The sequence below is a fragment of the Xiphias gladius genome, chromosome 5 (assembly GCF_016859285.1).
Source record: "Xiphias gladius isolate SHS-SW01 ecotype Sanya breed wild chromosome 5, ASM1685928v1, whole genome shotgun sequence".
In the NCBI taxonomy this organism is placed as follows: Eukaryota; Metazoa; Chordata; class Actinopteri; order Istiophoriformes; family Xiphiidae; genus Xiphias; species Xiphias gladius.
The window spans coordinates 13,942,244-14,085,304 of NC_053404.1; the positions used below are offsets into that span (position 1 = coordinate 13,942,244).

The following is a 143,061-nucleotide window of genomic DNA, read 5'->3' on the forward strand; positions in this document are numbered from 1 at the left end:
ATTTTGCCACTACACACATACACACTACTTGTGTTTTCTTGAGTTCAGATTATTTTCTTAAAGAAAGAAAATTATGAAACACGAGACATTGTCTCTACTTATGGTGGATTGTGCTATAAGAGATATTATTTAATTGGTGCTAAAGCATTATTAATATAAATGATGAATAAATTTAGCTTTAGCTAAGGCTAGCTGTAGCTATGTCACGAGCTAGCAGTGTGGTTTTTAGCTCTTTTTTCTGGTTGTGCAAACTTTACATACAATTTTCTCTGAAATTATACATGTCTATGGCATAATGGTATTTGATATATATGTAAAACAAATGTTAACCCAATTTTGACCGAATATGTAGTTACTGTGTTTTGACTTTGCAGGACAGAATTGGTCAAGCTGCAAAAATACTATACCATAATACAACTTGAAAGTGTCTTTGATTAGACCCTCTCTACCTGGTAAATGCTCACATTCTGCGAAGTCCACACCCCCAGTTTGTAAAGCAGCCTTTCTGTCAAAGGAATAGTTTGATTCACGTTTGGGAATGTGCTAGCATAGCAACGCTAGCCAACAAACAACCAGTTGCTGGCTTTAGCTTAATATTGATATATCATCCAACTCTCACCAAAAACACAAAATAAGCACAATGTCAAACTATTAAAACATTTTGATTCTCAATCCCACGCTAAGATACCCCACAAAGACACAAAACATGACGCTTTGAACAAATCTTTGCAGTTTATTTTTTGCTTTAACAGTAAAGGCAGAGGTTTCAGAAAAATGAAATTTAGTTTTAACTTCCCTACAGTGTTGTTAAACAGTTTAAGAGTAACTTTTTTCAACTATCCATTCTCATAGGGTACTAGACAGTACATTATATAATAAATCAAATATGATTGTCTTTTGTTAAGATTGATTTTCTCACTATTAGGTATAAATACAGTTTAATGATGATAAACATATTTACATTTAGTGCTTCAACATCAGCAGAAGTAGAGCATCCGTTCAAAAGTTACATTATAAAATCTAGACTGGCAATACTACTGTTGGATGCTACATCCTTAATTATCTGAACTGCTAGGTGAACTTCAAATATCTACTCGGCTTTTTCCTTGTTGGGATCTAAGACTGGCTGAGCAGCGGCAGGTGCATCTGGAGCACTGGTGGTGTTTGGAGGGGGAGCAGGAGGAAGAGGATCGGGATCATCGATAAGGGCCTGCCTCCTCTCTCGCTCCTTAATCACTTGGATCAGGCAGTAGGTCATAAACATGACGATGATGGTGGTTACAGGGAAGCCTGAGAAGGTAAGGAAATGTCCAACTTCATTACTAACAGAGTTAGTGAAAAAATTTAACAATCTTCAATCTAAAAAAGAAAAGAAAACTAAATCACCTTTGAGAAGCAGCCGTTTGGCAACCAACTTGGCAAATTCCAAACTGTTCAGTGTCACGATGTTGTACAAAACAATACTCCAGAAGTTAAAAGTATTGAAGATGGCTCTGATCCTGCGAGACATTGCTTCTGACATTGCCATCTGTAAAAAAAAAAAAAAATAAAAATTGATAAATAAAAGGAATTTTATGTCAGTATTCTGGAATGAAAATGTAATCCAACCTCAAAAGAAGCAAAAGGCTCCATGGAAAAGAACTTGGCACTCCACAGCTCAAAGTTCAGGCCAAAACAGTTAAAGAAAGCCCAGACCAGCACCACCTCGCAGGGTCCCAGCCAGAGGATGGTAACGCCGAAGGTGCACAATGTAGCCACCAGCTCCTCCACCACATTCTCATGCTTTCCACCCAGGTAATCATACACATACCTGTTGAAAATGAAAGCATCAAAAGCTATAAATTTTAACAGGAATAATAAGAATTAATTTATCGGTCTCTCTGAAAGACTCACTTGCACAGCCAGTCATTGATTCCTCTGTCAAAGTGGCTACAAAAAGTGAAAAAGTCAAGATCAGGTGTAGTATTATATCAGTATTATATCATGAGTGTAATGAACCACTTGTGATCAAGCTGTGTAAACTCAACTCACGTTTCGGCAAACACATAAAGCAGAGTGATACATTTTGGTGGCTTGGGAGGGTCTAGATGATCCAGTCTGGATATTGTGCTGATGACTCCAAACATGATAGCTACTTTTACCCAGTCATACACCAAGTTAAAGTAAGCTAGACCCACTGGAAAAAATGCACAGTTAACAGTAGGTAGAACATGTTACTTTGCGCCAAAACTGTCAAAAAACTGCTGCAATTAACACACCACAGCATTAAAAATCAGTCAAAACATGGAATGTAGGTATTTCCGGGGGGTAGCCCTGACCTAGAGCCCAGTCGGAGAGGTGTCTCAGCAGCTTCATGTCGGTGGGGATGGTGAGAATGTACATGAAATGGAAGAGGACGTCCACTACAATGATGACCCCCAGGTGGATGAGGCCATGCAGAGTGATATTCCACATCTCCCGCTCTTTCCTGGTCAGGTCAGACTTGTTGGCCTGCAGGGGGCAGCAGACACGTGTCTCAAATACCATGCGAGCATAGATACACAACCTCTGCACAGCTACTCTGCAGCTCATGAAGGGCACTGTAAGTATACATTAAAAATCAGATTGAGTTTGGTGTTAATGCAGATATACATGTATGAAATCTGTATGGACTGCTGAGTCTATCCTTCATATGAACAAGGCAGATGGGGTAACCCATTTCCATTAATTTATTCTTATGTTTTTTAAATTATGTCCTCCAGTATGTTGTGATGGCTTGACCATAAGAGAACCTGTCAATTTTAGATGACTACCACATCTCAAACACATCAAAGCATCCTCTAGGACAGAGGCTCCCAACCTGGGGTTGAGGGCCATCCAAGGGATTGCAAGATAATTAACAGGACAGGAAATTAGGAAAAACACATTTATGACAAAAGTTTCTTTCACCTTATCTTTTTCTTCTGAATTTCTAGTTAGTTTTACCTCTTAAGACCTCTAAAATATTCAAATCAAATAGGAAAAACTCCCACTTGGGTGACCTTGGACCATAAGTAAACATTGCTTTATTTTAAGGGGTAACAAATAAAACAGAGCTGCTGAATGACTGGGATGAATAATAAGACCCTAGTTTGACTTACTTGAACATAAAATTTATCAAAGGTCATGATGGGCCCAAAATAGAAGAAGGGGAGGTAGAAGTTGTACTTGAGCAGTTCCAGGATGTTATAGTTTCCATCTCTCCTTTCACAATTCTCCAGAGCAAAGCTCATACAGCGCATGATCGTAAACCCACAACCTCCATAGAAGAGAACATGACGCAGCTCAAAGTCCCCCTCCACAAATCCAGCCTGTATGGCGATAGAAAATAAAGAGTAAAAGAGAAATAAGTAATCACTCCTCCTAATATGTAGGCAGCAGTTTACCTGCCAGGACACGAAGGGTTGACACTTGAGTGTAGCGAGCGTACAAAGACCAGTGACAAAGCAAAGCCAGCGGATTTTCACTAAGGAGATGCTGTAGAGCAGGATACAGTGGGACAGGATGAGGGTGACATAGGTCCAGCCCATACTGGTCCACACAGCCAAGATTCCATACACCATGTACACCAAGGACCTGTACTGTGAGAGAGAAAAATAGTGTTACCACGAGATCACATGTCTAAAAGTCAATCTAATGATGCAGCTTGTGTCTGGCTTTAGAATTGTCAAATTACTCCAAAATGTACCAGAAAATAAGAACTGTTTACAGTCTGTTTATAACTACAAGAAACAAAAATTGCCCTCTGGTGGTGTGTTTATCATGAGGCCATCTTGTTGGTTTCATTTGTATACAGTGTACACAAAGTGACAGATTTGATAAAATCTATACTTGAGGATGGACTTTCATCCTGAGACTTTGCTGACACATGGCAGGCATATGGTCTAATGGTGTTTAAACAAACCAAACTGACATAACTGATCTTGCTAAGTATAGAGCTGCATTTCTATTTATTGCTCCCTGTCTGTTTCATTCTTCCTATACAGTCATCCCTCCACTTGGCTCTCACTCATTTTTTTTTTTGTTCCAGCTGCCCCCATTCATCATCTGCTGTTTAGCTATTGATAGAAAAAGCTTCTGTGCAATGTTGTAAAAATAAATTGTGACAGAGTGGATTTCTTAAATGTCACCAAGCATTGTGAGAGCTAAAGTCATCGAATGTTTCTTCCACCTCATTTCATAGTGGCTTGTTACTTTGCTCAGATCATCAAACCTGAGTCCTTTACCTCTTTTACTGCGTTACTTTTCCTAGAGGAGCTCAATAAATTAATCAATTATTCAGTTCATTAGAAGCACCTGTGGAGCCAGCATGGAGCAGATTTTGGCAAACAGCACGTGACCCGAAAGAGCAAACAGGATGTGCTCTCTGAATGTGGAAAACCACATCACCCACTCGAAATCAGCTGTATCCTGCGGAGCGGTGAGCAGAAAGTAAAAATTAGAAACAACAAATGTGCATCAATGACAATTACCTTAATATACTATGAACGTTCTCTCACCATTTTCCTCCCAAAGTAGTACCACCCTGGTTTCACACTGGTTTTGAACGTCTTTCTGTTTTCATTGGCTGTGACAAGACAAGAAAAAAGAGGCTGAGAAGAATCTATCGTAGATTTTTTTTTTTTTTTAAAGACAAAGAACGAATGAAATTTGGCTCTTAACTCTATTGTATTCACTCGTCTTGTCAAAATAAAATTTGATGGTAAAACTGCAACACAAGAAACAAACTTAGTATATGATGATATCTCATATCAGCACACATACATTTACATTTTCTGTCACTTGATGTATTATTTTGTCTTTTATTTTAATCTTCCAGTCCTTGAGTGTATATGTGAAACTTTTGTTACAGTGACAGCGAAACACATAATATGCAGGGCCAACACAGGGCCCATTTTCTTCTTCGGTACTGTTGTATTAAAACTGACATCTGATCTGCTCTGCGTGGCCTGCATAGCTCCAACTCGTCACCCCCACACAGTGACAGTGCCCCTATATGTATACTTCACATTGTGTTGTCTGTATGTGCCTGTATTACATGAAGCGTAAGATATTACAAAGTATGTCTCTACCTAAGGATCACAACTGAGTGTCTACATCAGGGTAAACAAATGCACTGATTTGCTGATGCATTGTAGACTTGATAATGTATTGCGCTCTTTTACTTTTGGAAAGACAAGGAAAGTTTACAGGGCTGCCTACAGTCATGCTGTTATGTCACAGTTCGGATGATTTTTCATTCAAGTCTGGTTTGAATTTTATTTTTTCTAAAACAAAGTGTGTGAGAAATTTTTCTAATAAAGAATTCATGGTTACTATCTTGGATAATACCCCTAATAGTTCATTACAGTTATGTCAGTATCAGCAGAATGAAATGCTAAAGATATATTTGACGTAATTTTGAAACAATATTACCATACAAAAACACACAGGTTTTATCATGTAATTTCCTGATTAGAGCAGGATTAGAACTCTTGTTAGGCCTGCGTGCAGACTATGGATGTATCTGAAATCACTCCCTCCTTCACTTATTCACTGCTCCCTATGTATTCTCAATGGTTTACTCTCTAGTAAGCAGTCAATTTAGATTTTTTACACTTTTGAATCATCATCCTTTTGCGTCATCACTGACAGGTGTAGTGTCACACTAATGTAATTTTCACATATATGAAAAGTGACGTTTTGCATTGTTGAATTGGCAGCTGAAAGTAGTTCTCTTGCCATGGAAATTACTTTTTCTTTGTTCCACAGTTCTTTTTAATGGAAAACATTTTTTTAACAGTAGGATAAGCACAGCTTTAAGCAATAAAATTACTGATAGCTGAATGCCGTTTCAAATGTCTGTCGTATACATTTATGGTGGACCCACACAGGTGTGTTCATTTAATTGCCTGATTATACCTCTTGGCGTGAGTTGTACAGACTGCTTTTAGTGTTGGCAGAGACAATGTAGTACCTTTTTTTTTTTTTTTTTCCCCCCCATTTGGAAACAACCAAGAAAAGCCCTGTGAAATATGTGCAGTAGTCTGCATTGTTTACTATCTTGTTTGTGTTAACGTGCTGCACAGAGCTGTCAATTCCATCGGCAAGAGCAGTTCTGAGTCCTGAAGTGAAACGGAGAGGAAACCAGACCTGGCTGGCACAAACATCATTTAAATTCCCAACAAAGCTCCACTCAACATCAACCTGAGCACAGGTCTAATCAGCTGCTATCACTGAAAACCCTGTGGTTGCGCAGGGCCCTTACTAACCAAACTTAGGGGAACCCTAAAAAAATTATTTTTGATGTAATTTCTTTATGTTTAAAAAAAAATTTCTAATATATAATATGCTGATATCATTTTTTTTAACTCAAATAAAAAAAAGTAATTTGTATCGGTGGGGCTCTAAAGTACTCTTCAAGATATTTTTAGCACTTTTACTAGTGTAGTTTTCAACACAAGTGGTTTTGACTTTTATTTGTGTACAGGCCAGACTGATTAGCAGAGAATTAAGAGTACTTCTACATGAGCATGATAACATAGTACTGTGCGCATGCGCGCGCGCGTGTGTGTGTGTGTGTGTTTCCTCATACTCACAACTGGACACCTCAAAGATCCAGCTGGTGGCCCACAACATGGCCAGACACAGCACCGAGTTGTAGAAATAGATCTCATATTTAGGAAGCGCAGCTTTGATCCCCATGGTGACACAGACAGGAGGAGCCCTGGAGGCTCCTGAACACACAACATCATACCAGTCAACACTTTGCCTGTACAACTGAAACAGCTTTTATCCCAGAAATGATACTGCATGGCATCACAGCGCGTCAGGGCCCAGCCTGTTTACTGTACATCTCTCATCCTGACCTTCTGGATCACACTGACTACATCAGTAAAGACGGCACGTTATGGTTATCAACACATTGAGAGACATCTATTCCGGCTGCGACTAAAAATACACTTCTTGTCTTGTCATTCTTGGTTTAGGTCACTGTCATGTGCTATTATTAGAGTTGGGAAGTAACAAAAGACATTTACTTTCTGTGATAATATAATGCAGCATTTGAGGTCCAATACTAGTACTTTACATGAGTATTTCCTTTCTGTGAGACTTTATACTTTTATTCCCCCCCCTTTTTTTTTAGGGAGATTTTGGATTTTTACTGTACTTATGTTCATGTGATGAATGTAAATACTTCTAATTTTGCAGATTATGAAACCCTGAGATAAGGGCATAAATTACGTTAGTTTGCAATAATTTGCAAACTATTCAACTGCATATTAGTTAATTAGATCTTGTCATCACAAGTAAAAGTCCCGCAGCCAAAATTTTAATAAGTCCAGACATTCTTAAAGGAGTGTTTCTGCATGATGAGTATCTTTTTACTTTTGATACATAAGGTACATTTTGCCGATAACACTTATGTACTTTTAATTAAGTAACCTTTTGAATTCAGGACTTTTATTTGTAATGGATTATTTTTGATTGGGTATCAAAAGTAAAAGTACTCAATAGGCAGCACAATGGCTCATTCCAGTGTATTTTGTATTATTCGATGATTATGCTGAAAAGCTGAAAAGCAGCATTTTCATGTTGTAGTTGGTCAAGGTGCTTCTCATTTTAACTTTGCTTAATCTGTAACATTGTATCATAACCTAAATCATCATAGGTTTTCTATGTAAAAACTTGATCCGCAAAGTAACTAGTAACTACAGCTGTCAGATAAGTGTAGGGTAAAAAGGTCAATATTTGCACAATGATATCTAGTGGAGTACTAGTAAAAAGCAGAATAAAATTTAACATTGTATTTCAGTACAGTACTTGAGTGAATGTACTTAGTTACATTCCACCACTGTCTACATTTGAGTGAAGGATTTGTACACTATTGTTACTTTTTCATACTATAAACAAGCTAAATGGTATTCATATTAGCCTATTCAGTATAGCTTGGATATAGCTTTATATTGATTCATCTTCATCTGTACCAAAAGAAGTTGTGTTCACTTTGACATTAAAGAGATAGCTCCAGTATCAGACCCTTGCAGAATAATTACATCTCTTGTGGTTTGCTAGGAATTTTATCTGCCTTGACTTGCTTTTATCAAGGAAAGAACACTGGAAGGCAAATGTGAAAGTTCCACTGATTAAATCTCAGTGAGGTAAAGACACTAACAAGCTGCAGCTGCCTGCTATTTTTAACCAAACAAACTGCTCTCCAGTGAATTTGTTATGGAGCTTTTGTGCATGCTCAACACTGGAAAAAGAATGAAATATTGCTTTGTAAAAAACCAAACTCAGCCAAGACTCATTCATGATTTGGGAACACAGCACCAACACTGAATGAAATAAACTATTAGCTACATTAAAATATCTCCCTGTTCTCTCTTCACACTGTCTGGTTGAGATGTCCGCTGTCACACACTTCAGTTTGTCCTCTGCAGCACCTGTTGGGATACTGACCTTGAACGCAGCAGTTGTGAGCCCGAAGAAGTTGTTTTAAAAGGAACCTTTTCAATTTGTTCAGTGGGGTGAAAGCGCAGATTAAAATATCATGCTGAACAAAACATATGAGAAAATATAAAGTTTTATATCTGCTGTGCATCCACAGGGCACAGGCTGCGCTGCGGGTCCCTCTGACTCCCTGAGAGGGAGCTGCCAACAGTTAAAGGTGACATGATGTATTTATACTTTGACCACTGACCCAGAGGGGGCGGAACAGAAGGAATGCTTAACCAGTATAATAAGTTATAAGCCAGACAACATCAGGAGTCTATTAGTTCTCTGATCTTGGCAATTTACAAGTTAATCTACATTCATAAATAATGCAGCAGAGGATTAACCCACCTAAAGACACTTATGAAGCTATAAAGTAAGTCTGTTATGTGCGGAATAGTCTGTTATCATTGAGGTAAATCACATTTAGTATCAGACAATTAAGCTAATTATATGCAAATGAGCATTAATTACCATGAAAATCCATCTGTTGCATTTTCTTATGTCTGCACTGTGATTGACTAGGTTTGTCCTTGTTTGACACACTTAAAAAATGTTGTGTTATTATTTTAACATTTTCAAATTAAAAGACCTCCTCTCTCTTTTCTCTCAAGGCTAGTTTCCATAATCCTGATTGCCAGATCTGTTTTGGGAGGGTCTAAGCCTGTTGCAATTTTGAGCTGTAGCCAAACGTCCATGCTTGACATTCTATAATGAAGTGCGAGCTGTGCAACAACACGCAGTGCCGACTAGTGACAGTATCACAAAATACAATACAGCGAGATGAAGTGGCAACAATACAGCTGAAAACACAAAGCAACCCTAAATATAAAAAAACAGGATGCATGTCTGCACAATGAAAAGAGCCATATGTGGTTTATTCGGAAAAGTCTACCAAGACATACAGTATGTTTTCTGCTTTCATAGTATCAATGCCCCACATCCATAGGGAGTTGTAAAGAGAGATGCTGATGTGACAATACTGTTTTAGGTAGGAGGCCACAGAGGACTGCGTTAACCCACCAGCATATTTGTGAGTAGGATTCCTTCAGTCGATGTGACTCATTTGAATCCCCAGATGCTGCTGCATACTTGATCTTTATAGATAATATATGTCTGCATAAAGATATTCATTTTTCACACCTCACACGTTTTAAGCCAGTAAACCTTCTGTTTCAAAAAATGATTACAGCTAAATGCAAAATCTTTATTGACAATATGGTCCCTGTGCTTAGAGTAGAGGAGTCCCAGTTAGGTTTCTCCTTCTTGCTTGTCTCCTGTCCTTCAAATATGGGGTGCTTGCGCTCCACCTCAGCCCACGTCAAGGTGCCGTTTGCCAGCTCTCGAACCATCCCTGGTATCCTAGTGACCTGCAAATTTTTTTTTGGAAAATAGTACAAAAAAACCCCACTTGTTCTTTTGAGTAGATCTAGTACTTAGCACTTACATCAAAGCCTCCTGCTGTACGGAAGCTTTAGTGCTGTCCCTCTCTTGTAAGTCACATTGTATAAAAGCATCTTCCAAATGAGTTAATGTAATGTAATGTAATGTTCTACCCTGGCCCTGATCTGCGTCATTGAGTCTCGGTCTCTCAGAGTGGCTGTGTGAGGCGTCTTGTTCACTGTGTCAAAGTCGATGGTGATGCCAAACGCCACTCCGATCTCATCTGACCTGGCGTAGCGCCGTCCAATGGATCCTGAGGAGTCGTCCACCTTGTGAGACAAACCGTTTTTGGTCATTGCCTCAGCTGAAAGGAGAAACAAGACTTGGTCAAAACTTAGTATATGGCCAGTCCGCCCTTTATCTGTTTGCTTCTCTCCTACTCTCTGTGCTCACATATACAGTAGTTAAATACAGCCGATTTCCCAACAAAGCTAATCTCATTTACCTGTTACTGTTTTCAGACAATGGAACAAGTATTAAATGGTGACTGAAACGCAGCCCATTAATACTACATGTTAACCAGCAGTCACTTCCAATCCATTTCCAAGCTGCTGCTCTGCACTGTTAAAGTCCTGATTTTTATAACTGCGACATGGTCTGACAAAATCCACATAAGTTAAAGACAACAGCTGTGCTGTGATTTCAGCTATATTTACTTGTAAAATGATCACTCAGACAGAAAGTTAGAAGCTCATTCATGTCTGTGTCAGCTGCCATGCAACTGAATGAGAAACATAGAGAGAGGTACCTGTGGAGGGAAAGCCTGACCTCACGCTCACGGGGAAATACCTGCGACTCTGCTCTACAGGAAGCAGCTAAGGTTTGTCCAAAGAGTCGCCTGTAAACGCCACCCTAGTGACGCAATAGAAACTATTTGCACCAATTTAGTTTGAACGACCAATGGCCAGTGGGGAAACTCCAACAGTCGGCCGACCAACCAATGGCACTCATCAGCACTCAGTCACACGACATTCGCGTTTATAGGACTGGCCCCACTGTCTCATTCCAGCCAATAAGAGAATAAAAAGGAGAAAACAGACTGAGTAGATGAGTTTCAGAGGCAAAAAAAATCAGATATTCATAAAAACATTGAAACACCGAAAGAAATAGTTTACGTTTTGGGGAATACGCTTATTCACTTTCTTGCTGAGAGATCACTGTCATATCGTTCTCTTAAATATGAAGCCATAGCCAGCAGTCATTTAGCTTAGCTTAGCATTAAGACTGGAAACAAGGGAAAACAGCTTGCCTGGTTCTGTCCAAAGATGACAAAATCTGCCTACCAACATCTCTGAAGCTCACTGATTAAAATGTTATATCTCATTTGTTTTTATGAAGAAAGTAAATGAATTTTCCCAAAATTTCAAACTATTCCTTTTAACTAAATAATTTAATTAAATTGAAATATAAAAGTTAGTATCATACTCACACAACTGGCAGACAAATAGCATAAACTCCTGGTTTTGGCTCAAAGGCAGGATGGAACAATTATATGGAGCTACAGTAGCAGGGAAGCTGAAATACTGCACAAGAAATAAAAAATCATCAATTAAAAGGAACAGTGAAAATCAAAACAAGCATATGATTCTCACGCACATCTGATTCCCGGTGTGAAGCCTTCTTACCTTCCTCTGATCATCTCCCTTGCGGATATGAAACGAATGCTCGGAGATGGAGTACACGATTCTGCCGATGCCAAACGAGGGCTCAATTACATTGGGAACAATCTCCTCCACTGTGGGAAAACAGAGAAGGTTGTTTTCCCACAAGAACAACACACTGTTCTACTCTACAGCTACAAAGCCAGGTTTCATGTCACCTCTTACCATGCAAGGTTTTCTGGAACCTCTTCAACCTGACCATGTCTTTGGTCAGTCTGAACGTTTTGCCCTCTGTCTCAAAGCTGAACTCCCTATAGACAAGAACACAGCATCACCAAATTAAAAAAAAAAAAAAATCATCATAAATACATTAAAAAATAAACTTGTTGTAACATTTCTTCAACATTGTACACTGCAGTGACCATTAATTACCCAGGGTCACTGAGAAGCTTCTCCTGATCACTGATGTAGCATTCGTCACGGACAGCAAGGTACTCCAGGACCAACTTGGCATCTTTCTTGTAGGCAACCCCTACGGCTCCTTTGTTGGGTTCAAACTGAATGAAATTTACTACTTTGTGCAAAAGAAGTTAAGGAGTAAAACAGAGGAATCAAGTGTAATATTCCAAAATGGCATAATCTAAACCTCAAAGTGATAGACAAGAAAAAACGGATGATTTTAGCATGAATTTTAGAATTATTAAATGTACTTTTTTTCAGTGTAAGGCTAATACATTCTTAAAACCATTATTAAAACAATAATATATATAATTCTATTGTTTTGATTAATAGAGAAGTACATATATTGTTGTAAGTGATGTTAATGTTTTCTTTTGGTTTTGTATATGTATTTTTATAAGATGTTTTATTATTTTGATTTTTGATAATTAGCCACCTCTTGTAATGGGCCAAATGTTGGTGTTGGCGTGACATAGAAATTAAAATTAACTAACTATAATTTAGTGTTTTGATAGTCAGGGTTGTTGGATGGATCAACAGAAGGATACTGGTTCTTTCAAAGGCTTTTCTGCCACTAGAGGGACTTTGGTGGCTCTGGAATGACATTAGAGGTCATAACAGGAGCGATCTGCACAGCCCAAAATTTCTATCCAACCCTGAGAGAGAAAAACAACCACATATAAGAATAAAACATGTAGATGTGGCTCCATTGTTTAAAACTATTGAGATAATAGGTGGGGATAAAAGAAAAAAGATTTACATGGGAGGTTTTGGACTCTGCATCCCAACAGTCACATGCGTAGTGAGCCATCTCGTTTTCCATGTGCTGACGGAAGCGCACCTTATCTTTGGAGAGCCCCACTTTAATCAGATACAGGTAGATCCTTCCAAAGAAGTAACCCAGCACGGAATTGTTGATCACTCCCAGCAGCAGACACACAGAAGATTTAAACATGTCATCATGATGAAAGTCCATCAAATATTGAATGCTGAAAACATTAAGGGCCATTTTTGTCCTTAAATGTATTTACATATTATTATCACATTATTTTGTCAAATATATAAAATATTTGAATAGAATGCTAAATCAATCTGATTGGCAAACAACTTTTTAAAACACATTTTCCAAACAGAATCTAGCAGTTTTGTAAATTCATACTTGTAGTTTAATGCATTATCAGGTTCCTTGTTCAGGCTATAAAAGTAAATTACATAGTAATTATGTAATCACAATTATGCAAAAGACATTTCTATGTTACACACTGGGAATTTATAGTGTTACATTCATAATATAATCCTCAAATTCCTACTGTTTGCTCTTGCATTAATACTGTTAAATGAGGGTTATAACATTCGTCGGTGGCCATCAGTAACTATGTCCACATAAGACCAGGCCTGTTTCAGCACTAAGTAAAAACACAGTCACACATAATAATAAGATAAATGAAATGCCCTATGTGCTCCACAGCATCACCCAGCCTCATGATCTGTGCGGACTGTCCGCTGGTCTGAGCCTTCGAGGAGAACAACATGACCTCCAGGTCAGCCACATTGGAGAAATTAGGGTGGACCTTCTCTTTTGGATCCACAAAGTGCTCAATCTCAGCCACGGTGCTCTCTCTGCAAGCAGAAGAAGTTTAAAGGTCTCACTGTTCTAAACTGCAGGTGACTCCTGTTGAGGAGCTGGAGTTTCTGACTGCCTAACACGGAAGAGTCCAGAGTGAGGAGAGATTTCATTCCTGAAGGAGTTTCCTATCTGAGCAGCAGCAAAGGGCAGTTTTCCCTGGTTAGACTCCAGTAAACGCTTGAAGTTGAGGAACATTCCCTGAGCTGTTTCAGGCCTCAGATAGCTGCACAGAAACAATCAGTTGACACAATTTCAACATAGCAAATGCTTTTTACATGTGAGATGCTTGAGACAGATGGTGTTTTAAGCTGGTCAGTACCCAGGCACATTGCCTCCTGGCCCAATGGACGTCTGAAACATCAGGTTGAAGGAGATTGGAGGTGTGAGGTTGTTTCCTGTGGAGGGAGACTTGACGTTGTATCTCACAAACAGCTCAGCCAGCTCCTGCTGAGTGTGGTTATCCATCTTAAACAAAGAGAGCAATAACGCATCAGATGATTATTTCTCTACCAGCAGATGTCAGTGTTTTCACCAACATCAGGTGCCTGCACTTGTGTGTTTGTGTGTGTAGACATTGTGTTGATGAAGTGCCCACCTGAGCTATTACATCCTCCATCTCGTTCACCTTCTCCACCGAGCATTTCTCGTCAGACATATTGTAAGCTACAAGCTAATGGTTAGAGTTAGCCCTCTGTTAAAAAAGCTGCTGCTATATTTTGATCCTACATAGCTTCATCAGGACATTTATTTAAGGTTACATATGATCAAGCAGCATACATTTCCCAAACCATGTAATTAAACGCTGAGACTTTAACTTCAGTTTGCCTTTGAATAGACTATTTTTAATTATGATTCATTCTAAACATTGAAAGTTGCTCTCTCTTGACATGTTTTGAGGCCCCTCGTCCCAGCTTATTTAGCTGGCTGTCGAGGAGACAGGGATAGGGGTGTGACAGGTACCGCTGGACATTAATGGTTGTACATCAATCTGATTGTAAGTTTGACAACTTCATAGAAAACATTAAAGTTTTATGCCCGTGTCCAGTAAGTGCTGGCTGTTTTTATTTATATTGTTAAATATTTTAATCCACTCTGCCTGAAAACTGGAATGGTGGAAGCCTCCTTCCACTGACGACTCCAACAACCTGATTACATTTTCTCCCTTTTAAAACATTTTGACATGGTCATACATGGATGAAATGCTGCTCATCAAAGAGACAACAGTCCTGTGCAAGCTTTTCCACAACTGTTAGATATGATGAATACATGACATATTTAGTGATTGCAGTGGTGTAGAACACAAGGAGGGCTCGGTGCACCACTAAAGCTTATCACAATACAGTTGCAATATATTCTTCCTGGCGATGCATATGCAACAAGTCTGTGGATTTTCATGGAGTGACCGGCAGACAAGTGAGCTTTACTCTTCAACTGTGTCCTTCTTGCTGGTTTCTTGTCCTTCAAAGATGGGGTACTTGCTCTCCACTTCTGCCCAGGTCATTGTGCCGTTGGCCAAATCCCGAACAATTACAGGTAACTCACTGACCTGAGGAGAGAGGACAGTGTTTACTTAATTGTGTTAAATGCTATTAAATTTTCAAAAGAATTACAGAGAAAATGGGAATATGTGTAAACACACTGACTACATTGGTTAGCACCTCCTCATCTGATCGCCATGGCACAATTGGATGCGCCATACAGAAAGAAAAAAGTCAGGGTACAGTAGCCGCAATGTCTCAATACTGGCTGCAAATGTGAAAAAAATTGCCACTTTTCTGGACCACTGACATGCATTGACGTTGCGACATGGCGCTGTGGCGTACCTTGAGGTGACAACGCATGTCATTATGCCACCTGTATGCAGACTTGCACAGAAAATAATAATAGGTGCAGACGTTTTTAAATGTACGTCCTGGAGTGTGTTGCCTGTTACACTTTTCTAAACAGGATTCATAGACAAAGCAGAATGCCTGCATCAGCAGTACAACTGTTTAGTGACCATTGTTTTAGCAGCACTCTGACCCCAACATACAATCACTGTAGTTAAATAAGTAAAACAGAGGAAGATGGACTTAAAGCCTAAAAAGATGCTTCAGGTCTTGGTTACGTACATAAAGCCTGAGTTAAACACAAGCCATTGCGCAACCTGTGTACAGCTGTATTGATTAAAATAAAAGTGTATCTTTTCATGTAGACCTGTGTGAAATGGACTGACAAAAAAAAGCATAAATGCCTCCTTCGTAGAGACAGTGTTAGGCTCAGTCTCATTCCACCCAATAAACCCTTAACCTGTCCACTCAACCTGTGTCTGTGCAATGGCGTGGAGGGCTTGCCACACCGTAAACCTTTGCTACATTCACTTTGTCCCTAAATTATTTTGGTTTGTCTTGTAACTCGAAACAGTTTTTACACACATAAATTTGAAAAACACATTTTTGATGTGATGAGGATGTTTTGCATTTACAATTAACCCCACATCGTGGGGTCCATCGTGATCGATTTTTCCAGCTTAAGGCCAAGAGTGGCAAAAGCCATCAGGTATTTATATAATTCCTCTTAATGAAGAGCACTCTCTACACATGTAAAAGTGACTTCATACACTACATCAGTCCATAGTGAAGTGCTCGTAGGGAATGATTGATTTAGTTGCAAGTGTAACTGATGTAAAAAGTATAAGCTGAACATTAAAAAAATTATAATAATTTTTTTTTTTTTTTTTTTTAAATTAATCAAGAGAACTGTTGCTGTACCTCAGCCCTGATCTGCCTCATTGAGTCTCTGTCTCTCAGAGTGGCTGTATGAGGCGTCTTGTTCACTGTGTCGAAGTCGATGGTGATGCCAAACGCCACTCCGATCTCATCTGTCCTGGCATAGCGCCTCCCGATTGATCCTGAGGAGTCGTCCACCTTGTGAGAGACACTATTCTTGGTCATTGCCTCAGCTATGAGGGAGAAGGAGAAAACGAAAAAGAAAAGTTAACCAAGACTGTAGAGCATACTATTTCTCCTCTTCAGACAAAAATAGAACATATACAATATCATTATGTGGGCACTTACATAATTCCTTCACGAAGGGCACAAATTCCTGGTTTTGACTCAAAGGCAGGACGGAACATTTGTATGGAGCTACAGTAGCAGGGAAGCTAAAGTACTGTCGAAAAGAAAACAAATGTTCATTACAGTGATCCAGCAAACTTAAATTACTGCTTGGCATGAAAAATGCAACAAAAAAGGAGTGGCTGATACAGGCAAACTGTTTTAGGATTTGGTGACATTACCAAGTTTTTAATCAATACTTGGCAATATTTCCCAGCTTTCACCTACTTTGTATGGTTTGATTCATTGAAGACTATGTGCCAGTTGTGAACTATTTCAATTTCAGTAATGCTGTCAGAGCTAGCAACATAAGTAAACACAAAGCACACATCACACTCTGATTCTAACAAAATATTTGAACCTACCACCTGGTTTATTTGTCAGTTTATTCAGATAATAAAAAATTAAATGCATTCTGTTTGCTAATAAAGGGCTTTCACATTGTTGTTATGAAAGAAACAAGCTCTCAAATACAGTGCCATTAAAACTACATTTAAAATCGTAAAATGGTGTTAACTGGAACAGTAACTATCGGCAGCTCTGTAAGGCTTTTACTGTGAAGCAGCTGCAGATTTGTGACATTGCACATAAGTGTTAAATTAGTTCTTAATGTTTAACTTGCTTGAGAAAACTCTCTGAATCCCAAATCTGTAATATGAATAGCCCTAGTCATCGCGATGTAGGAATGTACTTCACCACAGCTCAGACAGTATGCCCAGCAGAATAGAAAACGGTGTTTAATGAATGGTAAGAACATAGATACAACAATAAGAATGTAGGAGGACAATACTACAAGTAACAGCAAATTCAACAAGGCTAGATGGCATTTCAAGGACAGTAATGTCAATATCATTAAATAAATCATATCCCCCACTCCCAGTATACAATGTTACTCGGTACTGTTGATCAACATGATCTGCTCACCGTTCTTTGTTCATCACCTTCTCTGACGTGGAATGTGTGTTCAAAGATGGTGTACATAATCCTACCAATGCCAAAGGAGGGCTCAATTACATTTGGAATAACTTCCTCCACTGTGGACAACAAAGACAGACAGAAGTTTGTGTGTTACTTAAGTTGTCACTCTCAGTTTCCCAACATACTCTTGCTCACATCTTTAACGCATGAATCTTACCGTGCAAGGTCTTCTGGAATCTTTTCACACTGACCATGTCCTTTGTGAGTTTGAACGTCTTGCCCTCTGTCTCGATGGTGAACTCTCTGTTGAGTAAAAACAAAGATACAAAGATTTTGGAAATTACAAAACCATAATGTCATCATCAGGTTCCCTTATTCCCCCGACTGCCTTACATTAACAGCACTCACCCAGTCTCATTAAGTAGCTGCTCCTGTTCTGTAATGAAGCATTCGTCACACAAAGACAGATATTCCATGACTATCTTGGCATCCTTCTTATACGCCTTCCCAATGGCTCCCTTGTTGGGCTCAAACTGGACGACATTGACAACTTTGTGTGGAGAAATTAAGGAGAATGACTGAAGAATAGCTAGGCAGCTGAGTACTTAAGAATTTCTTGGTGTTTGATGGCACAAAGGTTTTTTGGGATTTTTTGCAGTGTTAAAGGCTGCAGTTTAAGGATATGGGTTCTTTAAGTGGCTTCTCAGCAACCAGAGGGACCTTTGTGGCTCGTGCATGGCATTTCAGGTCATAGCAAGACCTGTCGGCACACCCCACAATCTCGATCCAGCCCTGCAAGGGACAAAACATTACTCTGAGGAACAGTATGCGGACTCCCTGAAAAGCCATAAGGAAAAAACTGCAATGGAACATACATAGGAGGTTTTGGCTTCGGCGTCCCAGCAGTCACAGGCGTAGTGAGCCATCTCATTGTCCATGTGCTGTCGGAAACGCAGCTTGTCTTTGGCAATACCCACTTTAGTAAGGTAGAGGTAGATCCTCCCGATGAAATATCCCAGGACGGAGTTATTGATCACTCCCTGCATGAGACAGGAGGTAAGAAAAAATGAATAATCTTGACCTCGGAAACAGCAGTGTGACAAAATAATGCACTTTAAGTTAAGACTACTTTTTGTCAAATCTTTTATTTGCTTAAACCTCTTTTGTAGATCACATTCAATGAGATTCATAAAGTGTAAATTTGTAATCTTCTGAACGCAACAGAATTAAGAAGCAATTTTTTGAGCTTATGTTACGGAGTGAAATGAGAGTGAATCACTCTACAAGCTTTGTTACATATCCATATTACTCTGATGATATTTATAAAAAATCTGCAATCTGAAAGCACCAATAGTCATCTCTAATTTAAAATTTACTTGGTCCAAATATTAGTGTTCTTATAGTGCTTCATACCTGCTCCACAGCAACTCCCAGCCTCATGATTTGTGCAGACTGTCCGCTGGTCTGGGCCTTAGAGGAGTATAACATGATGTCCAGGTCAGCTACATTGGAGAATTTAGGGTGGACCTTCTCAGTGGGGTCCACAAAGTGCTCAATCTCAGCCATGGTGAACTCTCTGTGTGGATATGTAGAGTGGTTCTATTCCTTTTCAATCTCTCAAAACCTTCTCTTCAAATAGAGAAGACAAAATGTGTAAAATGGTAGTTGAGCCAGAGTAATGCTCACCTAACACGGATGAGTCCAGAGCGAGGAGAGATTTCATTCCTGAAGGAGTTTCCTATCTGAGCAGCAGCAAAGGGCAGTTTTCCCTGGTTAAACTCCAAAAGACGCTTGAAGTTGAGGAAGATTCCCTGAGCTGTTTCTGGCCTCAGATAGCTGCGGATCAATATTGACGTTAAAATAACTCAATGATACAAATTTGAAAACATTTACAGAAAATTTTTATGTTGCATTTTACCCTGTCATATTCCCCCCTGGACCAATGGACGTCTGAAACATCAGGTTGAAGGAAATTGGAGGTGTGAGGTCATTTCCTGTGGTGGGCGACTTGACGTTGTATTTCACAAACAGATCTGTCAGTTCTTGCTGGGTGTAGTTGTCCATCTGAAATGGATGTTAAACAAAAACAATAAAATGAATCATCTATAGTTTTGTAAGTAACAGCTTTTACACATAACCCCTGAAACAAAAAGCATTTTCACTCAGTTACCACTGACCTGAGTGATGACTTCCTCCATCTCAGCCTTTTTCTCTGCCGTACACTTTTTATCAGACATCAGCTTCTGGAGATGGGCTGTAGGACACAAACATAAAAACCAATACTTTCACAAACAGCTGTGATAACACTTGACACAGTGTGACTTATTATTGATACAAGTCCATTAAAAGAACTTAACATTATTTTCACATTGACCTGGGCAGAAGTGGAGAAAATGGCAATGCACATCTTTATAGATCGAGTGGTAATGTCAAAATGTCATTTGACATATCTCAGGTATTACATAATATTTTAAAGTTTCATTAGATGATTTCTTTTAGCATCTGGGCCAATTTGTCACTAAGTCTTTCAAAGACTGACATCCCTTTATCTGAAAATTTTCTGCCAGCTTTTTGGCACAGCTCTAGCCTCTGTCATCCTAGCAACTTGTATTGCTATGAAAGCCCTGTGTGATTTCTGCTGGTCCAGCCACTTCCATTCACCCTCGGGCACAACAGTGATACTCAGAAACTGGCCAACAAGCAGCAGCCACTGTGAGTACAAGTTTGGACCATGTCCATGCCTCCCTCTGCAGAATCTGATGAATAATAAAGATGAAAAACTTACAAAGACCTCAGGTGCAGGTACTTTTAGGATGACTAATCTTTAGTTTACACAGCAGTGGAAGCCAGGTCTCTAAATATAATCAAAGAGACATACAGGCAGATGTACAAAAGGCTTACCTTTGAGGAGGTGGTCAGCCCTGAAGCATTCACCGTTCTTGACATCTTTCACCATGTAGTCAGCGAATTTGTCCACATGTCCTGACGTCCTGGTGAAATAATAATGCACAAAAAAATGAATCAGATGCAGCATCAAAAAAAAAAAAAAAAAAAAAGTATCAATATTTGTGATACATTCAACAATGTATCTGCAACCGGGCTATGGAAGGCTGCTATGGTGACAGTTTCCATGCATAAAACTGCAGAATCAATATGCGCCTGTTAATAAAAACCCACAGTTCAGCACTTTGGAGCTGACTCTAGGAACCACCAGGCACTCAGTTCATACATAAATAATGACCAAAAGCTGTTTAGCACCCATAGAAGATATGATATGAAAGGAAATCACTGTTAGTTTAATTCTTACACATCTTATGGTGACAAAAACAAACATATAATCGGCAGACAGAGAGTATTTAAGTGCACATACTTGAGAACAGGTTCGGGGGTCAGCATGGTGCAGTCGATCTCCAGGATCTGCTCCTCCTGGATGAAGTGCTGCCGCCAGGCCTGCAGAATGTTGTTCTTCAGGGCACAGCCCACAGGGCCAAAGTCATACAGGCCACTCACACCTGAGAAGAATTACTGCATGGTGAGAATGCTTAAAGATTACGTGCGCAGTCGTGTATGCACCAACCAAAACCTTAATTCCCACCACTAGCTGTCTCAATCTTACCTCCATAGATCGCAAAGGCCTGGTCATAGAAGAATCGCCTCTTGAGTGTATCCTCCATCTTGGTTCTGTCCACGATGTCATCTTTGGGTTCTAATGCCAGTTCCTGAAATTTAAATTATATTTACAACAATCTTTCTTACATAGACCATAATGGTGTCAAGGTACAAAGAAACAAGAGTTTAAGATATAGTTGAGTTCCATGATCAGGACCAGTTTTAGAAAAGAGTGAGTGTAGAAATTCATTCTTGACCTTTGAGAACATTATTGCAAAATTTAAAAAAAAATAAAATAAAATCTCACCTCAAAGCTCTTCATACTAACTTTCACAGCTTTCAACCGCACCCGCATGGTTTTAATTAAACAAATGGAGCTTGTTCAGGTATTATTATATGACCTGTGCGTGGAACCTTGGTCACATGATATGAGCTAGTAAGTAGATTTTAGAGCTTAGATTATATAGTCACATATAATTTTGGAATAGTTTCCATGTTTGGAAAAAAGCATATTGGTAATGTCCAAAATTGAAAACACCATCTAATCGAATCCACCATGATGTCAAACACCTGCATCTTGAGCCAGCACTCCCTGTCTGCGTGTCAACATGGTGGATTGGTACAAGTGAACTTAAGCGTGGGCACACTTCCCAAATTTTGAAGAAAAGTGTATCAGTATCTGCAGAACAGTCTGGTTATTTGAGGGAGAGTTAACAAATGTGGTGAAAATGCACTTACAATTGTAAGTAATATTTCACGTCTTTTATTTTCCAACAAATGATGCAAGCCTTGTCAGAGAATTTGTAATGATTTTTATTCCCTAAGAAGCCTGCATCCAGATTTTATTAAGCGGATTCAAATTCACAGTTAAACTGCATTTTAATGACTTACCTTGGCCTCCAGAGTCCTCTTCCTTGCTTTCAGTTCAGCCACAGCTTTAGTAATATCCACATCAGGGGCACCTTCCTGTTTCATTTGGCGAACCAGATCCCCCTAAAACAGAGAGGGGGCTTGAGTATTCCACGCAGAAAATCCCTGAGCCAACTACAACTACACAACTCAAGTCTGGGCATGTTTACAAAGCCATCAGCTGATTGTGGGATTTTTCTGTTCGCAACATTAACTTGGCCTCCTTTCTTAACCCCACCCTGCTCACAAATGTCTGCAACAGCAGCAGCAGCACACTGAAACGTGGCAAAGGGCGCAAACATGACTGTCAGCTAGCGTTAGCAGCTAGCTAGCAAGCAATAGCAATTCTCATTCATTGACAGCTGTGAAAGCGGGTCAGTTAGCCGATTAGCTTGGCAAGCTATCAGGCTGTATGTGACTGAGTATCAGGCAATAAAAAACATATTTAATCCCAAGCAAAGCAACTCAGTTCATAACAGATGAGAGTGTGATATAAGTGAGCGTTACCTGTTCTTTCACTGCAAGCCTCAAAGGGGCGAGAATCTCCTCGATATTGCCGTCCATGGTTTGTCCTTCCGCCAGCTGCAGCCACAAGCTTTTTTTTTTCTTCTTACACAAGCAGACCGACTTTGAAAACGGCCTGTTTTTGGGCGGGTAGCGGAGCGACTGCTGAACAAACCGGACAGTGGACACCGGACAGAAGGAGGAAATCTCAGTGCTGGTCCTCAGCAGTGCTGATGCTGCGCTACGAAGAAGCATGGACCACCGTAATGCGAGAAGAGGAGAATGATGAAATCTCTGAAAACAAGTAAACGCTGCTTCCGCTCCCGGTAAGCACTTTCGCTACAAGCGACAGGCACTTGGCGACGTAGCGGAAGATTCGCAACGATTGTAAACCTAAGCCAAAAAAACAAAACAAAATAAAAACAAAAACAAGGCAACATATACATTTCTAAAAAACGTATGGCTATTACGTCCATTTGGTTTTTTTTTTCAGTTATATGAAATCCGATATATGTCTGGAAAAGAAACAAAAATACATCAAATGTTAAAAGTAACAAAAACCCAACTCTGGAACCTACATTTGTGGTAAATCAAAAATAATGAGACATCATGTTTATAAAGAATAAAATAAAAAGAAAAATTATGAGAACGAATCAAATCAAATGAAATTTTAGACTTACTAGCTCAGAATTATGACTTAGCTTCTCATTATTTTGACTAAAAAACCTCCTGTACTAATTTAGCTTTTTTCAGTTTTCACTTATTACCCAATAATTATGACTTAGTTTTGACTTGTCATGTCTATTTTTCTTATCTTATCTCATATCTTGAATCCAGTTTTGTTCAGTGTCAGTTTAAGTACAGGATGTAGTCTTAAGCAGACAGCTGCCTTTCTTAAAACAGTGATTATACTAGAGACAAGAAGAAACAAACACTCTCCCTGTGATGAACACAGATCCGTTTATTAGGTGAATGAACACCACAAGAACACTGGAGTGTGCAGTAATCAAGACACAGTGAACTCTGCTTGTACTTCAGTAACTGTTTAAGGGTCAAAAGTCCAGCGATACTTGTAGTATTAAGAACACCTGTCATATTGTCAGACCAACACATTTTGGTTTGCAGCCAGGGTCAAGACAGTAATGTTGTTACTAATACTACAAGGCGTTGTAACTCTTTAACTCTGCTTTCGCTTTGCACCTTGCAGGTGAAGTACTCTACACACTATCTACCGCTGCAATTCAGTGTTTATAATAATATGTTTGATACCCTCAATTTCAACTGTATTTCAACAGTCATTCTGCAAGTTTTTTTCAATTATAAATTTCCTTTTCAAAGCTCAGAAAACCATGCAGTAGCCTTTCTGTACTACTTTCTTCTAAAACTGTGTAGCACATAAACCCTTCTTAAGAAGCCTGGTGGGGAATAAAGGGTCAGGTGCATTTTTTCAGGTCCTCTTTGTTCCTCCAGAGTCCAGCGATACTGGAGCCTTTATAATACCCCCTTAATGATAGAAAGATTTGCTGACATTAGATTGATGATGGCTGGTTTCTTAAGGTCTTTACAGTCAGTTTCTGCTCTGTTGAAACCAGCATGTCAGAGTTGGTTTGTGTGCTGCTTGACGATAAACAGCCTGGAGCCCAGGTGATCATGTTGGATTGTTGACTCGATCAGTTTAACTCACTCTGGGACAAATTCCATTGATCCAATTATCCTTTTGGACAAATGTCAAAATGTCCAAAATCTGGTAACGTGCACATTTTCTGATATTTTACTCAGTAGTAAAGGTGCTTAGATTCAGAAAATGCAGTGTTCTCTGCTGTATAAAAAAAAACAGTGAGCCACTGTTTGAGGAAGCATTATACACATTATGTATAGTTATGTGTATAGGCCATTTACATCTAAAGAATTAGAATAATTAAATGGAAAACAGATGAATTTATGATTTAACTTTAAATTATTATGGTGATTATAAATACATATTTCAAAGTAGGCCTCTGAGTAAAATACACAGGATAGGTCAATACACTCAATTGCAAGTTTATTAGGTACACCTAGCTAAAACTTTTGCAGTCTGATGCAACAGTCCAGCAATAAATACTACCTTTGTGAAGGTTATAATGTTCAGTTTGTGTTGAAACTGTTTTAGAGAGGTGTGGACTGAACTGTATGATCATTTTGAAGGCTCTACTTTGTGGTGCTGTTGAATTGTATTGTATTGAATTGTTGGATTAGCTGTAGCAGTTTTAGTTTTGTGTACCTAATAAAATCACAACTGAGTGTAGGTTACCTAATCTTTCTACGTGTCCACTTTTAAAATAAGCTCTATTAAAAATGGCCTCTAGCAGTTGAGATCAAAGGTGTATTCCACAAGGTGGCGCCACAGGCAACCTAATGACTGTTTATTTGTGTAGAAACAAATCCCACAAAAACATCAGCGGTAAATGTCCAATTACAGCATTTTACTATTTATTTTGTACTAAGGGTTGATCTGAGGGAGCTCTTCAACTCGATAATTGAAAGAGATTGTGACAGTGAATGAGGTGTAAATATACGTTTAAGCCTTAAAATATTTAGCTCTTAAGCTTCAAAATATTATCTTCATCAGCTAGTAACAAACCTTGTCTGTCTGCGATTTGATGCTCGTCATGTAGAGTAGACAGTCAGTTTTTAACCTTTTTGTTGAAAGTAGCTGCCTCCTGCAGCTCAAAACGATGCTATAAGAGCAGTGAGAATGAGTCAAAACAATAAAGTAGGGGGGCAAAAAATCTAAACAATGAGCTGAATTGCCGTGTAGAACTGATGGAAAAAAATATTATACAAAAATATTTGACTATAGCAGCTTTACATTCCTCAAGGGGATCCTCTTATTGACCCATCTGGACCATTTATTATTACCAAAAACAATTTATTCACGAGGTTTTTTTTACAACCCCAAATGTTGTTTCCTATTAATAAATTCCTTTAACTTATCTAAAAATCATTAAATTATTTATTAACCACTGATAAAGCCATTAATTACAATTTCTAACCCTCTTTATAAAGATGAAGAAAGTAGTACCATTATGGTTTTTAAGACCATGCATCTGATTATGATCTGATTATTGTTATTAATGATGCTAAACTCTCTACACTTACCAAACACTGATCGATCACTTCCTTGCACAAATAATCAACTTTTTCTGAAACATACATTTTTGCTATAAAGCTCTCAATCTATTTTTCTTTCCACTTCCTCTTCTTTTCCTTTGAAGAATTATTAATCTTATCTATGTACAGAAACCAAGCTGGGGTTACACACTTCCTCTGTGACATCAGATTTCAAGTGGTCGTGCAGTCTTCACAAACAATGTAACCTGAGATTTAAAGTCAAATGCTGATAAGAGATTGTGATTGTGCAAAGTGGCTAAGAGACCTCTGTTGTGGTGTCGGTTGTACGTATTATTGTAAACATCAGGACAGAGGCACTAACCCACACTTAGAGCATCATGTCGGATGGGAGATTACATAATAATTATGAGCAGCCTGCACTTACAACATACTGCTGTTTATCACCCGTACATATGCCAACATACACTTGTCTCTCAGGTGGGGTTATTTAAGGCTGAGTAGGCCTCACCTTCATTAAAGTGATAGCGAAGGTGAAGTTGGTAGAACACTCAGACACGTCACCGCTGCTAACAGACCAGAAAACCACTTTAACTCCCTTGCTGTTATTCTACAGTCCATTGAGGCTGAAAAAGCATGAATAATGTTTGTTTATCAGTGCATGTGGAGGCTGTAGGTCTCTGATGCACAGGAGGATATTAGATCAAAGGACGGGGATGGTCTTCATGATGTAAACAATAGATTGAAGGGGTAATCCATGAACTGCATCATGGGAAATGTAGGATTAAGCAATTTTGGAGTTTTCTGCCGCAAAGCTTTTGACCATTATTTTTTTTAAAATATGACGGTACAACTTTCAATAAGAGGCACCCTTTAGAAAGAGTTTACAAGTAATAAGTAAGGGCTTTATTGATGGTTAATGAATAATTACTAATGCTTTATAGGTAGGTTAGAAGGCAGGGTTTGCATTACCAGGTTGTTGGTAATTAATTTATAAATTCTCTATAATCCTGTTGTTTTCTCATTTTCTAATAAACTATCAAGTCTGCAGTTATGAATATTAATAACTAATTTATAAAGAGTTTTTACAATCATCAACCTTACTTACAAATTAAAGAGCTAAAAAAAATGTGGTCATGCAAAAAGAGAAACATCAGAAAACTCAGTAACCCCAAAGTTATTTTTATCAACATTAATAAAGTCATTAGTTACAAATTTTAAAACCCTTATAAATGGTGACTTATTAGAAAATGGTAACAATATCTTGTGAGTCCCCAGATGTTATGGGCATGCGATACTTAATCACTGGAATACTCGTTTTAAAAAAAAAGATCTTTTCTTTCTTTTTACTTTAAGATATTTTTATTTTGTGTTTTTGGGATATGATTAAAGATGTGTTTCAAATTCCAAAGAAGCTGGCTAGTAATGTGTTTGTACATATATACATTACAATGCAGACAAACCATAACAAAAAAAAAAACAATCTCCTTCCAGATGTCATAGATACCATTGAGGAAACCGCTGTCATATCCTAAATGCTATGTAAATGGAATTTTAGGGTATAACATCCTGATGGGGAGATTACATTCTCTAGTTGCTCATACATTTTACATGGTGAATTTCTAAAGCCTGGTTCAAATATTTTTTGGGTCAAAATCGTTCAATTTGACCTTTTTAAGCCAGAAATATTTGTTATATCTCCACCAGAATTACAGTGCTGGCATTGTTAAAAAGGCTTTGAAAAAGCATTTAAGTAATAGGGGAGATCATTGCTATTTATTCCATTATAAATACTTTTAGAAGTTAAATATACGAGAAAATGTGGGGGGAAAAAACATTTTACACAATTGGTTAGTGTGGATGATGGTGCACTAGTGGACCTTGGACTCTTGGAACTCAGTGCTGATAAAAAATAAAATATTGAAAACACTGGAAGAAAATATGTGCCAAATATTTGCAATATTTTTGCAATATTTTTCGTGCCATGTATATTTGGAAGCATCCGCAAACATATTCTCAATTCTGTTTTTAACTACTTTTGTTAAGTCTGTCCTGAGGCTTTAAGCTGTGTATGAAATGTTTCCCCCCGGGTTTATAAGGATAAGAAAGAATGCCAACAGACAGTGAGTGGTGGGCGGACTGAGAGGTTTTTCAGCCTGGACTGAGAAGGATAATAGAAATGCTGAAGGCGTGTTGTTGTAGTGAGCTGGCACAACTCTGTGGCAGGAGGACGGTCGCCATCTCTGGGCAAACACTGTAACCGTATCACGCAGTTGATATTGTAGTGTGTGGATAGAAGCGTACAGTAGCAGCAGCAGCAGCAGCAGCAGCAGCAAGACAGCAGCAGAAGGCGGGGGCTATGCTGCCTGCAACAACCATAGCGGACACACACGACTTCAATGCAGGAGTGACGCTTTGTTTGTCTCCTCCACATCGGACTGTCACCTCAGATGTTGGACAACGCTGTGGCCGCTTTCTCTCACTGACATTTCGTCTTGTCTGTAAGCTCCGGGGAATGGGACCGCACGCTTCGAATAAAATGGGATTTTAATGCTGCAAACAGCGGACTCTCTCGCCTGTGCACAGCCAGGGGACTGTAGTACACTTGGTAATGTCTACCAAGGAATAAAACGGTGTAGCCGAAGGTGCATAACATCTCGTTTCCATGGACAACACGTCCATAATAACACAGGTTGCAAATCCGAAAGAGGAGGAGAGCATTTCTTCAAGTCAAGATAAAGGTAAGGCAAACAGAAATTGTAATGGTCATACGCCGTTGTTATTTCAATTCTTAAAGGCATGAATTTTGGGTTCCATCTGTGTTGGTGCAGCCGTAGATTGTTTACGTTGCTCGGTGCCAATGTGATCTGCAGCCCTCGGTGCAGAGAGGATACGTGCTCCGGACTGCAATAGCAAGTCCGAGTATCGACGGAAAACCTCCATTGTTCAGCTGACGAGAACACATCAAGAGCTAGAGCCCTCAGCCACTGCATTCACAATATTATGTAGTGAGTGCACGTCAACTCTGTTATCAAGAGGTTTATTATGTAGCCTAAGAAGACCCGATTTTCAAATCATTTTGCGACTTAAAACATGTGATATTTTCTTATCTGCGTGGAGTGAGGTTGGTTTACTACAGGGGGCGGGTACCCTTGTACTATCGACATCCCTGTATGCATTACCGAAACTGTAAAATGCCTGGTGTGCTACCGATAACAAATCCCACCAAATATCAGGGGTAAATCAAGAGTTTGGCTATGGTGCCTGCAAAAGACACATTTTTAAAAGTATTTAAATAGCAACATATATAATAATTGTGCATGTGTGAGTCCCTTTATGAGTGCTGTAGAAGCTGTCTTTGCACTTTTGTTGAGCCAAAAGCCAGTAATAACATTGTATACACATACATGTATTTTGCACATGTTATCCATTTTGGAATAAAAGCATGACACTTAAGCAAAAATTTGGGAGGGTAGTGGCTCTACAGTAAAAACTGTGTCATTTATCAGTATCATCGGCTCCTTTATGCAATGCTTGATGATAATAAAACAGTTATCATCATATAGCTGACAGTGTACATGCACAGTTAGAAATGTCCACTTACAGCTGTGTAAAAAGTGCCTGAAAACAACAGTTCAACAGCTGCTCATCAGATTACAGAGGCTGAACGAAAACACATTTTCTCTCAGTTGTTTTTGCACAAGAGTCGCCACTAACCATGTGGTGATGACATCGGTGACAAATCCCCCTCATGAGTCAGAAGCTTTCCAGTTTCCATTAACTTCGAGAGGGGTTTTTGCCAGCCTGTGCAGGTCAGTGATGCTTTTTTTGAACTCTAAACAGAGAGGAAAATTCTGAATATTTAACTAATTTCCATTTTGATTGGAGTTCATATGACATATGTTATGTCCACACAAGAAAATCAGGCTGTGGTGTACTGTGTACACACACGTGGGACACACAGATGTCCATGGGATATCACAGCAGGAGGGCATGGATGTTTGGAGGTCAAGGCCCAGTCATTTCCCCCAGCACCCATCCCACTAAACCACAGGGTGCCTGGAGGACAGAGGGACCACAGCTTCCTGCTACACCCAGTGCTCTGTGGGAGAAAAGGTCACCTTCCTGCATCACCCTCTGCTGAGCAACAGTGACATGCATGAACCCCACTGAATGACAGACCTCCCAGCCAGCAGTCATGAAATTAAATGATCATCAAGATAATCTGGACTTTCGCTTTAATAAGTAATTGGACACAAATGTAATTCAAAATCAGAAGTGAGGCTTTGATAAAAACCTTTATTTTTACTGCATTAGTGCATTTTCCTTGCTTGAAACCAGTCCAGGATTGACCTGCATGATCATGGCGACCAGAGGAATTTTGATTTATGTGAGACGTTTCCAATATTTGTTTCCCTCATCAGCTCACTCCAATCTCATTTTGCTGCCTTGATAATTAAAAACCATAAAAAAAGGCAAATTTTCTGCTTCATCACTCTGCTATCTCTGTGGCAGGAGGACGGTCGCCATCTCTGGGCAAACACTGTAACCGTATCACGCAGTTGATATTGTAGTGTGTGGATAGAAGCGTACAGTAGCAGCAGCAGCAGCAGCAGCAGCAAGACAGCAGCAGAAGGCGGGGGCTATGCTGCCTGCAACAACCATAGCGGACACACACGACTTCAATGCAGGAGTGACGCTTTGTTTGTCTCCTCCACATCGGACTGTCACCTCAGATGTTGGACAACGCTGTGGCCGCTTTCTCTCACTGACATTTCGTCTTGTCTGTAAGCTCCGGGGAATGGGACCGCACGCTTCGAATAAAATGGGATTTTAATGCTGCAAACAGCGGACTCTCTCGCCTGTGCACAGCCAGGGGACTGTAGTACACTTGGTAATGTCTACCAAGGAATAAAACGGTGTAGCCGAAGGTGCATAACATCTCGTTTCCATGGACAACACGTCCATAATAACACAGGTTGCAAATCCGAAAGAGGAGGAGAGCATTTCTTCAAGTCAAGATAAAGGTAAGGCAAACAGAAATTGTAATGGTCATACGCCGTTGTTATTTCAATTCTTAAAGGCATGAATTTTGGGTTCCATCTGTGTTGGTGCAGCCGTAGATTGTTTACGTTGCTCGGTGCCAATGTGATCTGCAGCCCTCGGTGCAGAGAGGATACGTGCTCCGGACTGCAATAGCAAGTCCGAGTATCGACGGAAAACCTCCATTGTTCAGCTGACGAGAACACATCAAGAGCTAGAGCCCTCAGCCACTGCATTCACAATATTATGTAGTGAGTGCACGTCAACTCTGTTATCAAGAGGTTTATTATGTAGCCTAAGAAGACCCGATTTTCAAATCATTTTGCGACTTAAAACATGTGATATTTTCTTATCTGCGTGGAGTGAGGTTGGTTTACTACAGGGCGGGTACCCTTGTACTATCGACATCCCTGTATGCATTACCGAAACTGTAAAATGCCTGGTGTGCTACCGATAACAAATCCCACCAAATATCAGGGGTAAATCAAGAGTTTGGCTATGGTGCCTGCAAAAGACACATTTTAAAAGTATTTAAATAGCAACATATATATATAATAATGTGCATGTGTGAGTCCCTTTATGAGTGCTGTAGAAGCTGTCTTTGCACTTTTGTTGAGCCAAAAGCCAATAACATTGTATACACATACATGTATTTTGCACATGTTATCCATTTTGGAATAAAAGCATGACACTTAAAAATTTGGGAGGGTAATGGCTCTACAGTAAAAACTGTGTCATTTATCAGTATCATCGCTCCTTTATGCAATGCTTGATGATAATAAAACAGTTATCATCATATAGCTGACAGTGTACATGCACAGTTAGAAATGTCCACTTACAGCTGTGTAAAAAGTGCCTGAAAACAACAGTTCAACAGCTGCTCATCAGATTACAGAGGCTGAACGAAAACACATTTTCTCTCAGTTGTTTTTGCACAAGAGTCGCCACTAACCATGTGGTGATGACATCAGTGACAAATCCCCCTCATGAGTCAGAAGCTTTCCAGTTTCCATTAACTTTGAGAGGGGTTTTTGCCAGCCTGTGCAGGTCAGTGATGCTTTTTTTGAACTCTAAACAGAGAGGAAAATTCTGAATATTTAACTAATTTCCGTTTTGATTGGAGTTCATATGACATATGTTATGTCCACACAAGAAAATCAGGCTGTGGTGTACTGTGTACACACACGTGGGACACACAGATGTCCATGGGATATCACAGCAGGAGGGCATGGATGTTTGGAGGTCAAGGCCCAGTCATTTCCCCCAGCACCCATCCCACTAAACCACAGGGTGCCTGGAGGACAGAGGGACCACAGCTTCCTGCTACACCCAGTGCTCTGTGGGAGAAAAGGTCACCTTCCTGCATCACCCTCTAATGAGCAACAGTGACATGCATGAACCCCACTGAATGACAGACCTCCCAGCCAGCAGTCATGAAATTAAATGATCATCAAGATAATCTGGACTTTCGCTTTAATAAGTAATTGGACACAAATGTAATTCAAAATCAGAAGTGAGGCTTTGATAAAAACCTTTATTTTTACTGCATTAGTGCATTTTCCTTGCTTGAAACCAGTCCAGGATTGACCTGCATGATCATGGCGACCAGAGGAATTTTGATTTATGTGAGACGTTTCCAATATTTGTTTCCCTCATCAGCTCACTCCAATCTCATTTTGCTGCCTTGATAATTAAAAACCATAAAAAAAGGCAAATGTTCTGCTTCATCACTCTGCTATCTCTGTGGCAGGAGTAATATCATCCAGGAAATGTGTTAGAAGAAAAATAAAACTGTAATTTTTTTCCTTTTAGCACATTGCATAATCACTTGCACCATATTCCCACACTTTCTTGTCTGCCACATCCTGCTTGTTTTGAACAGTAAATCCCAAATGACGTGGAATCCGACAATTAATCTGGCAGGATAAAATCCAGGGTCAGTCACTGACCAGAACGGACAACGCGCACACAGTCAGGCTTCTCAAACGGCTGCTGTGTCACACGCACACACACAATATCACCAGGGAGCTTCCTGAATGGAGTCCCAGCTCTTCACTACTGGCTCTGTCAAAGCAGACAACAAACAGCACTTGTTGTCCAGGACAGTTACTCTGTGACCTGCTCCGGCTGCACTGAAGCCACAAACGATTACGCACACACATACACACACACCCACATGCTGAATATTTCAGAACACTGGCAGGCTATATTTGGAGTCGTATCAGTTTCATTCCAAGCAAAGACATAGTAACTCATTAGAGCCAAATTTTTTTGGCATTTGGTCAGGTAGAGATTGTATCTTTAAGCATTATGGATTATGTTAAATGAGGTGACAGTTGGTATCATAATGTGGGTGGTTTCTTTCTCAAGAAAGAGCACATGTTGTAGTGCTATTTTCTGCACTACAGACTGAGTTTTGAATGTATGTTCTATAACAACTGTGAACTCACTCAGACTGTTAAAGATAAGATAATGATAAAGTATAAAACGGCGATACTAATTTAAACCTATACACTTAACAGGAACCAGCACTGCAGTACATGTGAGGTTGAGAAAACAGCATTTCTTGTCTCCAAACCCAAATTAGGCATTTCATTTTGCAGCCATTTACTTTTCAGGGTCTGATGCAATGAAATGTAATGACTGGACTAAAAATGCACAGGGAGTCACGGGCCGGCCAGCCTCCATCACTCTTCACAAAAGTTAGGCTTTGCTCCGATAACTTCACAGTACAATAGGTATCAATGGACGAGCCGTTTACCTTAATCAGATAATCTCAAATCTGAGTTTCGCTCTTCACTCCTGCTGAGTGAGTGATGACAGACACTTAGACCACCACGCACAGTAGCAAGTGTTGAGTTAAACAATGGCTATAATATCGGTGATTTTTCTTATGTGGAAATATTTCTCACTGGGCTTTAATTTGTGTTGTACTCACATTTTCAACAAAATGTAATGTACATGTTCATTTGGTTGAGTCGCTGGTTGACGCTTAATTAATTTAGAAATGATCAAGCTTTTCATTCATACATTTAGCAGCAATGACAAATTTATCCTTTTATTTTTAGGTAATCACTGCAAAATTTGGACTGCAACATGTTACCGAAAATAATTTATTTTTTCGATTAAAAAAACAAGTTTTTCTCTTCTCTAGATTGCTTGTCTTAATCAGCAAAGTCATTAAAGGATAAGCCTGAAGTTTTTCTACATTTTCTAATTGAACAAATGACATGAAAACAACAGTGTTTGCCCATCTCTCAATACTTTCTGACTTCCTTACCCTGTCTGTGGCCTAGAGCCCCAAGCCCTTGGTTCCTACCAAAGTCTTTAAAAATGGCTCACAAACATGTACTGTCAAGGTTGAAATTATTGGCACCCCTGAATTTTAAGTGCAGAATTTAGAATATCTTCAGAAATAAATTCAAATTTTGTATAATCTAAATATTTTTAATAAAATGTCCAAAGTTACTTAACAAAATTAATAATAATGAACCAAATGTACCCCAGACACAATTGTTGGCACCCTTGACTAATATTTGGTTGAAGAACCTTTGGCAACAATGACAACCTCTAAATGTTTCTTGGAGCCATCTAGAAGTTTTTTGCACCTGCTTGCTGGTGGTTTCTGCCATTCTTCCTTTGGTGTGCATTCAAGCTCTTCTAAGTTCACAGGATTCCTTTCTGCAAAGGCAAATTTCAGCTCTCTCCAAAGTTTTTCAATGGAATTTAGGTCAGGACTCATTGCTGACCCAGTCCAACAGTCCATCTTTTCCTTTTCAACCATTCTTTTGTACTGCTTGATGTGTGCCTGGGGTTGTTGTCCTGCTGGAAGATCCAAGACCTTCGCCTCAAAACTAGTTTTTTGGCACTGGGTAACACATTTCGCTCTAAAATACCTTGATAATACTCTGATTTCATCATTCCTTTTATACATTCAATGCCTCCAGCACCAGAGGAGTTAAAGCAGCTCCACAGTACGATAGAACCTCCACCATGTTTTACTGTAGGTAGGGTGTTCTTTTCCATATGGGCTTCATTTCGTCGCCTATAAACAAATTGATGCACTGCATTCCCAAAGAGCTCTACTTTGGTTTCATCTGTCCATATAACTTTATCCCAGAAAGACTGTGACTTATCTATGAGAGTTTTTGCCTTTTTTTTGCCTTTCTGTCAAAAGGGCACCACGTGCTGGAAGCGTCTTACAAGTTTTATGACTGTGAAACTTCTTGATAACATTACCAACTGTTGAAACAGGGATTTCAAGATCTTTGGCGATTGCCTTGTAGCCTTTGGAATTATGTTTTCCGATAACAGCATTTATATTTAATTTTTATTTAATAGCAGATATTCAAAATTCTGTACTTAAAATTCAGGGGCTTTTTTTTTGTTTTGTTTTTTTAAAGGTTCAGTAATTTCCTCACACAGCTGGGCACTGTAGTTTTTAGCAAACATTACCCAAGCGAGGGTAAATTGTGCATTGGCGTGCATTATTTTCAGCTGTGGATTAATACACATTAGGTAATGTAGTAAAATTTACAGCATCGGTATGAGTATTCAAAATAAACTACAGGGCCCACGGTCATGATAACAAAGAAACATGTTACCAAAATTCTAGCAGGCCTTGGGTACAGAGACAATACTTGATTTGGGGCTTTTCATGGGATTTACTGACAATAAGAAAAATATAGAATATCCAGTCTTATCCAGCCTTATTCTGTAATTCTGATCTAGTGTCGCACAGGGATAAAGCTGTGTGTTTGTCAGCTTTCCTTTTTACACATGGATGAATATCTGTGGAATTTACCTAAGAGTCTACAGAATAAATTTGCTTTTTTAAAGTCCCTTTTTTGGGGAAGAACAAGAAACACAAATAACGCTTTTTAAAATTTTTTTTTTTTAATGCATGTTTGGTTTTCCTCGCTGAGGCTGAATAATTTACAGTACATTCTCCTGAATACACATAATGTCATTCTCCCCTGTCATTACTCCAGTGGCAGCAACAACAGTATATACCATAAACTGTATATTTCACATAGCCCTTTAACCTTCAGCCTTTTAAAAACTCTGTAGTCAATGCACTCTACCTGTCCTACTGCCTGTGAATGTCTCTTATGGTGATGAAATGTATAATTTCAGTTGAGGCATAGGCAAGGAGGAGCAGCAGACACTGAGATTTACGTATACCGATGACAAATGGCAAATATCATGATTCCCTCAAAGGCTTGTTGGTTAGAAACTCTTTATACTGCCAGAAAGAAAATAAAAATAAAAATGCTGAAACTCTAATTATATATTAATCTGGAGAAAGGTGTGTACACGCTTGGCTTTTGAGGATATTCCTGGAACTTGCTGCTGTATATTAATAAAGTGTTTATAATGTGTGGACCACACCGGCAGGGTTGTACGCAGCACAGTTAGGGCAGTTTGGGCTGCCCTGGAGTCCCTGGCACAAGTCGCCACTCTGCTATGTACAGCACTTTGCTGTCATGACCATACTCAAAGTAAAGGGTAGAGGAGGACAACAGTCTTTTACTCGGTCATAGGTAACATAGATTTCTTTGATATATTTTGAGGACACAGTATGTCATTCTCAAGCTGTCCACCTCTCTTGAGAATCACATTGGATTGCTATGTGCATACATTGAAGTCAATATTCAGGGCACCATTTTGACTGAGAGAAAGAGGGAGAGAAAAGCAGGACTCAGTGCTCTGAAATGCAGGTCCTTATTACAGATTTATGAGCCTATTTCAGCCAATGCTGCTCAGAAAAGCTGATTATCTGCACCTCCAGGGAAGTGTTGGAATGTTTGATTTTCCCAGCACATCTTCATTACTCTAGTTCAATACCATACTGGACAGCTGATTGGGAAGAGTTGAATGTTTTTCTTCCAAGCCTAAGCTCCTTGACTGATAAGCTTGTTAAGTGTATGTGCGGGATCAGCCCCCGCCTCAGTGTTTGCATGAACATGGCTGAAGTGGAACTCGGGCATTGTATTAAGTTATATCTCTTACATTCATTCAAACCCACAGCAAGAAGCAATGTAATTTTTTTACGGCTGTAAGTAGAAAATAAATGCATTGTTGTAGTGACTTTGTGCTTTTGTTGCACTGCATGGAGCTTGTTTGGCATTGTAAGTAACCACAGTTGACTTGCCAGCACTGATTCCACATTGTGTATGAGCTCATAAACACTCAATCACCAATAGTGGCTCCCTTTATGTGTTTGTTGACAAATCAATCTCTTGTTTTAACTTGGAAACAATGCCTAAAAATAACAGTTTATGTTCATATATTCCTGATGATGTTGTATTTGAGGCAGTGTTGCAATTTTAACCAAAAGTGTTAGCTTTTAGCATAATTCAAAGTCTTGTCTAGAGAAAAATCCATAATAGTGACTGTGATATCAGAGAAGTTAGTGCCTTTGCTAACTTTGAATTTATATGATAACTAAAGGAATACTTTGGCATTTTTGGAAACACACTTCAATCACTCTCTTTTTACAGAGAGTGAGATGAGAATTCCGATACCAGTCTCATATGTGCCCATTATACATTACTCTACAGCCAGAAGACGGTTATCTTAGCCTAGCATAAACACTGGGAACGGGAAAAACAACCAGCCTACCACCTCTAAAGCTCACTAATTAACACTTCGTATCTCATTTGCTTAATCTGTACATAATAAAATAACCGACAGAGCCAGGCTAGCTGTTTGCTAACTTAAGATAACCACCTACTAAGATATGTCATAAGACAAACTTCACCCAGATACAGACATTTCTTTAAGAAAAGTAAAGTTTTTGGACAAACATTATAAAATTATAAACTGGCCCACTATGTTAGGTCAAACTTGAATGTTACCTAATTTTAAAAAATCAAATTATATTCAAAATATACCAATATTTTGATATCTGTAAGGTAGCTGAGTAACAGTCCTTTACCGTCTACCTTTTGTGAGTTTCCTCAGTGGTGGACGTTGATTGTTACAACATAGAATAAAAATGTCTTTTTTTTAATAAAGCGTAATAATGGCTGACAGAGGTTTTTTTCCAAAGCCAATAAACGTCATCTCTTGTGACACAGAATGCATTAGATGGATTTATGCCAGATTATTACATCTGCTCACAGTAAAGATTCAAGTTAAATATCACCAAAGTGGCCTTTAATTAGGAGGGAGCCGGTAGATCTGTGGATGGTGATACACAATAAGGAAATGCAATCGCACTGCAATCCGTCCTAGGAGAGGCTACAGGGGAAAATAGTGTGGGTTGACTCTTTCTTCATTTCTACACTGGCTGACTATGAACACTTACTCACTCAGAATGCAGTTTTAACAGGGGGAAAGAGGAAAGAGTATACATCACTCCTGCTCTGAGGTCTAAGCAGTGGCTTCCAGTTTAAAATAGACCGATAATATCCTTTTACTTGTTTATAAATCTTGTCATAAACTGTATTGTTGAAATGCTGCCAGTATGTCTCCAGTGGGGCCCTAATATCCACAGACACTCTGCTACAATATGCACTTAGTGACCTGAATTCTGTAACATTCTCCCTGTGGATCTGACCTGAGGACAGTTTAAAGTGAAAAATCTGAATGCTTTCAACGATGGTAACAGTAACTAAATATTGTTTATTCAAAATCTTACCTAGTACTCATTTTGCAGCAGAGTGATTCCTGTCAGTGTTATACATAATCAAAAGTTATTCTGATTAATGCATTATCATGTAGGTAGCATTTTAATGTTGTAGCTGTTTAAGGTGGTTCTGTTTATTATTACTTGATACAGTGTTGGGTAGTTTAATCCATTATAATGCATCACATTTTATCAATTTAATATGCTATGTATGTAAAATCTTAATCTGTAAATCTGTCAAATAAATGTAGTTGATAAAAAGTAAAGTATCTTAAAATGTATGTTAGAACAGTAACATAGTAAATTGAATTAGTTACATCCCGGCACCACTGACTATTACTATGTTAAACAGTTTAATAATCATTTTATTTGTGTAATCCAGCTATCATGTTGTTGTCAGAGAAAGTACTGTATGTCCTGAGAGTCACATGAGGACATGTTCCTGTTTCTATTCCTGTTCATACTGTTCATACCAAGAGTTTCATTCCTGAGTTACAAGATGATGATTGGTTGGGCTAAAGTAAATGAATACACAATTTAAATTTTGTTAGTTTTTAGTTGTCTTTTTTGTCTTTGAGCTGTAATTCATGTAGCAAATGGTTTACATCAAAATTATTTTTATTTGAAAATGTATATATTTATACTTTATTCTTCTTCTTATATAATGCCTTGTGATTGGAAGCTGCACATCGAAAACTCAACATTTCTCTGCATGCTGCAAGTAGTTTTCCCTGTTCTGGTTCGGTTCTGCTGCAGAGCACGCTTTGGATTTTTCTCGACCTGTTTTTATGTCTGTGTGCTTTGGACTGTATGTTTGTGGGAAGTTTTATGCTCAAACATGGTCTCAAGTGTAGCTTACTGTGCTGCAGTTGCTTGTTTTGGAGCAAACACTGTTTGCTCCAAAACAATTGGTTGCAATTGCATTGTTATAATGTTGTTTGTATTTTTTTGAATGAGAAAATATACATTTTAGTGCAAGATAACAGAGTAACTCTATTGATACCTAACTAATGAACCTCAGCAGATAGGGGCATTGTCTTGTATCCAATTTCAGCTTTTGGTTTGATTGACTGCAGCCATCACTGACTTTCAACTCGTCAAACCTCTCCGGATTGACTACTGAAGACAAATGACCAACACACTGGTTCTTCTAGTACATGCTTGTTGTGCTTAGTATTAAATGCACAGTATTGTGGGATTACATCACTCTTGACTTTCCTGTATGTCTTAACAAGTTGGCATTCAGTGGCTGTTAATGAGAGAAGACCATTACTGATGCTCCAACAGCCACAAAAGCCTTTGGAGCAAAAGGACCGCCTGCCACACGGCAGCAGCAGCCTAGATGCTACTGCTCTACAGCCTGTCTCTAACAGGACGGTGCTGGTGAGCGCAGACTCAAACAGGCCACAAGCTAGGATTAATTATGCATCCATTCAGCCAAACAAACGTTGTCAAAACAGAACAATTCAGTCAGAGAAAGGTAGGGGTCAAGGAAAGAAGAGTGGAGGTGTGTGTGTGTGTGTGTGTGTGTGTGTGTGTGTGTGTGTGTGTGTGTGTGTGTGTGTGTGTGTGTGTGTGTGTGTGTGTGTCAAGAAGAGACAGCAAGAAAAAGTGTTCCAGTAACACCTGTGTGTCTCTGGGATTGCAGGCAGGTACTCAGCCTGGCTCTGACAAGGGAATGGCCTTTCTGCATATTTTGCCATCTTCTAGCTGGCATTCATCACCAGTAATTGATCATCTAAAATGGAGATCATGTTGTGTACACAATGATTTTCTGTCACCCTTACTGAGTCATGCTGCGTGCCAGTTTGTGAGATATTTGACAGAGGAGCATAAAAGGTTCATACATTTTTAAACAGGAGCAAGGAATAAGCAAATACACGGGTACATAGGCTGTAAAAGACACAAAGAGGTATTTTTCTGTCTCTTCAGAGGTAAAGGTGAATACTGTTCAAATGTAAATCTCAAGGGGCACTAAGTAGGACATGCTGTGTGTGGAAATGTAGAGATGAACGCCTCTCAGTGAGCAGAGGAATAGGAAACTGTAGCAGCAATACACAAGCAGGACAAGCACACGCTGACACCAACACATGCACAAAAATATGTCCTACTTTTTTATTTCCTTTCCATCCATAGCAAGCAGCATTTTATTGAGCATTAATCTGATTTACTGTTATTTTGATGCGTGCTGTTTTTCTAGGTGAATTTGTACATAAGAACAAAACTTAAAGTGACTTAGATGGTTTTACACATTATGGTTTACCTTACTCATTATACAGAGTACTACTCAGCCCGTGAAAGCAGTTGTTTAATGTTTTTTGTGGCTCTGGAGGAGCTTTCTAAAGTCTAAAAAATTACCGTAATGATGTCATAGCAATGTCATCAGGATTATTTCAGCTTTGACTAGGAAATTCACATTTTTAACAGAAAGCCTAAGTTACAGACTTTGGCTGAGGAGTTTGAAAGATGTCGCCGCGTAACAGGCAGGGAGGCGCTAACCAAAACCTCAGCCTCTGCTGCTTTGATTTTACACATTCATTTTTAATCTGTCTCCTAAAAGTTCCAAAATTTGATGTGAGATTGATAACAAATGGTTGAAGTACCCCTTTAAATTCCATCTGCTCACTGGATCAACTTCTAGGATCCATTTTTACAGCTGCATGGACAGCATTTCTGACTCTGGAGTCACAAAGTGTACAAGCATGTCCATGTTCAAGTGAAGCCTGAACACAGGCCCTTAATTTCATCTGACATTAATTCTTCTAGTTTTTATTTATAAACCAACAGACAGTCAAGGAGGATTTCCCGTCAGTAGGTGAGCCTCTGGCATTGAGCACCCAGTTGTAGATGAGAATATAAAAAGATATATAAATAATGAACCGCCACAGCCCCAAACAACGTGGGCTGTGTTGCTGCCGGTTGCGTAACTCGGGCAGAATAGTCAGATCTCCCTAATTATTTCTCCCTGAGCTCTCAGTGGGTTAATTCCCCTGCGCTCCTTAATTTTGCTGAGCACTCGAGAAGCAGCAGCCCTTGTCCCCTGGAGGCTGCATGCAGGCTGGCACCGCCACCACAGTGCCTACGCCGCTATTTGGCTGAGGCAGGAAAGCAGGGGCAGACCCACCCACGTCTCTTTGTCAAGGTTCACAGCAGCAGCAGAAAGACATAGTACCTTGCATGACTTGGATACCAACAAAGTAGTATACTGTATGTGTTTAAATCTCAGAAAAACATGTCTTGACCTGTTCAAATGTAACTGGGTTATTGAGTTAATGTCAGTTACATAAAGTCATGTAGGATACAAATGTATATATAAATCCTCCCGGATAAGTAGGGAAATAAACCCAGAAGGCCAGCTGAGGGTCAGTCATTGTGAATAAAGGCATCTGCTCGAACTGAGTGTACCTCCACAACCTGTAATTTTCATCCCTGCTTCAGCTGTCTGTGTGGGGAAGTAAGGAGGCTTAATGGGAGTTTATTTTATTATGCTGTGCTATTATTGCCCAGATGGCCTCACACATAACCCTCCAAGGACCTCGTCACAGTGAACACACACAGGCTGAACTATCAGGCTCAGCTCATCTGACACTACCTAACTCTATTCAGCTGTTTGGATTTGCCGTTTGTGTGTGTGTGTGTGTGTGTGTGTGTGTGTGTGTGTGTGTGTGTGTGTGTGTGTGTGTGTGTGTGTGTGTGTGTGTGTGTGTGTGTGTGTGTGTGCGTTTCTGTGTAAAGAGGCACATGTTCAAGTGTACTGTGAAGCAGACGCTCTTTGGTGTAAGTACTGTTTTGGAAGCCGATCTGTTGTAATCATCATCGCCTCTCTTGGTGGGATTTTGTCTTGCGTGGAAACAATCAATAATCTGCTTTTGATGAACTAGGGCAGAAGTCATTCTTTTAAATTCTGCATTTTGAGATTCTTAACTAGTGGTGAGACAATTACTTGATTACTTAATTAGTCTAAAAACAAAACATAAGGGGACTATAGCTCAGCTGGCTTAAGATTGGTTCAGTTGTTAGCTCTTGTTGTTCACATGTCTAATAAGTGTCCTTAAGCAAGCCCCTGAACTGGCTCCTCATGAAGGTGAATGAAAAAAATGGAAGTCACTTTGGACAAAGAATCTGCTAAATGTATGAAATGTATTATACTGTACTGATTCACTAACCATTTAAGCCATTTATTAAGCAAAAATGTCAAACATTTGCTGGAACCAGCTGTGCAATTATGGGTTTTAGGCTGCGGGTCAGACACAAGAAGAGGTTTGAAGACATCTCCGCGGACATTGTAATTGGCATTTTCCACTATTTTCTTACATTTTTAGGACTTAACAAATAACAAAACTACACAGTTACAAAACTAGAAGAGTCTATAACCATGCTAGCAGCTCTGGGAGGCTGTGCTTAGGCACAGGGATGTTACCTCTGTGACATGCTCACAGTTACAGAGGTAACATGCTGATGTTTAACAGATATAATGTTTACCATGTTCACCGTCTTAGTTTAGCATGTCAGCATGATAACGTTTGCTTAGCACTGAACACAAAATATAGCTGAGGCTGAGTGGAATTAGCAATTAGTTTGGAGGTATTTTAGGCATAGACTAAAGTACTGGACACATTAAAATTTTATCATGATGATGGCGCTACATGAACAGTCAGTGGGTACCAAAGTGAGTACAGTTCATCCTGCGGGGAGCATAATTGTCAAATTTCAACAATCCATCCAATAGCAAACAAAAATGTCTATCTGTTGGAGACACTACAGAAAAAGTCAGGGGATCACCAAACTAGGCAGGATGCATCCATTGGATGCAGTAACTATCTATACCAGCATTTTTGCCAATTCACTGAGTAAATGTTGATATATTTCACTAGACTCTCTGAAGCTTTGTCCAGTTGGGGATCACCATAATAATTACAATTCATCCTCTGGCCACCATCTATATCTATACCAAACTCCATGGCAATCCATTCAATAAATATTTATATATTTCAGTTCAGAACTGAAGTTGTGGACTGATTGCCATCCATAGATCCAGGTTTCTAGCATGGAAAATAAAAAAATGCCAAATAAATCCTGGCTGCAGCTGCTCAAATGCAAAAATTATTTGAAAATCAGTGGGCTTTGGACTGTTGGCCCTTCTGCTCTAGGAAATTGTTAGGGTCATTTTTCACCAATTTTTGACATTTAAAACAATGAATGGATAAGGAAAAAATAGTAAGGGGATTAATGAAAGTAGTTATCAGTTGCAGTCCCTGTTTAAACATAGGAATAAGATAAAAATGTTTCCTTTCTTAGTATCATTGGATATCATTGGAGATTTCTTCCATAGTGTTATTTTGCTGACAAAGTGCACAACAAGGAGTTCCCTCTTGTTGCTGTTAGTGATAGCCAGGGAAAGAAACAGCTTCATCTTTAGGTGCTCACTTTGCCTCTGAATGCTGTCCAGGGTAATAGTGGCTTGCCTGTCGGTGTATACATTTGTGTGTGTGTAAAGGCTTGTTCTTCATTTTGGCTGCAGCCAAATACGTATTTTATCTCACATGGCGTTATATCAGCCCTAGATATTTGATTCCACTTTTAACGCAACACCCCACACTCAAAATGTCAGTGACAGGAGGAGGCAAATAATCTGTGTCATCCCCACTGCCTGAAGGGATGAAAGGTCATTTCATATATGGTTATTGGTGTCTCCTTGCCATGATGTCAAGTTATCACTGTATCATAAAGATTTTTTCTGAGTTTTACAGAAGCTTCAGACAGCAGAGATGGCATGGAAATCCCTCTGCCTCTTGGCTGTTTTATTTCAGTGTATGTTAAGTACCCAACCATGCCATTTAAAACCAGCCTGTTTTCCATCTGAATTATTAAAGCCACCTTCACATGGGCTGCTCTCACATTTACCCTCATACTCCCCAGGTACTGTGCACTTTACACACCTGGCTGGACAACTAACTGATTCTGGAATGCGGTTCACACAGGCTCTACCAATACCAATATATTACAGGATACCTCTGGTTTAATACAACTTCTGTCCTATATTTGTAGATCTGACTGTCATTATCGGTAATGACTGGCATTAAGAAGTCAAGTATTATAAATAATGTGATTTTTTTTTCAGTAGTGAGTACTGTAAGGGATTAGAATTTAAAATGAATTACATTTGAGTTACTAATCCCAGTAACACTGACTTGTTTGATATTTCGGAGTTTATGTGCATTCAGAGAACAGATTGAGAAGTGACGTGTTAGCTTAGAGCAAGAGCAGGAAGCTAGCCTCTAATAAAAGAAGACAAATACACCTCCTGGTAACTCAAAAGTTTTCTTACTTACATGTTGTGCCTCCTTAGCTGCCTACATTTGGTTGGGAAGCCTTTACTTGAGGACAGGACTTCTTTGGCTAAGCTAGCTAAGCTGACATTAGGTGTTGATGGCCATTAAATACCTCCAAACCTAAGACTGGCTGCTTGCTACAATGACACAAAATGTTTCAATTTCTATTTCTATACGTGTTAAATACAGAAGATGTGACGTGTAGGTGTGGAGAATTTGGAATTGTTTAAGGGTACCTTTGACGTGCCTGGCTCACCAACAAAAGTAACGTAATGAGTAATGTAACAAATTACTTTTGCTGTTGAGTAATTTGTAAAGTAATGTCATTTTCAATGAGTATGTAATTAGTGATTATATTTTTCACTTAACTTGCCCAACACTGATACTCACCAAGGTAACTGCTGAGATCTTGGATTCTGTGACATTGGGAAAAACAAGTCCGATGGGGCAAGAAACACAAGTGGTTAGATGATCAGACTAGTTTCAAACAAACCCTCAGATCAGCCAAACAAACTATATGAAAGTGCAAATGAGGGAGAATGGCAAAATTATTACCCAAACTGTCAGTTATAGTCCACTTTCTATTTTTTGTGCACACACACAGTTTTCTTGTGCAGCGAGGAATTACATGTTTGGCCTTTTTTGGTTTATCCTCCAAAAAGTGGTTTAGACTATCTGGCTACATTGTTGGCAGGTTTATGACTTCAGGTTTCTTTTTTGTTCACAGATCTCATTCATTGATTTGGTGAGTGCTTTGTTATTATAACCAGTTGTAATGATAGCCGAACCTTCCAAAATTAGATAAATAAATGTAATAAATACAATTTTTTTTTTTCTTATACTCAGAAATGCTGCATCACCCAGGATCATTAGTCTCAAGACTGATGAATGTCCTTATAAAAACCTATGAGACTTCATGTACTGTAAAGGAAGAGACTGTAGCTTAAATCTAACATCATATTTTAAATGTGGCAAGTTGTGTTTTGACTACTTGTATACATTTTGTGCTTTTAAAGCTACAGTAAAGAAGGCAACCTCAAAAGTCTTGAGCTAAGGCGGGGATCATATTCCCTGGCATTATTCCACGCTTTGGGTCACGGGGTGATTATCTCTTCCTTTCAGGAATGCTGAGAATTTCCTGCGCTTTCTCCCTCTTCCGGCCATGTTAGTGGTTTTCCCTGAACATGTGATAGAGAGCCTGGGCCCAGCTGGCTCCGATTGACTAGCAAGTTTTCTATCACTGTCACCTAATGTTCAGCAGGAGCATTGATGCAGGCACCGACTTAAAGTGCCATTTTCGCAGCTTTCAGATCAGGGGAATATGCTGAATCGAATGAAGTCTATTCAGTGGGTAAACGATGTGCACCTGCTCTGAGGAAGCTACAGATTTGGTTTAATAGCTCTCTCTCCAGGGAGCTTTTGTTAGATAAAGCCACTTGCATTCACCACCCTTTACCTAGATTTAAGAGGGGTGTATCCCTTATTAAGAGGACTGCAGACTGTCAGCTAATTCATTTCAATCTGGGGGCTTTAGTGTCTTATTTGCCAGATTTGTTATGTTGTTGCAGTTTGTGCAGGTTTAGGCATCTGTGTTCCTAATGGCAAATGTTGCACTTTAACCTTTTGCTGTTATTCTCAGCGTTGACGAAGGCTGCATTACTATGCAAGGCAAGCTGACTCCAGTTACATTCCTGAGCAAGGACACTGACAGAAAAAGTTTCAGTATGTGAAGTATATGGTTGATCACTGTACACGTGGCCATTTGCCTAAACGTGAACATATGCTGCGTGTATGTGTGTGTATGTGTGTATTTTCTCGGTCTCCAGCAGCAGTTAACTCTCAGCTATGTTATTTGTGTCAAAGGCAGAAAGGAAAGCTCTGTTTGTGTAGGGTGGTGGTGCAGGAGGGGGTGGAGTAAGAACCAGACCCAAGTATAGGCTGCCACAGTAACCCTCCCCACATCTCCTTTTTCTCTCCCTGTCTCACACTCCCACCTGCTTTTTCGGGGCAGTCGATCAGGGCAGCGGACCATGGCGGTAAAATGTAGACAGTCTCAAAATGGAGGATTGAAGAATGACATCAAGGCATTTGAGGCCAACTTTAGGGAGAGTGAGGGATGATTCTGGATCTGAAAAGTTGCTATGTTAAAGGGTCCAGTCACTCTAATTTCAAAGAAGTTTTTTTTCTAGTGGTATCTAGCCATGCAAATAGTTTTGGATTTATCTGCCTGTTGTTCTCTCAGATTTCTGCCGCCACCCAAATACAATGGAGATGAATTAAATTTTATTTGTGGAGCTCACAGCATTGAAAAATCACATTAAAAAAATTCAAGAAAACCTATTCTGGATAATCCAGAGAGTAGCTGTAAACAGTTTTATTTAAAAAAAATTAAAATTATAAATTGATTAAACATTTAGTCCAGAAAAAATGTGAAAAATACAAAAATACAATACATGTGAAAAATACAATTGCCTACAGCTCAAGGTGACATCTTCATATAACCTGTTTTGGCCAACAAACAGTCTAAAACCCACACATATTGTATCTACAATTGTACAGCAAAGAGAAAAGCAGCAAATCATCACATTTGAGAAGCTGAAACCAGTTAATTTTTGTAATCTTTTGATTGATTGAAATTGATCGATTATCGAAATTGTAGCAGACTAATTAACTGTAAGTTAATGAAGCAACTAATCATCAAAGCCCTTAAAGCAACCCATCCTTCTGGAGGAGGAAGAAAACTAGTAGGAGATGATTATTAATCTGGCAACCCAAAATTGGTTGTTATTAATGGCCTATAACTGATCTATACAGCATTGGTGAGTGTTTTGTTGACAATTAAAAAAGCTGTTAGTTACAATTTAGAAACCCTTTATAAAAGGTGCCTCATTAGAAAACGGTAGCCTACCTATTTATCAATGCTGTGAGCATCACAAACAATAATCCACTCACCGAAAATTAAACCAAATCTGATTTATTAGTTAACAAATCTCAAACGGTTGTGCCACAATATAAAATTTGGCATATGTATTAATTTCCACAACACAAACTCTTGGCAACTTAATAAGACTCCTCAACTCTCTGTGTGTGTGATCTTGGTCTTATGGGGTTAATGCTTTTAGATTAATTCCTGATGTGCCTCAGCCATTATTGCTCTGTCTATATATAACAGTAAACATTCAAGGTGACTTTTACACCCTCAGACAAAGAGAAGTATAGATTCTATAGTTGTAGCAAGTATGCTGCTATCTGTTTTCTGTAGCAGCTCTGACTGAATCAAGTCTGCAAGGGTAGAAGATTTTCAATCATCCCACAGGTTATGTAACAAAGCATGTTGCCTTTGTTTTCCGATCATATGGCTGTGTTTGTTTACCGAAGTGTTGCTTCTTCGGAACATCTATCAGAGAAGAGGAAGAGCCACAGCAAGCTTTTGACTACAAAGACGGAGAGAACAAAGAAGTCGAATGGCCTGCAGCCTGTCAGATCCAGTCGAGGCAACCTAAGGATTGTTCCATGCAACAATCTGAAGACTCTCAGAACAAGAGCACACTGCAAACAGCTTCAGCATGCATGTCTAACTGGGCTGCCTTTGTCACATGGGTGTATGAACACGTTAACCAGACGGCAACAAACAGGGACACTGTGTGATGGCCATGAAAATGATGATCCCAGCTAAAGTCACCCCATCTACACTTCAAAGTCCTGAAGAGATTTGGAATTTCCATGCCTAAAAATTACCTTTAAAGCAATTAAACTTGCAGAATTTCTACTTCAGGAACACCTCGGGATAATTGCACTGTCAGATTTCAGCCTTTGTAATGTAAAATATAAAAGTCATAATCCGTGATAGAACATTTATGGAGGGCTACAGACCATTCGAGCCCGCTCATTTCTCCTCTTTCAGTGTGAAAGTAGGCCATGGACTTCAGAGACAGGAAGGAGGAATGATGTAACCAGGGACCTATATGTGTATGTTGTTATCTCCCTGGAGCTTTGCAGCACTCAGCTACTGATCAGTCCTTCTTGCCATACATGTGAATCTAGAGTTCATTATTGCCAGATAAAGTCATATAACAGAAATAATTTCACAATTCAGTTGATCAAAATATTGAAACTACTGTGTTTTTGCTACTATTGTGTGTTTCAATTTTCAATCTTAACTGGACATTCAAGGTCTCTTTTGCATAAAAGGTATAATATTTTCTTTCTTTGTATCTCTTATTTTTTTCTAAAATTATCATATTTTTGGTCTCTTTCTCTCATATATATGATATTAATTTTTTTTGCTGTCTTCTCCCTTCTTGATATTAATTAACTGGACTACCTTCCCAGAGGGCACTCAGCTATTTTTGTCCCTATGCTCCCTGTTGCATGAACCAATGCCTCACTGTGTTGTACAACATACATCTCAGCCTCTTTTATCACGATAATGCACTGATGCATGTGAAACACAATCTATCTGCAACTCTGAGCATCAGTTGTGTATTTTTTCTTTCAGAGGATGCAGCTTTCATTAACATAAAGGTTTTTAAACAGATATGACATCTACTCTCAACAGGTGACATGCCACTGAGAGGACCTTAAGACAGCAAGAAAGGACATTTATTAATTTTATGTACAATTTTGTAAAGATTTTACTTACAAAACATAAAATAAGATTGTGAAATTTGACGCGTTGTTATAAGTTAAATGACAAAGCCCACACACATTCCAGGACTTTGGGGACCTGTGTCAAACTAACTTCAAGTATATAAACTTATACAGTGTAGTATATAATAGTAGAACGCATAAAGTGGCCATTCTTCTTTATTGAATACTTTTGTTTTGGATACTTTAATTATAATTTACTGATACTACTAAGAGTTAGATCAGGAGATTGGTAACATATCTGACCATTAAAATATGAAGCTACAGAAAGCAGCCAGTTAACATAGCTCAGCACAAAGACTTGAAACGGGCAAACCGCTAGCCTGGTTAGCTGAGCTACGCTAACTGACTGCTAGCTGTAGATATTGAATGGACAGGAATGAGAGTGGTATCAATCTTCTCATCTCACGCTTTGCCAGAAAGCAAATAATTATAATCCCCAATATGTTGGATTATTCACAACATTTTTAACGCAGGTCTTATGAGAGAGTTTGTATACAGTGTTGTATTGCTACATAACAACAACCGCTTGTTGTCGTATGCAAAGCAGCCTAATCTAACCTGGCTCCTTCTGTCTATTTTGGTTATCTCCTTCAGTCTCCCAGTCCAACAGCAGCATAAAGAAGCACCGGAGCAGGAGCATTTTCAGCCCCTTCTTCTGCTGCTTCCGCAACTACAATGACTACCACGTGGAGCCACCAGCCACCAACAACAAGACACTTTCTCTGCCCGCACCGCCAGAGGAGAATGGCAGTCCTCCCAAGGTGAAGCTCATTTTTCTCTCATCATAGTTGGCCAGAGTCCAGAATACATACCATTTGCATCCTCATGATCAAAAAAAAACCTTGTGGGAATTAATTAATATTTTATTACAGAAATTCTAGATTTGCTCAAGAGATCCAGTAACAAGCAACATTTGTTTGGTTTTGTTACAGCGAGCTTGTTAGGGTTTTCCTTTGCCTGCTGAGGCTGAGGCGCTGTGCAGCCTCGCTGAGCTCCCTCCACAAATTTTTCCAGCTGCATCAAACCCGTTGAACCCAGAGGTTGTTTACCATCCACTGCTTGAAAATACGGGCTCGCTTCCCATCTTGCATTCTTCGATATCTGCCTACGCACACAACTGCACACACAAAATAATACACAGAGCAACTGAGAAGCTCAAAAGATGCACACACACACACACCCTCGCTCTTTCTGACGCATGATTGCGCAAGCTTGCACAAGTCTTACCGTATACCCATGACAACACATGTACGCACACACGCACATGCACTGCATACTGCTGCTTCTTTAATCCCCATAAAGCGGGCCTTGTGTGTTGTCCGGTGTGATGGATTGCCTGGCACTCACGCCTCCCCCTCTCCTCACACACACTCTGACCAGTGTAGTGAGGATGTGTGAAGCGAATGTTCTGGCTGTGGAAAAGGCGCCAAAACCCCGAGCTCCTCGAAAAACATGGTGTTCTGCTGCCAAGGCAGGTACACGGGGCTATAAATGGAGCAGGATCATATCACATTTCCACTCCTGTTTACCTGTAAATGTTTCTCATTCAGGGGAGGAATATGTGGCCCTTCACAGACACTATGGATGTGGTCAGCGCTGACCCGCTCCAGACCCCTCCTTAACAAATGAGTTCCCATTAATTTCGAGCAAACCTAGAGAACCTTGCCATAAAAAGCCTTGTTATAGAGTTGGGTTGATTTTTGAGTTGGGTCCTTGCCCACAGTCCCTCCCAGCAGTGTGCTGTGGCTGGATTTCTGGCCAGCCGTATTTGTTACTATGGCAGCTCTGTTTGTTTTTGAGCAAGTTGTTCTCACTTTCTATCACTGAGAGTACTATATGTCCCTTTTTTCTCTGTCCCTCTCCCTCCTTCTCTCCCTGTCCATTTGTTGATGGATGATGATGATGATGAATATTGATGTTGATGTCAATTTCTTCCTTGCAAAAATTTTTCACAGTTTTGATTTTGCTTCCCTGTCTGTTTTTTCTTGTTTTCCACCCCATCTCTCTTAATCTTGTTCTCTTTTTCTCTCTCGGTTTATTTTTTCCAGTGTGACCAGGTCCAGGTCATCCCCATCCCCAGTGTATGTATTATTATCTTTCATTTTTCTTCATCTCTCTCCATAACGGTAACATCCTCCCACTGCTTGCTGTGCTTCATCACTCTAGCTGCATGTGGATGTTGACACAGAGGGGGTTTTTTTGCTCTCAGGTGAAATTCTACACTCCCAGTCTGGAAATCATATGGCTTTCAAGGGTTGGCTTTGTGCTGCTTGCCCTCCACTCACACAGTTGGTAGACAGAAATAAACTAAATCCATTTATTATCATATGATTTATTTGTTGCTTTTTCCTCTTGTCCATTTCTCCAGTGTTACTCCTGTCACTGGAACAGAACATGAGATTGATTTTCTTATTAGATCAAATTTATTGAATCTTGCAGTAGACCTTTACAGCTGCAGTTTCAACAAATGGATCACTCCCCCTTAAAAGACTTAATTAAATTAGATATCTGTCTACATTGAGAAAGATTACATTGTGATTATGTACTCAGTGGTCAATGAACTACTGTTAGTCCATTAGAATGAGGCTTGGTTTCAGTGAGTTGTACTTCATCAGACATTCACCAGAAAGGGGGATTTATCTGATCCCTGCTTTGTTTGTGCTGAAACAGCAATTCGTTTAGCTATTTTGAAATGTACACGGTGCCTGTGGTTTACTGTAATTTAGGATATTCACACTCACAGCATCCCACATCACAGCCAAGCTTTAAACTACACCATCCAGCAGACACCTCCCTTCAATGGCAGGAAGTGCATGTGGCGATGAGGTCTGCTGTTTGTATTCCCAGCTTGGTCCAGGCGAGCACTGAAAGGCGACTTAAATATCTCAAAATGACCTGGACAGGTCATGTCTGTGTCACTATTTAACTACTGAATCTAATTTTACATCCAACATCAGACTCTCACGTCAGCAGACAAACAACATGTCTCTGCAACTTTGTGTTGTTAGTTTTACTGTGGAAATACCAAAGTACCAAGTGGAGATATAACACCATGTCAAAGAGCACCAAATAATTTTTTTTTAAACAAAAACTTACCACAAATACATAAGAATACACAAGCATTACACATACATAAAAACCAACAAATAAATGGTAATTCTTTACTTTAACCTTCCCTATTTAGTACTTATAAGGCATATAGAGACACTTACTAAATTGCACACTACAAGTTGAAAACAGATAAAAGGACATTTTCAACTGTTAATGCAGTTATTTATTAAATTATTAAATTTTTACTAAATAGCATTATACAATAAATATGTACTTAATTAAGAAATAGTTTTGTTTTTTTTAAACAGCATTATTGCCATTATGAACACCCATTTGACTTTAGTATACATTATTACGTTTTGATTACCCTATGGTCCTATTACTCTGCCTAAGTAAATATATGTTCCCTTCAGATATAAAACAAATGTATTCCATACTCTTTTATTGTTCTAAATTTGGGAACTAAAGAATCATATAAAATACAAACTGGCATTGAAATGTTCTTATCACTTACTATTGTCATTATTAGTCTTTAGTCTTTTTTAGTCTTTGGTTGAAAATTAAAAATATCATGGTAAAAAGCTTACAATAATAGAGATCATCGAAAATATGCAGGGATGAAAGGAAGCCAAGGGGTTTATAGGTCCTCTCCAGTACAAAAAAATTGACTCAAGTAATTATAAACATCAGACAACAAGCCAAAGCAAACAAAAATAAAGAATGTTTTTAATAAAAAAAGGAAATAAATGTTTTTTCAGTTTCGTCAATGAGATGTTAATTCAATTGAGTCTTGAATACCTAATGACTTCATGGCGATAGTAAGATAAGTTAAAATGGTAATCATATGGTAGTCATTTGCTTACTTATATTAATGCAAATGGTTACCTCCTATACACCCTTAGCTCTGATGCTGAATTACACGTTAAAGGTAGCCAATCTATTGCAAGGGAATTAATATTTTAATTTATTTTAAGTATTGCATGGATCTATATAGTATATGGGGACACCATTGAATTTTCATTGTCCCCCTTACTCCCAACAGACAAACATGTTTTTTAGTGTCACGCTTCATGCTGATCAAGTGAAATTATGCACTGTGGTTGAGATTGATCAGTTTGGGAGAGCGCCTCCCCAGCTGTGGTTTCAGGTGAAGGGCCTTTTATCACAGTGCAGCTGCCTGGTAAAAAGGTCAAGGTCCCAGTCAGTCTTTCTTTCTTTGCTCATGCACATGCATGTGTATATCACATTCATCACGGCCTGAAAGGATGTCACTCCATGTCCTTGCTCACAGGGAATTGTTCCTGTGATACATCAGCATGCAGTCCCGTGATAAGACATGATAGATGCCGTCAGCATGACCAAAACACACTAAAACACAGATAACTGCAGAAAATGGCAGGCACACCGAGCAGAACACTAGTGTGTGTGTGTGTGTGTGTGTGTGTGTGTGTGTGTGTGTGTGTGTGTGTGTGTGTGTGTGTGTGTGTGTGTGTGTGTGTGTGTGTGTGTGTGTGTGTGTGTGTGTGAGAGTGTGTAAGATTGACAGAGTCCTTGCTCCTCACCTTGTGAGTGTATGGCTATGTATATGAATGTATGTGTGCATGGATGTACTTCTGTGTGAGTGTGTGCCCCCTATGGCCGCACCATCTGCCCCATGCCTGTCTGTAACCCCAGGCCTGTTTGGCAGAGGACACAAGTGTTTCTCCTTTCCCACCCCCCAACCCTGAAGGTGGCACTGTCACAGAGCTCAGTCAACATGAGGTAATCCAGAAAACATCAGCAGGGACTCGTGAACAGGGAAGAGGCCAGTAACATTCCTAGCTGAAGAAGCCATTTTTGATATGTGATGGTGTTGACTTGAGAGGGACTATCACAATGTTTTTGACACAGTAGCACACTCAGTAATATGATGTTACTTAAGATCTTATTATAGGTGCTTCAACGCAGTATTGCAGTGTGGGTGATGTGTTTACCAAATACCAAATTCAGTTTACGGCTGGGCAATAATTCAATATTATCTCATATCATTTATCTACTTTCATGACAATAGTCACATCATGAAATGTTATATACAAATCTCTGTTGTCCAAATGAATGATGTCAAGCAAATCTTAATCAAAAACTAACAAGTTTTGTTTTACAGGTTTTGTTTTACATGTTAAATCAGATGAAATTCATAAAAATGGAACACAGTTCATTGCATTCAATTTTGAATTTTGATTTTTGATTTGTTTCTTTTATGAGTAATTTGTCATTTGCAATATTGTGATGTAAATATAGTACTTGACTTTGGTAGCAGTAGTTTGGTATTAAAAAAATCATCTCTCTACTGTCTATAATAAAAGGTTTTAAATGCCCAAAAAACAGACAGTCTTCCTCAGTGAATGGAGTTTGCTCAGTTTTCATAGCCATAGCTCAGTTGTGATCAAGTGACCACTTCTTGAGCACTTTCAGAACGTCTACTCCATATTAGCTTAAAAGTTTAGTGTAGAATTTCTGTGATATATTTTAATAATTGAAAGATGTTCTTATTAATATGCCAATTGTGACTTCAACCATATTGGTCAGTCTTAATTCAGCTTTTAAGAAAAGAAAGGAGCTACTTAAGCTACTTTTATAATACTGCAACAACAAGTCCCACATAAGTATCATATCACGTGATCAGCTAATGGACACCCTCCTGCAGGTCATTAAAGCTGTTCTTTAGTGTCAGCCAGAGAGGGGCAAGGGATCATCTCCAATACTCTGACTGAGCTGCCGTCACACCCTCAGTACTGTATGATTCTGTGTGTGTGTGTGTGTGTGTGTGTGTGTGTGTGTGTGTGTGTGTGTGTGTGTGTGTGTGGGGCAGTCTGTTCCCTCTAATGAAACTTTGTATATACATAATATTGTAAAGGGTGTGTGTTGTTTCTGCAGCCTCCAGCCAAGTTCCTGCTGCCAGAAGTCAGTATAGCAGAATACGGAAAGAACTGTGTGGTGATTGACCTGGATGAAACCCTCGTTCATAGCTCCTTCAAGGTATTTCACCACTCTACCTCTCTATAACACACATACAAACTACATTTAACTATACAGACACTCATGGTATGTTCTTTTTTGCATCGTTTCATTTGTGTCATGCTGTTATTCCACAGCCTTATAGTGATAATAGGATTATACAGAAATAAATCCTGAAGATGCCATTCTTTGCTGTGAATATGGGTAAGACAGTATGATGACAATTAATATGAAGCGTCGCTGAGAACTGGCAGCATCACTGAAGTATACATAATCACAAGAAAGTATGTCTGTGAGGGTATTATGGCTTTTATACACCAGTTAAAACAGGAGAATGCAAGAAGGAGACCCAACTATTACTATAACAAGGTGTTGGCATAGCAACCAATATATCCTCAGTAGCTGTGCATCATGCAATTGATCAGCATGTCTGGGATTTATGATCAGCCAGTCCAGTTGTTTGGCAGGAGGTAACCTCCAATATCATCTCTACCCAGTGAGAACCATGTAAAGTATATCCAAAATGTCAGATTTTATGAGCTAAGAGCCATTAATCCTTTACGACCAACTCCTCGTCTAAGAGTCATCCACGTGCTTTACATAATAAACCAAACTGACACTCTTTGCTTGTTAGACTCTTGCAATTAATTTGGACGTAAAGTTTTCAAGGATGTTTTTACACTTTTAGATTACCAGACTGATTTGAAGCTAGGCAGATGCCACATTTTACATTGTTGTGCATTTTGCCTAGAAGTTCTGATTCAAATATTGCAATATTGCAAGGACTGTGCATACATTGTACTTTAGTCTTCCTGCGATGCACTATAAATCCTTGATGTGTTGTTTCAATAAGCCTAGGATGCAGGATCATACCGTAAATATGATTTTGTGTTGATGATGTAGGTCAAATATCCCAAACAATATGGTCATTTAGGGCTGGAAGAATGTGGAAAAAATGAATAGCATGATACCTACAAGACCAAGATGTGCAGATATTTTCAGCTCTCAAGTAGTTCAGAAATAATTTTGGTTAATAGGTTTAGTAATGGTTTCTTAATTAACACCACAACATTGTTCATCATTGTTCACAATACTGAAAATGTGTCCTATTACAGATGCTATGAGATACATGGTAACTTACTGCCCTGCTCTTCTTTGTGTGTGTTGATGACCTGATCCTGTATTGCTCCATCAAAGGTTCCCTCTACTGACACACCTGGCAAACCTAGTGACCCACTTAAGCACTGCTCTGCCTCAGCCCCAGCTGATCTTATTACATTTGTGTGTACTGTATCTGCTTTTTTTGTCCTCAGCATGCGTGCAGCTCAAATAAGAAATCCACAAAGGTGTGCAACAAAATATTTCAAGTTGAAGCTGAAGAATCTTTTGTTTTCTCTAGTTTTTTTTTAGCAGTGAAGGGAAGCTATTTGCTAATTTAAAAAAAAAAAAAAAAAATTTGAGAAAACACTTTATGTACTTTTTCATATGACTTGGAATGAATTCCTTATTTGCTGTGGAAAGGCAAGGGGGAGAGAAAAATATACACACACTACACTGGATCCACCCATTACAGTCACATGCCAGTAGTACGGGGCCACACACACGTACATGCTTACCCACACCCAAGGGTGTGTCCAACACAGTGAACAGTTGCATTGAGTGACTGCAGGATGAATTTCGCAGAAATCCTGGATCTTTTCTAATAGTCTGAAGGGTTTTATTTTCTCTCCTGACAAAACAATTCAGAAACTCACAAAGTAGCTCCTGTTTTCCCTTTTGATGAAACTCAGTTGCAAAGCAGATGCTCAGTCCATCAAAATTCGTTTAGTTCAGAAATCAGTATGCGGTATGAAATGGATTCAGGCAGTGCAATGAATGGAGATCAGCTGGGAGAGGAAGAGTGGAAAACAGAAAGCAACGCACATGCAGCATTTTCAGTTCCGTTCAGAACCCTGCAGGATTTCCTGAAGATTTTTTTTTTTCTAGAAGTGGAGGTAATTTCGGATTAAAAAATACTAAGCACTTAAACATACAAGTTAACGTTGGAAGAGGACAATTAGTGCAGAAAAAACAGCCACAACTAGCAAGGGACCTTTCGCACAGACGATTCACAGATGGACAGAGACTAAAAAAGAAACGTTACATAACATGTCAGATACTGTATGCTTTATTCTGCATGTTATGGATGAGAAAATAATTCCAGGGCCTGCTCTGGGATTAGAGCCAATATATGTAAAATGTGTAAAAGTATCTGAGGGAATATACTATATATAATGAGTAAAGTTTATTTACATGGCATTTCTCAAAACCTGTGTTACAAAGGACCTTATATAAATAGGAATGAAACAATACACTTTATGGCCAAAAGTTTGGGACACAGAGAGTTTACACCCATATGTGATTTTTGAACGTCTTAATTCCAAAGCCATGGGCATTAATCTGCTCTTATAACAGCCTCCACTCTTTTGGGTCGGCTTTCCACAAGATTTTGGGACCTGGTTGAAGGGATTGGATCCCATTCAGCCTCAAGAGCATTAGAGAGGTCAAGCACTGATTTGGGCGATAAGGCCTGGCTTACAGTTGGTGTTATAGTTCATCTTAAAGGTGTCAGATGGGATTGAGATGCTCTGTGCAGGCCAATCAAGTAAAAAAAACACTGATTTATAGACCTTACAGCATTGGCACTGTAGTGTTTACCAAAAAGTTGGGAGCACACTGTTTTCTAAAATATTATCATCATGTTGTAGCAATAAGGTTTACCAGATCTGACATTAAGGGGCAAAGCCACATCATGTAAAACAAAAAGCCAGACAAAAACAAAAGCCAGACAAAAGTCCAGAGACAGAGGTAGGTCTTCTGGTTTTCAAATCCATATTTTTAATCTAAATAAAAGCTTTAGAGCTGAAATAATTAGTAGACTAATCAAAAAATGCAAAAAATCACAGTTTCCAGCATCTCACTTGTGAATATTTGTAGGTTTTCTTAGTCTTCTAAGATAGTAAACTGAACATCTTCTGATTTTGATGTCGTAGTTGTACAAAACAAAGATGCCTTGGCCTCTGAGAACTTGTGATTGGCATTGTTTTTACCATGTTGTTACATTTTATGAGCCAAATAACATATTGATCATCATTTAGAAAATAATCTGCATTTTAATTGATAATTAAATTAATTGTAAGTTTCAGCCCTAAAGGGCTTCTAATGTAAGATTTCTCCTTGCTCTGCTAAAGAGTGCCTGAAAAACATCTTTTTCTGTCCAAATGCTTGTCGCCATTTGGTATAAAATTAAACAGTGTGTGATGCATAAAACAAAATAAGAAACAGGGTTAAAAATTTTCATTTCTGGGATGCAGGCGTAGACAATTACACTAAATGATGAAGTGTACCAGTATGTATGTATATGAAGGAAGCACTGGATCGAAGCCAGACTGTAATCATCCGGCGAAACAACACCAAAGAAAGTCCCTCCATCAACCGTGTTGAGGTCAACTCTGGCTCAGCAGTGATCCATAAGACAAACCCTCTTCCTTTTTATCATTTACTTCATGCCTGTCCCTCCATTTCTCTCAAACATACGTTCCCCCCTCTGGCCCTCCTCCATTTCCATATCCTTTGCCATCTCGGATCCAGGTCCATTACCGAGCAGTGAGATGAGCAGCTGTGGTGTTTTCAGTCGTCAGATGATGGAGGGATTCAGCAGAAGAGCAATAGGCAGAGGCCAAGTCTCTTTCTGCATCTCTTCCTCCATCTGTGTCTCTCTTTTCATTCTCTTCTCTTTGTGAAAGTAGGACTAATGCTGCCTGTTTGTTCTCTCTTCCTCCTGTCACTGGTTTGGCTCATTACTGGTTCTGTTTTTAGATAGTTGAAGCTACAGTCTATACCTCTGCTGGTGTAATCATTAACCAGAGCTGAATATTGCAAACCCTATCTATAGTCAGTACTCACATGTATCTTGAGGGGGTTGTGGATTGCTTTGATTATACATTGACTCCACTCTTGCACTAAATAAAGAAACCAAACATCTCTAATAGGTCCATTGCTCCACTGTCATCATAATGGTCATATTAGACGCATTATATAGGTGGACAGTTGGAAGGTCAAAGCTCTGTGTAAGTGTTCCTAAAGGGAACACCCCTTTACTGGATGGTATTGAATTCTACATGCTAACTATGGTTTTATGACTTGAGGCAAGTGTCACTGTACTTTGCACATACAGTAGGCTGGGGATGTCAGCAGGTTTGTATTCGAAGGCAGCTGGTGTAGTGCTCATTAAAAAATGTCAGAGTGGCTTTAAGGAAATGGTGCATCATTTTACGACCTAAAAGAACAGTTAAACTTTACTTTGTCTCTCTGTTTAGCATTTTTAAGCATTATACACATTTTAAAAATGGTTTATAACACTATAATGCAGTTCTACACATATATAAGGACATTTTAAGAGTTTATTCATGTGCAGTAATCGTCAAAATTATAACTTCTCCTTTGAAGACACAATTTATATTATTGCAACTATGTTTTAGTATATTGTCATTGGTTATCTGTTTATGCAGTAGCCTCCACTTATGGCTGCCCACATGAGTTATAGTTGTTGCCAAATATATTAAGAGATAGTTATATCTGCTTATAAATACATTATAGTTTGTTATTTATTAAATGTTTATATTCTGTCTGTAGTTGCTACATCAGAGGAGTGTTTCAAAAAAAGCCCATTACCTGTATATTTGGTCAAAGACCAGAATCATCCAAGAAGGCATAAAGTTATGGTTTTACTACTACAGAGCTGTTACACACTTTGGCCGAGTAGCATTCAAACTTTAAACCCTTTTTCTCAACTGCACTATTTCTGTAGTTACCGCTGTCTGACTTTGTAAGGCAGAAATGTAAATTAAAAATAGATGAAAGCACATTCTAGAATACAAAGTCATCTTTGGAAAACATTATTTTATCAAAGAATAACTTTTTTTTTTTTTTGGATTTACCAAATATCAGTGGATGAATTAGTCAGTTCATAAAAAAAGATACTTCTAAATAATCCTCTATTCCTTTCTGTCTCTATAACAAACTATACAAACAAGCGACAGCCAAGGTCTTTCTTTGTGCTTCTGAAAATGCAGAGAAACATTTTTCCTCTGACTCTATCAACTATTTTTTTAATTGCTCCTTCTACGAAATGACACCACTGTGCCTCCTACCTAATCCTTTCATCCTCGTCTTTATGTCCCCCCCACTTGTCTTCCACCCACACCCCTCCAGCATCTATCTTCCTCTACCTCCTGCAACTGTCTCATCTCCCTTCTCTTGCTTTTAAAGATGACACAAGTCACACTGAGAAAACAGCAGAACTCCTCCTGTCCGTGTTCACATCTGTCATCTTGTTCAGCTCCTGGGTTTCTCCCCCAGAGTCTCACTTCTGGGTTTTATCTAACATTGAGACACAGAGCGCTGGAGCAGTGGGAACCACATTATGCTTAAAGTCTCCCTAGTTTGCCTGGTGTATCATAGAGGAATATTTTAACTTTGTTTGTTTTTTTAACCAAAGATGTGGGCATGTGGTTAAGCTGTGGTCAGATTGTATTGTCTTGAGCAAAAAGTAACACAAGTTAAATCCTTTCTCTGTTTTGCCTCGTCCTGTAGCCAATCAGCAATGCAGACTTCATCGTTCCAGTGGAGATTGATGGGACTGTTCATCAGGTAATATTGCACTGATACGGTGCACTTCCAGAAGTTGGCTTGAATAAAATAATATGTATTAATTTATAAGGGCTCCCATGGAGGCCTTGGCACCATTTTCTTTCCTTTGGTATTTAATATTCTCTATTATCTCACAACCTCGTCAAAGTGGGACAGCTCCAACACTCCTCCCTGAATTTAGTGCTTTCTGTCTTATTCTCTCTGTCTTTGGAGCCCTTGCTTGGTGTAAAGATACATGAGCGATGACATGACTGTGTCACCAGCTAAACAAATGTCACAAGTTGTCTGGAAGATGCTGCTGAGTGTGCTGGAAAAGAGATGCTCCGCTGCATAGAAAGTGTGTGAGAGGAAGAAATGACGACAGAAAGTAAGAAAAGGAGGCACGCTTTACACCTGCGCTGTGACAAGACACGGTGTGCCTGTGTTTGTACAGAATATTGATGCTAAAGGTTTGTTTTCTGTGTCCTGTTGGAAGCAGAAGAAGCCATACCTTGGCTGTAACCAGGTTCAAGTAATCCAGGATAGGCTTTCTGTATCTGCTTTGGCCTATGCTTGATTACTTGCACTCGGGGGCAGCAACTAATCCTCAGACACCTACCGAAGAGGACAAAGATGAGATGAAATTGCAAATATGAGCACAAAGTAATGTCTGTTTTACAAAAGAAGCCAAAGCTCTCAGTTTTTAAATGATGTCTAAACAAAAGTTGACCTACAAGAACTGTATGAAGTAAAATCAACAATTTTTTAATTTAAATCTGGAATTGTGTATTGTCCCAGCCACTTGCATTTATCTGACTCTTTTTTGCATGTCAGGATAACTGGGGTGATGTGGAAATATAAGTAATTTTTGATGTGCAATGAAGATTGCATTCTAGATTCATGTTGAATTATACTGTATATAACATATAACAAATTATATATAATGTACTGTATGTACATTTTAGGTTCACCCAGAACAATTCTGTTACAAAATCCATATTATTAGAACTCTAAAGGTATGACAGCTAATTACAGTAATCCAACTCATCAGACATCTATGAGGTCTATGAGGAAGTGCAACAACGAGCATTTACGAGAAGTAACTTACACTCCTGTTTTACTCATGTCATACAATGTCAAAAACCTTTCTGACTTCATAAGCATCAGAATCTAGAATGAAGTTTGTTTAAAAAAAGAATCAACACCAATAAACAGACAACTAATCGATGAATCCTTTACGGCCTCTTCCCCCTTTAAGAGAATTTAGGGACATCCAAACTTTGATGCAAACACGCCATAACAACATGTAAGGAAGAAGTTACAACCATGCATGATCACTCATTTTGCTTATTAGGACCAGAGCTATAAGTATGTGGACTTTTGGCCTTTTTGTGAAAAGTATTGAAACTTTAAGAGTGTGTTTATTTTTGTGTCTTTGTCTTAGGTGTACGTGCTGAAGAGGCCCCATGTGGACGAGTTCCTCCAGAAGATGGGGGAGCTCTTTGAATGTGTCCTCTTCACAGCGAGCCTAGCCAAGGTTGGAACTCAGTTTATAGCACCGCTTTGACGATCACATTAATGCTTCAAATACGTTCGCTGAATCAACCTGATGTATTTTCTGGTTTCAGTACGCTGACCCTGTGGCAGACCTGCTGGACCAGTGGGGGGTGTTTCGCGCCCGGCTTTTCAGGGAATCATGTGTTTTCCACAGAGGAAACTATGTCAAAGACCTCAGCCGGCTGGGCCGAGAGCTCAGTAAAGTCATCATCATAGACAACTCACCTGCCTCCTACATCTTCCATCCTGAGAATGCAGTAAGTCATTTCTCTGCTTGATTCTAAACAGTAGTTATTTTGACCTGAAACTTCCATTATCCTTGACTAGTGGCGTCCTCTGTTCATGCTACAGATGGTGTGTTGTTTTTGAACATGTTACATTGGTCCCAGAGAGGCAAGGGAAGGTTGTGTTTAGGTACATGGTATAGGTTATATTATCTTAGTCTTTTTTTGTCAATGTTTGACCCAGGAATCTCACTGCTTTTGTTTACACTCCTGTTCATATTACCCCTAAATGTGGATTTTTTTCTGGATGTTTTTAAGATGAAGCTGCTTTGTAAATGGGGGCAACGATGAAATTTGATGCTTGATGGTGTGGTTTCAGACACAAAAATCCTCGCTAAAAGCAGGTTCAAAATACACGTATAGAGCAGAAATAAGTTAGTTGTAAAGTTAATAATGATGTAAATGTAAAATCTGTGAGACGTTGTCATAATTTTGATCTACAGTGTTGTTTTCGAGCCAGAGGCAGTGTTCCCACTTTTATGATGTTTCTCTCCTCTGTGGAGAAGTTCCTCAGCGGAGCTGCTGCCAGTCCTCATGCCTTTGATGCATTTCCCCCATTAATTATTTACACAAAACTCGCACCAGCTCTTCACCTATAATGCAACACTTTAGCATGAACTGTTGGCCCAGTTTTCTCCCTCGATCATATAAATTAAATGTCTCTCTATCTTTTTCTCTCGATTTCTTCTGTGTTGCTGTTTCTCCACAGGTCCCAGTGCAGTCCTGGTTTGACGACATGACAGACACAGAGCTGCTGGACCTCATTCCTCTGTTTGAGGGCCTCAGTAAGGAGGAGGACATTTATAGTCTGTTACAGAGCCTGAGGAACAGGTAGCAGACAACAGCTCCAGCTGGTCCTTCCTGCCTCGGCCACGCTGCACAGAGGCCTCACCTCGCTGCCATGGCCCTGCAGCCTGGCTCCCATCAGCCGACCGGCTCTGGGAGACCCAGCATGGCTCTCAATCCAAGGACTTCAGGCAAATTATCTGACTGTAAAAACATCTAGGGAGAACATCTGTACCGATTCTTACCATCTCTGGATTTTTGGACTCTTTGTACAGGACTCCTACTGACAAAAGATTATATTATTATATGTGCATACTATATGTTTCTAAGAGCAAGACATACATAAAGTAATTTTTCTATCGGAGAGATGAGGTTTTACTATTCTATCAAGTAATGTTTTAGTTACCAAAAATAATCAAATACACAGAATGAAGAGTTTTTTGTTTTTTTTCCTGAGAATGTGTGACCTTTTGTTTTCTTGTGTTGAGCTATGCTATGCAGGCTGGTTTTTTCTTGTCTGACCTTTTGTTCAAACAACTGTGATTTATCTTCTCTTACAGAATGAAGTGCCTTCATTACTGTGCTGATTTTGTTGTCTCGGGTTCTGGGGTGCACATTTTTATGCTGCATATTTACTCAAATCTCCAAAAGCGTATCAACTAAATCTTTAAACTGAAGATGAAAATGAGTCTTTGGTAATTCTCATTTAATCTGAGAAAAATGAAAAGATTGATTCCTAGAAATGAAAAAAACTAGCCTCTTCTACCTGGATGACTTTGCTTTTGAGTTTAGTAACACTGAATTGTAGATTTTTACAATTCATTGTGATTTGTGGCTGAATTACGTCATTTGATCCTTGACAGTGACTGTAAATTGATGATCCTTAGAGACATTTAAACCCCACTTTATAATGAAAAAAAAAGAAACCTTTGTAATAACATCACCGTCCACCAAGAAATGTTAAACTTTTGGGGAAAATATAATGATTAGCTTAGATTATTTGAAATTCTATTTATTGGGGAAAAGGGGATTGGGTGCATTGTAAAGAATGCTGTTGAAATCGTACTGTACAACATTATTAAAGCTGCAAGTTTGCACACTGTCAATTTGCATTGTTCTGTAATGGCTTAACAGAACTTAAAGCTGCTACAATCAGTATCTTTATGTCAACATTGAATCAAATGACTCTGAACAGAATTATACTTGACTCTGCAGTTACTCTGAACATTTTAGTGTATTTCAGCTCACTGTTTTGGTTGTGGTTCAGTCTCACTGGTCTCATCAGTGTCATTTCCAGCCTCAGGGGTTGGTGGTTAGCAAAATGGAGCTAAAAGGAGAGTGAATATTGGACTTACATCCATCAAGTTGGCTCAAACACGACTCCAAATGGATGATAATGTTTGCCACCTTTCTTCTGATGTGTAAATAGGCAACTGTTTTCTAACCGGTTCCCTATATCCACCTAAAAGGGAACGGAATATGTCAGTGTTGTGTTTATGGCTTGTTTATATTGCCCCCTAGTGGGTAGAAAATCAAATGCATGTTTAAGTGACACGCAGCTGATTTTTCAATATTTTAGTTTGAATGTTGAAACACCTAAAATGTATTTTACTTTAAGTTGTCATGTTTGAGTTTCAAGTATGCGGTTCAGTATGACGTTCAAAGTTCATTCAAGACCTTGGAATCAGCAATTGACAAAACAATGTCACTCATGAGGTCCATTTAGTAGCTCTTCTGGAGCTTTCAATCATATCACAATCAGTTAATGGAGTTTGCTCAGTGTGAACGAAAACTTGGTTTATCATTTATTCACTTTTGGTGATTCTCATATAGAAGTTTGATGGTCTCTTCCAGGGGCCTTAGATAGATGTTTTGTGATTCAAGGGGGGCCTACATATGGAGCAGCCTGTTACCTTACCATAAATGGAAATAAGCAAAGCTATTCCTGTCTGATGTTCAATCTATGGCGAGTGCTTGGGAAGCACCTGTATATCATATAAGTTTTTATCCTATTGGATGATGTGTTTGGGTAGAACTAAAGATAACCAATTGGAACTAAGTTCTTTGTCTTAAGAAACACTATAAACGATGATTGTTAGAGTCTTTCTATTGAGAGACTCTGCTTTGACTTCTTTTGATAAGGTTTGTTTGTCTCCTATATTGTACCTTACAATATATTTGGCAGAAAACCTTCCACAACACTCAGCAGCCTTGGAATTGTGTTTTGTGTTTTTAAGTCAACATGGACAAAGAGCCCTTAAATTGCTCAGAAAAAATAGAAATTTGAACATAATAGGCCTGTTTCACTGAAGAAATTTTGACATGTCACAGTTGGAAAAGCACAGGTGCAAATGATAAAATTAAAGCGTTTCAGGGCCCTAATATTGCGTGTGCTCCCCCACTGTCACACTGTCATGGCTTACCGGGACACTTGAATACATTGTTAATGTATTTAGTATTTAGTAACACCTGTGCTTTTCCTACTATGACACGTCAAAATGTCTGCTGTGAAAAAGTCCTATTCCTGTACATGATAACTGGGAAAGATCGCGTGATATGACGAAAGGGCACTGCTAAATTTCTCTTCAAAGGGTCAAACTCTATTGTCTGCAGGGTTAAATGATCTGCAGGTCCATTATAATATAGATTGGTTAATGTGCAACCACGAGGACCTTAGCTTCATGTGATATCTTGAGGTTAACTGTTAGCTTCCGCTTACGTTGCAATCACTGTAACTGCAGCAGTGGATTAGGCATTACAGAGCCTATTGTTCAAGCCTGAAGAATTCTTGTTTTCCTTTTTTTCCCACCTAACTTTACACTTGCTCTTTAGATATGTGGGGGACTGAAGTTAACCAAATCGTTGAAATCATCATATTTTCATAATGGAGTCCAGGACCGAATCTAAAAATGAAAAGCCGTGGTCAAAGGTAAGAAAAACTTCAGTCTGTTAACTTGAAGCTGTTGGTTAACAAGAAAACCAGGTCAGTTACATAACACTATGTTCTTCAGAATCCCCAGCAGGGATTGTGTGAACTATATAAGACAAAGACAAGTGTAATAGATGTATCCCTCAACAGAAAACATCAGCAGGGAGCCTGATCTATGATACATGCTCTGACTGCAATGTGTAAGAAAATTAAGTTTATAGATTGTTCACACAGTTTAGAAATGTTTTAGGTGCCAGAAAAAGCAGGGTTTGACGATTTTGGTGGGGAAATAGAGTCTTAATGAGAGCAGTCAACATTTTCTGGCTGTTTGAGTTCTGATGTACAGAATCATTTTCCTGAAACGTCAAGGTAAAAGCAACTAATCCGCAATTTATTTCTCTTGTATCTTTACATACAATTCAGTATTGACTAAGGATTCATATCCACACTCTGGGAAAAGATGATTCCTTTCTATTACTTTAAAAAGTGTGCAAATCACTTTGGACACAGTGTGTTAATACATCTCCACAGAAGAGCAAACAAATGTAAACACAAGGTGCCAAAGCCTTCTCCGCTGGGAGATCAAAGCCCAGAGCTGTAAACCTACAATAATGTCAAGCGTTCCTACTTGAGTTTCTATGTGAGCAGGCCAAGAATGAGAGATTTAGCCACAGAAAGCGTCTGATTCCTTTCCAATAGCACTCAAAGCTCCTTGAATCTAACTCCCCCATCTGCTAGTTGTAAGAGTTGGAAAATTAATAATTGGTGTCAAGTGGCCCCTGTAATGCTACAGTTCTGTCAGAGCTCGCTCGAACATAAACACAACTCCGGCTGGCTACTTAGAACACAATCAGGACCTTGAGTGAAGCTTGAGTCCGTCTCAACCCAGGAACTGTAGACAATTTTCTCAAACATCTTGACTTTGTGATGCATTTTGAAAATCTGGCTCCCTTCATTCAACAAAAAATCAAGCCAGCGTCTCCACATCAACCCCAGGAAACAATGCGAGGAGGGGCACATTTAAAGCCGTGGTATTGTAAATATCGGAACAGGAAATTGCAGGTGTGTTCAAACCTGAATGTGGAGTCAAATACGTCCAGCCCTCCCTTCCACACACACTCCTAATTACACACAGGAGGGAAAGCCAGTGATACTTTATTACAAGGACATCATTTCACTAATCTACCCACACAACTTACAGGAGACAGCCAGGCCTTCACTCCGCCAGTCACTACACAAGGTAAGATCCATATTTTATTCTGGAAACATATCTCCCTAGATTATTTTGAATTTTAAATTATCATATTTTTTGAAAAATATTCAAACAGGCTTTATATGATGTTTTTAAACCTACATCATTTGATATTAGCTACAGATGAACACATCAGAAGATTAATAGACATAAGGATTTATGTAACTAACTGGGTAGTCTGAGTCAACGGACTATCCAGGTTAATTGATGTGGAACCAGTCTTTCCTGTCAAAGTGATGGAAGCAATACTGGTCCTCAGTTCATTTTTTCAGAAATCATTTGCTGATGTTTTTCATCCCTCACCCGGGATCAGATTCCAGACTACAATAGTTGTTTTCCATTCGCAAGAGGGAGTTGCCGCTACGGCCAAAGTCTTCTACAAATGGCAATAAGCAATGCCAGGTGGTCAGGATATTATGTTCATTAAATAAGATAAATCAATTACAGCAAAGTGGGGGAGGAAGATACTTATTCTCCTCTTCCTCCAGATTTTTTCAAAGTTATGTAAACTCTTATAACTGGTTATTTTATCACAATTACATCAATTGAAACTCAGATCCACACTTTGATTTAATTTTAGTTTTACAGATAAAGCAGTAGTCTTGTTGGCCATTTATAGTATATTCTGCCATATTACTACTCAGTTTAATTTTTACTAAGGAATACTGTTACTGTAGTCACAGTTTGATATGTGGAATAGACATGCCTGCAGGGTGTGGCCCATTCTTTGCCCACATAATGTTTAAACCTGTGAATGAGGAGTATGATGATTTATGGTTTTTAGAGACAAGAAAAAAATCCTCTCTGTTCTTACAACATAATTTAAAAATACTACTGTGACGTTTCCCAAGTTTGGGGGGTAATAATACTATATAATCTAAATTTTTGTTTTATTCTTTTGAATGGAAGCATGCACACTAATGTTACCTTTTGATATACTGTACCCGAGTTAGCTTAAAGCTCATTTTCACCTGAAGCCACTTAGTGGGCCAAAGTTGAATTCATAAGCAATAAAACACACCCCCTTGCTCAATTTACTACACTCAGGAGTTTTGTTGCTACAGTCTTACTTGGTCTGGTATGACCAGTAGCTTATGGTGGCTAAAATTAGCTAATTTAAGCAAAACTTAAGACAGATTTTGCTGTGTAACTGATATTACTGAATCAGTTGGCTGATTTTATGATTCTTCTCTGAGTGCTACTGTTACGCTATGTTTTAGTGTTCACTATAATCCAATTATTGTTACTCCTGGCCACAGTTCCTGCAGTTCATTTAAAGTTAAGTAGTCTCACTTTAAAACTACTGATTGGAACGAAACTCTTTATATATTATATCAATCTTAAGACATTGTAAAATTATTTCAGTATGACTAAGTCTTTGCCTCTCAGTCCTCCTCAGACTCACACACCAAAAGCCAAATTAAGTAGGATTTTGAAAGTACAACCTAAACCCTGTCATTTTACTTAAATGTCAGTCTTTTTTTCTGTTTGCTTTGCGTGTGTGTCACCTCTTTATCTGATTATCTGAATACCAGAGCCTTGAAATTATTAATGAAGGGTGTGGTTAAAGTCCTTGTCAAGTGCAGTTGACCTGATCTATCTCACCTCGTCTTACTCCATCAATCACTGCCCAGTGAGACATTTTGTTGCTATACCTGGAGCAATGATTAGACTCTGAGGCAGAGAGCAGTACATGAGTCATGAATTATAGCTTGGTTATTTCTCTGGAGAATAACTGCAACCGCAGTTCCTCCAGCTATTTGACAAATATATCATGCATGCATGGATACTGTATTTGCATTCGTGATATGTTGCAAGTAGTGTAACATCACACTGAGCCTGTTTCCAAACAGCGTGTCACCGCTAAGCCTATATTCTTGGCTCAGCTGGTGATAGTGTGCTTATCAGTGCTGCAGGTTCTGATATCTGAGTCAAAAGGCAGTATAAGCACTGCTGTTTGCAGCACTTGTATGTTGCTATAGCGTCAAGCTGAGACTCATTAGGGGGATTAGAGGTGTTTCGCTGTCAGCGATCCAATCTTTTAAAATGGTTCAGTTGTCCTTTTAGAGACATCTGTTTCTAATGAAAAGAGATCTTAATGCAACATTTTTTGGAGTTTCAATTGAATGTATTTTCCAATGCGCTATTTAAGATTCTAACACATATTTATTAATGTTTGACCATAAGCAGTAATGAAAGAAGTTCTTAAAATCCTCTCAAAGAATTCAGTCGTCTTTCCTCAGCTCTAGTGAGTATTTCAGAGTTCTCCAGCTCGCTGTTTTGGTTTTCCGGTCAGCAACTTTGTTTTGATTCACTCTTGCCTCTCTCATTGCATTGTTTTTCGCAACAGGTAGCCATTAAGCGAAAAGGCTAAAAAACAATTGTACACTGCATATGGTAACAGCACTAACAGCAGACAGACAAAAGTAGTGACTAACTGCTGAACATAGTGGAGCATTTAGCAGCTAAATAGCCAGATAGTTCCCTTAAAAGTTGTAGACCAAAAAAGAGCTAAAAGACAGTGAATATTGGACTTACGTTTATCAGGTGCACTTATAACTGTTAACATTTTATATAGTGTTTTATTTAATTTATAACAATTAATAATATTTTATAAATTCATCCTGTGTTTTGTATGTAAAATCTTAATCTGAAAGTACCTTAAAAAAGTACAATATTTGCCAATGAAAGACGTGAACTAGAAATATAAAGTGTTTCAAAAATAGGAACAGTCAAGTAAAGTACAAGTACCTTAAAACCTGTGCTAAAGTACAGTACTTGAGTAATTGTACTAAGTTACATTCCACCACTGACCACAAATCCCTATAGTTAAAATACAGATATTAAGTTTCAGCATTCATGTAACTTTCAGTTTGACTCACTTTCCCTGATCACGTTTTGTTATACATCTCATCTACTTTAAATGTCTTTTGTTGCGTAAATCAGATGTGAATATGTATTTCAATATACTGAACAAAGCATGAGAGAAACAGTAAGTTCAGGGTATGCAATAAACAAATGAAAATCTCATTGTTTTTTTGCTTTATATGTGTGTTTGTTTCAGTTCAGCAGAATGATGAATGACGAAAATCAAGACGAATTTAGAAATGTCAGCCGAAAGCCAGGTCTGCAGATATGGACTATCAATGTGAGTCAGCCATAAAACAAATATCATGCAACCCCACATTACTCATTACATGGCTCTACTTTAAGTAGGGTGTGGCATGCTGAAATCTTATTTTTGTGTAAGATTTCATAAAATTTAACATCTTTTGTTTTTAATCAGAACATGCAGATGGTGCCTGTTCCAGCCCAAGGCTTTGGTAACTTCTTTGAGGGAGACTGTTACATTGTTCTATATGTGAGTATAATGATGGCTAATTTCCCCTGGAGGCTGCAGCGAGGCTGCAGCAAGGCTCAACATTAATGAAGGCATGTGACTTATACATGCCTGGATAGTATGTTTGCAAGTGTTAAATCTGTGTTTTTCATGTTTGTCACCAGATAAGTGAGAAAAAGGGCTCAGGCCGGTCTGCTGACATTCACTACTGGATAGGAAACTCCTCCTCTCAGGATGAGCAAGGTGCAGCAGCCATCTACGTCACCCAGCTGGATGAATACCTGGGTGGGAGTCCAGTGCAACACAGGGAGGTGCAGGGCAGTGAGTCACCCAGATTCAAGAGCTACTTCAAAAATGGCCTCATGTGAGTCAAAGAAAGGGTCTTGTATGTGAACTAGAAGGGGGTGGTGACCAAATAAAGAGATGGAGTCACAAAAACACACTTATGCTGTAATCTTCCCGAGACATGGTTTACAACACTAATCCCTCTGTATGAAATCATTATGACACAAATTACACTTGTTTTGTTGAGGCTTAGCAAAGAAAAACCTTCCATCTTTTGTTGTGTTTTTGCTTCGTGGTTATGAAACATTGAGGTATATTAACAAGAAATACAAGAAACGCTCTCAGACGCTTTTGAATTCATACTACTTCATGTGTGGCATAGTTGCTTTATTACACTTGAACTTTGGTCATGTATACTGATCTCTCCTCAGCTACAAGAGGGGTGGAGTGGCCTCAGGCTTTCACCATGTTGACACAAATGCCTACAACGTCCTGCGATTGCTGCACGTCAAAGGGAGGAAACATGTCACAGCGAGAGAGGTATTGACAGTGGAATATAAAGAGCTATGACAGGGATTAACTGGATCTATTAAAGGCCACGTTACACGCTCTTAAAGAAATTATGGCATGTTTGTTGATATAGCTGTCAAAGTATGTGTTAATTGTCTGTGAAGTGCTGTGATTGTGTGGTATTTCATTATTATTTTCCTATGTTAACAGCACTTGTTTCTCTCAGAACATTTAATGACACTGTATACTGTCCATTTTAAGAAAGGGAAATAATTTGATAACTCTCCATCATGTTGAAGTTTGTATGTTTATGTGCAGGTGGAGCTGTCATGGAACAGCTTTAACAACGGAGATATATTTCTTCTGGATATGGGGAAAGCCATAGTGCAGTGGAATGGCCCCCAGAGCAACAGGAGAGAGAAGCTCAAGGTAATCTTCCTCAAGAGTACTTAACTTAACTTAAATCTCAAAGTACTCATTATACAGAATAGCTACTTTTAGAATTCCAAAGTATTATTTTCTTGCATTGCCAATCTTGTAATTTATAGATCATTTCTCATTATTAGTAATGAAGGCAGTCTTTCCATTTTGTGGATCTTTTTAATGACTACAAGTCAGTCAAGTCTGTAATCGCTAACAAATATTTGCCTTCAAATATGTTGGTTTTCATGCCTACAAAGTAGGCAACATATACTTTATACAATATTTCTGGAATGGGTTTCCAGTGTAGGAAGCTATTATAAACTATAAATTATTTTGAGTGATATTTTACTCACTTGGCTTCATATATCCTCTCCATTCTCTGCAGGCAGTGTTGTTGGCTCAGGACATTCGTGACAGGGAGAGAGGAGGTCGTGGTAAGATTGGTGTGGTGGATGGAGGAGATGAGCAGGACTCCCCAGAGCTGATGAAAGTCATGACGGCAGTGCTCGGCCAAAGAACTGGGCAGCTGAAGGAGGCCGTCCCTGACAACAAACTTGATCAGGTGCAGAACAAAAACGTCAGGCTGTACCAGTAAGGACTCTTTCTTGATCCATTGCATTGCTGCCACAATAATTGGATATTTGGACACATTTAACAGTATCATACAATAACATTTTTAACATTTTTTCTTCTTTCTCTCCTCAGTTTTTTCGAAAACAGCGGGAATCTAGTGGTTCAAGAAGTGGCCACGCAACCTCTAACACAAGACCTGCTACACTCCTCTGTAAATGGCTTTTATCCTTCAAACATGTTACTTTGACACTGTTATATCGAAATAGGGTCCTGTCTCATTGTTCATTATTCACTGTTTCTTCTTCTCGTGCTGTCAGGACTGTTACATTGTGGACCAGAACAACTCTAGTGTGATGGTGTGGAAAGGCAAACAGGCCTCAAATGAAGAGCGACGAGAAGCTCTGAATAGGGCAATGGTGAGTTTTCTGAATGATTAAATGTACAGTATATCAGGGGTCAAGCCAGAACAATATTTTATCCACGAGGTCAGCATATATCAAATAAAATACTAGGTAATATCCCAGGTAAATGTCTTTATTTCTATATATAAAACTCTATAATTGTTCAATAATTGGGTTCCTTTTTTGCCTGAATCACTAAATTAAACAGTAAACATTTATCAAAGTTATGAAAGGTACACTTTGTCCACTCACCTTTTCTACCAGGGTTACATCAAAGCCAAGAACTACCCATCCAGCACCACTGTAGAGGTGATGTCCGAAGGAGGAGAGTCAGCAATGTTCAAGCACTTGTTCAAATCCTGGAGTGATAAAGGGCAAACTCAGGGCCTGGGTACCACCTACAGCTTGGGAAAGATAGGTAACCTCTTGCTTAATTCACATCTGTCAGCGTCAGCGATCTTTTTAAAATAAATCTTCTAATTCACCAGAGACATTTAGGATCGATGACAGTGACATTTGAATTGATTTAGTATCTTTGAATATTATCATCATCAGCTAAGCTATATCAAAACCAAAAATGTTCAAAACTAGATGATTGAATACGATGTTGTGAAATTAATAATCACTTTATAAAAAATGATGTAATATGACTATGAAATTGTGAGATAATATGAAAAAAATACAAAGAAATCATTCAATAATATTGAGCAAAATTTCACAGATATTTTGAATCATTTCACAATTTGTGGTTAGATAATATATGTTGTGTATATATACAGTTATTCATATTATAATTGATTTCTTAATTGTGTCTTTATGTCTGATTTACTACATTTACTGAACACTTTGAGTCTCCATACAGCTAAGGTTGACCAGGTGAAGTTTGATGTGATGGAGCTCCATGCACGTCCTGAACTGGCAGCCCAGCAGCGCATGGTAGATGATGCATCTGGAGATGTTAAGGTGAGTATACAGACAAACCCACAGAGCAGATGCACTGCTGACTTCAGTGTCAATGGTCCAGATGACAATGATTTTAGATTTCTTCAAACGTTTCTGTCTTCATCAGGTCTGGCGCATTGAGAACGTGGAGCTGGCCGAAGTAAATCCAACTACTTACGGACAGTTCTATGGAGGTGACTGCTACTTGGTATTGTACACTTACCAACGAGCGAACCAGCAGCAGTACATACTCTATGCATGGCAGGTCAGCATCCTCACAAATACGTTTAAACTTTCATTTAAGATCCCTCTCTGTTTCTGTTCAACTACTCAAAGAAAAGCAACTTCGTAATAACATGATATTATGTCTTGCACCAGGGCCGTCATGCCACTAAAGACGAGATCACAGCATGTGCCTATCAGGCTGTCAATATTGATAACAAATACAATGGAGCCCCAGTCCAGGTCAGGGTGGTGATGGGAAAGGAGCCTCACCACTTTCTGGCTATTTTCAAAGGCAAACTCATCATCTTTGAGGTATGATTTTTCACACTGAAGAGTTTTTTTTTTTTTTGTTGGATAACATGCTCAAATGCAAAAAATGTTTATATCTTGATTGTGTGTAAAATTGTAGTTGCTGCAGGAATTATTACTGTAATATGGTAGGAAAATGTCTTTATTTCTCACGGGGAGAGTGTTCTAGAAAAACATCATTGTCAGAATAATGCACAAATAACAGTTATCAAAAATGCAATCAAATGAAAGCTGCCGAATAAAACATTAGTGGTAAATTGCGTATTTGTTTGTGTGCAAATCTCTGCATTTTTTAAAATTCTACGTGTATGTGGCTAAAGGGTGGTACAGGTCGACCGGGTGTGGTAAGCCCTGACGCCGGTGCCAGGCTATTCCAGGTAAGAGGGACTAATGAGCTGAACACCAAAGCCACTGAAGTGCTGGCAAGGGCGTCGTCTCTAAACACCAATGATGTGTTCCTGCTGAAAACCGACCAAATATGCTACCTGTGGTATGGAAAGGTAAGTGTTTTGTTACAGAACTGCATGGCGGGCTGCAAAAGCCTGATATGAACCCCTTTCAAAGAATGAAAATGTCCATTTGTTTGCACTTTCACACATATCCGTATTTTGTTTGATGTCTGGCTCTATCTGCGTCCAGGGCTGCAGTGGGGATGAGAGGGTGATGGGGAGAGCGATGTCAGATGTGCTGTCCAAGCAGGACAAGCAGGTGGTGATGGAGGGTCAGGAACCAGCTGAATTCTGGGTAGCTCTGGGAGGAAAGGCCCCCTATGCTAGTGACAAGAGGTAAACACAGGCAGAAGCAACATCATACCTTTGAATCCAGATTTTGCAATTTTGGGGGATATTTCACAGTTATTTGACACTGTGCTTAACAACACATTTCAATGACACTTCAGCAGCCAGATGTCTACGACAATGAACCAGTCAGCCCAAGCCCTTCAGGTAGCTGGCAATCTTCGTGTTCATTTCTCCGCCCTGCTAGCCAAACTGCATGTCATTGTAATTCTCTATTATTTTAAATTGGGCATAAAATAACTATTATAATAACCTCTAAACAATGAACTGTCTTCAGAATCCATTCAAAAGGCCCTTTCATCATATTTTGAACCATTAATAAGCTTAAATTTAAATCTGCAAGGATTATTTTTATATCAAGGTCAGTGGAATATGCCCAGTGTCATCCGAAAACAATGAAATACAGCATGCGCACCCCCACGCATGTAAACAGAGCAGATTATACAGTTTCTATTATGGAAAAGGTCTGTGTAATTTCAGACTGCAGAGGGAGGAGCCTCCGCATAGCCCCCGGCTTTTTGAGTGCTCCAATCAAACAGGCCAGTTTAGGATGACCGAGGTGGTTGAGTTCGCCCAGAGTGACCTGGACGAGGAGGATGTCATGCTGATGGACACTTGGGAGGAGGTGAGAGGTCAAAGGGCCACAGCCAGACTTTGGGTTGATGTCTGTAGACTGTAGAAGAGAAATACATTGTCTGCTTGGGTGAATATATATGAGAAACAGAAATGAATATATATATATATATATATATATATATATATATATATATATATATATATATATACATACACACACACACACACACACACACATATATATACATATATATACATATAGATACATACATACATATATATATATATATATATATATATATATATATGTGTGTGTGTGTGTGTGTAAGCAAGTGTACTTGCTTATGCTAATGCAGATGCTAACCTGACTGCTGGCTTCATATTTAGCAGACAGACACGAGGGCGGTATCAATCTTCTATTTCTTGGCAAGAAAGCAACTAAGTATTCCTTTTCAGCAGTTGAAGCATCAGTTGAAGAGTAATCGGTGGAAGCTTTTGAAATTTAAGTTGTAAGTTTAAACCCCTGTAGGCAGTTTAATTGTCAGTTTGTCAGTAAGTAGTTGACAGTAGTTAGCTAACACTTAACTATCAGCTGAAGAGTGAGAGAGTTGTTGTAGTCTACTTTGCGCCATGAAAGTAGTTGAACTGTAGGCTGAAGTGTAAGTTTCTTCATTTTCCTCCCTTGTACATTGTTCTTATATGGCTCTGGAATGGATTGTTAAAATGAGTCAATCAGTTATTTTCTCACTTCTTTCCTCCAAATCACCTCAGATTTTCTTGTGGGTTGGAAGCTCAGCCAACCAGTTCGAGACCAAACAGGCGTGGAACAGTGCACAGGAATACCTGAGGACCCATCCAGCGGGCCGTGACCCTGACACACCCATCATCTTTGTCAAACAGGGTCATGAGCCGCCCACCTTCACCGGCTGGTTCAATGCATGGGATCCTCATAAGTGGAGCGTGAGCACGATCAAGACATTATAAATCACTATTGATAGTATAGCATTGGCGTACATTTCCATTACGTCAACACTGAATATGTCAAAGAGCCACAAATAAATAATAAACTTTTGTGAACAAATCATCTCAGAAATTAGAAAGAGCATACAGTCACATATAGATGATTTTATGGATTGTTTGAAGATGAAGAAGACCCTGCATGCTTGCTAATTTTCAGTCCTGGTTCACTTGATCTTCTCAACAGGGAGGCAACTCCTATGAGGAGATGAAAAAAAAGCTGAGTGATGCAGCATCTCTCTCACAAATCACTGTAGTAAGTGACTGACTGACACTAATCTCAACTCTAATTGACGAAATGTAATATCACCCATGAAATGTCTCCAGTGTGATCAACTATAATGTCACTAATCTGATTTGATGCTTTTTCCCAAATGTCAGGTAGAAATTCACCAAAAATATGATTTCTCAAGCTCACCTCTTCTCTGCAGGAGCTGAAAAACACTACCATGAGTAAGAGTCCTACTGGGATGGGTGGGGGTGGTTATAGGGCTCCAGGTGGCCCTGTGAGCTCCCCTCCACTCTACAGGGGCCATGGAGGCAATTCGTCGCCCAGACTCTCTACTCCTGCCAGCCCATCCACCCAAAGTAGCCACTCCTCTGTGTCTATGACCCTGTCCCCTCCTTCAACCTTCACTCCGTCGTTTCCAGCTGGTGACACTGTGTCCCCCTCTGCTGGAGGCTCTGGGATGTACCTGGACCCAGAGCTCCTCATCAACAAGTCTCCCAGTGAGCTGCCGCAGGGAGTGGACGCCAGCCAGAGGGAGGTTGGTGAAGAATTCTGGATCTGGTGTAAATGGCACAACAACATGGAAATCAGTATATGCTAGGTGTTATCAGTGTGAATGTATCCGCCAAATCCAACCAAATCCAATGCAAAATTAGTTTTTGGTGATTTTTTCCCCCCTTGATATTACAGCTGCAAATCGTACTGAGGCTACAGTAACATTTTATTCAAAGACAGTAACATTACATAACTTTATTTTATGGTTTCCTGTAATAATTTTTATAGTGTGCTGTAGTATTTAGTGTATCATCTCTGCAGAGGAGTGTTAGTGATCTGTCGTGGCAGGAAGTTTTGGACAGGAGTCAGACAGCCTCTCTTCATCTACACTGTGAAATAAATACTGATGTGTGGCTGCTTTTTTTCAGCCAACAGCAGCATCTGGGAGTTTTGCTTAACCTGCAGAGTGTCAATGAAAGACACACAAAGTAACTAAAGATAAACAATAAAAATTACAAAGACACACAAAACAACTGCAAACACATGTAGATGCAGAAAACTACTACGAGAAACAACCACAAAGAAACATAAAACAACCACGAAGACACACAAAATTACAATTACCACAATTGATAGATTACCACAAAGAGAGGCAAAACAACCTCAAAGAGACACAAATTGACCACAAAACAAGGCGAAATGACTACAAAGAGACACTGTATCCTTTTGTAGTTGTTTTGTTTCTCTTTCACTCTGGGTGTCTTGCCCCCATGTAAAGAGGGATGGAGGGCATTTGACAAGGTTGTGCCCAGGGGCCTTTTGTCTCATAATCTGCCCGCGACTGCAAGGATGTATGTGATTCAATGGTAGTACTAAGTATGATGTAATTACAATGCTGATGTACTAACAGGGCCTATGCAGAAGGGGTCAGCTTAACTGTTTTCTGTCGCCCCCTGTTCTCTGTTTACAGGACTACCTGTCTGATATGGATTTTGAGAACCTGCTGGGCACGAGTCGCTCAGACTTCCAACGCCTGCCAAAGTGGAGGCAGAATGACTTGAAGAAAAAAGCAGGACTTTTCTGAGATGGACTTACTGTTGGATTACATGGAAACGTTGTCAAACCTGTCTCACTGTAATGCGAAGAAAGTTCTTAGTAAAGCAAACTGTAAGGCAGCATTTAGCTGTTGCTGAGAAAGATAGGACTGGTACAGGCCTTAATCATGTCATCTGAATATTGTTTATTAAGTCAGAGATATTATTTTCAACCATCAATGATGTTATAGTGATTAAAACAGTCACATAGAAATATATAGCTTAACATGATTGTTATTAAAATCACAAATTTCATGGACATGAAGAATCTTTATATAAATATATAAAGATTCTTCGTAATGGTTATGCTTTATACTTTTATCTATATTTTAAATGTTTGAATATGACCATAGAGAGATCAAGTTTTCTCACCATATTATTGTCATTTGCTATTGCTGAATTAATAATAAATGAATTATATTATAAATAAATACACAAAACCTTCTATCAGAGACTATCAGAGTTTTATTTGAGAGCTAGTGCAAATGCCGATATGTGACATGAGATACCGAAGGCACTGACAGTCATAAGTTTGGCACAGAAAAACCGGTTTTGTACATCAGAGAGTAAAAAATAAAATATGATTTAAAATTTTAGGATTTGCTTGACACAAAATATTTGCTAAAGTGAATTAAGGTTCAATATGTCTAGAGCAGATTCATATAATATACAGTAAATATGTTCTTCATATCAACAATAAACAGAACAATCAACAATTTTTAGCCTTTTTGAAAGAAATATTAATCACACTGACAGTACAAAATGATTAGACACCTGAATACATGCACAAAGACAAACATGGCTCTTTCAGTAGGCAAGAACATTTTCCTTATGATATCATACCATTCGTACTTTTACTATAACTCCAGTGACTAATATCATTATGGCATTAAAATTGAGAGAATCTAAATAAAGAGTTGTCCTACTCAAAAGAGGCTTAATACGCTGAAACAGTTGATTGCTTGTTGTGTTACTTGACAAATACAATATTTCCATAAGTTAAGGCCTGTATGATTCTAAAGGGAAATATAAAGTCTCAGGAAATCTGTACAAAATTAAAATACTGCTCAGAAGTTGACACTTTACTCTTCCTGACATGGCAAAAACAGTTTATTGACTTTTTAAAATAATTTCTTTGACTAGTTTTTCACTGCTCTTTCATTCACATTTTCATTCATTCTTGTTTTTTTTTTTTGCCATACAGGACCTCGTAACCACTATTTAAAATGCTATAGTTATACAATGACTGGAAAGTGTTACAGACAACTGTGAGTCACCAGCTTGTGCTTGCAAGATGACAAAATGTCTTCTCCTTGGTAACACTTTTAAAGTATTTGGTCAGAGTTATATTACTTAGCTTTAAAACTGGAAAAATTCCTTTAGGGTTTCCAAAAAATGCTGTTTCTTGCATTAAGCTTTTCCACATATGAGTCTACTGGGCGTCCATGAGCATGAGATGCACAAACAGCCCAGCGGAGCAAATGACGTCACCTCTCTTGGTGAGCAGCGGGACGTGACGATAGCCTGGGAAAAAAGGAACTGAGTTTTAGCTTTGTCTGCAAATCAGAATTTGGTTTGATTTGTGATGAGCTGTCAACAACTGTTGTCAAAGGAAAATTTACAGTCTTGAACTGTAGAAAGGCAATGAAATATGGGGCAAATTTTTAAATTGAAATAAGACATCTGCTGTTTAATCCAGTTTGAAGAATATGATAAAGGGATGATGCTCAACAACAAAGTCATACTTGTGAGTGAATATTAAAACCAGAGAGTGCTGGTTATCCTGTATTAACAACTACATAATTCTTTATGTGTTCACTTTGCACCTGATTATCTGTTAAATAGTTAAACACCTTAATATTTCACTCATTGTAGTCTTGAGGTTAACTTGCTGTTGTGACTTTACACTCCTGTGTGTGACGTGTTAATTCACTGATCGCGCTCTCTGCTCTTAATTCAACATCTGGACACTTCAAAACAAAACTGTTTGAGCTGGACTTTTTTACCGTTCTGTACACTGGTGAGCGGTTGACAGTACTGCCCGACGAGATCATTCTGGGATGTTGAGTCATAGTCCTCCACCACAAACTGCACCATGGCCAGCTCTGGGACGTGGATGTCAAACTGGAAGCTCTCATTCCACATGGGGTTGAACCCTGCAGGGATGGATTATTGTTCAGATGATGCAACTCACTAATATTTAGATTTTTTTTAATTTTCTACCAAAGTTTGTGAGGTTTGTTCTGAGAAAGAATGAAAATTTGTGTATGGAAAAATTCAGTGTATGTACAGTATATGTGTGTTATGCTCACCATTGTTTTCAATGTGGTGTGTCTCCCTGCTAGCATTGTCTGCTGGGACACCGTAGATTTCCACTCTTACCAGAGGGTCCACAATGGATCTGTGTTTGTCCTTGTTGATTTTCGGTAACTGCTGACCTGAGATGACCTGTTGCATTGGGATACGAAACACAAACACACAAAAATGTAACAAACAAATCATTTTTACTGCATGTTCAGGTATTAGTAAATACAAGAGTGTTTAAAATCGAAATTCAACTACAAAAACATAAAGACATTCTGTTGAGTTTTTAACCAATAGTAGCGCTGTGGAGCAAAGTTTTTGTGTGAGTCCTCACTTTGTATGTGCACGAGCAACACAACGCGATCAGAGTTCCAACAAGGTCCAGGAGAAAAGCACATTACTCCGATTTTTAAATCTTTACACTGGCTACCAAATACCTACAGAATAGATTTTTAAGTGGTACTCCTAGTTTATAAATCTTTCAATTATATGCGGCCAAAATAAAACCTTTCTAATCTCTCTGAAGAATATAAACCCAGTAGGGCTCTTAGACCTTTAGGAAACACTCAGCTGGTAAAACCTCAAGTCAAAACCAAACACGGTGAAGCTCCTTTCAGCCACTATGCTGCACAGAGATGGAGCCAACTTACTGATGATCTTGCATCTGCCCCGACTATAGCCACTTTCAACCCAATTAAATGCTGCTGCTCTCATGTGCCTTTGACTGATTTGCTTCTCTACTGCATATTTATTCCGTTTGTTGCATTTGGGGAAACTTTAAAACTTATTACTGCACTGTAACTGCGCTATAACAGTATTTCTGGTCTACCATTATCTTTGTCCATTTGTATTTAATTTTAATTTTATGTATTTCATTTCAATCTATCTATTTTCTATTCTCATTTTATTCAGTTTTACTTGTTTTATTCTGGTTTTTATTACTCATTTCCCTATTTAAAGAGCTTTGAATTTCCTCTTTTTGAAATATGCTACATAAAAAAAGCTGCCTTGCCTTGCAGATTCAGATCATCATAAAATATAATGAAAAATCATCATGTATCATTATATATCAAACTACCCATTAAAGGAGTTATAATTTGCCCCTCCTTTACCAGCTGCAACATAAAACTGATATTGCATCAATAATTATAATACAATAACTTCACATTATTCTGAAATTGATACTAATACTTTTGGACTTTTACTTGTAACAGAGTATATCTACACCATAGTATGGCTACTTTTATTTAAGTCAGACAACTGAATACATCTTCCACCACTGCACATAATACACATTCCTGCTCAAATGATTCACAGGTGGTCGTGATGTTACAGGAAACTTATGATTACGGCAACAATGTAAACAGTGTAGGTTTCAAATGTTTCAAAAATTACTTTTGCAAATGTTTTATGAGTATTCAAAATGTTTTGCTCGAGGAGTAACACTTATTATAAACAGAGCTTTTTGTGTTTAAAAGAAAACACCTCTCTTTAAGGTTTAACCACTAATCACTCTCACCATGACATGAAAGGTCTTCCTCTTTAGCCAGGGCCCTTTGGTTAGTGTGTTGGGATCAAACTGAGAAGACAAACTTCTCTGAAATTCAGGTTTCAGGACGTAGCCACAAAAACCATTTGGCAGAAACCGTCCCTGGTTTAGGTACATCTCTTTGGAGGAAGTCTGGAAGTTCAATGCCACTGAAAACCCAGTCAGAGAGAAAAGGGAGTGAGGCCATTACTCTGCACTTCATATTAGTGACAGGGATAGGGTTGATTTCTGCATATAGAATGTGTCTGTACCTATCTGGCAGCCAATGTTCCACATGGGCACAGGGTTGTAGTTAGAGGAGTCAGTTCTGGATCCTGCTGGGTAGATCCGACTGAGTTTGTCCATGTTGTGATGCATGAAGGCAGTAGCTATGAGGACACATTAAAACACTGACGCTTTAAAACATGTCAACACACTTTTCATAGTCTGCCCATGAGAAATCATAATCAAATTTGTTTTCAAACTCTAGCATGTCAGTAAGGTCAGTTAGATGCTGTGTTTACCTGAGGTCTCAGCCAGGTTGAAAGCTTTACTTTCCTTAAAGGACGACATCTCATAGAAGGCCTGGTTGTCTTTGGCATGTTCAAAGCCATTAAAATGGACACTCTTACAGTAGATGACAATGTCCGAGAGCTCCTTGGCAAGTTTGATCTTTGATTTCTGAAAGGACACAGGACAGCAGCTTGGGTATGTTCTGCATTTTCTACACCAAACATGACATCTGAAAAAAAAAATTGTTTGTTTTATTTATAACGATTGATTAATAAGCACTTGACACACCTTTGGTTTGGTTTTTTGTCCATTCTCCTTATAATCTGCGGCCTCATCCTCCTCAGACACAGTGTCTTCCTCTATGGTGCCGTTATTGGTGAAGGCAGCATCCAGTTTGTTCAATCGTTTTCCCTTGATGAGGAACTTGCCCTTTAGCTCCTGCACTCAGACAGACAAATTGTGTTTTTTTATGTGTTGTAAACACACAACTCAAGATACTATGCAGTATTATGGCACGTCATTGCTAAATGCAGGGAATCTTTCCTATTTTGCAATGGCAAAAAGCATTAACATTCGTGACTGCTACTCAGACCTTCTAAACAGCCAATGACAGAAAGGAAAATGTTGTGTAATGCATGCATCATAATTTCTTTTAAGACGGACAGTGCAACAAGCATTCATCCCAAGGGTGTTACATTTGAAACAGTACTGGACACAAGGGCTTGGCAATGTCACTGAAAGTTGATTTGACTTTGTAGTATCTCCCCTCTTTTGGTGCCTCTCCTAGTATTGAGGACAATTTTCAAATCATCATGCAGCATTTTCAGAATCGTACATCCTTGTCAAAGCCCATAACTAGAGTAAGGGTTAAAAGAGGAAGGATATGTGGAAAATAAGGGAAAAGACGATAGAAATAACAGGATGTACTGAATAACAGTATAGAAAACTACAAGGAAACGCAGAAAAGAATTTTAAAGAGTGATTCAAAAAATCAGAGAGGGGTAAGGGCTGCAATACAAATGAAATTCCACTTGGTAACAACCTCTCTTATCAAACATGATATTCTCCCACACTCTGCCAAGCCTAAGTCAGATCTTGTAAAATCCTGTTATTCAACGACTGCTCTCAAAGTGTTAAATGAGACAAGCCAGTAAACTGCAAAACTCAAGATCTCGTTTTGGTCTATCAACACACAGAGGAGGAGTAGAGGCTTGAGATGGATGCTGTTATGATTATGTGTTAGTGGTTTTTGTAGTGCTCACATAGTAAGATGGGCTATACTTTAATCCAATCAGCTTCATTTTCCAGACAAATCTAATAGTCAGGTTAAAGTAAACAGGAAAGTGAAAAAAGCTGGCACAGTAGCTCATTAATTTAAGAGTTGGAATTTTTGGGTGTGGTTTTCCTTTGGTGTTTATTTGGTAGGGTATTTGCAGCGAGGCTCTAAATACAGTGAATATAAAGTGTCTCAGTGAGTTCAGGTTAAAGGCCACACACCTCAGGTGAGGGGAAGTTGGTGGGCATGGTGTAGCCCAGAGGCTTTGTGACCAAAGCATCACCCAGGATGGAGATCAAGTGATGGGCCATGAGCTTCTGTTGTTCCACGGTGCAGTGGTTCTCCAGGGACAGGATCACTGGGTAGTCAGACGTCTGGAACACAATGGAAACAATCATTCAGTGAAGGTGAAGCTTATAGCCTCTCCATTAATTGTATGAATGAGAACAACAGGAAAGTAAATTCAATAATCAACACTAGGAGCCTGACACACCCTGTCCCACAAGTAATGCAATATCTCACGTACTTTGAAGGCGTAGTCTTTGATCGCTTTGATGACATCTCTGAAGAGCACTTTGGATGTGAGCGTGTAGCCGTGATAAATAACAGGCTCTCCGTTAGCCCCGTCCCAACAGTCCAGCTCCACACAGCGACAGCTCTTCATAAGCGCTCTGCAAGAAAAGAAAACTTCCATGACCACCTACACGTCACAGAGATCATTCTTGGCCTCTTTACATTGCAGAAACATTTCCAGGAACTCAGGAACTTCATCTGAATTTCAACCAAAGGAAGCTAATGCCGTTTTTAGTTCCTGGGTCGTTATTCCTGCCCCACAAAAGGTCCCTGCTCCTGAGGTAGCACTTTATGAAGACCCAGGAACTATTGGGGTTATACAATATCTTAGTCTTATGGGCCTAAATCTCCAGTTTTGTAGATGTAATGGAAACAGGTATTTGGACTTCCTTTTTTAGTTCATCAGTTTAGTTCCTGGGACTCTCTGGTCAAAAAGGATGACCTGTCTGCAATACCGATTGAGAAGTGTAAAAATCCAAGATCATAATAATTAGCATGATGAGGTAAAGCTTTTATCAGGGACTCAACTTTTCCGTTGACATTATCTACGGTAGGTTGGTAAAAGTAGTTACTTTATGTAGGCCTCCGTGCTGCTGGGCCCTTTGAGTTGGTCTTCCATTAGGTATGTGTTGTGTGAGGAGGAGATGTAATAATGATTGAGGGGCTGGCTCATGTCCTGGTACACATGTTTGTGGGCTGGGTTGAGGATGGATCCCTCCTCTTGCTGCAGGTACATCAGGAAGCCATCTTTTGTCATGTGTTTCTTCTGCTTCGCTGGTGAACACACAGACATGAAGAATATGATACAGTATGTGGAACATGAACTACATGTCAAAGTAAAAGTTGACTGGTTTTCTGAGTTAACCCTACCTGTTCCATCCACCTCGTATTTCTCGATCAGCTTGAGAGAATCCTCCATTGACACCTGCTCCCTCTGCTCATTTAGCAGGAAGTTCAGCAGATCTCTGGCGCTCATCTGACCTTCTGTTTGAGCATACTTCCCATAAATCACATCTATCTCTTCCCGCTCCGTTAGTAGGTCGTAGAAGTGCTTGATCTCTGAGCCTTCCAGGGATCCTGAATTGGACTCGTCACATGTCTATGCAACATGAGACAATCAATCAGATTACTGGATTTTAACTGATGAACCATAAGAAGTGAAATTATTTTCTGAGAGAGACTCACCTTGAAAATTTCCTCTGCGTAAGTGTCATCCACTTCGATGTTGATCTGTCGCAGGAAGTGCTTCAGCTCCTTCAGGGTCATCTTGTTGTCTTCATTCTTGTCTGCTTTTCGCATGCAGTTGATGATCCAGCTGGCATTTAGATATAAGGATTTGGTTTACACTTATTGTAGCAAATTGCACCACTCAAGCAACATTTTTGAACTAATAAAGAACAAAACAACAAATCTGGAAGTGCAAAAGGTACTAAGCGATGTCTCCTCACAGGAAAACATTTCCCAAACATGTATGCCAACACATTTCCCTTTTAAATACTTTGTCAAGGATACTGCTCACTCTTCTGCTGGCGGCTGAGTTTTTGCAAGTTGTTGATGATCTTGTTCAGGCTGCTGACCCACTGTTTCGCCTCATCACCACTTGTTGCCATCAGGTCAAGATTTTTCTTGCGGCCCTTGAAGATGATGGAGAAGCACCGCTCTTCAACACTGGGGTCGGTGTGTTTATTAAGCCCTTCAGACTGACGACCCATGCGCAGTGAATCAATGTCATCAACGGAGACTGTTGGGAGAGAGGGGAGGAAAGGGATTGTTAGAAATTCTGGCCCTTGAGGAATAGCCAAGGGTTGGTAATAGCTGGAGCTAGTAGTTGTAAGGCTTGAGAGAAACTTAAACAAGTTTTAACAATACTTCAACAAACTGTAATTGCCAAAGACAATATTCAAATCTTCTCCTTCCCTAAAGTTTTCGGTCTACAAATGTAAAATATTTTTAATATTACGTTACATTATAAAGCTATAATATATTATATATTATTATATTATTAGAAATATTTTTGATCCCATACCTAATTTTGGGGATGACTATAGTTTTACATATCTACAGACAAGATATTTTTGAGAAACAATCATAAGCAATGTATTTTCATTTAGAACAGTCCAAGACATTTAGAAAAAATATATGATTTTCCTGCATTTCAGCCATTAATCAGAAGAAAAAATCAGTTTCACAATTGTAGCTTAATGCAAAAAGACTTTTATTGCGGAAATTCTACAGTAATTTTTTTTTTTTTTTTTTTTATCAAGGCTTCCAGTGTTTTTTCTATTGATTCTATTGATTTTTTTTTTAAATTTCTGTCATCAGCAGTGTAAGTAAAAATTGTTATTAGGTTTGTTAGAGCCACATGTAGTTTTGAGTGTGATATTTTCGCACAACCCAGAAGCATCTGACAGTAAGAGTTAGCACCTGGAAACACAACTTGACAGTCCTTCCTTTGACAAGACAGTATCTTGTGGCAGCAGACTTTTGTCCCGATGGGCACAACAGCTCTGGGTGCCAGAAACGTTTTTTACATCTTATCGACAGGAGGCTTTTCTTTCTCTGTCGTAGCTCACTTCTGTGGCCTTCACTCACAAGAAGCATGACGAAAACAGATAAAAACATATAGCTTTTTTGCAACAACTCACAAACACACTGTGTGTTTTGAGGTTGCTTCATTGTATGATTCTGACAAACTCCTTTCTTACTAAATATCCAACACGCAGCTAAGAAACATGTTACATAACACTAGGTGGATCCAGAATCTTGTTTACCAGAAAATGAGCTGAGCAGTTCCGCCTAAATAGTTTTAAAGTTTAAGAGCCCTCTGAGACTGTGTAAGGGATGGTCTTTCTGACATTTTCTTGTTGTCTGCTGAACATTTGGATTCTTTGGAAACCCAAACACATTCCATGGAGATTTGATTACTGCACTTGACAACAGTTTGATGCAATTTGGCCTCCTTTGATCTCGTTGCCGCACACTGGCACACACAGGTAACACATGCACATATAAAATACTATGATCGACATTTATAGGGCTAAAAATATTTAGTTTTATCAGCCATCCATACAAACACAACAAAAAAGGAAGGTCTTTGCATGCTCAGCCTGTTTTTACCCCTACACTGGGGCCCAGCTCTATTATTGAGCAACTTAATGTACGTACGACTGTGCATGACTATGGATGATGCAATCACGCTAAATGGCAACAACTGCCCTTCTAACAAAACACCAATGACTACAGGCTTAGCTAAGAGGCCATATGTTGTGGCTGGGCTACAATCACAGTGTTTCTACCCTTTACATCCCAAGGTTAGAGAATCTAGTGAAGAGCAACCATTGTTCTTGTGAAAATCAGAGGCTATCTCGGGGCAGAATGAATTTAAAGGTCAGACTAGTTGAAAAAAAACCCACAACACTGGGGGGGCGGTGTGGTGAAACACACCCAAGGCTGGAGGGTGTGCACGCTGACTGCTGGATGAACAAAATACCATGAAAGCACTCACCATAAGGGAGTGTTTGTTTAATCTGTTCATGCATGTTACCCCCAGCAAAACAGACCACTCTAGAGGAGTTTAGGGTTGTGAATTTGGACCAGTTTCAGAGAATCCCATCTGGAGAGACCGACCACAATGTCCAAGACATGTCAACCGTGTCACGCAGGCATTGCTTGAATACCAGATGATATTTCACACAAAGAGATTACTGTGCCGTCCCGACAAAGTTCATGCTGCTTTTTCTAAATCTCTTCTCTCCAAAGGGGAGGGGACGAAAGTTAGCAGTGAAGAGAATGTTTCCCACTGTAGTGTAGGGTTAGTTAGCCATGTCAGAGTGTGTGTGTCCAAACTTGAGCTTCAGCTTAATATTCATCTTGGGGCTGGACTCTTAACATACCGTGTTAATTTATCAAAAATAAATTCTGAGGAAAGGCATGCAAAACAATAACCACCTACTTACCCTATTTGTTAGACTTGTTTGAATATGAGCCTGAGAGTATTGTTTAGTCAAATTCTGATCTGATAGGTCTGCTGATATTATTACTGTTGGACTAGATTTTTCAACAATCATCAACTTCTGCTCTGTGACAAACTGCAGTATTATGAGGGATGTGTCTCATTAGATACATGTGCCATCTTTATAGTGGAATGCAAAGACTCTGACTTCTACCTCATGTGACCCTGACAGTGCGTATGCTTGTGTGCTGTGCATGTGTGTAAGTGCTATCAAGGCAGAGGACTGTCAAGGAGTGTGGGAAAAAAGACAGGCCGGTAAAACATAGCTTTACATTCTCTTGGTACTGATGAGAATTGATCCAGAGCGGAGGGCTTTTTTCCCACTCAGTTACAGAGTATGAATGATTTACTGGCACAACCTCTAGGACCGAAATGTATCTGTAGTATTGAAAAGTATTGAAAAGTTGGTGTCAAATATTTTAATCAGATGTTCCAACTTCAGATACAATACACTAAGCAGTAAGCCATCATTTCTTACAATAACTAATTGTTTAACTCCTTGGGGGAAGCTGAAACAAGCATGAACGATAAAAATATTGATTAATATTGCTTCTTATACTGTATTTCATATAACTACCCACTGATAAAAGGCTAAACTTATACTATATAACTATGTGTTCTGCTTTCTTTGACAAAATCTGCTTCAGTAAAGCGGAGCAGAAGAATCTCATACAAAAAGTGGTTAAAAACAATACGTGCTGTCCTCCCACACTCTCTTACCTTATGCCAAAGCACTTTAGAGCTGATTGGTAATTGTGGCTTGCTAAAGCCCACAGGAAAGCAATAAAACACACAGCTCATTTCCGTAAACAAGGAAATGCCTGTGAATTTAAGGCCCATCTCTAAGCAAGTCTGGTTATGTTAGAAAACAGCTTGACAGCACATGACCGTTCACTGCTTGATCTCACCCCTTCGTCTGTACCTGCCTGTGTCTGTGTATGTTGTGTCTGTATGGGAAATATGAGATGCACTGCTCTGTCTGTTGTGTTTGGTCAAGGCTCAGGCTCGAGGCAGAGGTTATCAGGCCTGGTAAAAGCAGCCGTCGCTGGGACAGGAGGGAAATCAGAGTTACCAGAGGCCAAGGGATGTATATACATTAACAGTGTGCGTTGTTTCCATTCCACCACCACCTCTCGTATATTCTCCTCTACTAGTAGGATTTCAGGGGTGTGTTGCAAGTTGAAAGCAGAGCTCTGAGTTGACTCAATGAGGATGTGCAGGTCAAACAGAGACTGGGATGAACCAACTTTAAGTTTTATAAAACTTCTCCCATTTTTGTGCATCCTGTAAATTAAATCCCGTGTAGCTTTCTCTCTCTCTCTCTCTCTCTCTCTCTCTCTCTCTCTCACACACACACTCACACACACAAACAAATAAAACGACACATGTAACCCAGCAGAGGATGACACTCACAGGTCTGATTTTTCTTGAACATTTTATGGGACTCATGCCACAGGGTCCTGCAATCTTCTTGCAGTTTGAAGAAGCGGTTCTTCTTCCAGGAGCTGGAGCGAATCTTGACGAGCTCCCCACCGACCAGCAGGAACTGGAGATCTGTATCTCCCTCCAAACCTGCAGGAGCGGGGACGAAAGGGAGAGGCACACAATGTTGGTACTTCAGGGAAAAGTGTGGTGATATTCTATATTTTTCCTATTATCAACTAATAAAAGACCAAAACCGACAATTAATTGATGATATTTAAAAGTATGGTTGTGTTGCCAAAGCCTGATAAAGTGTAGTTTCTGTGCCATAAAGCTTCATTGTTGTCCGAACCCTATTAAAAATACATCAGTGAGCCACAGTGTTGCATTGACTGGTGTGTTGCTTCGAAATGAACTTGGGTACTGTAGATTATGTTGATCCCACATACACCGTCCTGCTGCCGGAAATACTCACTAACACACCAAATACACGGCTGAAAAACTGCTAAAAACTAGCAGTCTTTTTTTTTTTTTTTTTTTGCCTTTTTAACTACTGTATTTGTGAGCTGTTATTTATGTCTTCAGTAAAAACAAATGGGTACAACTTACAGTCAATTAAGAACCGTAATTTGGTTAGACCTAATTATCTCTCGGGAAATTTAGAGTAACTGTATTATTTGGGGGGGGGCAGATGTAGAAATTCAAACCAATCGCGGTGCCAGTTGTTCATCATTCAGGTGAGGCAATTTGCTGATTAAGGCTTTCTGGGAAGGGTGTGTCACATCTACAGAAAGAATGATTCATATTTCATGTGCAACACTGTATAAGGTCACAATAAGTTCAAAGGACAATATTGGCAATACAGTGTTTATTTATTTTCAATCAGTACAAAAGTTAGGTAATGCTAGGCTGTTTATCAGTGTATGTGGGTGGGACTGAACTTTTTGCATCACAGAAGCTTAAATGTAATCAAAGCACTCTGTAACAGAAAAATGAGTAATAGATAAGCAAAGGGCAACTGGGGATAACTACATTCACTCATTTGGGACTGTGTAAGGGTTGTGGGCAGAACGACAACATTACAGACATTTTTTTTTTTCTAGATCGCACCACAAAGTCACAGAGGCTGTTTATGAGTCTCTGGCCTCTCTGCAGGCAGGGAGGAGGACTGGGCAAAGCAGCTCCAGAGCTTCAACCCAGCCTCTGCTCAGTCAGGCTTTCTTTTGGGAGCTTAACTCCCTTTTGCATAAAGTGGCAGCTTCTACTTGTTTGTCATATTCCTTTTTATATTTAGTCTACTTTACTGTAAAGAGGAGGTGCACGTTATGAAAAGACCACAGCCACAAATATGTTAATGATTCATAACACTTCCCAAGTCATAAACATGAGTCATGCTCTACATTTGAAGGGAGTTTATGAGAATCAGAAGACTTTTCTCTAGCTTTGTTTTGCAGGGTAATCAGTTTCAGATGCAAGGCTGGATAAGAACTGATCTTGAACCTACAGTATACTGGCTACACCCTGTGAGGCAAGCTGGGGCAAGACGGTGGTAAAAATTAAGGGTAAAATGAGAGGAAGTGATGCCTTGGAGCTATGAGCTAATGATAAGGGTTCACAGAGGGAGGGAGGGAGAGTCAGAGACCTGTCTTTGGGTACAACATGATACTCTGCTTTTTGTTTTTCCAGGAAGAAAATAAGAGTGATTTGAGGAAAGCTTTCTCGGGGACACATGCTCTACAAGTTCCATTTATGAATGCTAAATAAAAAGGTTGACCAATATGAACAAGGTGCAAGGGGTTGTCCATATTAATTGATGTCTGAATGGAAGATTGAATATCCCTCACATTTTCTACTGTAATAGCCACACTCGCTGAGCATTATCTGCTCTGGAGAGGTCGCTTTCAAGATAACTAATACATCAGGAAACTAAGAAAGGGGGGCACAGAACAACAGGAAGAAACATCGCAGAAGAAACCCTTCATTTGAAAGACGGAAAAGGTTATGTCATGACATTTTCAGCAGCAGCAGCACAACAGCCCCGTGAGCCGCTGCGTCCCCCGAGTTGTCATCATGGCAGAAAAGAAAGAATGCACCGCTCCAGGCAACGACGAAGCCTTCATAACGCCCCTTTACAGCACATCGTCAAAGTTACACGTTGCCTACATCCCAGCGACACACACGAGTGATTTATCCTGTGAGGGTACGTACGATCACTGATTTGTGCTGTCAAGATTAAGCCACTCTGATCGGCACAAAAACTCAGCCTCATTTGCACCTTTGGGGGACTTACCTAGGCGTTTTCCATTCTCCTGTGCAACTTTTTTCACCTTTTCCTGGAAAGCCTGCTCCTCGGAGTTTGTCCGTTTCGGAAGTCTACGTAAACACGACATTACGGAATAACTTTTTTTTTTTTTTTTTTTTTTTTAAATATCCAGCCGGTGTTTAATCTGTGCTCAATGTGAAAGAGAAGCAGGCAGCACGGAACCCCCCGCCCCAGTCATGGGGTGGGTCTAAACTCATCTATTGCTGTGTTATAGCCGCTATTCCCTGCAGCGATGACTGTCCAGCTGTGCACACTCTGGAGAGGCGTTTTAACGCTATGGGGAAAAGGTCTATCTGGTAATTCAGTCTCAAAATCTTATTGGTTTTAAAACTTCTCAATGTCAGTGGGTTGGGACACCTCTGATTGGCTCCAATGCTCGATTCAGGTATTTCACTCCAAGGATCCCTTTCCATTTGTCTTTAAGGAAATAAAAAGGCATAATAGGCTGCATTATGACTTTAAGTACATGTTGTACTGTGTTGCTCTGCACCAACGCAGACATTTCTTTTGCCGTATGGACTCTATCTGTTTCCACACTCTATTAAAATCAATGGTATTTACCTTTACATACTATGATAAGAAATATATAAAAATGCTACCTTGAAACCTTTCTGTAGCTGGACATAAACCAAAATTAAAATCTTTCAGTGTCTTTAAAGATGGATTATAAAACGACTTCACCTCATCCTTTTAAAACCGGGGAGTCACTGATCATCCGGCAACATGTGGTGTGGTTAGAAATTACAGTGAAGAAAGAGATTGTGACACCAACAAAGGCTACTTTATTCTCATGCCGTATGAAACCTGATATCATCCTGGCAATAGAAACATGTCACCAAACAAAAACATTGCCCCCACCCTGAATATCTGGACGTAAAATTTACTATTAAGGAAAAAACAAAAACAAAAACAAAAAGCAGCGCAGGGAGGTAGGATCGGGAAGTATTTCTTTCAAAGCTCGGACGGCACCGAAACCAGAAGTTGTCTATAAAAAAAAAAATCCGTCGGTTTTTTTTTCTCAGATTTTGCTTCTGAAAAATCATTTGGTTGATATAGGCCATGATATAAATTCTATGAAATAGATTCATTCCATGGAGATAAAAGCCGACAAAACATACAGAAGTGACACCGCAGGACAAAGATGAAAAACATTACAGCAGGTGAGCTCTTTGATATAGACAGTAGTAATAGTTAAATCTGTTAGGTCACCACTCACCGTGTTTCCCAGCTGTGCCATTGGCCTCCATTCTGATTTCAGTCAAAATAAATCACCGTGCAGAGTGAAGTCCTCTTCTCTTCCAGAGTACTCTCAGTTATGTGATAGGAATTATCACAACCATAAAGCCTGTCTGTTTGTCCCGTGTAGCGAAAAATCCAACCTGTGTCCCCCTCTGAGCCAACCCCCACAGTGCGCAGTTAATGCCAGCCAACCAGACTCTTATGCGCCCTCAGCCCACACCCACTGCAACACCGGTCTGACAAGTACACCACTGTGTTTTCTCTCATAACTTTCATTCAGTTCCCTGCCAGGGGAAACTACACCTTTGGCTGGAATTCCACCAACATAGACCAAAAATAAACACTTTCAGAAGGACTGAACCTTGATAAGATTGTGTTGTATTGAGCCATTTCTATATATGCATTAACCTGATATTGTTATTTAATATTATGTAGCATTCTGGCACCGAGAGTGTGATTTGATTTATTCAGGGTGTTGCCCCAGTCTGGTACAGACCTACCATTTACAGTGTGACGTGTGTTTTATTGCCACTTTGCTCTACCTTTTTACACCAGATAGTTATTGCTGGGAGTATCATCACTCCACATCACACAATGTCCGTAGTTATCACTACTGCAATAGTTGAGGTCTTTACACCTACCGACAGAGGCTAAAAGCGTCAATCCTTAAAAGACATTTCAGCACACTGTTTGAGTATTCGTTGCTTCAAGCACAGAAATATGAGCTAAAGAAACAAAACAAAGCTGACCCCAGCAGGTGATAGTTATCAGGCAGGCCCATCTCATTTCTTGTGAACACAAAATTGCACTTTCCTGTCTGCACTTCTTTGGTGTCACTAATATGGCAGAATACAATGGTAGGTATGTGGTGTTTGTTCATTGGTTGCACAAGCTCCTGTTCGTTGTCAGAATGTCATATTTGAGGGCCTACCCAGATCCCTCTTTGTGCCTCTCTATTATCAGTGTCTGCCAGCCTGTTCTGTCCCATGAACTCTCGTGCTGTGGGGCATGTCTTGTGAAAAAATGGCTCTGTCTAGCAAACCACGAGGAGCTGCAAAGTGAGCTCAACAATTGCCTCTTTGAGAATCCTACTTGGGAACCGCATGAGCTGATCAGCACAGCCAAGGATTTTGTTTTGGGTGAATTTGGAATCTTGACCCGCTAAACAAAAACTCCTGACTTTGATATTTCATTAGCATTGTTTTTTCTACAGTAACCACTCTTTTTGTATAAGGCCACAGAGAAATTATTTGCTTGGCCTCTACAATGCTTTGAAAGCACTAGCATGACACGATGTGCTGAAACCAGCTCTGCTTACATGAGCCTTTTCAGTACCTGTTTTTACTTCTGTATTCTACAAGAACAGCCAGCCATTCTTTTTAGGTAGCTTCACTGGAAAGTAATGACACTGGTAACAGGGACACTGCCACTCCTCATATGACAGTACAGTATGTGGGTGTGACTGTTTAATAAACATGTTACATCTGGGTTCATGAGGTAGTCTGCCTCATATAGATCAGTGTAATAGGTGAGTGCCAGAGCTGCAAATAATTTGAATTTGAATAGTACAATTATGTGTATTAATTTTTATTTAATTAATAACTTAAAGTAACATGTTTTTGTCAATTCCAACTGGAAAAATTTAGTCAAAAGCTTTAGAACTAGTGATCAATTTTTGAAACTTCATTAATGGTTTTCTTACCATTATTCCATATTATCATTCCTGTAATTCAGATGCAAAAAAAAAGATGTGTAATAATTAAACTTTATTTTTTAATCTTGTCCGTTCGGGGGCAGGGGGGGCAAAGAGAGAGAGAGACATGGACATGTGGTTGCCATAGCCGTCGCTATGGCAACCACATGTACACAAACATAGCTGGTGAGGACATTATGTTTTTGCCACAACTCTGGCTATATGTATAATTTTTTGCGTCTCGCCAACGCGCTACATGTCTGTGTGTGACGCTGACTTTACGTGTTCATAAACTCAGTTCTTTTTCTAGTTTACCCTGCTAACGCTAGGTTAGCTATTTAGCAAATCAAAAATTTAGCATCAGCGACATGGCGTCTGCTGTATCAGCTATGCTGGAAGAGCCAGAGACGAGACAAAACTCGCTCCTTGACCCGTCTGTGGGCAGTCACAGACCCGCCTCAGGAAAATCACAGGTAGGATGCACATCAGCCTCACAGTTGACATCCTGGTAAAAACCGTGCAAATGGCTGCTATTGTAAAGCTGCCTCATCTTTATTGAATTTTAGGACATTTCTCATGTATTAGCAAGCACTTTCAAGGATTTTTACACAAAAGACATCATTGGGAAAGACTCTTTGACCAACCTCGTCAAGACAAAGAGTGGACGAAGCAGCTACCATAACAAATATGTTGAAGAACTTCAACAGGTAACCTAACATTTGTCACCAATAATCGCAAACTGTACTGTATGCTTCACATCTCAGTGTCAAGGGACTGAGGACAGAGAACAGAGGACTTTTAAAATAATTAGTATCATTATTATTTGATTTTATTTTTTCTTCAATCACATAGGCTCATTCTGAATACAGCCGGCGTATAAAAGAGGCTGACATGCTGGAGAGTCATATAATTCAGGCCAGAGCTCGGGCTGCAATCACAGAAAGCCAGGCCTATGAGAGCATGAAAGAGAAGATAGGAGATGTTTATGATCACCAGGGTCTCCTTACAGGTTAGATGGAAAGCTTTTTTTAATGCATTGATATATAGTAATATGTTACTGCTGCACAGCTTGCTTTAATATTTTTCATGGAAATGAACTGTAACACTATATATTTACTCTGACAATGTTGATGTTGGATGTTATAATGTTCTTTATTTGATGTTATTTATTTCAGTAAAATCAGCCTTTTCCCAGTGTGTAGACAAAGATCTTCTTGAAATGAACAACCTGATTTCCCCCCAGGACTACTTAACTATACAAAAACCACGAATTGGAGCACCAGCAGCAGGTACCTGAGCATCTTTGTGACTCATCTTAAATTGTTGATGAACGGTGTTCTTTCACTCACAGATTCATTTATCGGTTTCTTGTCAGTAAAATCGAATCCTGCCAAACCCACCGTTGCCTATGCCATGCATGTGTCCAAGGAGCCTCAAGATGATGATTATACAGTGATTTCCAGTCCGGAAAAGACTGCATTAGAAATGAATGAGTCAGATCTCAGCCTGACTTTCGAGTCCAGCTCAGATAACCCAAAGAGGAAGAAAACTCCAAGGGAGGTGAGGAGTAAGGAGACTACATCCTTTCAATTGGACAGAGCTTTTTTTCTAAATACAATAAAAAATCCAAATGACGACAATGAAAATAGTAGATAAAGCAAAGGAGACAACAGGGACATTTCAGAACATTAAAATAACATTATTAAAAAGCATTCCTCTGAGTTTTGAGAACTGACATTTAAGATAAACCTGATCTGCCAAGCCTGAGTTCCTCTGGGAAGGAGGGAGTCTTAATCACATCAGTTTACTATAAATATAGAATATTAAACAGTATAAAATTCTATCTATAACATTCCATGTGTTTCAGAAGCCAAATCAGACCAAACCCAGACCAAAGTGGAAGGGGGAGCCGAGCGCAAAGGATAAGGCAGAGGCATGGGTGAAACTTCAGAGGCTGAGAGATCGACACAGCTTCCTATGCAATCCACACTTCCTTCCTCCAAATGCACAGCATGGTGGCATGTCTCTCATCCAGCCCAGGACCAAAGTGGTGAAGACAGAGCATGAGAGGAAAGGGATGGAGGAGCAGAGGTACCTGGAATGTGCTGACTATGAAGACCCTTTTTATCATTTTACAGTAAAGGCTTAAAATAATTTTGTCACAGGGCAACAAATATAAAAAGGTAGGTTATTGACATAGTGGGTCAAATGAAAATCATGTATGGGTCATAGTTGATTAAATACAATAAACTTAGGTCAGACAATCCCTCTTTAATTTTAACTTCAAACGCAAGTGCCCTTAACCTCAGTGCAAACAACTGTACACCTCATATTTTGCTTGTGGATACAAACACTGTTAGCCACAACTGACTGTGGGACAATATAGTATAGTATTTGGCTGCTGTTTGACAGCAAGATCTACAACTGTAATTTGAATATTTAACATCCCTATTTTGTGAAATATATGAATTAAGATAACTCTGTACATATGTATGGATTAGTTGATCCTTGTCAGCACTTTTGCTTTTACTATTTGTTTAATGGCACAGGGTATCAGGTTAGTGTTTGTGTATGTGTACATGACTCTATTTTCATCTTTGTTCAAACGCAAAAACTGTGCATGAGTCAGTTGGACCTTGGTTTGAGGTAGACTTTAATAAGAACTGCTTCGGTCATATTAGTGCAGCTCCAGCTATGATCCAAACACAATGTAGGTGACTATAGTTGAATTAGACTATAAATTAGCTTTGCTTGAAGAATTTTATGCTGACAGCTTGTCACCCAGCTCACCACTTCCTTTGAGACTGTTTCTGTGGAGAACACACAGAATACTCAGGTGTTGTTATGTTTGTGCTCTTTCTATCTGAAAGCTCCACTGATGATCCTGTCCCAGTCTTCCTAGCAAAACCTTCGGTGGTGGTTTTTACTGACTACAGTGTGGGACATGTTTATGAGGTATATTTCAGAAGTTTCAGTGACTTATAGACTTATGCAACAAAGGGAAGAATTCAGAACATCCAAAACTGCTTTCCATCTTTTACTATGAGATGATGCAGTAACATGCTCTGTCCTGTCCTATCTTAGACAACACTGGAGCTGAAAAACTTGACTTCCTCAAGTCGTCATGTCCGAGTCATCCCTCCTACCACTCCTTACTTCTCTATTGGCCTGGGTGAGCTCTTCCTTTTTGTTCTGATTAGATTATACTGCCTGTTGTACCTGATTTAGTGAGGTGATCATCAACTGTGTCAAAAGAATACCAGAGAGTTTTATCAAATAAAGTCATATATCTCTGGAATGCAGTTGCTGTTGCAATTCTGTATGTGAATACTAACAACACCTGCTATTACAAACACTAATGATCGGAAGATTCAATTGCAAACAAGTGAATGCAGAATTACACAGGTTTACTTTAAGAAAGGAATGATATTCAGGTATGTTTTGGCAGGAAGATTCCCTGGTGAGGGTGGTGTTGTTGCCCCTGGGATGAGCTGTAAGTACACACTGCGGTTTGCTCCAGACTCCCTGGCAGCCTATGAGGACTTCATAGTTGTGGAGACCCAGGCTGAGCACCTGCTTGTGGTGCCCATCGCAGCTAGACGACCCCCTCCAATACTCACCTGTGAGTCTCCTTACAATCTAGCAACATTACCTTGTTGTTTTGCTCATTAGTGTACTTTATTCGCTCATGCATTGTTGATATGCTTCCCCCTAATTATTGTGCAGTACCAAGAGTTCTGGACTGTGGTTACTGTCTGATTGGAGGAGTGAAGTTTGTCGAGTTTCTGTGCCAAAATGTTGGCCTCAGCGCTGGGACGTTCTGCATAATCCCCAAGAACCAGTGGCCAACATTGAACCTCAGGGTAAAAATCTGACACATAATAACTGTATCAGTTACCTTTATTGTGAAAAGGGGAACCTTCATGTGCTTGACAGGTTCACTTTTTTCTTTATGTAGCCTGTGGCCAGAACGTACTTTTCTGAGCAGCCACCCTTTGCAGTCAGCCCGTCTCTTTTTGTGCTACAGCCAGGAGAGGCCACTGTAGTGGAGGTGAGTCAGTACTGGATGCAAATTTAAATTCAGAAGGAACTGTTTTATTCTATTTTGTTCTATTTTATTTAACTGGATAAAAACCACAGTTATTTGAGGCACAAGTGTCACTTCTATGCAGCTGTGTGTGTGTTTCAGATTTGGGCAGTATTGTGTGTGTGTGTGTGTGTGTGTGTGTGTGTGTGGGTTTGCAGGTGGTTTTCTTTCCCACCACTGCTGAGAAGAGCTGTAAGATTTTCACTGTTGTCTGTGACAACTGCCAGGTGAAAGACATTTCCATCGAAGGTGAATCTTTTCAGTCATCTGTAGAGTTTCTAAGAGCTTTGCTCCCAAATAATTGATGATTTAAAGTTCCTCTAGTGTATGGTTAAATATACTTCTTTGGATGTTTTAACCCCCACCCCTACCCCACATTCTGTAATATATGTGTGTTTTCCAGGTGAGGGCCAGCTGCTTGCTCTTGAGCTTCTGTCTTTATCTGGGGATAAGGAGCTTCCTGTAGTCGGGGAAGTGCATGACCTCACTGCAGAGCACTTTGTCTGTTTCAGCCCATGTAACCCTCACTCTGTGCAACAGAAAAAACTCATCATTAGAAACAATGTGTAAGCTTCACACCTCCATATATCATCAGTACAAAGCAGAAAATAATAAAATAGTATGTTTCTTTAATTGTTTGATTCTAAAGCCTCTTCACAACAGATAAACACATCATCCATGCACTTTTTGGCCACAGGATAACATAGTGTATAGGAAAACACCTCTTAAACTGGACCACTGGGATTTCAGTGCCAGTGTTGGCAGCACTCGAATAGTTTAAGTGTCCTGGAGTAAGAGATAAAATACTGATTATCTGTTGCTGACCCTGAGCAGAAAAAGAGTTTCTCTTCAGAGATCATTAAACATCACATTGCATATGTCTTTCTCTCTTTCTTCCTCTCTCTGGGGATGAAGCCACTTGGACCTACCTTTCCACTGGCAGATTTTGAAGCCCAACCTGCATCCTCTGCTTCCAGGGGAAACCCCTGTGCCTTCCCTTATCCAGTTCCACCTGGCCACAGATGATGCTTTCCACGTTAGCCCCCTAACAGGCCTTATGCCCCCCTGTCAGGACCAGGAGTTCCTGTTTACTTTCTGTCCTAAAGAGGTAGAAAGGATATATAAACCATGACAGAAAAGAAGAATAAGGGTTTTATTATATCTCTAGTAATGCTTAAATAATTCTGTATTTCTTTATTTTGATATATCCTCTTAAAAAGGTATATTTCTTTCATATACAATTCAAAATGTGTGTGTTTTCTTAAGTTGAAGGACTACCACAGTGTCTGTCACTTAGTCCTGAGGGATGTCCCACAGCTGCCATCAGAGCCCAGTGAAAACAGGTAAAGTTCTTTGTATGTACAGTGGTAGTGTGTATACTGTAAATATTAGTACGTAACAATAACACCACAAAGTCATCACATCTAAGGAACTCCGAAATCAACCATTATAAACCTAATGTGTGAAAGTAAAGTTTTGGATTGCGTCTGTGTGTGTGTTTGTGTGTGTGTGTGTTTGTGTGTGTGTGTGTGTGTGTGTGTGTGTGTATATGTATGTGTGTGTGTTTGAAATCTAGTGCCCTTCACCCTGTGCGTACTGGCTCCAGAGTGAACGATGTCATCGTCATGGAGATAGAGGTCAAGGGGTCAACAGAGCCGTACCACGTCCTGCTGGAGCCCTATGCTGTTGTAATCCCTGGAGAGATTTTTATTTGCACAACCACCCACAGGCAATTCAAGGTTATTTAAATCCCTGTAAGATGTTTGAATTCTTATAAGTCATTGTCTGGCAGTATTACAGTTATAAATGGTGTTTTCTATGTATTATTTATATCAGATGTGGAACCACAGCAAGACCTTCATCTTTTTTCACTGGGAAAGGATGAACAGCAGCAGCCACATAATAGAAGTAGAGCCCTCTACTGGCAGAATAGGTGTGTCACACAATACAATGCAATATGATGAATAAAAACTCCCTTCCAAGTAGGTTCACTTGAATTTGTACATTATAAATTGTAAACAGCATTCCATATTGTTTGATTTATTGTATTACTGACTAATTGATTTGTCTTTGACGGATATGTGTCCAGAGGAGAACGAGTGCTTTGATTTTGATTTAATTGTGACTGGAGGGAAACCAGAGAAGGTTGTGACCAGTCTGGTTTGCCACATAGAGCACCACCATGAGCCCATCACCTTGGCTGTGGAAGTCTCCTTCAAGGTAAGAATAAACCCTAACACCATCAAAAAAGTAGTGACTGTAAAATCTTCAAATTTCACAACAGGAGTTTCTTGTTGCGACATTCTTTGAGCATAGATTGTCTGTGAGCTGTGACCTCTTTATGCTCATTTGATTTTGGATAGGGTCCCATAGTTACCGTAAGTGTGCCCAGTCTGGACTTTGGGCTGATGAGGCTGGGGGACCAGACGCAAACCACCCTGCTCCTCACCAACATCACTCACCTGGAGGCCTCCTGGACAATTGAGGACAGTCAACAGGACCACCAAGACACAGAGGTACAGTGGATTAATAATACAACATACCTCATTATACCTGCAATAAGATAACATGGATTTTAATTTGTAGTTTTTTACTAAGTAATCCGTATTGGTGCTTAGATATTAGTGGAGCCATGCAGAGGTGTGCTGCCCCCCTTGGCCTCTTGCAGTGTGGACATGTTCCTCAGGCCACGTTTATGCCAACAATTTGAAACAGAGTTGGAGCTAACGGTGGAGAATGGAACAGGATGGTAAGGATGCACAATAAGATTTATCATAAGGAGATGTAGATTTTTCCTTACTTAACCAATGTACTTAAAGTGAGCTGGATGAAGTAGCGTAGGGGTACCAGCCTTTGACAACAATATTACAGAGCAACAATATTACTTGCAGTCACCTATCAGTGCGAGGAGATGTGCAATCTCCTCAGGTGTGTCTGCTAAACTGTGAGCTGCTCCTCTCGGAACTCTACATTGGAATTCCTGCCAAGGGTGCTGTCACTCTTTTCAACCAGACCCTGCTGCCTTCACAGTTCAGATGGATGGTATGCTGCACTACTTTTATCATTTTATCACCACTTATTGTACCAAGAATGAGAAATTCTTTGTTTTTTTCCCATAGATAAAATTAACTAAAATTAGCATATCTTTTAACACAACTATGACTTGGTGATGTCAATTTGACATTTTCTCCACCAGGCTCAGCTGCAGGGAAAACAAGCTTCACTGTGTACAGCCAGTTTTGACCCCTCCTCTGGTAGTCTCGGACCTAATGCCAGCTTGGAAATCACAGTTAATTTGACCTCTCACACAGATGTAAGTACCAGTCTACAGCACAAGTTGTTAGCACACCTGAATCTCACAAGATATAACACCAAAGAGACAAATGGCAGGTGAGAGTGAAGGGTGAAGTGCTTGACCTGCTGTCACAGATTTTTATTCTGTCTTTTGATATTTGATGCTTTATCTTCCTGTTTGTCTTTCTGTCCAGCTGGAGCTGACTGAGGTGGCTGCTCTCTGTGAGGTCCAGGGGATGAACTTTCCTCTTGTTCTTGGCATCTTGGCTTCCAAAACCAAGAAACTCAGTGTGTCTTACTCGCTGCCAAGTGTCTGGTAGTTACTTTGGCTTAAAACCTAGTAGCCGACCACCCAACAGCTGCATCAGCTTCATATCATAAGTGTTTAGTAAGTCAGTCGCAAAGACTGATACATTACCACTCAAAAATATGATCGCTGTTCTTTATTTTTAGCTCTACCCCAGATGATGAGAGCACCTTACCTTTGGTACTCGACTTTGGAGGTGATGTTGTTTTGAAGAGAGCCATAATGAAGCAGTTACTGATAACCAATCAGACTGCTGTCCCTGCCCCGTTCACCATAGAAGCAGAGTATTTCACCTGCCATGCTTCAAAGTCAAATAACCAGTCAGAGAAAAGGTAAGGCAGCTACCTCACTGACATCATCAGAGTGCATCAGAGTAACTTTACTGTACTATAGATTTGACACAGGCTGCATCTTAATCGCAGATTCACATATGTTAAGAATCCGCTTCACTCTGTTCAAGCTAAGAAAGTAGAAGAGAAAGCACATGAGGGTATGCTATCACTTTTTATCATTATTATTATTTTTATTGCTTTTAGAATGAAGCAATATTGAGCGCCAACACTACTAGTTGTGATTCAGGATTTCTTTGTCCATTTTCAGAGTTTGTGAGCAGCCTGCTGGCTCATGGAAAAGGTGCAGCTTTCTTTGTCCTGCCAAACACAGGGACACTGGGACCCTTTGAGACCCAAACTGTGGACGTGACTGCCTACACTGACATGTGGGGGGAATACAGAGATCATCTCATATGCAAAGTAGGATGTAGCCATAGTAGTTTTTACATATTTAATGTATTCTCTTCATTTCGTTGTGGACTAATGAATAATGTTGAAATCTGATTTTCCTCCTGCAGGTGGGGGACATTGAGCCCACGCTCATTCCCATGCAAATGACAGTGAAAGGATGTCCACTCTACTTCCAGATGACAGGCCCACGAGCAAATGACCAGAACCAGGGACCAATCATACAGTCTGTACCAATGTCAATTTTTCCAATTAAATCCACCATTATTTGTGTATATTTGAGGATAACTTTAAATCATTTCAGAAATATCAAACATCTTGTTTTTTACATCCTCAGATTTGGCACTCATGTATCTGGAGGTGACACAGTGTCTCGTTCTCTTCGCATCAACAATCCCACCATGTTTGGTAAGGATAATAATTAAAACATCCTGGCTAGGGGGAAAAATTGTTGAACGCTCACATTTCCTGTGGCTTGGATTAAAAGTAACTGCAATGATGGGAACAGTATTAACAAATTTGTCAAAAAGACTGATTCATTCTATATCTGTTTTGACTTGATTCATTAGAAAAGATTTTGATATTTCTTGTTTTTGGAGATCTGTGTTGTATTTTTGACATAATTTTTAAAGAAATACTTATTCTTCATTCACTTTTGGCGAAGAATAAGGAGGAAAAGATCGACACCACTGTCATATTTTTCCATTATATATGAAGCTACAGCTGGCAGCCTGTTATCTTAGCTTACCATAAAGACTGGAAGCAGTCTTTTTGGGGTTAATAAAGTTATCTAATCTAAATCTATTTGCTGCCAGATATTCGCTTGGACTGGGAGACATATAACATAGATCAGAATGACAGTAAATTGGTAGATGTTGTGGTGGCATATGGAAACGCCTTCCCAGTCAAAGATGCTGATTGCAATGAGGTGGTGAATGGAGCAATCAAGCTTTCTGATGGGAACATTCAAACAGCCTGGGAAAGGAACCACACTCCAGACTCTGAGGGAACGAGCCCCTCCCTCCAAAGCAAGGCTGTGAGTGCATTTAAACCCACAGCACAGACACACATAACATATACGTTAATGATTTTTATGATGTGGCCTCTGGGAAATTCTTATGGCTACAATGCCAGTAACTAGACCCACATAGTCTGTTTTACTGGCTCAAAATGTCTTTCTCCTATTGATTTCAGGCCATGGAAGAGGAGGAATATACAACCGAGGATGACTGTGACAAAAAGGAAACCTGTCTTTATCCCTTTCCTGCAAAGAAAAAACTCTTCTCTGTCCACATCCGACCTCATGTGGGCAATCTGTCAGATTACCCCTATTGCATCATGCCTCAGCAAATAGTATGTTAATCAGATTATGGCTACATACATTTATTTAACCACTAAAACACTGTTTTTGAACAACTATCTATCAATAATTATGTATTTTCCTTTTGGGTGTATTTCAAGGTGATTCCAGCAAAGAGCAGCAACACAATCCATGTCTCTTTCACTCCTTTGACTCTTTCCGGTTCAGCTTGTGAGTCCAGATGTGTGGGTTTAGCTCTAGGTTTCATGAGTCTAGATTCCAAGGTAACATGCTCTATACATAAAGTAGTATCTTTCAATATTAAAACCTCAAGAAGGCAAACAGTAGATGTCTGCGCTGCACCCTAAATTCCCTTATTGTGTTGTGTGTGTTTACAGATGGCTGCCTGTGTCCTGGGTAAAGTTGGAAGAGCTCAGGGTTTGGACTTGGAGCCTGTCAGGATAGATCTACTAGCAGCCGTTAAGCCTGCAGCGTGAGCAATTACAATCATACTATTTATGTCCCCAAAACTCCTGATGCATCAACTCAATTTATGCTTCCTAAATTAAAAATCAGCTGAGGTTAGGCAAAAGCAGCTCAGAGGTGCTCTGATTAAGTTGCATATCTTCCTCTTTGCTCCCTGTTGCTGCAGGCTGTTAGTGCAGATGGAGGAGGACGATGGGGTGCTGGAGTTTCATGCCTCGGCTGGTGATTTACTGAGGGCAGAATCGGGGAGGGAGGTTGGTCCGAGAAATCTACAATACTAATCAAAATTGCTCTCGCATATTGAAGTACACATATGAGGCGTTAGTCCCAAGGGTGTACAAGATTTCTGACCAGTCGTGCTCATTGGGTGATTTGTTCCACAGCTGGTATTGCGGGAATTTGACATCACACAGACCTTTCAGCTGAAAAACACCTCAGAGATGCCCTTACATTTCAGGCTGGGGACTCAGCCACCATTTATAGTGCTCAAGCCACAGCCTCGAGCCAGGACTAGCACTTCGAGGAACCCTCCTGGTGACAGTCAGGCTCTGGTGCTGCAACCACAAAACAGCGTGCAGGTATGACGAGGAGAGGGAAATTAACACACAGTCATTGCCTGGATAAAATATAGATACAGTAGCAGAGGTGTTCAGTTAACTTTTTATTATTGGCAGGTGAAAGTGGCCTTCCACTGCTCTCTGCCACTTCTGGACCATGTGGACCAGACAGACGAGGAAGTCCCTCCTGGGGTGATGGTGATCCACAGTGCAAGTAGGCCGCCGAAGCTGAGGTTCCAGCAGAACCTCCTGATTCACTACAGCAACGACACCCTGCAGGTCAGAGACTGTAGTTAATTTCAACTGCAGAAATTAGTGTATAAATTGAGAAAGATGAAAATTAAGTAATACTGCATAATCATTTCATCAAAAAATATTTGACCTCATAAAGCTCATTTCCTCTCTGCTCTGATCAGACCGTGCCTCTCCGTGCCTATCTGGAGCTTTCTACTCTATGTCTGTCCACTCACAGTATCAACTTTGGGTTCTGCTACGTGGGGCAGATGGAGACAATAGATGTAAACCTCTACAGTCATGGAGCCCACACGTATTGGAAATCAGTTATAGGTAACCACTGAACCATTTTTGGTATTTTGTTTGCATTCACTTTAAGTTCTTACATTGGCTCTGGGGTTTGTTTAGGTCTTCAATTTAAGCACAGCCTGGCTATGCTAGCTGGAATTCTGCATTGCTTTTACACATACAGTACTTTGGAAAGCCAGTTATTAGATATTGTTGGTCTACTGCATTCGTTTTTGTAGCAGTAAGAAGGTATCTAACTCTTCTTCCTTATAATAACCAATTTGGAACTTTTCCAAGGACAGTAAAATATAATGATCTCATATTATTTATTTGCATGATTTGTTAACCTATAAGTGACTAACAAATATGCCTATGAGTTTCACTAAATGTGTGTGTGTGTGTGTGTCTGTGTGCAGAGTCAGATGAAGGGGACCCCCATGTGTTTGGAGTGACACCAGACTTTGGGCTTCTTAGGTCCAAGGAGCTTCAGGTCATCAGCTGCAGCCAATGTCTACAGATCAGCTTCACTCCCAGGTAACAAAAAACAGATCACTATTGCGATACAAAGTCTACACAGGGACCATACCATACCATATCCAAAACCTACTTAAGTTTCTACCCATTATTATCTGTTGTAGTCAGAACAGAGAGTTCAGAGCCACGGTGGTAATCCAGTCTCCTCTGGTGAAGACCCCCCTCACTCTGCAGCTGCAAGGGGCAGGATCTTTTGATGAAATGCATAGGTCCAACTAGATGTTCCTGTAACATCACAGTCACACAATGTATCTAATCTAATATTTAATCTGCTCTCCTTATATTTAACTTATCAGTTGTCCTTTTGTAAGAATGTAAATAAATATAAAGAACAACTTGTCAAGTCTCTATTATTTGAATACATATAACAGTAATAAAGTTCTTTTAATGATCAGTAAATTAGGAACTTATTCCTGGTCTTCTATCAAGACAATTAGTAATGTAAAGATAGGACCTAAATATATGTTGAGTCATAATATACAGTAGATCATATAAACAGTAGATATACAGTATAGATCTTGACTGAATCGCAGTAACTCTGAAAGATTTCTGCAATTAAGTATTATATATATGACTTGATATATCACATGAAGTTCAAGACACTTCTACTGTTATAATGTTTTACATAGGGGTATTGCCACCAGAGGTAGTAACAGTGGTAGTTTAGTGGCATGTGAGTACAAGATAATCAAAACCACACTGAACTGTAAACAATGCAGTTTCTCTGCAAAAAAGATATTTAAATAACCATAAAATCTCTTTTGTTTAGTGATGTTTCAAATCACTCTTTATCAAAGGAGTCTTTATTTTTCTAAGAAATAAGCAGCAGTTCAGCAGCAGCTGTTAACAAAAACCCTCTGCCTCTGTGTTTATGCTTATTTAGCAGTTATCACTTGACAGGCAGTCGAGAGGATGACCCAGAGCAACAGCTTTGCCCACAGTACGCTAAGTAGGAAATCCATCATTTATTGTAACTTTGATCTGTAAAAAAAATCAATTCCCAAGTATTTTTGGGTTTTCCTGTGGAGCTCACCTGACTGCCACAGGCCTTATTGATTTCCAACAAGTCAATATCAGCCACAGTTCAACCTGAGGTGGGAATGGATTTTTCTAGAATTCCCCTTTTAGCGAAGATGAAAAAAGACTGCCAGAAGGATATGCACAAGTATGCGAACATGCGCTTCCACACACTCACACACACACACTCATCTTACCAGCTTGTTCCAGCACTGGTGGGATGGCAAAGGCTGGTTCAATACCCATAACATGAGGGGGGAATTCCCAACGCTGCACTGGCCCTCAGGACGGAGGACTGACAAAACAGAAGCCTAAACTGCAGGCCTGCAACAAATCAGTACCCCTCACCTGGTTAGAGTTCATCATGACAAAATTTATATGTGGGATTTGTTCAGTTGTCACTTCCAGCATTATCATTCAAGAAATACCTGCTGGAGTTACTTAAATTCTCATAGGTCATGACTGGAATGAATACAAACACCATTATTTAAAGTGTAAAGGAGCTAGATTACTTTTAAAGAATTTTACCCATTAAAATTTCCAAAGGTACTGTTTTTTTCCTTAAAAATACATAAATTAATGCAACAATGTGGTTCAAAATCAAATTAGAATTTCTATATTAAGAATTCTGATGGATGCCTATGTTTTTAATATGAAGTTTAATATGAAGTTTAATTTTCAGTCAGAAAAACAGACAAATGTCATGCAAAAATAATGGTGGAGTTGGAGAAAAAACTCATTGCTCTTGATATCCATTTACACTGTGAAAAAGCAGTTTGATTGCTTTTCATAAAACTGACAGCAAAGCCATTGTGCTTTTCTCTGAAGATCCCAAATCTCTGTAAAACATTCTCAGAGATGATGCTGCAGAAACCACAAGAAACACACACACACACACACACACACACACACACACACACACACACACACACACACACACACACACACCCTCACTCACGTACACACAGACTGTTATTCTTCGTAACAGCTGCCTGCGTTTTTTGTCTACAGCACAGTTCAGCAGTACAGACAGATCTAGAAGCACTGTAAACCCAAAGAGAGATGCAAATGTCAAATTGGTATTCATTGCACTCAAGAAGTCTTACACATAGCAAGGGCATGTCTGATCTCAATAAAACAGTGCTGTGTGGAACTAATCTGAAGAGAGCAATGCTGGGACCAAGGTCAGTGGAGCATTTGTTATTCTGATAGTCTGGTCTAATATGCCAAAAAAAACAGGACTGCCCCGCGTTGTATTTTTAGTTAATAAATGATTTGTATGACACTATACACACACACTATAAGGACATTGTAAGTGTTAATTAATGTAGAGCATTGGTCAAAAATTATAACATCTCATATAAAGATGTATATATATTATTACACCTGTGTTATATTATCAATCATTCTCTGTTTATACACCACCATCAGTTATTGATGCCCAGGGACACCGGAGGAATTACAGTTGATGACGAATTCATTAAAAAAAACAGTCATATCTGCTTACAGCTACATTATAGGGTTTCATAAATTATTTATAAAATGATTAGTATTTATACTGCTTCTAAATACTAAATAGGGGGACTTAAACATATCACCATTTTTTTTTTACTATCACTTTTGTTTGAACATATGTTGTATGTATGTCCTGTAAAAAGCAGACATACTGACTTTTGATGGCTGACTGTAGATACATAAATAAATAGAGTCACACTTTTTTCTTTTCTGAAGGTTAAAAGATCCCCGATCTTCATCAGGCCATTTCAGACGTATTTTCACGCCACATCATCATCAGTGGCAGCAGTTTTTGATTAGTGATTAAATATATGAGGTTTTCCAGTGGTTTCTAAATGTGTTGATATCACATAGTTTTGGTTCCAATGACTTGAAGTCGGCAGAATAGACTATAATAGAATAGAAGAGGAAAAAAGCCACTCGAATCAGATGTTGTACTTCCTCCAGGTGTCCACAGGGGGGCGGTACTCCCCGGGGTTTGGCGCCACTGCCTTGGAAACGCACCACCGGCGAGCGTCACCACTTCCTGGAGCTCACGTTGTTGCTGACATCAGAGGCGCAGCTCCAGGGAGAAAGTCAGACCCTCTCTTTAGTGTGTGTGTCTGTTCGTGTGTGTGTGTGTGTGTGAATACAAGCGAAGCGCAGGGTGAAAAAACTTTACTCCGAAACACATCAGCCGTTTGCAGTTCATTCTTCCGCGTAAGCACGACCGTGAGCTCTGGATTATGCACCTGGCAGAGGAGACGAATTTAATGCCTGATTACATCTTGTATATGTAATTTCTGCGCTTCAGTACAGAGAGCAGTTTCCGGATAGCAGCCCACTGTTTTGGGAAGATCTGCTCTACATCTGTTGGGATTTTTCAGCTCTTCCCGTCGTTTATCTGTGATAACTTGCCCTCCATAATAAAGTCATCTTTAGAAATCCTGCAGCCACAACAAGAACATGGAGTCATATAGATAACAAGGTAAGAGTTGTTTCTTCATTTGCTTGGTGTCAGTTACTAAAATCACTGCTTTTATACGGATATATTCTGTTTGAAATGCAAAAGCATTAAAATACACTTGTAGCTATTATTGGTTTGATCATTTTTAGTTGAAATTTCAGTTTTTAATAAAACAAGCATGTGTAGTATGTTTACTTAGAGCAACCTTACTGGATTTGCCTCCTTCCGAGTGGAAACAGTTACTTGGACAACCCAGGATAGATTTCAGTGTGTTTCTTCAGTGTTTCTTCAGTCATTTTAAATTTGGGCAAGTACAGGTCCATAATAAACCTTTACAGACCTAACAGCCCATTTTTTGGTTGTAAGAAGATATGATTTGTTGATAGATCCATATTTTGTTGCTAGAATAAAGGTTTGCATAGGTGTTTTAGTGGTTATTTCCAGTGCAAAAGACTCACGTGGTTTTAACAATGGGAAATTGTATAAATTGCATGTCTAGAAGTATGAGTGATTTCTGGAAAGTCATGGTCATCCTGTGCCTGTCGACTCATTCATCCTCTCAATGCTTTTTTTTCCTCTGCTCTAAGTCTTCCAGTCCTCTGTGGTTCTCAATGGTTAGTTAAAGCGATGTTCTCCTTGAAGGATCCTCAGCTCTTTCCCTAAAAAGTCCTACTCGTGTTGCATTTTTTTTCCACCCATCTGTCTTCCTCGTTCCTGCCCATTTCTATCCATGTATTTTCCGAATATTTTAAACCCATGCTGATGCCATTATATGTGTAAACGTGATGAGGATACTGTCAAGGTTAATCCAGTGCTCAACACACATCACTGTGATGGTAGACCTCTGACACAGTCCGCCAAATTAGATTTTAATGAGGCCATCGTGTTCATCAAATCAAATCAATATGAACTGCACTCACAGGAGTCTGAGCAGCAAACTGACGGATGACTTTATCAGCGCATTGGCGTGCCCTGGGTGCTGTGAAATAGCCTTAAATTGAGAGTCAAACTGTGAAGTGGAAACCGCCCACAGATATGGTTGGTGTGCCTCAAGCAAAACAATCCATTTGACTGATAACAGGACTGGATCCCACAGTAGAAATGCCAGCCAGAGACAGAAGCGATGGGTTATTCATTGTGTTTTGATAGGACTGATGACAAAAGGGGTTTGAAACTGGGGTTTATTGGCTGACTTTCTGTTTCGCATGTCATCCTGCTACAAAGTCGGTATTGTTTTTCATGTGCTGAAGGAGACTTTAAAGGTGTCTAATTTCATTCTGATAATAGGTTTTGAGAAAGCATTCACCGCCTGTGTTGTCATTCTTGAAAGGAATGTTTCACAGCATGTCATGTGCCACAGCGTTCGCTCATGCAGGCTATATTCCTGAGCAGCTCACTTCTGAGAGAGTTCATTTATGAACTGTCCTTAACCTCCCGCTGTCAACTCTCTGGACAATTTCACGCTGGCCCCCTAGCTGACTGTCTTCATCAGGACGAACGCAACCTCGTGTCCCTCATGCTGTCTGCTCAGTGAGGAGTCATGTTATCATACACTGAATTCACAGAATCCTGAACACCTGCCTGACGCCCACTGACCAGAGAGCTTGTGGGTCAAAGATTACTGTGACTCATAAGTTGACTGATTATCTTCCCTCAAAGACCTGTTTTACATGTTTCTTGGTTACAGTAGAAAACAAAACAAACTGTCATTACGTCACATACTTTCTTAAATAGCCTGACATAGTATTATTAGATGCTGAAGATGTTTACATGTAAAATGTCAGACAATGGAAATGTTGTGTTCAATAGGAAATGGTTTTGGGGGGTTTTTGGAACTTTTAACTTTTTACATATTTTGTTGTCTTACATTCTAACAGAAAGCCTGCTTTACAAACTGGAGGTATGGCGTTTGAAAGACACAGGCATTTACTTGTCAGGAAGGATTTAACAGAAAAACCCTATTGATTGCATTTTTGGAAAGGCAGGATGCAGTATTTTTGAAATATCCTGGGAACCTGGGAAAGTCAGGTTATCTGTGCCTCTGCTTCTTTTTGATTTTTGACGAAGAGCAATACTAAATTGCTAAAGTACCCCTTTAAGTAAGATACTTTTTTACATCAGTATGTAGTTATTTACCCATAAAGGCAAAGCACACATATTTTTAAAGATTTGACAGTGTATTGAAAATTAGGTGCAGAAATACCTATTCTACATATGTAATTAAAGCCATCACTATAATGCTCCAAACTGAGCTTAGACCATCCTTATTTCCTTCAGTCTTCTATGCGATGCTCGTAGAACTTTAGTTGAGTCCATGTGGGCCAAATACTGTTCACTGGACATAATAAATAAAGTCCCAGACCTGTGAAAACCAAACTATTAAGTAGAAGGAATTCTTTGTAGACCTCTGCAGCAGCATTGTGTTGAGGCATAAAGCTAGCTAGAGACAGGGACAAAAACATTTACAGGTAGCTGTAACTGTTTGCTAAAGTTTGCAGGAGCACAGTGGACTACATCACTGGCACACAGTAATGGAAAATGTTTGGAACCACCCCCATGACTGTTCCTAAAGCTGCCTGTCTGACCAAACTCAGGAACTGAGAGAGACCTGGAGGCAAGCAAAAACTGAGTAACCATCATAACAGAGCTTCAGAGGACCTCTGCTGTGATGGGAGAACCAGTCAGGGAGACAGCTATCCCTGCAGCACTCCATCCAACAATCAGGCCTTCATAATGGATTGGCTAAAAGGAAACCTTGCTTTGTTAAAAGACTTGACAGAGCCTCGCAGACATTGCTAGATGGTACAGATAAATTTGAGCAATCTGAGGAGGAAATTGATCGTCTAGTCTGATGAGACAACAATGTAACTCTTTGGCCTGATGCCAAGCACTGTATATGGCAAAATCCATAGACTGGCCACCTGGATGATACCATATCTATGGCAAAGCAAGGTAGTTGCAGTATCATGCTTCTCAGCTGCAGAGACTGGCAGACAGGACAGGAGAGAGAGAACAGTAAACTGGGAAAAAATAAAGAAAATTCCTCAATAAAAAAAATTGTCTCCAGAGTATGCACAACCTCAGAGTTGGGCATGGATTCACCTCTCAACTTGGTGAAGTAGAAATAGCTGCACCGGCTTGAAGATGAGACAGAGCCTGAGCTTGTGCAATGAAGAAAGATTGGCACTGCACAAATACAGGTGTGCAAAGCTGGTTGCGGCACACCCAATATGACGTAAAGCAGTCACTGCTGACAGTGTTTCTTCTGTGTAGCACTGGATTAAGGGTCTGCCTAGATATGTGAAAGGTTATGCTCTTTTCAGCTTTGTCATAATCGAATACTTTTGGATGAGTTTAAATTAAGCCTAAAGCAGAACCAAGTCTGAAAGTGAAGGGGTCTGACTGCTTTCCTGCTTTTTCTGGGTTGCTTTTTTTTTTTTTTATATGGGAAAGTCCAGTAAGGCCCCCCCTTTTTTTTTCCAGAAACCAAGAGGAAGTTGTCCTGAGTGAGCCTTGTCTGCACTGCTTGTCTGACTGTAAGGACAATGCCATCAGCAGCAGCAGGGCCTGAGGCTGCAAGGACAACCGGATAGACAACATACAGCCAGACTAGGTCATAGAATAATGTAGACAAGTTTGTGTACAAAGTTACGTAGAATAGCACAACTGGTCAGGCATCTTTGTTTTTGATGTATGCTGGAGCACATGTATTCAAATATGAATATATAAATAAAGAAGTGACGCTGGTTTGCAGTTTGTTGCAGAGATGTTAAATGAAATTAATAGGGGGGGACTCTTGAAATTAAATCATAAAATTGCTTTTGGCTTTTTCATTATCACACTCACTCAGCCTATAGAGTATCAAAAGCCAAGAATCGAGACACTCTTCATGTATAAGCAGCTTGGTGGCAAAGCAGAAATGCTTTCTTGCCTCTTCGTGAACCACGGCTGTTCGACATTCTGTCTTGTGAAATGGGTTTAAGTCTATGAGCTGTCTCTGCATGGCTGCATTTGGGTGGAGAAACACAATGAATGAATGTGCTTGCAATAGCATGTCACTGCATAATGTAAAAGACAGCTTACTTTACAGATTGTGCTAAGATTGCTCTCGAGGGGAGAATATGGTTCTGTTGTGGACGTTAGGAGAGTCACTCCTTCATTTGGCTATTTTTAGCCAGTATTGTGTGGTTGATGATGATGGCAGATAGCTCTACTTATCTCTGAGCTAATAGAGCCATCACTTTCACTGAGGAGGATCCTCTTACGCTGGAGTCTGATTGGTACCAGTGGATTGAGTTAACATAGTACAACCAGCCCCACTAGTCATATGCCCTCTGGCCCCTGATTATACAAACTACTTCCTCCTATAACTACTACTGTCTTCTTGGAATTTCATTGGTTACATTTATGATTGGCAAATCATTGATATAATTTATCACGCAAAAAAGCTAAACATTCACTGGTTCTAGATCCTCAAATGTGAGGATTGGCTAGTTATCTATGTTTTACACCTGTTTTTATAAACTGAATATATTTGGAATTTGGCCTGCGGTTGAATTAAAAAAAAAAAAAAAGCAAATTTAAGGTGTATCCTTGGGTTCTGGGAAATTACAGTGACATTTTTCACTTTTTTTTTGACATTTAACAGAATGATTCATGAGCACTTTTTTGATACCTTACTTAGCAAAGTATTGCATGTTTTTCTACACAGCCCATTTTTAAGACACAAGACAAGACTAGGAGTTTAAAGCCATGCTAGCAGCTAGCAACAATGTAAGGATTTGCTTCTATTCTTTGTTTTATATCCTTAGACATTGAATATACTTGTGTTCTGGGCAGTTGATTGGTCCTTTTTTCTCCCATTTTCTGACATTTAGAGACTGAATTAATACTGAAAATAATCCTAAATTATAAAGAGATCGAGCGCCTTTAAGTAATTGGCACTCCGGGGCAGTTCCTCAAATTGAGCATACATAAATTTGAGCATTACACATTTATACATTTGAGCAAAATGTATGAAGTGTAAATCATGGCTTCATATCAAAAGGGTAAATTCCTTTATTTGAAATAAAACAAAGATTTAGTGCCAGATGATGGGGAAAATCCTCTTGATGTGTTGTAAGAAAGTGTCATTAAGCCTTGTGTCCCATTCAAGAGCCGGGATCTCTTCTCAGCAGTAACTCCTGTGATACAAACCATGGGGAGCCAAGGTTATAATAAATGATTGCTGAGACCCCACATGGAGTGATGTTCTCCTGCCCACACACTCCTGCCACCACCCAGAAGTCTTCAAGCATGTCCGTGCATAGAAAACCCTTAGCCTGCTCAGTGTGCAGGAGGAGACACAGTATTGTCTTACTTCCCAGAATCAGCCTGCATAAGCCCTCTGACTCATATGGGGTGGCCACAAAGCAGCCTTGGCTAGCATTCATCAGACAGGACACCCCTGCCGCTGACCTTTTAAAAAGAGTAAGTCACCTAAATATCCGTGGCTCACTAATCACCTTTCACTTCCTGCCCATGTTGCAATTCAGACAGCCTACTGGGTATTATGACTAGCTTGCCGTCTGTTCATGATATAAGGCCTATATGAATTACATGTGATCTCATCAACACTGCAGATTTGTGTTGTTTATGTTTATTATGGATACAGCGTTTAGAGGCCTACATTATCAGCCTGTGTCAGCAAGTTAGCAGTACATGAACTGTATTTGTGAAACACCTTTTCTAGGTGTCCATCGGCTTTAATTAACTTCCATAAGATATGAGTATCAATTACCAGATTCTCGAAAGTTGCTTTGTTTCAGAAAAGAAGCAGTTTCACAGTTGTTCCGAATGAAAATCTGTGCTCTTGTGGCCTCTGGGGGACCAGGGTGATCTGATCTTTTCCATGACCTCCCATCACTGTAGTGCCTTGACTCCATTGATCAAACTCTCACAGCTGTCTTGGCTTCTCAACCTACCGCTCTCTGTGATTCTCTTTATGGATTGTCTATTTTGGCATCCAGTGGTTTTTGCAGACAAGCTGTGCTGGAGAATGGAAACCCAGTGAGCCCAACAGGCATGTTGCAAAGTTTACAGTTTGACCTCTGAAATGGCGATTTCTTTGGGACTCCACAAGAGTGATGTCAGACATGAGGTCATACTGCTCAGGCCAGCAGTCAGCTGCAGAACAAGCCTTCCACTTCTCTAGACTGAAGAGGCTGGGGTTGAGCTGGGGTGGGGGTGAGGGGGGGTTCCTTCAGAAACCTGCGGCTGCACTGTTTACTTGGTTGGAAAGTGATGTAACAGAGCTGAAAGAGGTTTACATGCATATACGTGCCTGGCTGCATAGTCTCTGGATGTTATTCCTGTTCAGTCATTCCAGCAAAAACAAAATTGCTGTGTGTGGTTTGAGGAGATCGCCTCTGCTTTGTCTGGATCAAACAATTCCCCACAACCCTTGTCTGAAATCCCATCCTCTGCTGTCATCTTTTTAATTAACTTCCTCTGTCATTTCAGCACAGTCCTCATACTGTGACAAAGCCAGTAGAACATTGGTCCGAATGGTGATGTTATCCATTTTTTTTCACGATGAAGTGCTTCACAGTGCTTGAGGCACTTGTGGATGTGCAAAGAATTCTAGGTTTGTCTTATGATTTACTTCACAAATGATCTAGTTGAGAGACAGACAGTCTTCTCTCAGAGGACGTGTGGCAGTGGAGCAACAAGAGTGATTGGCGATTAGCATTTGATCTTCAACAAGCGGGGCCGTCACATTGCCCGACTGCCAAGATGTGTGTGGAGAATTGGGCTGGCGATGAGTGGGCACCGCAAGCCTGGCATCACGCTGGGCAGAGGGGCGAAGCAGATGGGCCATCTGGCGACTTGCTGGCACAGGACAGGGGCTGTTCAGTTCCCATGTGTGCATGTTTGTGTTTGTGTGTGCGTAGCTTCAATAGACCGGGCAACATGGGGTTAGGAGGCCACCTGTTTTGTGGCTGTTCCTCATCTCTTTCATGTGTGGTCAGCAGCACCATACTAGCACAGCCTCAGAAAGAGCTTTGCTGTGACATATCATACCTCCTTCCCACTGCTATTCACACTCTGCTATCTCATATCAGTTGTAGAAAATAGATTGTATTTATTTGGTACATTGCAGTTCTTTATCATTTTGCCCTGATATACCTTTTTACACATTTAGTGCTCATATTGTGATGTGTTTAGAACACCCTGTTCTCAGAAAGTGGTCACGCTTGAAACACTTTTACTCAGGCTTCATATTTATGCTTTGAAGTTTTAGCTTTCCAGTCATTTAGCTGTTGTGATTGTGCCACTGACAGCAGTGTACTGTTTGTTCCCATGTTCAAACTCTGCTGGCATCCTCTGTCCCTCCCTCTCAGGCTGTAAATTGCTCCAGTGGCCATCTTTATTGCTTTTATGAAAAGTATTCTGGCTGACACAAAGAGAAACTCTTTGTGTCTCTGCAGACAGGCTCGAGTGTTTGTCTGTGCTAAATGTTTGGGATAAAAGACACATACTGTACGCAGTGGTTCAGGTTTTAAAAACACAAAAATGCATACACTGGGGATAGCCAGCCAACAAAAAGAAAATGAAGTTTCAAGAAAAATATCTAGGGAGTGTTGCCATCAATCTCTCTGGAGGCTCTTTACTATATTTCTAAAGAGCTAGTGCTGGAATTTGTTGATGGCCAGACTCCCACAAACTAATTCTACAAGGAGAGATTTGTATACCCTCAATCCTTTTCTTTCTATTATTCTTTTCTATTCTATCATTTTTTTCTATTATGTATCATGTATATTATGTATCTCCCCTTAACATTGATGTGTTACATCCATACTTACTCCCATTGTATCAAATGTTGGCCCTTTCATTGGTGCTTTAACACTGTGAGAGTGTGAGACTCAAGCCACTGACAACAGAAGCTATGATTCTGTTTTGTCTGTGTGTAGCAACCAGCAGTCAGTAGGAGCTAATGCTCAGATTTTCTCAGACGTAACAACCTGTTGTTGGTGCTCTCATACTTCCTCTTACATGAGTTATGATCAGATGTAAATAGTCTGTTTTTTCACCTTTTGTTCCTTTGTTTTGCATATGCACCCTTTGAAAAACAAAATTGAACATTCCTCCTCTTACAAATTAAAATTTAAATCCATAGGCAATAAAAGCTACCCTTGCTCATTTAATACATTCAGGGGTTTTGACCAAATACCAGCCTTATTTGGTCTGGTATGACTGGTAGCTATCGTTGGTGGTTAAAGTTAGCAAACTTTGGATAGATATTGCTGTACAACTGACTGGGAATTCTCTGATTTGTTGACTTTTCTATACTTGTGCTACTGTTACACTACATTTTAGCCTTACCCATTATCCCATAATTGTCACTTGTGGCCACAGTTGCTGTTCAGCAAAATATAGTTAGGCTCGCTTTAAATAGATCTTAAATTTAGCTCCATGAATAAACTCTTTTTTTGGTTTTCTGAAATTTGCAGCCTTACATGGCTTTCTCATTGATGCTGTTTGGGGGAACACACCAGCTCATAAACACCGCACATATTTTAATATTTCAACATACAGTACTGCAGCTGTTTCTCTAGTTCCTGTTCCTCTTTTGCTAAGCCTGCATTTGAAGAAAAAAACTCATTTTTTTCTACAGCATTTGTGAAATATCTGCTAGTAACCTATTACAGGATGAGGCATTCATCTTTAAGAAAAATCAACAATTCCATGGGCATGCAACATGAAATGATGGTTTAGTATATGTAAACAATCTGAAATGGATTATGAGAAGTGTTTTACTCTGCATAACAGCTGTATTTTCTCCTCTGTGCTTCACTTACTATCATCAGTGGAATAAAAAACTGTCAGACGTAAAAAGGCTCTATTATGGGATGTGACAACCACTTTTCTGCTTTGCGCTCACCAATGTAATGCATAAAGAAAGCTCTGGCCTTGTCTTTGAAGTGCTCATGGTCTTTACCAGAGCAGGTGGTTAGGCAAACACTCACTCCTGCCTCGCTGCTGCACTATGAGATCTCAAATGCACGAGGCTCCTCCATCATCAAATGCAGAGAAATCCGTCCATGGCTGCTGGCTTGTGGTTCTCAGTGTGGCAGTAAAGAGACATCAGGGCATTCACAGGATTTAGATGGATTGAGCTGGCTGCTCTTGGCTGCTGTGTTGTTATTTGTCTGCCAGGAGTTTTCAAAAAAGGATATGTCAACCTCACGAGACCAACCTGGTTAAATAAAGATTAAATAAATAAAAGAAGTGGGGACATCGATGTGAGGGGAAAAAAAGCTTTGTGTAGAAACTACCACCTGCGTCCTGTTTTGTCATTGTTTTTGTGCAATCACAGAAATATTATGTGCACCAAGCTGAAGGAAAATGGCGCAGTTCTTGGATGTTGAAAACGTGTGGGTTTTGTTTTTTTCTCAGGGTGAAGTCTTCGCTTGCAGAGAGAAGTTGAGCTCTGTGCTCGAGTTCAACAGGGCCACTTCCTGATGATGACAGTAAACATGGGTGAGTAGTATTCGAAAGCAGGTTGCTGTACAATACATACATACAGAAACGTGCCCGATTACTGGGAAACACACAAACATACACACCTCTCACACTTCCTCTGGCAGGAACAATACGGAGAAAAAATAAAACATGCACGATAGAAGATAAGTGTGAGGTGGCTGTTAACAGCTCCAGATGGCCTGTGTTGTAAACTCTTACACCCTTCATTCCTGTTTGTAGAAATGTTTTTCCTGATTTATTTATTTATTTATTTATTTTTGGACAAGGAAACTACTTTTTGCACACAGGGAAGTTATAGCTGTGCACATAACTCCCTTGAACATTAAAGTATACATGATTCCAGTGAAGCATGTTTGTATATTCACACCTACTAGGCCTGTGAACACATATGAACTCCTACATATATGCAAAAAACAGTCTCTTACACACACACACACACACACACACACACACACACACACACACACACACACACACACACACACAAAACACACACACAAAAACACACACTTTGTAGCTTCCTACTTTTATTCACAGATGTACTTCTTGTCCTTTTTTTCACAGATGACGGTCTCCAAAATGGACCCGGACAGCACAGGAACTCACAAGGTAGACCCTGATTCTCTCAAATGAAACACGAGCACTGCTTAAAGGACTAGCTTAGCTTGGCTCTGTCAAACATTCAAAAATACACTAACTGACAGTTAGCAAGCTGGCTAGCTTGGAGAATTTTTTTTTTTTTCTCCAGTAATTTTTTATAGTATGAAATTTAAAGTCTTGAGAAGAAAATGCCAGGGGGAGGAAAACATCCCAGTACAGAAAAAAAAAGAAAGAAGTTGAAAACACTGTTGTAATTGACTAACAGTAGTGCGTTCCCAGCCCGTTTGCTTGTTAGCCAATAGTTTGTAGCTACAGCTGTAGGTTAGTCACCAAGCCTCTATCACCGGCTATTTTGTTTGAGGACGGCTGGATAAACTTTCTAAAAGGTCCTGTAAGGGAGCTTTATAGGTGTTGGTAGAGGTATTTTTTGACTTTTGAGCACATTTCTCAAAATGTTAAACAGTTCCTTTTTATTTAGTTATACACAGAGCCCTTTTTAAGATCTCATTACATTCCCATTACATTATAGTGGTAATATAAGCATACCCAGGCTGAGAGAAGGAATGTCACAGCCTTCAGATATTAAATGGAAATGTTTGCAGACATTCCCCAATGAACAGACTTTGAGCATAGACCTTGTACAAAGATTAATTGTGCAACGATTTTCACACAGCCGTATAACAGAGTTATTATTCTGTGGTTTAAGCATTACACCCATTCGGTGTTAAATTAGCTGTATCACAGTTTCGACAAACAGCAAGGTGTGTGAGAGTTCAGAGCGTCCCTTGGTTAGTATAGCTGGTGTTTGTGTAGCTTAGTGTGAGTGTGTGTCTCGTGTCAGAGCTCAGCCCGTGCTGCTGTAGAGTGAGGACAAGTTTGGCTCCAGCTGCTAATCCTGCCGGATGCCTTTGCCATGATGTGTCTCTCCGCACCAGGAAATCCCCTCAATGTCTTCATTCAGGCAGCCTGCCTCACACACACACAGTCACTGCCTCACTGGCTCTTATGCACATTTTGTCAGCTTGCAGCACTAGCCTCTTAAAACCAGTGCCATTTTTTAAACACTGCCAGGACTACAGAATATGCCTGCATCTTCAGCTCCAAACTATTGTAGCTGTTCTGGTTGCTGAGAAAGTGAGACTGTCTTCTTGAGCAATAGTTGCAGCTCCTTTTATATAAACTATCCTAGACTGGAGTTCCTGCTTCATTTCACCCACTGCCACTTTCACAGTTCTCAGCTTTAGCCTGAGAAAAAAAGAAAGATGCAGAGTGATGATGCAAGGCCCAGCAATCGGCCTCCATTGTGTAATGTTGCTCGCTCTGCTTAGCTTCCTGGAATTCCCCCTTTTCTTATGCTAGTCACATTTTACCCAAGACACAACAAGAAGCACAGGAAATAAAGTGCAGGTATCCGATCCTATCCACATTCCAGAAGAAATTATCAGCCAGTCTGGGTCACGTTAACCTGAGGTTCATGTAGTTGGTGTGTGAGGCTGTGTGTGTTTGGTTGGTGTGTGAGCTGGTTGCTTTTCACTGTGCTGGTGGTTAGCCTTGGCTGGTCTTGGCCTGGCAGCGGCTGTGGACCAGGCCTAAGTGATGTAATACCTTCACTTTTAGGCAGCCAATACACCACCACGCATTTCTCACACTCTCATTGCCCCATTCGCCAGCCTACAGCCAGCACAGGCCTCAAACACACTTAGAGACATCCACCCACAGATAAACACACATGCAGGACTCTGTTGTTTGTTTTGTATCCTTGACTGCGAGTCCACAGGGTAGTCTGGAGCTCTGAGCCTGTAGAGGCAGGACTGAATCAACACTTGTCACCAGAGACAGAGGCAGTGATAATGACAAATAAAGATGGAGGTAGTGTTTGCAAGAGTTGTTTTTGGGTTTGATTATGAGATTATTTTTTGCAGAATGATCCAACATGTTTAGCTGCCTTAAATAAAATTAGCATCAGCTTTACTATTGGGTGTTTCGTTTTTATCTCCCAAGTATTGCTGAAGTTGATTAGTTAGTTGATCAGCAGAAAATCATTGGTAGAAAGTAACTAAGTACATTTACTCAAAGACTGTATCTAAGTAGACTTATGAGGTACTTGTGCTGTATGTGAGTTTTTCCATTTCATGTTGCTTTTTACTTTTACTCTACTACAATTCATAGAGGAATATTGCACTTTTTACTCTATTACATGTATTTGATGTCTTTAGGTATTAGTTACTTTACAGATTATACATAAAACAGTTAAAAAAAAAACTTACATGGGCCAATTTTCTGCATGAGTACTTTTAATACTTTAAGTACATTTTGCTAATTATACTTGTAACTTAAGTGACACTTTCAATGTGGTAGTTGTAATGGAGTATTTTATATTTGAGTATTGAGATATGTCAGTATTGCAACATTTACCTAAGTAAAGGAATTCGAATACTTCCTCCACTACTGTGGAAGGTTTATCTACATCAAGTTTGATAATCGTTAAACAAATTTATGAAGTAAAAATTCCAAATATATTTTGCTTGTTAAATGACTTCTTTTGCTTTTCTTTGTTTTATATAATTGTAAATTGAACATTTTATTGGTTATGAACGTGATTATAGTATGTCACTTTGGGCTCTGGAATCTATATGGAGTTTTTTCTCTGTTTTTGGACATTTAGACATTTATATTTATCAGCAGTTATGAATCTGTTGATTTTATGTTTGTTTTTATTTTGTTTTGTTTGTCAATCAAAAGAAATAATCCTGCACACTTTTCTCTATCTTGTATATACATTACAAAAGATGAGTGTTGATTATTTTGGGTGTGGTCATGGAGAATGCTCTTTAACCTCATGTCTGTCTTTGACTGATTCAATCAAAAATCCATTAATTGCCTGATGTGGAATAACACGGCTAGCCCAGCTCCGTATTCAGAACAGAGACTGTGACTCAGTTCCTTCCTGTTCGGAGAGGACAGGCCTGGTTGAGCAATTAGTCATCCACCACTGCTGACAGCTTACTATATATTATAACTATCCGGGGCCTCCTCTGTGAGTCCCAACACAGAGTTTCAGTTTGGTACAGTATGTAACCCATGTCTGATGATGGGACATTTTTTGGTTTTGCCTGTGGAGGTATATGGTTTTTTTTTTACATACGTACGTGTGATTTCATTTTTCTCTCTTGTGTTCTGTCTGTCTTATCTCTTAAAAAAGCCAAGGGAGGAAGACTCCAGAAGTGCCTCACTTGTCTCACAATCACCTGGTCTTATCACAATCCAACAACCCACCCATGCTGTAAACTTGTTACTGCATAAAGGACTTAGGCACATTCGTAACATGACAGGAAATACGTATTGGATTTCTCTAATTATACTGAATTTTCAGTCACTTTGGTGCCTTGACATAATAAACCATCCAATATGTTGCCTGATTTGTCTTCATTCATTTCCAGAATATCAGTCCTTTCCTCGCTCTGTTTTTACTGTTTGCACTATGGGCAGAGATTTTGTGGGTGTAACTTTCCTTATCGCTCTGCCTTATTTAGATTCTCTGTAAGTGGAGGGTGTGTGCAGGTCAGTGGACAGGGGATATATGTCATTCCTCACTTCACTCCTGCTGCTGTATTGGGTTTGCACACGAGACGTCCACCTCTGTCCAGCTGTTGATGTGGTTTTTCACTTTACATTAGCTTGCTGACTGGGCCAGAGTGAAAATTTGTGGTCGCCAAGAGAGCTGGAAGAGAAAAATATTTTTAGATGGAAAAACAGAAAGTTGGTAAAGGTTGAGTCAGGAGAATTATATTGGATTTAAATGTTCAGTTCATCCAAATTTAAAAAAAAACCAAAAAAAAAAAAACCAAAAACATTATCTCGCTGAACCCTAGTGGTGTCTGGCCATGCAGATAGTTTTGGTTTTATGTGCCCAGGTTTTGAGACGTCTATCTCTGAGGTGTCTGTCTTTCTCTACCCCAATACAATGTAGGTGAATGAAATTTGTTTGTAGTGTTTTCAGCGTACAGAAATGACAGGGAGAATTTGCTCTATAAATTGAACACTGCTGTTTGTGATGTCCCTTACATTTTCAGATTTATTTAATTTATATATATTTATGAACATTGTGCAGATGTCCATCCAGGTGTGCAACAGCTGAAATAAGCCAATTTCAGACATATTTTTCAGAGCTTATTGAAAGGTCTTCAGGAAAATAATGGAAAACACAAACCTAAATAGAAACACATAAGGCATATATTGTGGAAAACACACTTCATTATTATTTTGCTGGAAATGATTGACCTTTAAAGATTTATTCAATTGCATTACTTCATTTGGGAATGCTAGTAGTATGCATACCTACTGATGCATACCATTGTGTTGTATGCAGATTTTGAATTTTGGAAAAAGACTGGTGGTGGATCTGGAATTGGAATTGGCAGATGTCCTGAGTTGAGGTATCGTGAAAGAACAAGTCAGATCGGTGCTTCCCTAATTTGGATGTGTAAATTGATGTTTGTGTGTGTGCTGTGACCCCTGGGTGAACCCAATGGACCTTCCCAATGTCGGCAAACAGCTGGCCACAAGAGTCGTGCAGTGGGAACAAGATCAATTGGCATCTCAGACCCCATCTGCTCCCTGTACTACTAACACACTTGCTATGTGAATGACATTCCCAGTGGTCTTTCATATACACAGATCCTTTTCATTTGGAAGAATGTGGTCTTTCCTGCAGGTGCTGTTTTTTGTTTGAGCGTGGTACACATTGTGTGTGTGTGTGTGTGTGTGTGTATCTTTTATAATGAATGCACCCGGAGCTTCTCTAAAAGGTAGGCAGGAGCTGAGGTCAGCAACCTCTTCTTTATATTGTAATCACTGCACTGAGATAATTGTTTCTATTAAATTCTCTTGATATGGTAATGTCTGACATTCTCATCTGCATGATTGCTCCTTTTAGACATGAGAGTGTGTGTTGGTGCATGTGTGTGTGGCAGTAAGTGTGAAGTGAGACGAGAGAAGTGAGAAATTGAGAACCATCTAGATGCTGAGCAAGGTTTTAATGAACACCATACACTGATTAGCCACAAGATTTAAACCAGGTACCGGTTTTACTGCTGTGGTGGAATGGTGTAGACTTGACACTTTTTTCCACTTTAAGGAGTAAATTCTGAATTTGAAACACACATGACTGGCTCTTGTTTAGCCTGATTTCTCCATTAAACGCAATAATCGCTGTTCATGTCTAATCCTACAGCCACTTTCATTCAGCATCTGCCAGTGTTTGGCAAAAGAAAAGATGAATCTTTGTCTGATTACAGGGGACCACATTTCAACTAAAGAAGTATTTCCTGAAACCTCTCCATTGATGCAAAATGAAATGAAAAGTGCTTAACTACTGACCTCCAGGCTTCAGTCTCGCGACCACATTGCCCCGTGCAACAAGCGCTCATAGAAGTGCATGCTGCATTTTTAAACACTTTTGCTCTTCACAGCTTTTGTATGCAGAGCATTAAGGAACTCAAACTCAAACAGTTTTATCCACAGCATGAGAACTTCTCACACCTAAATAGTGATAAGGATCAGGAAAGACAAAGATTTGGCATGGTACAGAGAAAATTATTTTCTAGGTATCTTCTCTTTTCATAAAGAATATATTCTTATGCTTAAGTAAGAGAGAATGAAATGGATTATTTCCATTAGTGGAAACTCCAAATATGGCATCAGAACGGGAACGACTACACCAGGTGTTGCCTCATTGCCTAGTCTGAGCCAACAAAAGCTCGAATGCAGGCTACATGACAAATGATTAAACCAGACTTAACTTCCTAGGCCATTATCACTCATCCTTTACACTAAATGTCAATAAAAATTAACATGGGTAGCTTGTGTCACCATATAATGCAAGTTTATACAGCTATAGGTCATCAAACAGTTGAAATAAATCTGCTTCAGTTCCTTTATTTAACCTCAAATGGAGTGAGATTGGGTGCACATAACTGATGTGTGCCTTCTGTCTTTAGACGATGAAGAGGCGCTAAACTCCATCATGAAGGACCTGGCAGCCCTGGGTCGCTGCTACACCCAGCACAACAAACCCAAGAACAGAACCTTACTCTACAAACAGGTACAAGTGATGTCTTCTCCTGTATCAATTCAAAATCAACTTGAAAGCACTGATATTTGAGAATTTTAAGTATATTATTTGGAAAAATTATAAAACTTAAATTCACAAAATTCACTGGCAAAGAATGGTTAACAGTCTTCTGATGTCTATTGTCTATTAAATGGCCACAGTAGAGCAGTGTAGAAATGTTGAAAATAATAATTAGACACATTTTGGCACATTTTGACACATTCTCCTTCATGGATTTTGTACACTAAAAACTTCAGTGCTTCCAGGATTTAATTCCTCCCAATCACCTTGTGCCACTTTCAGAAGTCGTTTACTCGTGCATTTGTTTCTTCTCTGTGGAATGATAATTGGCAAATCCTCTTAAAGTAACTATGTTTATGACAAGACATAAACAAACAGTGAGGAGCACAGAGTTTCCGCTCAGAGTGCTGCTGTCCTCTGTGAGTTAGCTGCTTTTTACACAGTAGCCTACACTGATATGATGTCAGAGTAGGTTTTATCACCATGACCTCATGCAGACTTGCAGGCTCCTCCAGATTCCTGCTCCCTTGGGTAATAACATTATAAATAGAAAACTTAGGTTTTGTTATGCCATCCTTGGAGTCACGTTGGAGGATAACATTGCCTTTGTATTGCAGAGCAAAATTCAGCATCAGCAATACGAAACATGTATCATTATAATGCTTTTTGTCACTGAAATTCTTTTTCTATATTATCGCTTTCATTTATTTAGCAGCCCATATCCCACATACAGTGGCATGAAAAAGTTTGCCCCCCCCCCGGTCAAAATTTCTGTGAATAGTTAAGTAAGTAGAAAATGATAAGATCTCCAAAAGGAATAATGTTAAAGATGAAACATTCTTTTCAACATTTTAAGCAAGATTGGTGTATTATTTTTGTTTTGTACATGTTAAGAGTGAAAAAAGGAAAGTAACATAGTACAAATGTATGGGCACCCCATGAGATTTGGTCTCTGATAACTTTTACCAAGACCTTAATTGGCTTTTTTTTTGGCTGCTTTCTTGTGCTCACAGTCAAGAGAGAGAAGCCAAGTGAATTCAAAAAAAAGCAAATAATACTCCTCCTGACTCCTCAAACCTTTTCAAAAGGCCATGGGCCAGGAGCTCCTCCTCACTCTGACTGAAAAAAAAAAAAAAAAATTAAAAAACATTGAGAAACAGACAAGAAGATAACAAAGTGTTTTCGGGTAGCTGTTTCCTCAGTTCGCAATGTAAATAAGAAATTGCAGCTAACAGGAACGGAGGAGGTCAAGTTGAGGTCTGGAAGACCATGAAAACTTTCAGAGGCAACTGCTTGTAGGATTGTTAGATAGACAAATCAAAACCCCGTTTGACTAAGAAATACCTTCAGGAAGATTTAGAAGGCTCTGGAATGGTGGTGCACTGTCCTACTGTTCGCAAATATGACCTTCATGCACAAATAGGACCTACCTGCACATCAGACATCAGAAGAAAACCTTTCCAGCATCGTGAACACAAAATTCACCATCAGACGTTTGTAACATCAGGAGAATTTAAACAATCCTGATGCATTTTGGAAACAAGTCCTTTGGACTAATATAGTTAAAATGGAACTATTTGGCCACAATGAGCAAAGTTATGTTTGGAGAAAAAAGGTGCAGAATTTTATGAAATTCACACCTCTCCAAATGTTAAGCTTGGGGGTGTATCAATCATGCTTTGGGCTTGTGTTGCACAGGCACAGAGAACATTTCACTGGTAGAGGGAAGAATGGTTTTATTTAAATAGCAGCAAATTCGGGGAGCAACCATCACATCCTCTGTAAAAAAAGCTGAAGATGAAAAGAGGATGGCTTCTACAATAGGATCCTGACCCTAAACACACCTCCACATCCACAATGGACCACCTCAAGAGGCGCTAGCTGAAGGTTTGGCCATGGCCCTCACAGTCCCCTGACCTAAACACCATCGAAAATCTGTGATAGACCTCAAAAGAGCAGCGCATGCAAGACGACCTGAGAATCATACAGAACTAAGAGTCCTTTGCAGGGAAGATTTGGTGAAAATCCCCCAAAAAAGACTACAAAGACTAGAAATTACTGACCATGCAGGGTGCCCAATCTTTGGTTTCGGGCCATTTTTCTTTTTTGCTATATTGAAACTGTAAAAGATGGAAATAAAAAAGTTATCTTGCTTAAAATATTAAAGACGTGTCATCCTGAACTTTATGCCTTTTGGAAATCAGGTCATCTTTTACTGCTTTAGATATTCACCGTAGCAGAAATTTTGACCATGGGTGCCCAAAATTTTTCATGCCACTGTACAACCATGAATCATTTTAACTTTCCCCTGCCATAACTCCCCTCTGTTGTTATTTTTCCTCTCAACAGGATTTAAGAGTCAAGCTGGAGCATGAGAGAGAAAAACGGTATGTTGGAACCTCCGTATTTTTTTTTCTGCTCCTCTGTTCAAGCCTTAACTCTTCAGTTCGGATCCTTTTTGTTATGCTTTGCCGTGCCTGGGATTTTGGTGTCTAGGGCAAATCACAGTTACATGCCAGAGTAGCATAAAAAGAGGGAAAATTCCTATTTTGACATTTAGCTGAGGCCTTATGTTTCAGACTCGGACGGGCTTTTTGAAAGGGCGAAAAAAGAGGGGGTCTGAGAGAGGGAATGAGCAAAACGACAGAGGGGGTGCCAAGTTTTCCAGTTTAGTGTCCAGTCTTTCAGGCACACCCCAAATTAATTCTTCCTCTTCTGTGTTTTCTTGTGCTTTCCCTCGGTCCTCTACATCCTTCACCCTGCATTCATCTGTTCTCCCTTACTCAAGTAAGGGAGTTACTCAAGAGGCAGAGCATGGTTGCACTAACTCTGTCTGGAAACAGTCTTACAAGCAGTTTTTCCACCAAGGTGCCTTACAGTTTGTTTACCACATTGGAGCAGTTTGAAAGTGATGCGCCAAATATAAATAACAGCTCTTTTGAACAGGCGATGCTTTATTTGGTGCTGAGCTTCATTTTGTCTACGCTAGGATTACAGTTCCATCACTCCATGTATGGATGCTGTATGAATCTCAGGTCCTTGTCTGGCCTTTAGCTTTGCATCCTGGGAGAGGCCGAAGTTCACAGACAGACTTTGTCACAATGAAACCCTCATTTGACAACCTACAGAAAGAATGAACTCCAAACAAATCCTTACGGGGGAAAATGACAAACACAGTGTACTGTTACACTGAGGGAGACTGACCAGAACCTACTAGAATAATTGCTTTGATTCATCAGACTATAGACCAGAAGAACAGGCATTGGTTCAGTGAGGCTTAGAGCTACAGAAGTGAGAAAGAGAAAGGAAATGGCACGGTTTTTTCAGCAGAATATAGCTTCACACTGGGCCTCTCCACTTGTTCACAGCTCTAATTGGCTACTGCTGAAGAAGGGACTAGTTTTTCATGTTCCTGTCTCTCTGCGTTTCTTCCCCGCACACTGTACTGCTCTCTTGGAACAGGCAGACAACAGCTTGTTCCGAAGACACCATTCATAGATTTGAAAAAAAGATTTTTTTCATTTTTTTATTCGCTCTGTCAATTCACAGTGTCTCTGTCTCCCCTCTCTTCACTTGTCATGTTGTTAGTTAGCTAGCACCATGTTAGGCTTGTCTGAGTTCTGACCTCTTTCACTTTGATTTAGGGGCTGTTTTGGAAATCAGTAGGATATCTTGAGTTTGTTATCTCTCGGGGTAAAATAATACGTCATTGTAACATTAGCATGGCTTGCATATATATTTATTTAAAGTAGCTATTATCGATACTTTTATGTTAACAATTACATTACTGTGTAAATGCAAAGTGTCACTTGTAGTGACGAACACAACGAATTATCACCAGACTCTGCAGTTACTCTTAGTGTTACAGAGCATTTTAGCCTCTTTCAGTTCATTGTTTTGGTTTTCCAGTCCACTATACTGTTTTGGTTTACTCTCACCACTAGCAGAAAATCTCTGATAAAGCAGAATGTACGCTTCCTGGCCAGCACCAAACAGCAGTAAGACAACATTGGCGACTAGTTTGTGAACATAGTGGAGCATTTAGCAGCTAAAGAACCAGATATTTTTCAAAGACAGAACTAAAAGGAGAGGGGATATTGGATTTACATTTGTCAGGTGGACAGAAATATGACTCCAAATGAATGCTAATGTTGCTCTGTATCTTTGCTAGCAAGTTAGCCATATCAACTTAAAATGGCATAATTACCTGTGTTGTGTTTAAAAAAAAAAAATCTAAAAAAAAATCAGTTATTGCACATTTAATGTTTACATTTCTAGGGATAATTACATAGCATTTACCAAGGCCACATAACATAGTATTTATAGTCTGACCTAGTTAGCATCTTCTGTCTCTAAATGGGCCTAAACACAACCGGTAATACAATAAAAATCCCATAAAAACCTAATGAAAGGTAACTGAACAACTTTCTTTTGAGCCCTCCTCAAAACTGTTTCAACTTTAGATATGGAGGAAGAACCTCCTTCACCTGATTATGACCGCACTTCTGAGTAAGTCTGATATTTTGAAATTTCCTTTCATTCTTGAGAACACAGTTGTGACATTTAATTGGCTTTTTATCAAAAAAAGCTGTACAGTTATAATCCAAGCTGAAGCACCAGTGTGAATTACATGTTCTATCTGATCAACGTCCTCAGCACCTGAGGTGTTACGAGTTCCTGAGTCAGGATAACCGTGTTGTTCACAATGGAATCAAATTGGATGGTCTCTCTTTTCATTGGCAAGCGCTGAAGGTTTGGGGCAGGAAATAGGAGCTATGTCTCTCTCTTCCCCTGGCTCTGCCTCAGGGTCTCCTGCCAAAAAGTGTAGGAACATAGCCAGACCTTTTTTCCTGGGTATATACGATTGTGATTGTATTCATGAGAGAAAAGGTAGGAGAAAGAGAGAGTATGCTGGGATGCGTGAAAGCATTCATTTTATTCTGCAAATCTGTGTGTTTTTCTGTAACTGAGTGTTTGTCCACATGCTTGCATGGAGGAAGGAAAGCCATATCTTTTGGAGCAGCATCCTCATACCCCTCCTCCTCCATATCCCTCCAGCTCTTTATCAGACACATCATCGCAGAGTATAAACAGAGACAGAGAGCGTTTAGTTGTGCCGCTGCTCGCCTCTGATCTGCAGACCTCCCTCTTCCCAGAATCCTCTCTTCAAATGAGCGAACCAGTGAGCAGTCATTAAGATAGGCAGAACTCTTGCCTCTGATGAGGAAATTATGGGATAAAAACAAATCCTTTATCAGGATACTATAAAGAGATGGTGGGCTGCAGATTCTTCAAAAGCAGAGTGTGAGGGGAGATAGATACAAAAGAAAGGAGAAGAAATGCCAGTGAGGATCTCTTTCTTTGTCTTTCCTTTATTTTCTCAGGCTCTGTCCTTTAGTTTCTCTGTCACAGTCTGTAAATATCTCCATGTCTCTGTATCTTTCACTCTGTCACTCTTTAAAAGAGGAGGGAAAGACACACATCCTGCTGCTTTTGCTGCTGCTCCAGATTTTTTCCCCTTTCCTCTCAGGAAGTTTCCCATCTGCCTTTGTGCTGGCTTAGTGGAGAGGCCCAGTGGTGTTGAAACAGTGTCTGATGCACACACTGATTGGGAAGCACACTCATGCATGTAGAGTTTTACAAACACACATGCATCCATATATACAAGCACTACAATCACTCGCTGATAAGCTCGGACTCGGACAGACAGACTAAGTTTGCACACTCAGTAATACACGTAGGCATACAGTAGATAAGACATTCATATACATCAGAGGGGTTTTCTCTTGTGCGTTCTGTTCTCATTGCATTGATTAATGCCCTGTTACCATCTTGGTTGCTCGGCTCACTCCTCTCCTTGACCCAGCTGAACTGTCTGTTTTTGCTCTTGTTACCATGGAAACGCTCATAAAATGGCTTAGAAAGAGACTTCTTACATGGTCATCTAATCTAAACATATGTTAATGAGATATTGTGCTGCAGAAAACCAGGAGAGCTACAAAAAATAGGAAAATATTGAGCTTCTCTTTTTTTCTACCCCTCCTTTTTACTCTACTTTGTCACATTATTGTGAGCATGTTGATAAAATTATGAATAACTACTAAACTATAAACAGGTATGGTGGCCAGTCAGCTGCTTATGCGAAGTTGAACTTCTGAGTCTGATCTCACGAAGGTTTCAGCTAAACACGAGATTAGCTTCTTTCGTTAACCTCTGACCCTGCTGTCCTTCTCTGCTTCCCAGAATCATCCCCTTCCAGAGGCCGCTGAAGATCAAGGAGCTGCTGCAGAAAGTGACCGAGGCCTTTGGCCAGCAGATGGACATGTTTTTTATGGAGAAAGAGGTAAAAGTACAACTGCCGAAGTTCCTTGACTGCTGTTATGGATCTGAATTAGAATGGCACAAGTGATATGAAACTTCAAAGTAGCTAATTTTTTATCCAGGTTCTACTGCAACATGTGTGCATCCTTTAAGATATATTAAATTGTGCATTGTTTTGCATTTTTGAGTATTTCCATCAAAATCACTAAAGTTAGATTAATGAGAGTTTCACATGACAACAACAGCAGTATCTGAGGTATGTCATGCATGCACTGATGCATTCGCATGCCGTCGTTATGGAACATTGGGGAATGAAAGGTCATGTGCGGTATGTTTTCTTGTCCTTTAAGCTGCTGCTGCCCCTGAAGACCCAGGAGGACCTGGATCAGGCGGTGCTGACGTTGGGCTGCAGCTCAGGGACCAACGGGCTGCTCAGGATACTGCTCAAGACCCCCAAGAACAACCATGTGAGTCCCTAACAATGTGCACGATGCTAAGTGCATTTACAGGCAGAATTTACAGAGCAGCATTTGTACAGACACACACAACGTATGCCATGCTGTCATACAGAGATTCAGTCATTGAGCCCCGTCATTGCGAAAAGTTTATCCATAACAACCATGACAGGAGACAGCTGAAAGTTAGTCACTTACCGACAGTTTTTACTCAGCTGTATGAGGTAATTCTCTTTTTAAAACCATGTTACCTTTGAATTCGATCAACTTCATCAGAGCTACTGTTTGCTGAAATCAGTTACATAGAGGAAAAAAACTTCCTCCTCTGACATGATGATGTAATTTGACAATGATGTAATGCTGTCCTCACTTCCTCTTCTGATCAGTTTCTCTTTCTCCACTTTCTCCTACTTCCTATGTGTTTTCCCTTTATAGTACCTACAGGTGAACAGCAGGGACAAACAGAGCGAGATGAGATCATCGCGGTCACTGGGAGATTTGAAGGGCTCCCTGCTCAAGGGGTCGGAAAGGGTCCGCAAACACTCGACGGGTGAGCCGGCACGCAGAAACACACACAGAAATGCAGAGTCACAAGTGATCAGACCTATCAGAAGAGTTTTTTTTTTTTTTATTGAACAGGGTAGGAGGAAAGGGAGAGGAGGCAGCAAAGCAAAAAGCAAAGCCAAATCCTGCTGATGTCAAGGATTCTTGTCCACCTGCTAAAGCCTCAAGTGTGGCCTATCAGTGTGACTATATAACACAGAGTGATACCATTGTCATAAAAATGTTAATGGCAGGATGAGGAGCATGCTTTGTCTAAACAGAAAATCACAAATTAGACGTGAGAGTGACAACTTCTAATAGCCAGAGAAAGGACAGTTCAATGCAAGGACAAGTTTCTGCTCTTATACCAAGCAGCTCTCTGCCTGCATCATCACCTTGATTAATTAGAACTTTGATTCTGAAGTTGTTATAATAAAAGTAGAGATCTGTGAATATCAAATGCAGTTTGCTGAGAGTTAGTTGGAAAGAATTATACTATTACTCATAACTGTCTGGTCAATATAAAGTAACAGCCAGCGACCACTTAGCTTAGTTTAAGGATTATAAACAGGGGAAACAGCTGGCTTAGCTCTGTCCCAATAGTAACAAAATAGGCCCACCAGCAACTCTAAAATTCACTAATTAACACTTTAAAGTATATCTCATGTATTTCATTGGAAGAAAAATGTAAGGAAGTGTAAAAATGGCCTGTAGTGTTAAAGTGGGTCATGAGCTGGACTATTTTTTGTTTTTGTACAGATTAAATAAACAAAAAACATGATGTTGATTTGTGAGCTTTAGAGATGCTGGTAATCGGATATTTTAAACCATTGAAAAGAACCAAGCTAGCTGTTTCCACATGTTTCCAGATGTTTAGCTTAGCTAGCAAGCTTAGCTATTCAGCTGTAGCTTCATATTTAACCTAAGGATATGAGAGTGGTATCAATCCTCTCATCTAAGACTAGCAAGAGATCCCAAAATGTCACACCTTTATATTCCTATACCTATTCCTTTAAGACAGATAAAGGTCCTTTTCTTGTCATGTCACACTTCACGGCTAAATAACATGGCACCAGTTCTTTTGTCCCTCCTGGCTTGTTTGGTAACACAGTATGTGGGGTTATTTTTGCTCTGTGAAATACTGAGCTCTCCCCCGTCTCCCATGTCGGAAGCTTTTCAATTCTCTTATATCAGGTCTATCCAGAAAGGTCAACATTTCAGTCATATCTCAACCTCAGACACATGCAGAAACGAACAGCTCTCACTTCTATGTTGCATTTGCATTTTCACATCGCAGCTGAAAACACTTTATGATCGCTGTCAGCGCCAATCTTTCTCACATAGCTCCAGTAACATCAACGCTGTCACCATCCTGAGTCATATAAATTGTATAGAATTACCTGCTCTCTATCAATCCATCCGCCAGCTGCAAGTCAGAGGGAAGGAGAAGCTGAAAGACAGAAGTGAAGGGAGTGGTGGCAGATGAAAGGTGACAGGAGAGTGGTCACAGCGGATGGTTGAGTGAAGATATGATGTGAGCCCGGGTTCCCCAGTGACGTATAGCAGCAGGAGGAGAGGAGAGGGTGGAGAGAGTGAAAGAGGCAGAAAGAAACTGATCTGTTAAGAAAAAAAGAGTTGGAATTTTAGCTCTCAGTTGAAGTTTAGACTGTTTTCCCAGATATTTTGACTGTTCCTATACATCTTAGTACCCTGATCTCGCTTCACTTTTTCAGTATCCCCGTCAGTGCAGTCAGCGACAGTCAGACTTTCAGTAGGTCTTCTTACTGTGTCAAGGACAGTGTTCAGTCTCCGCTGCAGCTCAGCCGGGGGAGCGTTTGTCACAGTAATTGAGGTTAGAGGTGGCAGCAGTGTGGTTTAGTAAATCATCTCTCGTGTTCCTGGCACTGTTGAACTTGTACCCATGAATAACACCGTGACTCTGTTTTCTCCCCTCTGCCCCTCGTTTTCATCTCTTCATCATCTCTCCCTCATACGCCCTCCATTCCTTCTCACCTTTACCAAACAATTTCTCCTTTTGTTCTCCAATTTTACATTTCTCCTCCCTTCTGTGCATTTAATCCCTCCATTGTCCTCTTTTACTTGCTGTTTCCTGTTCTTCTTTACCTCACTTTACTCCTCTAAACTGTCACCGTCCCAGGATCCCTCCATACAGGTCGAACGTCTCCGCCTCCAGGCAGTGTTCCTGAGGAGCAGCAGCAGATTGCCCGTCAGGGCTCTTACACCAGCATCCACAGTGAAGGGGAGTTCATCCCTGAGACCCTGGACCAGAATGTAAGAGCTTATCTAGATGAAAAAGACAATTAAAAGGCCTCATTATTAAACCAGGATCCGGATACACTCCTTTGTGATTAAAAGGAGGTGTGGTTTAATGTAAAATTCTATGTAAAATTTCCATGTAATCAGTGGTCTTTCTTCAGACACCGAATGAAAACTTGCTAAACTACCCACACTAGGTGGCTTTATGAACATGCTATAACTTCAGTCCCAGTTCATGCACTGTAAGAGTAATCCGCATGGCTTTTTTTAGTTCCTCTTAAAGATCTTTTGCTAGTGACCCAGGTATACACAGAAAAATAAATTTTGAGATACTGTATGAGTGAGATGATTTTAACACAACAGAGGTCTGAATTCTTTTCCTCCGCTGGACTCATTTGAGGGAAACCAAATGAGTCCACTCTGCTTTGTTGTGACGTGTTTGCATCTGACTTGTCCATTATTTTTAACTGGGACATCTCAAGAGAGCCATGCTTGTCATGGCTACTTACTGAAAAACAAAAGAGAGGATAGTCATTCATATTCAGACTTATTGGCCAAAGTGAGTCTCCTTTATTTAAATATTAGGTATCTCAAGGGTGAAGTTTACTGTTTCTCGACGCAGATCATATTAATATGTTGTTTCCTATGATATCCCTCTGTGTTATTATATCTTTCAGATGCTGGATCCCTTTGGGAGCGCAGACAATTCACTGTCAAACAGCTGTCAATCAATAGATCAAGCGCTGGACAGGTGAGTTATCATGCAGTGTGTGTGTGATTTATGATGTACACATTAATATTTTCGACCAGCATTATTTGCAGAGATATTAGATTTGGTTTGCATCACAGTGTTGGTGCCCGTTAACACACTTGGATATGAGCATGCATGTTGCAAACACACACACACACAGAAGCAACCAGAGGGTCTCTGTGAGGTTTGTAAACAGTGTTAAAGGCCAGCAGATCTGCCTGACCCTGCCTGGGCTGCCTATGTGGAAAAGGAATCAGGTCACTTTGTTGTTGCCATAGCGACCAGACTCTTATCTCGATGCCTGGATTCCTCCGTTATCATGAGAGAGAAAAACAGAGATTGAGTGAGAGACGTGAAAGAGTGAGCCAGCACATTCTGGATGAGAGGAAAAACTGAGCCAGAAAATGAGAATTGGTGAAAGAGTGAGAGTTAAGTGGAAGGACTGAACAGTGAAAAGATTGAATGTGAATCAGAGGGAAAAGAAAAGTGAGTAAGACTGAGTTTGAGAGAGAGAGAGTAGGACGGAAGCAGCTCTACCTGCACGAGGCTTATCAGGGCTCCAGGCTGCAGAACAATTGCAGGAAACGAGTGCATGGAACTTTTCCCTGCGAGCGGGCATGCGTGCCCCTTATCCATGGTCTCGTGGCCCCTCGCCGCCCTGCGGTCAACAGAGACGTCACTCTGTGCCGGGTCATCGGGGCAGGGCTGGCCACAGACAGCCAGGGAGAGTGTGAGGTTGGGGATATCATAAAATTATAGACTCACTGCTGGTTTAGCAATTCAGCACCACGCACTTCACTTTCACTTTCTTATTGTTAATGCAGTGATGTGCTCGACTTTCAGCTTATCTTTTCTAATTCAGTACTTCCCCCCTTGTTCTCTTGTCATTTCAGCCCTCCTTTCTCACAGAACAACCGTGACAATAATTACCTAAACCTCAACTATGAATACAAAGGTAAGAGAGGAGAAATCTGCAGCAGTTCTAAAAATGGCTTCCTTGCTGTTGTGTTAAGTCTCAACTCAAACACTACAGAAAGATAAGGAGAGGTCCAAAAATATTGTTCATTATTAGAAAGTTTTTGTCTGTTCTTGCTTTTTTTTGTTTGTTCTGTGGTATTTATAGCCACACAATCAGTTTCACAGAAAAAGAACTAAAGCTCTTTACCTGTAGCTCCTGATTTCCTAAAATGTTTCCCCGTTGCCAATGCCCTCTAGAGATTACTAATGAGAACTGATATGATATTACTTGGAATTTTATCTAGGAGTGTATACTTAAGATAAGGAATGGGTTATTAGAAGATGTTTAATATCTCGCTTGTATTTCTTGTGTCTCAAGAGGTGATGAAAGGAGTGTGATAGTATCATAACTCTTCCTGCTTTATCTTCCACATGCTCTCCTCTGTGTAGCCTTTCTCCATCTTCTTTTCCCTTTTGTTGTCACCCATCCCATCTCTGCTCTCGGTCTGTTTCTAGTTCCTAATACATTACTGTTTTCCTGTCTTTTCATGATCACTTCCCTGCTCTATCCCCTTGCCTCTTGATGCCCCCCTGCCTGTCTATATCCTTGTCCCTCGGGTCCCTGTCTGTCCTCTTTCCTTCAGAACCCAGATCAAATAGAGCAAGATGACAGATAACGCCACACAAATCCTTGTGAACGTTGGAGCCACAGCAGCTCTCCCAGTCTGGAGTGCTGCACATTGTGTACACAGACTGGGAGTAAGCGAGCTTCATATGGCTTCAGCAGCAGTACTTGACGACTCACTTGGGCACGCATGCATGCACGTGCCTACACACACTACCCTCTCTGATGTAAAGCTGTGTGGCCCTTCCTGCTGAGGGCTACAGTATTTGTTTACCATTCCCTGTGAGCAGATTTTTCCTCTCCATCCCACACTGCCAAACAGAAAAAATAATTCTCATCTCCATGGGATACGAACGCAAAAAGGGGAGGCACTCATCTGACAGAACAGCTGTTTTCAATTGCAAGTGGCTCCGCTACTCTCCATTTAGTGTTTGTGTGTGTGTGTGTGTGTGTGTGTGTGTGTGTTCGCGTGCGCGTGTGCGTGTGCATGTGCGTGTGCGTGTGAGTGTGAGGGAGTGAGTGTCAGTGCTCGCCTGCGTCAGCACTGCTCCCCACCTGCCTTCAGTTACTGCTCCAATGGGTTCAGAGCTAAGGCTAAGCTAGCGCACATGAGCTGTTTTCAGTTTCTCTCTTGGCTGCAGTGAGGCAATACAAGAGCTCTGTTCAGTGTGTAAAAAGCTGTCTTCCATTCTGCTGCTTTTGAACTAGACTTTGATTTGACATGCCGAGATGAGCAAAAGCAATGTATTGTCTGTCAGATGTGATAGGTTGAAATGTAAGCTTCTGTTAGTCTTATTATGCATCAGTATGTTTGTGCACATATCTCACCAGCTCAAAGTAATTGAACCTGCATTATTGACTTTGACAAGTGAAAAAACACACAGCTGTAAGTTTAGAAGGACAGAACTATACATTGAAAATGCAGTTGTAATGTGAGTTGCTGAGGCTTGAATTACTTCCCAACTGACAGCCCTGCCTCACTGCCCCCTCTTCAGGTCGCCATGGGAAAGGAGGGACTTTCCCTCGCCAGTTCCAGTTGCCCAATCGCAGCAAGGATTATGGAGACCGTAAGAAACAACAACACTGTTATTACACAGATTAATCAGATATGTTACTATGGTTCAAGAAGACAGGACAGACACATGCCACTATCAGACACTTTCATCTGGTCAGATTTTCTTGACTTCAGATAGATAATATAGGATCTGATTCTTTACACTGCCTCCTCCTCACATTCTACCACTTCATTCTACATCCAGATGAAATATTTTTAGTTGTGTTTACTGCTGCGGCATTTTATTGTGACCTGTATAGATTTGGTACGTGAAATGCTGGCTTGCTGTTCCAGCCAGCTGCTTGTAATTGCTTATTCAGAGGCTAACCTTGGCTAGCAATGATTAACGTTTCCCTGTGGTGAACCTGAACTTGTATAAAAACACGGTGCCCTGCTTCCTGTCTGAGGGGAAGTGGGACAGAGTGGCGAGAGGCACTCTGCTCTAGCTGGCCCTAAGTCTTGGCCAAGAGCTCACTTTATGCACGACGCCTGTAAAGTAACTGTGTGAAAACAGTGTCAAACTCATACACAGTACAAACAGAAGATGCAGTGGCCAGTGCATGTAAAGGCATTAATATGGCTCATCTTTTATGTATGTGTTTTCAGGTCGCAGGACACTTCCACGGAGCTTCATGCCCCAGGAGAACCTGTTTCAACTGGTTCCCTCCAGTCGCACACGCAGTTATAATGGAGACAGTACGCTGCAGTACAGTGACCTGCGCTCGTTGGGCCGCACCACTGACAAAAGCTGCCAGCGTGGTACAGCCAAATGTGAGTAGTTCTCTTAAAAACTTAAACACTTTGAAATAGAGGAACAGAGAAGCACTAAGGAGTGGGAAGGAAAATTTCACCCTAAAACACATAAACACTGTTAAATAAACTGTGCTTCTGGGCCTTTGTTGTTGATTGGTGTTGTATTTGTCTGGTTCCTGTGGATAATCAGACAAATTAAACCCTCACTTTTAACCCAGAAATTAACAGAGAAAGTTCAGGCTTGTTGTTTTCGTCTGCATGTCAAGAGAAGGGCTGGGTATCAAAACTCAGTACTTCTTACTTTATTGCTATAAACCTCATAATGAATACTGGTATATACGGCCATATGCCAACTGTATTTATTGAATGTATTGAATGAATTGAATCTGTATTTTTTTTATGTGAGACATGAACGTGTGCAGGCTTTGACAACAAATTTCCCCTCGGAACAAGAACCCTATTTATCTACTTTTTGGTATCGATCAAAAAGTGTCAAGTGCCGACACTTGGCATAAAATAGTTGGTCAGATATGTAATCTTGGTCAGAATGGTGGGACAGACAGGGACCCAAGGGACAAGAATAATGGTCAGATACTTTTTGAAAAAAAACATTTTAATTTAATTTTGCCAATTTTAGACTGCATTTTATTTAGCTATAGTTCATGTATGCCTCCTAGTTTTTAGACGACTTTTAATTCTTGAAAACTTTGGCTTCTTTAGTTAAATAATAAAAAGAGTTTCATAGAAAACATGTTTATATTTCTCAAAGTAAGGGACTAAAAAGAGTATGATTTTGCCATCCAAACTCAAACGTTGTATTGGCACTAGTATCAAAAAATTATTTAAAAAAAAATTATACCCAGCCTTTGTCGAATGGCATCCAGGGACATATAGAAAATCACTAAAAGAAGTTGATGATACATAATAGTGTATGCGTGTGTGAGGGTGTTTCTTTGAATAAATTGCTTAATTAGGAAATAGTCAAACACATTGTAATGTCTAGAGTTTTAAATGTGTTACGCCATCATGGATAGAGACAAAACAAGGATAATCTCTTTTCCACTACACACTGTATGGTTGTCAAACATGTTTTAGTTCTTTAGCAGTAGGTAGTAAGAGGGAGCAGAAGTAATGTACAGTAGTACTGTATGCGGCAGCAAGCAGAATTCCCCTCTCATCCAGATTAAACAACGTCACAGACTCACTAATCACATCTGTCCTCATTTAGTGTACGGTTGCTGTTTGCCCAGAAACTGTCTTTGTCATGAAATAAAAGCCCGGCTCAGCAGTCTGTGGTCAAAGTGTCAGTTTCCAGTGTCCTTCTCACCCACACACCAAACCGTCTGATCCGACCATAAAGTAGCCTGTTAATACCAAAACAAAGTCTCAGAGTCTGGGCCTGTGAAGATGAGAGTTGTTGAGATGATCTTCTAGGTTTTGACAACTTTCTGTCGGCTGAGTGTGGTTTGACTCATATATCTGAGAGGGTCTGCGGTGGGAATTATTTAACGACCCTGCGGTGGATTTGACGTCTCGGTAAAGTTACTGTGTGAGTTACAGTGGTCTCTTGTGGTGGATTTTGACTTTTGACTTGCTTTAGAGCTAATGTTTGCTTTAATCAGAATATCACAGTGGATCTGTCTGCCTCTGGGAGCTTAGCAACAAAATGAATTACTGGTGGGTTCTCATCATCTGGTGTTTTGTTTCTGCAGC

The 143,061-nt window shown here is 39.7% G+C and overlaps 8 protein-coding genes and 1 non-coding gene across 12 annotated transcripts in view; 4 read left to right on the top strand and 5 right to left on the bottom strand.

Moving 5' to 3' along the window:
- Positions 1-730: 730 nt before the first annotated feature.
- Positions 731-8,637, bottom strand: hhatlb (hedgehog acyltransferase like, b). The gene is made up of 12 exons (XM_040127113.1): positions 8,461-8,637; positions 6,597-6,734; positions 4,518-4,585; positions 4,315-4,428; positions 3,405-3,599; positions 3,120-3,329; positions 2,319-2,490; positions 2,032-2,176; positions 1,894-1,929; positions 1,609-1,810; positions 1,387-1,528; positions 731-1,290 (listed from the first exon to the last, which is right to left on the bottom strand). The coding sequence occupies exons 1-12, from the start codon at positions 8,600-8,602 to the stop codon at positions 1,091-1,093; spliced, it is 1,764 nt and encodes a 587-aa protein (XP_039983047.1). The 5' UTR covers positions 8,603-8,637; the 3' UTR covers positions 731-1,090.
- A 785-nt stretch (positions 8,638-9,422) lies between these two features.
- On the bottom strand, positions 9,423-14,543 carry LOC120789977 (glycine--tRNA ligase-like). The gene is given in 12 exon segments (XM_040127205.1): positions 9,423-9,863; positions 10,050-10,240; positions 11,366-11,459; positions 11,562-11,671; positions 11,763-11,848; positions 11,970-12,111; positions 12,535-12,652; positions 12,757-12,922; positions 13,455-13,616; positions 13,697-13,846; positions 13,943-14,088; positions 14,219-14,543. Coding segments are annotated over 12 exon segments (1,620 nt in total). The 5' UTR covers positions 14,279-14,543; the 3' UTR covers positions 9,423-9,668.
- Positions 14,544-14,655: 112 nt separating this feature from the next.
- Positions 14,656-22,966, bottom strand: LOC120789976 (glycine--tRNA ligase-like). Its single transcript, XM_040127204.1, has 17 exons — positions 22,662-22,966; positions 22,137-22,238; positions 21,253-21,355; positions 21,007-21,148; positions 20,538-20,626; positions 19,814-19,890; positions 19,555-19,700; positions 19,323-19,472; positions 19,050-19,212; positions 18,512-18,676; positions 18,321-18,428; positions 18,045-18,190; positions 17,854-17,939; positions 17,643-17,752; positions 16,680-16,773; positions 16,374-16,564; positions 14,656-15,169 (listed from the first exon to the last, which is right to left on the bottom strand). Exons 1-17 carry the CDS (start codon positions 22,911-22,913, stop codon positions 15,044-15,046), a joined length of 2,250 nt encoding a protein of 749 aa, XP_039983138.1. The 5' UTR covers positions 22,914-22,966; the 3' UTR covers positions 14,656-15,043.
- LOC120790265 lies at positions 20,718-20,852 on the bottom strand. The gene has a single exon (XR_005707524.1). It is a non-coding gene; the product is annotated as a small nucleolar RNA SNORA84 (small nucleolar RNA).
- Positions 22,967-30,384: 7,418 nt separating the features above from the next.
- On the top strand, positions 30,385-65,277 carry ctdspla (CTD (carboxy-terminal domain, RNA polymerase II, polypeptide A) small phosphatase-like a). 2 transcript variants are annotated; one of them, XM_040127379.1, is made up of 8 exons: positions 30,385-30,793; positions 50,019-50,185; positions 51,473-51,505; positions 55,392-55,493; positions 61,107-61,163; positions 62,587-62,679; positions 62,771-62,956; positions 63,693-65,277. In XM_040127379.1, exons 1-8 carry the CDS (start codon positions 30,718-30,720, stop codon positions 63,816-63,818), a joined length of 840 nt encoding a protein of 279 aa, XP_039983313.1. In that variant the 5' UTR covers positions 30,385-30,717; the 3' UTR covers positions 63,819-65,277. The 2 variants fall into 2 exon arrangements, with proteins under 2 accessions (XP_039983313.1, XP_039983314.1); XM_040127380.1 differs by lacking the exon at positions 51,473-51,505.
- A 1,246-nt stretch (positions 65,278-66,523) lies between these two features.
- On the top strand, positions 66,524-79,419 carry vill (villin-like). Of its 2 annotated transcripts, XM_040127525.1 has the most exons (21): positions 66,524-66,698; positions 67,900-67,938; positions 71,015-71,098; positions 71,237-71,311; positions 71,455-71,654; positions 72,007-72,115; positions 72,404-72,514; positions 72,894-73,099; positions 73,214-73,292; positions 73,399-73,497; positions 73,747-73,900; positions 74,345-74,445; positions 74,552-74,689; positions 74,803-74,961; positions 75,279-75,458; positions 75,598-75,743; positions 76,236-76,380; positions 77,103-77,291; positions 77,536-77,604; positions 77,780-78,115; positions 79,043-79,419. In XM_040127525.1, the coding sequence occupies exons 1-21, from the start codon at positions 66,654-66,656 to the stop codon at positions 79,154-79,156; spliced, it is 2,778 nt and encodes a 925-aa protein (XP_039983459.1). In that variant the 5' UTR covers positions 66,524-66,653; the 3' UTR covers positions 79,157-79,419. The 2 variants fall into 2 exon arrangements, with proteins under 2 accessions (XP_039983459.1, XP_039983460.1); XM_040127526.1 differs by lacking the exon at positions 77,536-77,604.
- Positions 79,420-79,599: 180 nt separating this feature from the next.
- plcd1a (phospholipase C, delta 1a) lies at positions 79,600-94,507 on the bottom strand. Of its 2 annotated transcripts, none has more exons than XM_040127307.1 (15): positions 94,334-94,507; positions 90,786-90,944; positions 86,873-87,101; positions 86,546-86,675; positions 86,231-86,459; positions 85,933-86,134; positions 85,314-85,458; positions 85,009-85,161; positions 83,800-83,949; positions 83,523-83,679; positions 83,271-83,387; positions 82,990-83,168; positions 81,479-81,614; positions 81,173-81,322; positions 79,600-80,690 (listed from the first exon to the last, which is right to left on the bottom strand). In XM_040127307.1, exons 1-15 carry the CDS (start codon positions 94,362-94,364, stop codon positions 80,599-80,601), a joined length of 2,259 nt encoding a protein of 752 aa, XP_039983241.1. In that variant the 5' UTR covers positions 94,365-94,507; the 3' UTR covers positions 79,600-80,598. The 2 variants fall into 2 exon arrangements, with proteins under 2 accessions (XP_039983241.1, XP_039983240.1); XM_040127306.1 differs by lacking the exon at positions 94,334-94,507 and adding an exon at positions 93,085-93,213.
- A 1,910-nt stretch (positions 94,508-96,417) lies between these two features.
- Positions 96,418-108,162, top strand: dlec1 (DLEC1 cilia and flagella associated protein). The gene is made up of 38 exons (XM_040127167.1): positions 96,418-96,522; positions 96,616-96,756; positions 96,902-97,058; positions 97,225-97,338; positions 97,425-97,609; positions 97,917-98,140; positions 98,920-99,004; positions 99,134-99,221; positions 99,498-99,671; positions 99,776-99,912; positions 100,008-100,100; positions 100,295-100,385; positions 100,540-100,702; positions 101,052-101,244; positions 101,403-101,479; positions 101,713-101,875; positions 101,973-102,069; positions 102,226-102,356; positions 102,500-102,652; positions 102,755-102,885; positions 103,028-103,178; positions 103,333-103,449; positions 103,625-103,746; positions 103,884-104,069; positions 104,160-104,227; positions 104,338-104,489; positions 104,588-104,703; positions 104,815-104,885; positions 105,293-105,513; positions 105,672-105,830; positions 105,939-106,061; positions 106,176-106,270; positions 106,430-106,517; positions 106,647-106,841; positions 106,938-107,099; positions 107,237-107,387; positions 107,759-107,876; positions 107,981-108,162. The coding sequence occupies exons 1-38, from the start codon at positions 96,418-96,420 to the stop codon at positions 108,093-108,095; spliced, it is 5,112 nt and encodes a 1,703-aa protein (XP_039983101.1). The 3' UTR covers positions 108,096-108,162.
- Positions 108,163-110,947: 2,785 nt separating this feature from the next.
- The window catches only part of map3k22 (mitogen-activated protein kinase kinase kinase 22), a 38,480-nt gene continuing 6,366 nt past the window's right edge, over positions 110,948-143,061 (top strand). The window contains 15 exon segments of the mRNA XM_040126601.1: positions 110,948-111,107; positions 111,202-111,375; positions 120,793-120,876; positions 121,444-121,488; positions 127,479-127,582; positions 129,962-129,999; positions 133,856-133,955; positions 134,284-134,400; positions 134,824-134,938; positions 137,090-137,223; positions 137,886-137,959; positions 138,853-138,914; positions 140,537-140,608; positions 141,202-141,366; position 143,061. The exon segment at position 143,061 is cut by the window's right edge and continues 148 nt beyond it. Of these exon segments, the coding sequence (XP_039982535.1) occupies positions 120,858-120,876; positions 121,444-121,488; positions 127,479-127,582; positions 129,962-129,999; positions 133,856-133,955; positions 134,284-134,400; positions 134,824-134,938; positions 137,090-137,223; positions 137,886-137,959; positions 138,853-138,914; positions 140,537-140,608; positions 141,202-141,366; position 143,061 (1,046 nt within the window). The 5' untranslated portion in view covers positions 110,948-111,107; positions 111,202-111,375; positions 120,793-120,857.

What these genes read in the sequence shown, in the direction of transcription:
- hhatlb (XM_040127113.1), bottom strand. Translation starts at nt 8,602, where the DNA reads ATGCACAGCAGATATAAAACTTTATATTTTCTCATATGTTTTGTTCAG. An exon ending in ACTACTTTGGGAGGAAAATG is followed by an intron (nt 4,429 to 4,517) that starts GTGAGAGAACGT and finishes ACCGCTCCGCAG; the next exon opens with GATACAGCTGATTTCGAGTG. An exon ending in TTGATAAATTTTATGTTCAA is followed by an intron (nt 2,491 to 3,119) that starts GTAAGTCAAACT and finishes TGCCCCCTGCAG; the next exon opens with GCCAACAAGTCTGACCTGAC.
- LOC120789976 (XM_040127204.1), bottom strand. Translation starts at nt 22,913, where the DNA reads ATGCTTCTTCGTAGCGCAGCATCAGCACTGCTGAGGACCAGCACTGAG. An exon ending in GGCTGACCACCTCCTCAAAG is followed by an intron (nt 19,891 to 20,537) that starts GTAAGCCTTTTG and finishes TGTGTCCTACAG; the next exon opens with CCCATCTCCAGAAGCTGATG. An exon ending in AGAAGCCACTTAAAGAACCC is followed by an intron (nt 18,191 to 18,320) that starts ATATCCTTAAAC and finishes ATTTCTCCACAC; the next exon opens with AAAGTTGTCAATGTCGTCCA.
- ctdspla (XM_040127379.1), top strand. Translation starts at nt 30,718, where the DNA reads ATGGACAACACGTCCATAATAACACAGGTTGCAAATCCGAAAGAGGAG. An exon ending in TTCTTCAAGTCAAGATAAAG is followed by an intron (nt 30,794 to 50,018) that starts GTAAGGCAAACA and finishes TATCTCCTTCAG; the next exon opens with TCTCCCAGTCCAACAGCAGC. An exon ending in AGAATGGCAGTCCTCCCAAG is followed by an intron (nt 50,186 to 51,472) that starts GTGAAGCTCATT and finishes TATTTTTTCCAG; the next exon opens with TGTGACCAGGTCCAGGTCAT.
- vill (XM_040127525.1), top strand. Translation starts at nt 66,654, where the DNA reads ATGGAGTCCAGGACCGAATCTAAAAATGAAAAGCCGTGGTCAAAG. An exon ending in TGCAGATATGGACTATCAAT is followed by an intron (nt 71,099 to 71,236) that starts GTGAGTCAGCCA and finishes GTTTTTAATCAG; the next exon opens with AACATGCAGATGGTGCCTGT. An exon ending in CCCTATGCTAGTGACAAGAG is followed by an intron (nt 75,744 to 76,235) that starts GTAAACACAGGC and finishes GTGTAATTTCAG; the next exon opens with ACTGCAGAGGGAGGAGCCTC.
- plcd1a (XM_040127306.1), bottom strand. Translation starts at nt 93,184, where the DNA reads ATGTCGTGTTTACGTAGACTTCCGAAACGGACAAACTCCGAGGAGCAG. An exon ending in ACGCAGAGGAAATTTTCAAG is followed by an intron (nt 86,460 to 86,545) that starts GTGAGTCTCTCT and finishes CATGTTGCATAG; the next exon opens with ACATGTGACGAGTCCAATTC. An exon ending in GCTCACCAGTGTACAGAACG is followed by an intron (nt 80,691 to 81,172) that starts GTAAAAAAGTCC and finishes CTTTTTTCCCAG; the next exon opens with GCTATCGTCACGTCCCGCTG.
- dlec1 (XM_040127167.1), top strand. Translation starts at nt 96,418, where the DNA reads ATGGCGTCTGCTGTATCAGCTATGCTGGAAGAGCCAGAGACGAGACAA. An exon ending in TCACCAGGGTCTCCTTACAG is followed by an intron (nt 97,059 to 97,224) that starts GTTAGATGGAAA and finishes TATTTATTTCAG; the next exon opens with TAAAATCAGCCTTTTCCCAG. An exon ending in CTCATCATTAGAAACAATGT is followed by an intron (nt 100,703 to 101,051) that starts GTAAGCTTCACA and finishes CTGGGGATGAAG; the next exon opens with CCACTTGGACCTACCTTTCC.